At 38.3% G+C, this 121,896-nt stretch overlaps 5 protein-coding genes across 5 annotated transcripts in view; 1 reads left to right on the top strand and 4 right to left on the bottom strand.

Annotated features, from left to right (window-relative positions):
• Window positions 1–7,978: 7,978 nt before the first annotated feature.
• LOC149080488 (uncharacterized) lies at window positions 7,979–68,656 on the bottom strand. Its single transcript, XM_089238659.1, has 2 exons — window positions 68,456–68,656; window positions 7,979–9,812 (listed from the first exon to the last, which is right to left on the bottom strand). The coding sequence occupies exon 2, from the start codon at window positions 9,354–9,356 to the stop codon at window positions 8,151–8,153; it is 1,206 nt and encodes a 401-aa protein (XP_089094785.1). The 5' UTR covers window positions 9,357–9,812; window positions 68,456–68,656; the 3' UTR covers window positions 7,979–8,150.
• On the bottom strand, window positions 33,914–34,570 carry LOC149080489 (DNA oxidative demethylase ALKBH2-like). Its single transcript, XM_089238765.1, has one exon. The coding sequence runs from the start codon at window positions 34,568–34,570 to the stop codon at window positions 33,914–33,916; it is 657 nt and encodes a 218-aa protein (XP_089094891.1).
• A 22,707-nt stretch (window positions 68,657–91,363) lies between the features above and the next one.
• On the top strand, window positions 91,364–93,721 carry LOC149080487 (uncharacterized). Its single transcript, XM_089238763.1, has one exon. The coding sequence runs from the start codon at window positions 91,364–91,366 to the stop codon at window positions 93,719–93,721; it is 2,358 nt and encodes a 785-aa protein (XP_089094889.1).
• Window positions 93,722–105,595: 11,874 nt separating this feature from the next.
• Window positions 105,596–109,279, bottom strand: LOC149080486 (uncharacterized). Its single transcript, XM_089239587.1, has 2 exons — window positions 108,373–109,279; window positions 105,596–107,339 (listed from the first exon to the last, which is right to left on the bottom strand). Exons 1-2 carry the CDS (start codon window positions 108,523–108,525, stop codon window positions 105,723–105,725), a joined length of 1,770 nt encoding a protein of 589 aa, XP_089095713.1. The 5' UTR covers window positions 108,526–109,279; the 3' UTR covers window positions 105,596–105,722.
• Window positions 109,280–114,945: 5,666 nt separating this feature from the next.
• Window positions 114,946–121,896, bottom strand: part of LOC149080485 (uncharacterized) — a 137,165-nt gene continuing 130,214 nt past the window's right edge. The window contains exons 27-29 of the mRNA XM_089239586.1: window positions 120,595–120,866; window positions 120,184–120,385; window positions 114,946–115,161 (exon numbers count right to left, since the gene is read on the bottom strand). Of these exons, the coding sequence (XP_089095712.1) occupies window positions 115,124–115,161; window positions 120,184–120,385; window positions 120,595–120,866 (512 nt within the window). The 3' untranslated portion in view covers window positions 114,946–115,123. The remainder of the gene's footprint in view (window positions 115,162–120,183; window positions 120,386–120,594; window positions 120,867–121,896) is intronic.

Below are 121,896 nucleotides of genomic sequence, written 5' to 3'. Positions count from 1 at the left end.
AAAGTCTCGCAAACAGTGAAAAACAGACCACCGAAAGGCAGCTTGGAAAATCGATCTCAAGAAATCGCCTGAGAATTTCAAAATTCTCAAAATTAAGCAACTTGCTCAACTACCAGTAACGATCGAGAAATTCTTCTCCAGCTATCAATCGAAATGATGTGTCATCGATGTTTACGATATGGACTCATTAGTTATCGATGCATCAAATGCACCAATCAACATGCGCCAGGCTAGTGCGACAAAATCCCGGGCAAAGATTTACCGCAATGCGTAAATTGCCTTGAATTCAAGCCGGCGAACCATGCATCATGTCCAGCCAGGCCAAGGAAAAAAGACAGCCCAAAAGATCACCAAAATAATGAACATTAATAACAGCAACAAAAAAAAAACAAAAACCAACAGATTTTTGTCCATGGCCAGTTCAGCTTATCAAGCTACATAAAGATAAAAATAAAATATTCCCAAACACACACACACACACAGAATTTCTGCAAGTTCATCTGAAGTTCCAACGACTAGCCAAACCACAAAGATGGCACGGAAAAATGAACTTTCAACTGAACTTTAGAAAAAAGCCTAAAATAATCTGACTTCTGTCCAAGATATAATTCAACGCATAAAAAGTGACGAAGCTCTAGATGGCAGCAAATTAAGAAGTTATCTCTTATTTTCTCAGCCGGTCTTTTTCGTCCAATCGTTTTTGTTACGTAATTATATACATTCTAACAATTGTATTAAATAAAATGCTAATTCTCATCAATTTTAATTCGGGGTTGTTTCAGAATAGAATCAAAACGTATAAAACAAATTTACCTCATGAAAAATAATCAAGTGTATTTGTGTGTTTTTCTTTCCGAAGAGAAAACAAAAATTTTTCTACACTACTCACACTCAGTTTATACCGCAATTCTTCGGCTTTTTCCTGACTGCGTAAAAAGTGACGTATCACATCTACAGATTTTAGTGCATCATGGAAAGATGATGCAGATACTTCTCTTCATCTGAACTTGCTGTGTGTGTGTGTGCGCGCGCGATTCTATTCCTTCGAAACATGAAGCACTTGCTTTGGATGATTGATTCTAGAATATCGTCGTCCTCTAAAAGTCCTGAAGTTACAAGATCAGAGTCAACACTCACAAATTCATCGTCGATACAGTCACCCATAATGCTATTTATGCTTTCTCCCTACTTAATCTGGGATTCATTTTTGGAGAAATAATCGTTTTCCAAAGACTCAGAACAAAAACCAACATGACGGAAGCAGTTCCAAATCGTGGCACTCTCGCCCGAGTTCCATGCAGAATCAATCATTTCAACTGCATCTAAAATAAATTTTTGCGTCCATTCTAACATCCACAAATTCAAAATTTTTTTGTCTAATTTTCTGTAAAAAGTTTTTATACTTAGGATAATTAATAATTTCCTCAATTGAGACTTTTTGCGAAATCTTTTGCTTTCTTTCGAATTATTGATCCTGATAATGGGATTGAGTGAGATGGAGGGATTTGAACCACAAAAGAGTTGCTTCCTCTACATCAGTGAATTCTGATTTCTTATGCGTTTTCTGCTAGGTTCATAAGAAGATTCAAATGCTGAAAAAAAATTTCCCTCATTTTTAGCAAATGTTGAAATAGGTTCCGTGCAACTCCATATTCTTCGGCGAGTTCACTCCTAGTTTTTCCCGATTCTAGTTTTTTGAAAATTTGAATTTTTGATTTTAAAGTTAAAGTATATGAAGTTCGCGTGGAGCCATTGCATTCACGGCCGTCGATACTCACAATGATAACCAAATGACATATTCAGCGTCTATAACCAGGCTTTAGCTCTTTTCCTTTTATTCCTTTTCCAAGAAATCGTAAAACCGAGTTCCGCCAAAAACATTCTCCGCAACAGGCAATATCAAAATTCACAATAGATAAGATTTTTATCCCTATTGGATGTTGAAATTGTCAACATCTAATAGGGATCACACCACACTTCTTTTGGCCATGAAAAGAATGAAAGATCTGTCCTGAAAACGCCACTAAAATGATAGGCCGGCCAAGAGGCTTCAAACATTCATTCTTCACATGCACGCCCCCCACCCACCCATAGCGCAAAAAAGGGACCCCTCATATAGAACAAAGAAACAAAGGATTATCGAAGTACCCACGGACAACGTCAAAAAATTCTTAGAATGGTAGCACATGGGAAATTGTAAAAACCAGTCGTAGTAAAGGGACAAAAATTGTAGTCGACTTGATCGGAGTTAAGCCAAACATGCGTTGAGTTCATAGACTAAAGATATAAATAGACCGCACACACTATTCATAAAACTTGTCGAACGTGAAGAAAAGATGAGCAGTATTGTCGGGGGAAGAACAGGTTCTGCGCTATTACATTTGGCTCGTTTTCGCAGAACATAGTGATTTCGTGTTAATGCTAGGATGTTGCTGTAACGAAATTTGACTCGATCGAGTTGATGAAAACTTTCCTTCATTTGTTCAATGAATTTCATTCATTCTTTTGTAAAATATTTAGGGAATGAGGGATTCGAAAAAAAAATCAATTCTATAATATAAACAAATATTGAAAAACGAATATTTTTTATTTTCCAAAAGGGATAATTCCTAATAACTTTTGAGTTTTTAAATCTTATTATATAACCTATCTCTTATATATACAGTCTATGTCATTTATATTTTCAAATATTCTCTTCTCATTCACTTTGTCACTTTTAATTTCGAAAATTTATTTTAACTAGGGGTTATTAAAACATAAAAATTATCTTCCAAGAACATTAAAATTACTCTAATCATACATTTATTTTGAGTATATAATTATAATGCATCATATTATGTTATGTAATGTAACAGATTCACACTCATACCATATTCAGTCATGAAATATTTAAATAATAAGTAAAAGTTTCATTTCCAACATTCTTGAAAAACTTTTTATAACCTTATCACACAAAAATGTAATATTATATTATAATAATATTTCAGGAATAAAATGAATTTTTCAAGAAAATTGCAAAACCACATCGTCAGTACTTTTCTAAATTATAAGAAATGAAATTTCGTGTAGCGTATATATGTAATAATTTAGAGTACGTAAATGTATGTTACATGTGACATATGTGTAACCTCTTCGCTCCAGAAGTATACATATGTGAATCTTCATTTTTTTTAGGCATTAAGTAGTTTTTAGAATGATTCTTTCTTCAAGTTAACATCTGAGGTACACATAGTGACTTCCGATCTCAACTCAGACGGTCCTAATAAAGATATTGACTGAATATTAATTAATCAATTAATTAATTGATTTTTCTTGTTTGAGGGCAATTTCACACATACAACGCAAACACAAATTAATCAATAAAAAAATTTATTTTCTGTAATAGTTTTATCTCAAGCGTGAAGAGAGGTAAAAATACTATTTTTAGAGGTAGTTGTACATTTTTATGCAAAACTGCCATTGTCTAGAGGGTGAGTTTTCATTACATTCTATTTAAATAAAATATTTGCCATAAATTCCTCATTCTGAAAAGCATATTTTCTTCAAGTTGAGCGAAACTCGAATAAACTCACTAGCTCGCCAAATCTTGCGGAGACGTATATTTCAGTTAAAAGTTAATAAAACTCATTACTTCAATCATTTATTACCAAAAATTCTATTAAAACATTTAATAATGGCTCATGACATTTGAATTTTACCAAAACTTGGAACTTTAATTGAATTAAATCCAAAATGGAATCGTTAAAAACTGCAAATACGTCAGAAATCCATTGAATCGTCAATTTAATATACCAATTTTTAATTTATAAGAAGGGGAATGAGCAAAAAAGTATTCCCTTGTGAAAGGATACTGGTCTCCCTTTCCTAAACCATTCAGAACATCCGAAAGCTGCGCAAGTGTTGGCCATTCTAATCAAAAATAAGACAGCGCGTGTAGATCGTCATACGAATAGCCATAACGAAAGCATTGAAAGCGAGATTCCCTGACCAGCCTTTTGACCGGAGTCACGTGACTCCGGATCTTTGCTTCATATTGTAACCCCTCGCGCGCTCTCTATGTTATTCTTACTCTGTGGTTGAGTTAGAGAGTTCCCCTTCATTGAAATTAGTATTGACCCAACCAAGGGAATAATAGATGTCGAGTTATCCACGCGTCGAGTTACCGAGAGTCTACTGTATTTCAATGAAATTGGTGTCACCTCTTCTAGCATTTGTTTTGCTTTTTCCATGTGTGTGCTTAGTTTGTGTGCAAGTCTTTCGGAAACTTCACAAATTCTGGTTTGGAATGATGAATCTTTAGTATTTAATGAGAGTGTTAAATGCCCCTTAGATTAGGCAGTTAACATGCAGTTTTATCAGCTTTTTTTTTGGTTAGTATTCTAGGGTTAATTTGGTTGAATCCATGCCAAATCGCATTTTTGCTTTGACTGGCAACAGAAGTGGTTGTAGAAAAATTTGATTTTGGTAAATTTATACGTAATTTGTTTGAATTTTCTTTCCCTCAAAAATCAGTAGGTATCTTATTTTTTCTATACTATATTTTTTGTTTTTCCATAAAATAGTGCGAAAATATTTTTTTGAATTCCCAATATTTGGTATAAAGTTATTTTGCACCGTCATAAAGCAGCTTGAAATTTTTGATATTTTTTACTTCGCTCTTTCTTGTGATTTCACTAAAATTTAAGAGTTATAATTATATCTCACACTGTATATCTGAATATAATGGTACAAGATTTTTTCAAGAAAACACAGTTACACTGAAGTTCAGACATAACATTCATAATCAGATAGATATTTCAGATAGAGCGATCAATTCAGATTCACATGTTGATAGACACGTACATTTTTGCTTCTTAGATTTCTAACTAATCAAAAAAAAAAGATATTCCCCCTAACATAATCATCCCACCTAAAAATGATTTTCCATTTCGGCATTTCCCTAACTAGCATCAATGCAATGCATTCAAAATTCCAATATCAGTTCATATTGATTTTGTTTTCAGTTCTTTTTAAGTCTCTCAGTACCATTTTTAGCCATACCTAAATGCCGTTTCTCAGGTTTGTTCTTATATTGAGATAAAAAAAAACTCGTCACAAAAGCTATCCAATGGTCTCCACACGGGTGGAACTGACGGGACTTCAGGCCCTGGGTCGGGGACAATTACCGTCATTTTTTGGGTTTTTCACGCTATAAATTCACTATAGAAGGGCCCATGAAAAGCCAGGTTTGGGGCCCCGTTCCAGGATCTGGGAGCCATGGTCTAGCCAACTGCTAAACTAGTTGGTTTGCGTTAGTTGAAATTTGACACAAAAACTTTGGATCCCGAATATTGCGTGAATATGGATTGAACGGACATTTTACACGCTTGGAAATTTCACGAACTTGAAGTTGGGAAATGATGCGAGTCAGCGTGAATTTGACGTCATTGATCGGGACTAAATTCATTTGGGATGAAGAGGTTTTGGAAGTGTTATGCACCCGTGAAACACCTGTCTTGAGCTTAATTTAGGGGGGATTTTGATTTCTGAGTAAATTCTGGAGGGGGTGTGCTCAGTAGCGTGTTGCAAAATATCATGAATGCTTGAGCACCCACTGTAGCCCCGTTTTTGACGCTAAATTCACTGTATACCCATCTTTATTGGCCGCTGTGTCTGACTCAGGGCTCTCAATCAAACAGCTTGTGGGGGGGGGGGGGTGTAATTTATTTTATAAATTTTGAGAATTTTAATAAATTTCGAACTGTCTCTTTTAATCAGCCAAAATTATTATTATCAGTTCATATTAGTTCTGAAGTTATTTCTCATATTAAATTCCAGTTTTCATTAATTTTGTTCATTTTTCAGTGAAACGTTTTGTCTAGATATTTTTCTAGTATTCCTGTGAACGTGTACGTCACGTGGAAACAAACAAGCTGTCCGGTAACGTGTAATTTCATTATATTTCCACTGGCTGCAATGAAAACTCTGGAACTCTCCCCCCCCCCACTGTTCTTGGAAATCCCACGTTGACTTATCCACAATCTTTGAGCAAAGTACGACATCAGTATTATCGCTACAGCCAAAATGACTGTTCCCTATGCCGTCTTTTTTCAATGATTACACGCCCCTTCGAACTGAAAACTGATCTTGCTACTGATATATGGAGGGCAATGAGTCCGCTCGGTATATTCAAGGCACCTTACCACTGGCCTATCTCCCCTCCCCTATTAATATTGAGCATAGGGAACGCTAGCACCCTCATGGCAGAAACGTATTCGTCAAGAAAATTTCAACATGGGAAAATGACAAGCAAGATATTGGCGGATTTTAAATAATATACTACAGTACATTATTTAAAATCTACAACGTAAAACCACAACGTAATTTAATAAAATATATAATATTTCATTCGAGCATCTCAATTAATTCTTGGTCTAAGGCCGGGATTACACTATAAAAGTTTTATAAAAGTTCATTTATAAAACTTGAATAATGCAACCAATAAGATTATTGGTTACATTTGAACAAATGCAACGGATAATGTTATTGGTTCCTTTTGTCAAGTTTTATAAAATAACTTTTATCAAACGTTTATAGTGTGATTCCGGTCTAAGGCCGGTATTACACTTTAAAAGTTTGATATAGTCCTTCTTATAAAAGTTAAGAAATCCAATCAATAAAGCTCATAGGTTGCATTCGAGCAAATGCAACCGATAAGCTTATTGGTTGAATTTTTGAGGTTTTATAAAAGGACTTTTATCAAACTTTTATAGTGTAATCCCGGCTTTAGAATGAATGACAAAGTTGATTTGTGCTAGTTTATGAAATGAGATATAAAAACCTTTTATTACATTCTAAATATCACGTCAAAAAGAACATGCGTTTGAAGAACCTGGAAATCTCATAAATTCGTTCGTCACAGCGTATAACTTCGACTCCCCTCCCCCACTGGAAAACAGATGGCTCCCGAATTCTGTTCATTTCGGGTTTATGAGATGTGAAATCATGCAAGTCAAATCATGATTTTGACGTCGCTGATCAGCTCAAATTAACTGGGTCCCTGTGTGAAACTTGAGGCCCCGAAAATATTGAAAGTTTTCACTATTCGAAATTATTTCTTTCATAAATTCTCATTCATCTTGTAATGCATATAATAATAGATAATTTAATTTTAAATCATGATTTCTAAATTCGATAACGTTACTCAATTAAAAAGATCCCTTTAATCATCCTTTAAACATATTCTGTATAAGCGTTGCGTGCATCTGAAAATAATTTTTTTTTACCGAAGATCGTAAAAGCTAGATGTTCTAATTCCATATTCTTCACACAACATTCGTTCTAGTTTTCCACGTTCCAGCTTTTCGAAAAGTTCAACTTTCCCACTTAAAGAGTTATGTTGCCATTAGTAGCTTATGCCTGCCAGTTCACATAACATTTTCGGCATGTTTGGAAATTCACTTAGCTAATCACATAAAATAGTAAACCGGTGGACGAGTTCTGAAACACCAAGATTAACTGTACAGCGCGGATAAACGAAATGAAGAAAGAAAAGTTCTCTTGATCAAAGCTGTCTAATCTGACTAATCACATTAATTGCGACACGCAGAGATGCCATCATTGTTTACACTTTTCCAGATGCCCGAAAACTGCAGTGGACACCAGCAATACATCGAGAAAATATAGTCAACAAAAATAAAAATAAATTCGATGTAATAGAAAAAGCCGAAACGGAATTTCGGTAAAGGAAAAAGTCCCCGGATGAGGAAATAAAATTCTCAACCGAATTTATTCCTGTATAGTACTTATTTATTTTGACTCTATAGATGGTACTCCTACCTTTTTCAATCATACGTGGAATCGTGAAAATTTGAATAGTTTTTTTTCTGAACGAATTTTCATGATTAATTTTTTATTCATTAACTATTGTGTAATTTCATAATTTTGTTAGAGTGATTAAATATGAATTTCTTTTTTTAATCATAATTTTATTCCCATGTGAGATATGCCATTTACATTTTTACTCAAAAATGTTAAGTGCCTAGTGTTTTTGTTAACGTGTTTTACAAAAAACACTTGATTGTAATCATTTGTCAATAAATTTAACAACATTTTGGCAAAACCATTGCAGGTGTTTATTGAAGTAGTTTAGTATTTAATTCCATATGCAGTTAACACTTTCTGAAAGATACGCGTTTCTCTGATGTAGGGCTACTTGATGGACCCATGCCTTTCAAAAATGCTTCAATAGCACCCCCTAGTAAGGCTGGATCAACGAAATTTGATTCATCCCACTGAACGGTTGGTTCATCAGATTTAGAAATCACTTCGGCTGACTCGCTTTCCTCATTCGTTTCCAAAATTTTGTGTTCTTTTATTTCAATCAGAGGACCAGATAATCTGCGTCTTGTGTCAGGAATGACTTCCAAAAATGATTTTTCTTGGACATACAAATCATCCGACACTCTTCGCGTAAATGTTGAATTTCGATGAGATGGTGGGTGTACGACTGTTCGAATCGGAATTTTTATATTACCTTTAGACCTTGGACAGACTTGCTCGTTTGGAACAATGACTGGATCTAAAGAATTCGAACGTGAAGTACGCAAGTTCCCTCTGAGAAGCAATGACGTAGACGGTATCTTAAAAGACGGGGATTTCAGAACGGGTGTCCCAGTTTTCGATGATATTGCAAGATCTCCAAGAGAAGGGACTGGCCGTTCTTTAGAAACATCATTTATCAGAGACATTATATCTTCTTTTTTGCAAACGATACCCTTTAGTTCTTCACTTGTTTGCTTCAAACAGTCTTCGTTTACTTGTATTTCATCTGTGTCACTACCGCTTTTTCTTCTCAAAGAGCTGAAGCGATTTTTAAACGACTTGTTATTGGTAATTTTGCTTGGTTCTCCCGTTAACTGAATATCGGCATTTGTTTCTTCCGATGAAGCACTAGATGATGCAGAAGATGTTGCAGTGGACAGTTTCTTAAAACTTTTCAAAAGCTCACCAGATGCCATACTTCGACTGAAAAATTTTGAAGACTTCCACGCTACATGCTTCGGTGATTTGGACATTTTCGATGCAATAGAATTCGTGTGTTCACTCTTCTGTACAATTATTCGAGGTGAAATTTTGCGATCTGCCCTAACAGTTAAATCTGTATTGAGAGTGATAGCAGAAGGTGATGATGTGTTTCTGGTAGATAATGCGGTTGGTTTGAGTGATTCAACACTATGTTCTATTAGTGAGTTGGTTGCTTTCTTTTCATGGTCTTCATCTTCACTCACTATTGACATTATTCCCCCTGGACTGAAGGACCTTTGTTTTTTAGAATGCTCTTCCAAATTGCAAATTTCTTTGTTGTGCAATGCCATTCAGCGTTTTTCTAGTTTCATAAAACTACAGATAACAGATTTTTACAGCGCAAACATAGATTTTCTGAGTGTTATTCAATGATTAACCTTTTTAAATAAACTAGCATTTATGCTATGATTGCAGTATTTGAGCCTTTCATGTGTCTATTGAGTTTTCACAACCAATTTGAACTTTGACAGAATTGTATTACATCACATAAAATTGTGTAACTCCGTTGCAATATAAAAAAGGGTTAATATCCATTTCAGCGTCACCAGTTGTGCTTCATTGGAACTTGGAACATTAGATGTGAGTCTCATTCCGTTCACCAGCCTATTTTATATATTTCTATAAGTTGGCACAAAACAAAATATTCTCTTCAGGAGTTTTCTTTTTTGTAAGAATAATTAATGTTTTCTTCATAAGAGTACTGTTTCCCAGCAAATATTATAGAAGTAAAAGCTTGAATAACCATCCTGGAGGAAAAAAGAAAGAAAAGTACTTTGGTATCACAGAAAAGCATTACAGGAACAGTATTATATTTTATTATAGTAATGAATGTCATAAATGCGCGTTAAACAAGAGTTTTTGAAATTAATTATATGATCATAAAGTATATTACATAATTATGACTATACAGATATCAGTTTAATCATCTAGCACGTTAATGTAATAATCTCAAAAAATACATACATATATACATACATACAGGGTGATTAAGAAAAGATGGGATAAACTTTAAGAGGTGATAGTACACACCAATGCAAAACAATTTTATCAAAGAATGCATGGTCTAACATGAAACGCAAACGCGCTAGCGCGTTTCGAAACTGCCGCTCCGCAAAGATTAAAACAGTATTTCTGTTCAAATTTATCGGGAGAAAAAAGAACGCCATTCATGCAAATGTAACAAGCCGTATGCAAATCTGCGTCACAGTGCATCAGACCGGGAAGCAAGAAAGGATCCCGTTTCGCACAGCTGTAGATGCAAGTGCGCAAATGTTAATTAGCTTGTGCTAGTAAACTAGAAATAGAGAATAGAGGGAATATATTTAAAATTATTATTTTCGGATGTATTCAAAATTGATAGTTTGGAGTATTTAAATTTGTTATTTAATTATAAAGAGCTGTAGGTTTTTCCAGGCGCCGATAAAGCAGGCGACAGTAACCGATATACTATAGTACAGTAAACAAATAATTGAATAATAGGAACGTAAATAAGAATGGTTGTCTATGGATGGTACACATGTTTCTTGAGGGTTTAAAGTAAGTGGCATCATGTCAATGAAAGAAGCTTTGTCCAAGCCGATGGAAACGTAGTCCCAATTAAAAGAAATACAATCGCAGACCGATGTAGATGGGACAGTCGCCATTCAACAGGGTCACAAAGCATCTGGTCGGTTGTATTTCAGGGGTGCCCTAGGCAAGAAGGGTCGTCCGAGGAGTGTTGTCTTGGAGAAAAAGTTCATGCTGACTTTTACTTAATTACTAAGTATTTAATCAATTATTCATTCTCAAGATTCGATCGTACAGTTGCGTTGTGTTTAACCTATAAAACCTAATTAACATACAATAATCCAGTTATTAAACGCACGGAGGCAAGTTAGAAGTTTAAAAATTATTTAATAGAGAAGTTTAACACAGCAGACATCAATATAGACTATAATGTATCTCCTTAACAATTACTGCTTTATGCGATCAGCACCAATGCAATTAACCTGTACTGTATCTGAGACGTTATCACTATATACGAATTCAACAATTACCTAACTGGACATTACGGGTTAAGGGATCGATAGAGTGGTGTACTCACCCCAGTCCTCGTGTGTGATCGCCTTGCCATCTTAGCTGCTGCTGTTTTTCCGCACGGCACTTTCTCTAGGGCGGCACTATATCTTTTTTTTTTTATATTCCGCGACTCTCCACTATATCTAGAGTCTGACTCCCTCTTACTATCTCTGCCTTTCCATCTCCGTCCTACTCTCTATCTCTCTCTTACTCTCTCTGCCTTTCCATCTCCGTCCTACTCTCTATCTCTCTCTTACTCTCTCTGACTTTCCATCTCCGTCCTACTCTCTATCTCTATCCTACTATATCTCTTACTATCTCTATTCATCATCAGCCTCCTGATTTTACATCCTCTTCGGCTCCTCCCTAGAACCCAGGATTCGCTCCGTCTTGCAATTTTTCTTTCCGTGCTACATTTTAATTTGCGGCCTCAAGTAAGGGCAATTTGATTGGACCTTCGCGTGACCATTCCGGAGAAGATCGGTGCCATTCATCCCTAATAAATTTCGCCCCTTCCTAAATAATCCGAATGCCTACGTGCACCGGTCACCTTCATATCAATACATGGAGGAAAGAATAACAGGAGGTGACATCAGGAACGAAAATTGAAGCCGTTGTGGCAACCCTATGGGCTGACGAGTAAGCCCAAACAAACCGCTCTTTTCCCTATACTTAACATGTGTTTTGCCGGATCGAATTCTTTTAAAATATTAATAACTAAATAAATTTAAGCACCATGACCATTTAATGCGTCTTCAGGTAATCTACATGATCTAATAAAGGGGAAAAATAAAATCTTATCCTTATATAAGGAGTTGTTATATTTTTAATTTATTTTGAAAAAGGGGAAGATCACTTTTCACTCTCGACTCGTCATAAGTTTTTAGTTCAATGCTTCAATTTATTTTAAAAATTTGATGCATCACATTAATGTCTATGGGAATATGATTAATTAAAATAATATGAAGCTGCAATAAAATGCAATTTCATAATTTTTTTCTTTTAACTGTTTATCTTGCCTTTTTGTTTCGTTCATCATTATCAAAGATCCGGGACATTTCGAAAGTGTTCGAGGCCCGTGGGCGCTCGTCTTAAGCTTTACATGAGGAATTTTGATTTCTGAATCAGTTCTGAGGTGCTCGAGCACCTTCTGACAGGGCCATAGCTAGGATTTTTGCCACCCGGGCAAACATGATTCAGCCGTCCGGTGCAAACAGCATTTTTCCGCCCCCGTGCCTCAAAATACTGGAAGTGCTCGAACGTCGTCCGCCACTGTGTATTTATGGTTTTGCTGCCTGTAGACTGTACAAATTTCGCCACCCTTCTTCCGTTCCACTCTCATATTCTTGAATACGTATTACTGGAAATATATGCCGCCCATCCGAACTTTCCGCTATGTAGATGTATTGAGAAAAAAATATTTAAAAATAAAAAACTTTTTTTACGAGATTTGGTTGTTCTACCTGGAATGGGAAGTATTTCTACAATATTTTAATTTAAACAGCTGAAAGGCATTATATATGCTAATGTTTTGCATATATAATGTTTTTCGCAAAAAAAGTCAGATTTTTTCAAACACCGCTTGTTCAAGTGTCTTTAAACATTGTCTCTCTCTCAGCACTGAGGTATCACATGCTTTAGCATAATTTTTTTAAAATTAAAATGCCGAGAAGAAATTTTGTGGCACAAGATATGGGTAAATTTTGGTTATTTTTGCAAAGCGTTCCATGTTGTTGAAGTTAATATTCGAAAACAAATAACAACTAAAATTGTAAAAGCTCTCGTTCAATTGTATAAATATATCCAAAAAATTTGAGGGAAAAAATCGAGTTCCTAAAGTGAATAGTAAATTTTTAAATGATTTTTAAAAACGGGGATGTTTCTCATAGGAAAGCGTGGGAAGCCACGGTTTGTTTGGGCTTACTTGGTCCCTTTAATAGAGCGATCACTGGCTTCATCTGGCAACCCAGATTCCCCATGCTTTCTCAACGGAGGCGCTGGTCGCGTCACCTCCTGTTATTCTTTCCTCCATGATATCAATACCTAAGGCGACCCCCATGGTACAAGCAGAGCACAGGTGCTCTAATTGGCAATGCCGCTTTGCATTTATATTTCCTCTCTTACATCCATTTCTAAAAGCGAGCAATATCCTTCCTATTCATTAATTTCACCATTTCATTATTCTCGCTCTCCCTAACTTCTCCACACCTACGCCTCAGGAATCGAATATCATTCCGTAACAGCTCCTATTCACGTATTTTAGAAAAACACCTTTCTCCTGTCACCAAGCCTTGAGCATGACAGGTGACGGTTATACACCCGTGTGAAAGTCGTACCGACAGTTTGCTTAAGGGTGGCCTATACATGACGATTCGATCTCTTTCTAATATCCTCACTCTTCAATACCCTCTCTCTTTTCAAGTTGCGTTCAAATTGCATCTTGTGAAGGTCCCGAATCTATTGACATCCACTATTCATGTATTCTCCATCCTACATTCTATTTCATAGCTTCATACCTTGCCAGATGAATTGTGCTTCATCGGCAGTTGGCTTAAAGCACGTTCTTCCTTTCTTACATAATCTTATATCACTCGTGGCCGCCCTGCACGTGTTCTTTACAACTACCCAAAGCCAAGTTACCAAACACAAAGTCTCAATACCACACCTGTTACCTAGTCACCTTTCAATTAATCTTTTAAATACAAAATAATCCTTAAACAATTAACCATTTAAATAAATTAACAATTTTAACTAATTACCTTTATATTCAAATAATTACGAATAATTATGAGCAGAACGGACCCGCTCATAAAAGCAGTGAATCGTAGGAAATAAAGGGGACCAACGAATGAAAGAAAAATTTCAAGATTGAGAATAGATGACGGCCATTTAAGTAGAAATAGAATCCCTTTATTTAAGGGATGCAATTAAAGTATAACAGAGGATCTAAAATTGGCGAGTATGTTAGTCATGGGAAGTTTCAATGTAGGTTAAAGGTTAGACCATGGCCGTTGGGGTTCTCGGGGTCCTGAAGAGGGAGTCGCATGGACAAAGAAATTAGGGATGGATCGGCAATGGCCAATCTTATGAATAAACCTTCAAGAAACGAATAGAAACTTAAAGATGATGGGTAAAATATCAAATCAAATTAAATGGGTGGAGTTTTCCAAGAGACTGGGACGTCCGAAATGAAATCTTAAATGGCAAGAGAAAATCTGGATACAGGGAGTTAGAGAGAAAGGAAGCTGGAGTAGTGAAGCAAACATGAGGAGCGAGAGGAGCCAGAAAATAATCAGGACCGAAGTGTGTGAAGCTCGGGTAATCGAGGATCGAGACGCAATGCTGCTATGAGCTACTAAGTGGAGAGGAGGGTCTCTCAATGAACCTGGTGAGTGATGCATGGATTATATTCTCTCTCCCATATGTGACTTAGTGTAGGTACTCGCGTAATTAAATTTTTAGGGGGCCAACTGAGGTGTAATGAAATCATGTGTCATATAATGTTTAGGGTAACTAACTTAAATGTTTTGGGGGCCAACAGAAGAATTTGTTAATTATTTTTGAATGGAGTTGTATTGTATTTTTAATAAGAATGGTAATATGAAAATACAAATGGCATTAATTCAATTAACTACAGTGTAAATAAACTACTTAATTCCCAGCATCTCGTGCATGACTACTTTGTGTAAAATCTTTGCCTGGGTTATACCTTATAAACTGAAGAGCCAAAAAAAACTGGTACAGGCATGCGTATGCAAATAAAGAGATATGGAACCAATCAGAGTACGGCGCTGCGATCGGCAACGCCTATATAACACAACAAGTGTCTGGCATAGTTGTTAGATCGGTTACTGCTGCTACAATGGCAGGTTATCGAGATTTAAATGAGTTTGAACGTGGTGTTATAGTCGGTGCACGAGAGATGGGACATAGCATCTCCGAGGTAGCGATGAAATTTGGATTTTCACGTACGACCATTTCACGAGTGTACCGTGGATATCGGGAATCCGGTAAAAAATTAAATCTACAACAGCGCTGCGGCCGGAAAAAGATCATGCAAGAACGGGACGACTGACGAGAATCATTAAACGTGACAGACGTGCAACCCTTCCGCAAATTGCTGCAGATTTCAATGCTGGGCCATCAACAAGTGTCAGCGTGCGAACCATTCAACGAAACATCATCGATATGGGCTTTCGGAGCCGAAGGCCCACTCGTGTACCCTTGATGACTGCACGACACAAAGCTTTATGCCTCGCCTGGGACCGACAACACCGACATTGGACTGTTGAGGACTGGAAACACGTTGCCTGGTCTGACGAGTCTCGGTTCCAATTGCTTCGAGCTGATGGACGTGTACGGGTATGGAGACAACCTCATGAATCCATGGACCCTACATGTCAACAGGGGACTGTTCAAGCTGGTGGAGGCTCTGTGATGGTATGGGGCGTGTGCAGTTGGCGTGATATGGGACCCCTGATACGTCTAGATACGACTGTGACAGGTGACAGGTACGTAAGCATCCTCTCTGATCACCTGCACCCATTCATGTCCATTGTGCATTCCGACGGACTTGGACAATTTCAGCAGGACAATGCGACACCCCACACGTCCAGAATTGCTACAAAGTGGCTCCAGGAACACACCAGTTTTTTTGGCTCTTCAGTGTATATATACACAACACAACGCAATGGACACAAGGGAACGGGCTGACACAAATGTTTTCGGATTGAGCAATCGCCTTTGGGAAAAACGCTCACCATACATTCGTGCTGCTTCTGTGGCACCTCCGTTTGCAGCTCCGTAAATGAAATGCATGTCTGCTTTTTCAGTATTACTAAAGTGCGCCATTTCCCGTACGTTACAATTGTTAGAACGATTGCACGCTGGAATAACTTCACAGGGCTGGCGTCCGCGCCTTTTATTCACTGTGACGCAGATTTGCATACGGTTTCTTTTCTTCCCTCAGGTTACATTTGCATGCATGGTGTTCTTTTTTTCCCGATAAATTTCAACAGGAATGCTGTTTTAACGTTTACGGAGCGGCAGTTTCATGTTACACCATGCATTCTTTGATAACAATTGTTTGTATTGGTGTGTACTATCACCTCTTAAAGAGAGTTTTTCCCATCCTTCCTGAGTCACCCTGTATAAATATATGCACATACATACATATATAAATATTGTTAAAAGTTCATTTCTATGTGTGTGTGTGTGTATATATATATATACAATAAAACCTCGTTAAGTCGTCACGCTAATAAGTCGTCACTCCGGTCAAGTCATCGTTTTTCTTCAGCCATCTTCCCTTCCAGCTTTCATAGACAACAATATGTTTTGTTTTTTTTTGAAGCCGAGCACAGCTCAGGTCTATCGCCATGGGCAATTTACTACCTAGTGAGTTGTGCCGGAAGTGTAAGTATGTGTACCTAACAGTCTGAGTGCGTATTTAGTGTTGCATATGATTTTTTTTAGTGCTGCCATCTATATCTCAGAAGTGAAGTGAGTGTAGTGTAATGACTGAATATTTGTACTGTTTGTAGGACTGTTGCTCTCTGTGGCGAGACTTTTTAACGGGGAGATCGGCTCGCATTTGCGCCTTGAAGTTGGGAACCACAGAAAACCAACTTCAGCTGACCACCACTGTGGTGGGGCTCGAACCCGGGTCCCCGCGATGCGAGTCCGTCATTATGACCACTCGACCACCACAGCGGCAGACAACAATGTTATTAACCCTCGTTTATTCGTCGCTACTTTCGGTTAACTCGTCACTATGAAAAAGTTTGACAGAGAGGCGCAGATTTATTTTATGGCTCTCATTTAAAAAAAAAAAAAAAAAGCTTGTTAACAGGTTATCAGCATTGTCATATGCTCAAAAGTCATCATAAAAGTCTATGCACCGAAACTTAGCAGTTTAAGTAACGAAAGTTGAGCTCGGGAAGTCCATTTGCCGACTAAGGTTTTTGAAACGTTAGAGACTATTCGAGCTATACCTGATTTCTCCATGGGCCCTACTAATTTAAACCAAATATCTTTGTTGGAAAACAGACATTATTTTCGAAGTTGAGGTCTTCTAATGTTTACTTTCCCTGTGCCCAGGGCTCCCCTCAAGTCAAAAGTGGGTCTTGTGTTCGAGAATACCTTGTATCATGAACTACTGAAGAAGAATTAAAACACTAAAATCAAATTTCATATATATGTAAAATTAATGTACAATAATTGTTTGGAAGAGAATCTAACTATTCTAACAGTTGCTCTGATTAGTCTAAATTAAAAATTACTAGTATTAATCAAATTGTATCTCAGTATATTTTACTATAATAACTTAAGGTATATGAGATTAAAAAAAAGTAAAACAATATATTATTTCTTCTTTTGAAATCTATATAAATTTTATTAATATTGTAATTTTATTCATAGTTTGATAAACGTCATAATATTTTAAACTTATACGATTTTTACAATATTGCACATTGAAACTGACGGCACTTCGCTTAAGTCGTCACTCCGCTTAAGACGTCATAATTTTTCGATAACATGAGGTGACGACTTATCGAGGTTTCATTGTATATACAAAAAAGAATTATTTAAAAAAAAAGGAAAAAAAAATTGAATTTTATGAGAGTGAAATAGAACCTATGCAGTGGGTCGCCATCAGGGGGGAACCCCATGCATGGTTCGAAAAGTGTAGGCGTTTCTGAAGGGTGGCTATGCCTAATTGCATTAAAAATGCCAACCCTTGTTCCCCAACGCCGTTCCAGATGCAGTTTTGAAAAGATTGAGGAGTGCTGTATTGAATTCCTGTACAGCATTCCTCAATCTTTTCAAAACTGCATTTGGCAACAGTATTCCAACCGCCTTCTTCAACGACATTTCCAGAAAAATCGTCAAACCAACAGTCTCCCCATTCTTGAGGTATGTCCGGTGATTTTTTGACTACATTTTTGGACTTTTTAATTTATTTTTGATGTTTTTTATAATCCTTGTAAAATATTCACTGTAATTATATTCCTGTAACTTTAAATATATATTTCTCATGCTTCTTTGAGCTTATAATCTGAAGCTCTGTATATATTTCTTCTAATATTGAATATTTTAACATTTTTTCATTGTCGTTTTTTCGTTCAACATGTTTTTTGATATGGTAGGCGTTGGGGAACAAGGGTTGGCATTTTTAACGCAATTAGGCATAGCCACCCTTCAGAAACGCCTACACTTTTCGAACCATGCATGGGGTTCCCCCTGATGACGACCCAGTGCATAGGTTCTATTTCCCTCTCATAAAATTCAATTTTTTTCCTTTTTCTTAAAATAATTCTTTTTTGTATATGTACATATTTGAAAGAACAAGTGAGCAGCACTAGCGCTTTTGTCATTCAAAAGATACTTTTTTCACTACCTCTTCATTTTTTATCTCCATTCTTCATTTCTCTTGTATTTTTCATTGTTGATTTTCTTACACATGACTATCCAAATGGAAGTTTTTGGATTTACATCAGGTCAATCTTTAGCAAAGACGGGTGTTATATTATTGTTATATGTATTTCAGTGCTACTGATACGGATGTAAACACCATAGGATAGAAGCAGCTATAGCATTATTAAGTAATTTGTTGTTGAAGAGTTGAAAAAAAGTGTGCAACAAATTTTAAATTTCAAGTTCAAAACATGTCGAGCGATTTTTAATAGCTATAACACATTTAAAAAGTACATTTTTTTCATAGTTTGAAAGTTTAAATGAACATGATTTGTATAATACTGGTGTCTTTTGGGGGAAAAAATATACCTAGACTTTCTATAATCTGGTCGTGTCCTAGTCTGGCCCATCCAGTAATCTGGCATATTTTCTTCGAGCACATGTCACTTCATGTGTATGCGTAGAATTTTATATTATTGAATGGGTTTTTTCAACTAACTTCCTGTAATCCCGCATGCCGCATACCCTGGTCTGATATGTGCCAGATTAGCGAGAATCTACTGTACCTATATTAAACATTTAACTGGTTTACGGAAAATTCACCGACAACAATTCACCGCCGGAAAATTCACCGACAACAATTCACCGCCATGCAATTCACCGCTAGGAAAATTCACCGACCAACAATTCACCGCCATGCAATTCACCGCGAGGAAAATTTACCGACCAACAATTCACCGCCATGCAATTCACCGCTAGGAAAATTCACCGACCAACAATTCACCGCCATGCAATTCACCACTAGGAAAATTCACCGACCAACAATTCACCGCCATGCAGTTCACCGCTAGGAAAATTCACCGACCAACAATTCACCGCCATGCAGTTCACCGCTAGGAAAATTCACCGACCAACAATTCACCGCCATGCAATTCACCGACGACAGTTCGATGCGAGTCAGTTAGCGAGGGAATGAGCGATTGGGTTACTGAGTGAGTGAGTGACCCAGTGAGGGACTGATTGACCGAGTGAGTAAGTGATTCAGTGAGCGAGTGGGTTACTGATTCAATGAGCGAGTAAGTCAGTCCGTGAGTGAGTGAGCGAGCTGCTAAGTGAGTGAGCGATCTAGTGAGTGAGTGATCTATTGAGTGAGTAAGTGCCATGTCCTAAAGATATGGTGGAAAGTTTAAATAATGACTTTATGAGAAGAAATTCAGATGATACGGATTCGGGTTGCTGTATTTTTGAAATATATGACATCCATATTTATTGTGGGCATCTTTTTCTCAGCCACCTCGCTGGGCGTTTTGCCTGTTGTGGCCTTGTATTTGTATAAATTACAATTTGCTGTTGCCCAATACAAGATAGTATATTCAACAAAATTCCATTAACTCGGTTTTACTCAGAAACTTCTAATGGAATGTTAAAAGGGATAATAACAGAATTAAAAGATAATAAAGTAAGTGGATACGCGATGAATCAACCCCCTAAAAATGTTTAAAATCATCTCCTGTTATCACTTTGATATTATAAAAAACATCGCTGATCATCAGTAACCAATGGATTTTTTTATGCTGAACTAGCTGTTACCCGCGATTTCACGTGATGAACTTTCAGGAACCCGCCTTAGTGCGTATCTAGTATATGTACTCTATATTTACTATATGTGTATATATATACTTCCTATGCAACGGAAATTAGTGACGATTTTTTTATTACGGGAGTCGGTGACGTTTTTTGAGTGATGGAAATCTGTTACGTTTTTGTGTTACGGAAGTCGGTTACGATTTTGGGGTCAAGTTTTCATTTAACTCTTGCATATATCGGGACCCATTTGACACATCGGGACCAAGTAATGTGCATATACCCCGAGTTTCCCACATCCTACAGCAGGTCCCCTAAGCTGAAATGGATGGCGGCCCCCAAACCAGCTTTTTCACGGGCCCCTCTGTACTTAATTTATAGTGTGAAAATATCAAAAAGCGATAAGAAACGTTCCGACCCCTGTCAGCCCTGCCCTCGTGGGGGTCATGCCGAGAGGTATGTATACGTAAAATATACATATATCACCAGTGCTCCCAACATACAGGGTCGGGGTACCCGGGTTATTGCACATATACCTTCATGGGGAAATTAAAAGGTTTCATTTCCAGGGGTCCTAGCGATAGTGGAAGCCCAAGGTATATCCAGTCTGGGACCCCATAAAATTTCGGAATTCGGTCAAGGGTAAATTCTTTAATCTCTGCGCAGAGTCCCGGTATTTCTTTCTCCTAATCAATGTGATGGTTTTGTCCACTTACAATTTGCACCATCCGAACTTCATTCAAACTCTGTTCTCTTTTTATGGCACCGATGAACTTCCATATATCTGGGTGGTGAGCAGATAATTGCTGTTGGAACGCTCGATGCCATCCTTCTATAGAATTGTTGGTAAATCGTTACGCGTTCCTTGAAAGCAGTTCCAAATGTCGATGCCAAAGCGCGGCTGACGACGACCACCACGACGAAGAGGACGCCCGATCCAAGTGTCTTCAAATCAACACTTCATCATAAATACGTTTTCGGAACAATCGGATTTTTTAATCATTTGTGACACTACTAGGTTAAAAACTAACTAACTAACCAATTCACTCACTCCCTCTCTCACTAACCAATTTACTCGCTCGCTCAATCACTGACTCGATCAATCACTTACTCACTCGGTCACTCACTCACCCGCTCAATCACTGACTCGATCAATCACTTACTCACTCAATCACTGACTGGATCAATCACTTACTCACTCGGTCACTCAATCACTTACTTACTCGGTCACTCAGTCACTCACTGGGTCACTCAATCACTTACTTACTCGGTCACTCAGTCACTCACTGGGTCACTCAATCACTTACATACTCGGTCACTCAGTCACTCATTGGGTCACTCACTCACTCACTCGGTCACTCAGTCACTACTGGGTCACTCACTCACCCGCTCAATCACTTACTCAATCGGTCACTCAATCACTTACTCGGTCACTCAGTCACTCACTGGGTCACTCAGTCACTCACTCGGTCACTCGGTCACTCACTGGGTCACTCACTCACTCAGTAACTGAATCACTTACTTACTCGGTCACTCAGTCACTCACTCACTCACTCGGTCACTCAATCACTTACTTACTCGGTCATTCACTGGGTCACTCACTCACTCGGTCACTCAATCACTGACTCACTCGGTCACTCAGTCACTCACTGGGTCACTGACTCACTCGGTCACTCAATCACTGACTCACTCGGTCACTCAGTCACTCACTGGGTCACTCACTCACTCGGTCACTCAGTCACTCACTCGGTCCCTCACTCACTCGGTCACTCAATCACTGACTCGGTCATTCAATCACTGACTCACTCGGTCACTCAATCGCTCACTCCCTCGCATTGAACTGTTGTCGGTGAATTGTCGGTCGGTGAATTTTCCTAGCGGTGAATTTACCTAGCGGTGAATTGCATGGCGGCGAATTGTTGGTCGGTGAATTTTCCTAGCGGTGAATTGCATGGCGGTGAATTGTTGGTCGGTGAATTTTCCTAGCGGTGAATTGTTGGTCGGTGAATTTTCCGGCGGTGAATTGTTGTCGGTGAATTGCTGGCGGTGAATTTTCCGGACACGCATTTAACTGCGCAAAAAATTCATTTGTGTGTATGTATTTTTCAGTATTTTTTTTTACTTCAGGAAAAATAGTTTAAAACATATTTATATATGTATATTAGGGAATCATTATCTATCTGAGAAACAAAATATATAAACTTTTGAAGAAGTCACACATAATTTGTCTTACAAAAAATTTAATTTTCACGATATCGTGTCAAATGCTCATGGATGATTGATCAGTTAAATCAGTGTTTCCCTAAGTGGGCGATCGGACTCTTCGAGGGGGACGATACCAGCTTCAGACACGATTGGGGGTCTATGAATGGCCATAAGGGGGTGATGGGAGGACGAGAGAAAAAAATAAGTTTTCGAAAACTCGGATCCTTTTTCAAGGGAGCTTTCGTAAATATCCTTGCCCTATGGGCAAAACACAGTATATAATTGTACTTATTTCATCTGTTAGGCCGGGACCTGACTACGGCGCGGTTGCAGGCGGTTGAGGTTGGGGGGGAAGGCATCATCTATAGTTTTATTCTGTCAACGCACAGATACAACTGCAACCGCTGAGCGCGGTTTTTTCAACCGAGAAAATCCACATTTTTTTGGACGGTTGGGGTAACCGGAAAGCTGCCATCATGTATTGCAAAGGTTTGAACACCCTGATGACGGTTCGGCTGGACCTGCGGTTGCTGTCTTCCATTGTCTATTAAGTGGTTTGACAAGGAGGGTGATGGGATTTCGGATGCACTGGACAAAGGAATTGCTCTCCTTCTCAGGTTGCCATGAAAATGAGGGGAAAAGACAAATTCGTAGAACTGTATCGTGAAGTTCTATTCGACAGAAGCTAATTCTTTGTTTGGCGCTTTTGCACTGATAACAATAAAAAAAACCAATGAAGAAAAAATTAAATTTTTCTAACTAGTGAAATTTTTTTGCTTCCCTACATGAGCATATATTAAAACTCGGTTATAATGACATTCATAAACTAACGTGATTACGCTAAAATCGAGATTTATATTTTAGAACACTTGAATGAAATGCATTGGATCCCGATTATAACGTTTTAGCAAAAAACCAATTAGTTACCTCATCCAAAAGAGTACCCGACCACACCCTCAAGTCTCCCCCTCTCACTACGACCTTGCTCCAAGTTCTCGACGGGACGAAAGGGTCGTTATATCGGGCGTCGACTGTGATACCAAAATTTCTCTTTTATTGCCTATATTGTCGTAATCACTGTAGATATGGATAGCATTCTTGATAAGCATGAGTAGGCAGTAGTGTCTTTTCCTTAAGTTATGACAATCGGTCAATATGAGAAGTGTTAGTAGAATCAAAATTTTGAAAGAAAAAAATACATTATTGTACTTTATATGATGTAGATTCAACAACTTCCATTACAGCAGTATTCCTCAAGTGTGCTCACTACGGTTCGGCTGGTGCGGTTGATCTTATCAGCAACCGTGGAATTTCGCCCAATCTAAATTCCACGGTTGCTGATAAGATCAACCGCACCAGACGAACCGTAGTGTGCCGGTAGCCTTAGGCTTAGGATCTTATCAGCAACCGTGGAATTTCGCGTGAAACACCGGGGTTTTTTATTTCTTAACGTCACGTGACAACTCGGGATTGGCTAAATTAGTTTCGCCAAGCTGAAGTTGGCTCCACTTAGTATGCAAATTCGTGCTCATAAGCTGCATTGCAGTAAAACCCAATCTTGACGGATACTCCCTCTTTTACGGACAAATAATAATTTACAGTTGTATAATATATAAAAGTATGAATTTCAAACCTCTTTTTAACGGTCACCCATTTTACATGGATTTAATTTTTTTGTCCTGTCCGTGTTCACAAAAAGGAGGGGTTTTACTGTATATACTAATAAAAATATTCATGTAATGAAATTTAATTTCCTGTAACAATATTTGCCGTTTGAAATTAATTCAGAGTTGAAGAGAGACAGCCTACAAGTTGACCCATTATTGATGCTTCTACGATTCGTTACCAAATCGCACAAATTTTTTTATATATGATGACTGGAATCATCATAATTTATTCAAATAACATATATTAAAAAGCTATTTAAATAACATATTTTTGTCATATAAAGCCGGTCTTTTTTCAACCGTGCTTATGATTTTTTCGGAATAACTATCGCTAGCCATTAACGACTCAGAATCTGCTGAAGACATGATGGCACAAAAAAATTTCGTTGACACAGCTGACTAATGGAACTGGTAAATAAGAAATGAGATGGATAAAATATGATTAGTAATGTACTGCAACACTGTGCAAGCGCCCTCACGCGTTCCAATAATAAGCGTAGCTGCGGCTTCAGATTGGCTTACTGATACCAAAACCTGTCTGAAGTGGACACCTCTACGGTTCCATTACAATTAAATTAAGCCGTTCGGTATTGCCGACTTTCTGTGTTGTAGGATTATGACGGTGCCTTACAAAGTTGCCCCATGTAGGAGATGTCCGAGTTGACAGATTCCACGAAATTTGTTTTATGTTTCGCGAAGTCCCTTTTTTTAAAAGACCATTCGTTTTCCCAAGGGCGTGCATGGAAGGCTAGTCAATTGGGCTTAAGGCTGGGACCTGACTACGGCGCGGTTGCACGCGGTTGAGGTTGGGGGGGAAGGCATCATCTATAGTTTTATTCTGTTAACGCACAGATACAACTGCAACCGCTGAGCGCGGTTTTTTCAACCGAGAAAATCCACATTTTTTGGGACGGTTGGGGTAACCGGAAAGCTGCCATCATGTATTGCAAAGGCTTGAGCTCCCTGATGACGGTTCGGCTGGACCTGCGGTTGCTCTCTTCCATTGTCTATTAAGTGGTTTGACAAGGAGGGTGATGGGATTTCGGATGCACTGGACAAAGGAATTGCTCTCCTTCTCAGGCTGCCATAAAAAAATGAGAGGAGAAGACAAATTCGAGGAACTGTATGGTGAAGTTCCATGCGACGGAAACTAATTCTTTGTTTGGCGCTTTTGCACTGATAACAATAAAAAAAACCAATGAAGAAAAAATTAAATTTTTCTAACTAGTGAAATTTTTTTGCTTTCCTACATGAGCATACATTAAAACTCGGTTATAATGACATTCATAAACTAACGTGATTACGCTAAAACCGAGATGTATATTTTAGAACACTTGAATGAAATGCATTGGATCCCGATTATAACGTTTTAGCAAAAAACCAATTAGTTACCTCTTCCAAAAGAGTACAAATTACCACGGGGCCCAACCATCTATAATAAATTCATAAAAAATTAGAAGTAAAAATAATCAGACATCTGAAGGAATATATTTTTATATTTACAAATTCTCCATATCCAACTTTTGAAACATTTATTAAAAGCCTAAGTATGAACCGGGGAGGAAATATGTCCCTAAGAGCTGCATTGTGTGTGTTTTGCTTTCATTATTCTGTCTTTTTGGTATTTATTTTTGTATCGTATATGAATGTGGCTGTCTATCTGTTGTTTTTGCAATTAAAAAAACCCCATCTAGGCCAGCGGTTCTCAACCGGTGCTCCGTGTGAACTCCCAAGGGCTCCGCGGCCCTCGAGGAAAATAAAAAAAGAACCAGTAAATTTGAAAAAAATAATTATTGATATTTTTGAATAAAAATAAATCAGTAACTTTGATGAATAAATAAAAAATAGGCTTACGGGGCTCCACCATAGAAATTATATACTGGAAAGGGCTCTGTGGGTCAAAAAAGATTGAGAACCGCTGATCTAGACAAAACGTTGTATGCGGGTAATATCGAAGAGTGCACTAAGACAATTTTCACACCTACCGTTCTTTTCAAGCAGTTTTTCATTTACATGCACACACAAAGCCGCAACTAGGGAGAGCGGGTCCACTGTATCGTGTGCTGAACTGGGGGGGCGCCGAATTGCCCTTTAACACCACTCCTTCTAACCTTTCCTTACACGGGGACGCCAAAAACTTGCTAGCTCCAGTTAAAAAAGTATCCAGCTGCGGCCCTGTCCTTAAACCTTGCAACATACATACTGATGTACAGGGCCACAACGACATGCGTGGTCAGCCGGGGCAAGCACGCATTTTGGCGTCCCCTTTTAATACTGAAGGAGAGATGAAAGGTTAACATTTGCGCTCCTGCCTGGCTCGGAGTTCGGGGCATCAGTCAGTGCCGTCTTAACGCATGGGCCCACCCGAGCAAGGCCCGGGTGCCTCAAGAGAAGAGGGGCCTCCCAAAAATGAGATCCGATTGAAATTTTCAAGGATTTACCATGTAGGGCCTCCTAAAAACCACTTGGCCCGGGGGGCCCATAATACTCTTAAGACGACCCTGGCACCAGTCCCACCTGCTCCTCTCTAGTTGCGGCCCTGATGTCGTATGTACAGGCTGTTAAGCGGGCCGGGGTAGCAAGTTCAGAGGGGCGGCAAATTTGAGTAATTCGTGGTCAAGAACTTTAAATTATAACGTGAATAGGGGGCAGAGCAATTCGAATAGCCAGCACGTGGCGAAGCCATAAATTTGTGTCTGGAAACAGATTTAGTGTGAAGCATGTAAATAATTTCGTATAAATGAATCGTCCCCAAATGAACATTTTTCGGAATTAAAAGGTCTAATGAGTATCATAATGTTTTTTAAAAAAAAATTGATTTTTTACAGTTTTTAAGACATGAAATTCAGAAATTTCATTCCGATTTCCTATCTGAATTTTTTTTTTCCTGACCATCAAAAGAAATATATTTTTTTTTTAAATAGGATAGGAATTTCCTTGACTTTTTTTTGGTCATATGGGGTTTCCCAAAATTACAATTATTGTGCTTAATTTCCATTAATTAGAAATTTAATTAATTGGAAATTTACTTTAATTACAAAGAAAAACGTGCTAAATTTATGGCCAATAATTTTCTTCAAGCCAAAACTTCAAAAATATGTTACTTAAATAGTACATATATGTTATTTAAATTAATTATGATGATTCTAGTCCTCATATATAAAAAAATTTGCGCGATTTGGTCACGAATCGTAAAATCATCAAAAATGGGTCAACTTGTAGGTTGTCTTTCTTCAACTCTGAATTAATTTCAAACGGCAAATATTGTTACAGAAAATTAAATTTCATTACATGAATATTTTTATTAGTATATACAGTAAAACCCCTCCTTTTTGTGAACACGGACAGGACAAAAAAATGAAATCCATGTAAAATGGGTGACCGTTAAAAAGAGGTTTGAAATTCATACTTTTATATATTATGCAACTAAATTATTATTTGTCCGTAAAAGAGGGAGTATCCGTTAAGAGGGGGTTTAACTGCAATGCAGCTTATGAGCACGAATTTGCATGCTAGCTGGAGCCAACTTCAGCTTGGCGAAAATAATTTAGCCAATCCCGGGATGTCACGTGACATTAAAAAATAAAAAACCCCGGTTGCTAACAGCAGTGTGTGTTTCACGCGAAATTCCACGGTTGCTGATAAGATCAACCGCACCAGCCGAACCGTAGTGTGCCGGCAGCGTTAAAATAGATAATGGTTTTTCTTATAATTCTCAGAAATCCGGATGAAGGCAAACAAACTGAAAAACGGTTACCGACTGGTATACCCGTTTGGAAGACCTTGGCAGGGGTTCTTGAAACTTTTGCCACTCGCGGCTTCTTCGGCCTGGTCGTAAGAATAGCAAGAGCCATTCCAAAGCACTGCAGGGGTTCACGGCAATGCAAAGTTGTCGTGACGTCCTTCCGAGCGATAATGCCGAAAATTCCCAGAAAAATCGACCCACACCTCGAGAACTTCTGTTTTGGGTTTGGGGTGTACATCAGAAAGAAGGAAGGGGGGGGGGAGGAAGGGACTACTTTGCGAACTCAGCAAAGCTGTTCGTGGAACCAAGGCCATCTTAAAGCCACCCATATTCGCGTGACCCTGGACTTCTTGTTCACATAGGGTCTACATGACCAGATGTAGTATAATGGTTTAGAGCAGGCATCTTCAACCTGTTGCTCGCGAGCACCACGGTGCTACCTGAAGCTACTGGAGTTCTCGAAGCTCCTGTCCAATAATTGCTTGTTAGAATTCGATCGACGTTTCAATCAAATTACCTAGTTCAAATTGCATTCGAGGATTAAAATCATCCTAATTTTTCATGCATACGTATGGTCAAACTTGTAAGGGTGCTCTCCTTTCGATGATGGGTACAGCCAGTGCTCACGACTAGAAAAAGGTTGAGGACCTCCGGTTTAGAGTGTAAATAATTACATAATGGATGATTACAGTTTAAGTTCTCGTACTTCGAGTAGTTTTTCCTCAAAAACTGCTTAACCGAGTACATCCAAATTTTCAGGATATCTCAATGAGACCATGGGGAGATTTATGAAGTAAAACAAATACAGTCTAACCCCGTTTTAACGAATACCGTTACAGTGAAAATCTCGTTCTAACGAAAACTTTTCTAACCACCCACAACAGTTTACATAGGCACAACGGCAACAACTTGGAATTCCTTTACAAGAAAATTTCGTTGTAACGAAGTGATTTCTCCGGTCTCTTGGAAGTTTGCTATAATGGGATTAAGCTGCAGTTCAATTTTCGACCAACAAGTGAAAAAGTGCCCTCCCCCCCCCGGAATAGAAGGTCCTGGGGAAAGATGGGGGGGGGGGGGCAGCACGAGAAGGAAATACGGTACAAAGAGCCATTAGCTCACAAAAAAATTGGCAACCACTGGAACATATGATATTTTCGTTTAATGTAATTTTTTTTTTAATTTATTCAATCCCACATGATATAACGCTGTATAATAATACTAAGAACATCCCTCAACGGAGGATTAGTAAATCCGTTGTGATGAACACGAAGAACCGTGGTAACGAAAAACGTCATAAAAACTTCTTCGTTTATTATTTCTCCCGATCAGTTATCAGATGATTTTTTCCAGTTGATGCGATGACACGAAGGGAACGTAATGTCCTTATACGAAATTATTTACATGCTTCACACTAAATCCGTTTCCAGACACAGATTTATGGCTTCGCCACGTGCTGGCTATTCGAATTGCTCTGCCCCCATTCACGTTATAATTTAAAGTTCTTGACCACGAATTACTCAAATTTGCCGCCCCTTTGAACTTGCTACCCCGGCCCGCTTAACAGCCTGTACATACGACATCAGGGCCGCAACTAGAGAGGAGCAGGTGGGACTGGTGCCAGGGTCGTCTTAAGATTATTATGGGGCCCCCCCGGGCCAAGTGGTTTCTATGAGGCCCTACATGGTAAATCCTTGAAAATTTCAATCGGATCTCATTTTTGGGAGGCCCCTCTTCTCTTGAGGCACCCGGGCCGTGCTCGGGTGGGCCCATGCGTTAAGACGGCACTGACTGATGCCCCGAACTCCGAGCCAGACAGAAGCGCAAATGTTAAACTTTCATCTCTCCTTCAATATTAAAAGGAGGCGCCAAAATGCGTGCTTGCCCCGGCTGACCACGCATGTCGTTGTGGCCCTGTTCATCAGTATGTATGTTGCAAGGTTTAAGGCACATACAGGGCCGCAGCTGGATACTTTTTTAAATGGAGCTATTAAGCTTTGGCGTAAACGTGTAAGGAAAGGTTAGAAGGAGTGGTGTTAAAGGGGCAATTCGGCGCCCCCTCTAGTTCAGCACTCGATACAGTGGACCCGTTTTCCCTAGATGCGGCTTTGTGTGTGTATGTAAATAAAAAACTGCTTGAAAAGAACGGTAGGTATGAAAATTGTCTTAGTGCACTCTTCGATATTACCCGCATACAACGTTTTGTCTAGATCAGCGGTTCTCAATCTTTTTTAACCCACGGAGCCCTTTCCAGTATATAATTTCTATGGCGGAACCCCGTAGGCCTATTTTTTATTTATTCATCAAAGTTATTGATTTATTTTTATTCAAAAATATTAATAATTATTTTTTCCAAATTTACTGGTTCTTTTTTTATTTTCCTCGCGGGCCGCGGAGCCCTTGGGAGTTCACACGGAGCACCGGTTGAAAACCGCTGGCCTAGATGGTTTTTTTTCATTGCAAAAACAACAGATAGACAGCCACATTCATATACGATACAAAAATAAATACCAAAAAGACAGAATAATGAAAGCAAAACACACAATGCAGCTCTTAGGGACATATTTCATCCCCGGTTCATACTTAGGCTTTTAATGAATGTTTCAAAAGTTGGATATGGAGAATTTGCAAATATAAAAATATATTCCTTCAGATGTCTGATTATTTTTACTTCTAATTGTTTATGAATTTATTATAAATGGTTGGGTCCCGTGGTAATTTGTATTCTTTTGGATGAGGTAACTAATTGGTTTTTTGCTAAAACGTTATAATCGGGATCCCATGCATTTCATTCAAGTGTTCTAAAATATAAATCTCGATTTTAGCGTAATCACGTTAGTTTATGAATGTCATTATAACCGAGTTTTAATATATGCTCATGTAGGGAAGCAAAAAAATTTCACTAGTTAGAAAAATTTAATTTTTTCTTCATTGGTTTTTTTTATTGTTATCAGTGCAAAAGCGCCAAACAAAGAATTAGCTTCTGTCGAATAGAACTTCACGATACAGTTCTACGAATTTGTCTTTTCCCCTCATTTTCATGGCAACCTGAGAAGGAGAGCAATTCCTTTGTCCAGTGCATCCGAAATCCCATCACCCTCCTTGTCAAACCACTTAATAGACAATGGAAGACAGCAACCGCAGGTCCAGCCGAACCGTCATCAGGGTGTTCAAACCTTTGCAATACATGATGGCAGCTTTCCGGTTACCCCAACCGTCCAAAAAAATGTGGATTTTCTCGGTTGAAAAAACCGCGCTCAGCGGTTGCAGTTGTATCTGTGCGTTGACAGAATAAAACTATAGATGATGCCTTCCCCCCCAACCTCAACCGCCTGCAACCGCGCCGTAGTCAGGTCCCGGCCTAAGTCCTTATTGGAGCCAAGCCAAGCCCCCCCCCCCCCCCCCACAAAGATAGGGTGGTTCTTGTTTCAGGGCCTCGAGACAATTCTCATCATTTTTTTCACGTTATAAATTCACTACAGCATCGCACCGTCAAAGAGCCTAGCCACGGGGCCCTGTGGCAGGATATGTGGGGTCCATGTGATTTCAGCATCACTGTTCATTCACCTACGGCGATGGTCTTTTCGGATGTTGTTTTTTATACATAATGACATTCATCGTCATCCCCGTATGCAGTGGTCGTCAAACTTTTGTCATCTTAGGCTCATAGTATTGGTTATTATACAGACGCAATCATCGATGGTCAACAGCTCGTCACGACACTCCTGATTGAGGTTGGTGACGCCTCTAAAGGGCCCTACACACGTTCAGTTATGCCTTCACAGTTATACCTGCACAGGCATAACTGAACGGTTCGATGCATCCACGCCATTCAGTTATACCTGTGCAGGCGAAGCTTCTGGAACCGGTTCTAGGCAATATGTGGAGATATTTTCATTCTTCGATCTCTGTCTTCGCCGTCTTTTGATCAGTTCGGTTTTTTTCATAGTCTATAAAGTTCGGAATTTTCTAGTATGATTTCCACAGATGATACTTTGGGTGTAATTGGATTGGTTATCGCACTGAAAGTTATTAACGCAAGAAAAAAGAAAAAACGGGTAAAACGCGGTGCAAAGATTGGTTAAAAAAAGGCAACAATATTCGCACGTTAAATTATTACAGGAATTGAGATTTGCACCAAAAGATTGGCATAATTTTCTCAGAATGGATAAAGATACCTACTCAAAGCTACCGACTTCGCTGACTCCATTAATAGTGTAATGAATATGTCATTATTCGAGCCATTTCCCCCCCCCCCCCAAAGGGGAGGCTGGGTTCAGGATTCTGGTTTCAGAGCCCGAGACGATTCCCATCATTCTTTTTCCCACGTTAAAAAATTCACTACAGTGGCGGCCCGGCAAAGAAAATAGCCTCTATGCCCTGCGGAAGGATGTGGGTGGGGAGGGGCACGGGGGTGACGCCCAAGAGCCGCGACGCACACTTTGAGGAATACTGCTGTAATGGAAGTTGTTGAATCTACATCATATAAAGTACAATAATGTATTTTTTTCTTTCAAAATTTTGATTCTACTAAAACTTCTCATATTGACCGATTGTCATAACTTAAGGAAAAGGCACTACTGCCTACTCATGCTTATCAAGAATGCTATCCATATCTACAGTGATTGCGACAATATAGGCAATAAAAGAGAAATTTTGGTATTACAGTCGACGCCCGATATAACGACATTTTCGTCCCGTCGAGAATGGACGTTATACTTGGAGCAAGGTCGTAGTGAGAGGGGTAGACTTGAGGGTGTGGTCGGGCTTCATTGGGAGGATCGTTCTATAAGTAAAACATATCATCGTAGTTCTAGGAAAACATTTGCGACTTATCCTACCAGTCGTTGTAATAGAATGATCGCTATAACATGAGGTTGTTGTAACGAGCGTCTCTAGAGGCAATTTGACAGTTCAACGCCAGAGCAGCCGGAGCATCCACAGCCATCCCCCAAAGAGCAACCGGAGCAACCGCCACCCGAGTCATTTTCTTGTGTGATAAGAGATCTTGAGGGGTCTTTCCTAAATTAACCTTTAGTGTCTGACGTCAAAGATTTATCAACGCTGCCTCCTTTCCGCAGCTGCAATGATAACTTGGTCAGTCGCTATTTTTTTTTCTTGAGTCATAAGAGGGGGGGTCATTGCTGAATTACTCTTTTTTTCTGAGCACTATCGATGATTATTATTAAACTGAAGAGATCATCTCCTGATAAGATTTTCTTAGGGGCGTATTCTTGAACGTCTGAGAGAGAGACTGACTGAGTCACGAAAGATCTTTTTTCCACTCTGAAATTACTGTAAGGAGATTAATTACATCTTCCTAAGTAAGAGGGGTCATCCATAAATTACCGATTTTAAGGGGATTATTCCCAAAAAAAAATGAGATACGCAAATAACGACAGAAACTTTGATTAATGAAATGGAATTTATTCAGAACACAACTTCTCGAGTTCTTTGAGCAGGTGAGTTACATTCAGATCGCTGAAAATTTTTTCGGATATTAGCTTTCCACATTTTTTTACAAACATATTGGCGACAATTTTGAAGTCGATTTTCGCGAATGCTTTATCAAAATAAATGAAAACTAGCGTCGATTTATCATCTGTCATGCATGCGTGTTCTGATAGTCCTGGGCGCGCAACTGCATCCTTCACACTCGAGGACTTCATAAATTTTTTCTAGGATTAGCTTCTTGAGAATTTCTTTGAGGGAGCTGATCGCAACACCTTCGGGATCGGTGACATCTTTCGGGATAGCAGTGATGGCTGCGATGCCCTGCGGCAGGTATTTTGTTAGCTAACCTCTGACGTGAGATGAGATGCGGTTCTGTATGGGGTTTTGATCATCCAGGGTTGAATGAAACAACTTTTCACTTTTCACATTGGATGCGCGAGATGGTTAGCTTACGATTAAACAGTTCATGAAGTCCGTTTTTTTTCATTTGCTGGAAATGAACACCCTCCATGTCCCACCACACCAACAGTTCGAGTTCTGTTACGAAGTGATATTTTGATCCTTTCAAGATTGTTTCATCGCGAAGCTGTTCCCAAAGGAAAGGTGTAATGGAAACACCGTTAGTCGTAGGCGTCATATATCCACCTTTTCCTTCTCTATAGATTCGCATGTTGACTCGAACTTCATCTTTGAATGTTTGCACTGAAACAAAGAAGTCGTCTTAAATGCGAAAAACCTCGGGTGAATGAGAGTCTTTCTTGAATAGACATGGTCTTTTAGTCGCGTTGGAAGCGTCATCTTCAGACTTTCGCTTCTGCACTATTCTACGAAACGTCAGACTGATGCGTTGTTCTTTCACGTTTGGATCTTTGGGAATAGCATGTTTCCACACTTTATTGGTAGGCGATTTCATCGCGATGACCGAATTGTCCTGCAACTTATAAGTCACGGGTTCGTAACCATTACGGGTGAAGACCAGACTTCTCTCAGCACCGAGGGAGAGGCAAGCGATGGGGTGGTCTTTCGCCAGCTGTTTCTCGTCGTCAGAGTGAGCGTTGATGGATCGGGTGCCATCCACATATTTATTGATAAGACAGTAGTTGTAAGATGAAGATGTTAATTTCTCGATGATCTGCTTGATGTTCAGCACCGTAGACGTCCAGGGCATGGCAGGAACCTCAAGACCAGAGAACTTATAACTCAGACCAGGATCACCTTGACCAGCGTGTTGACGGGGTATCGGAATCATCTTTCCACTAATGTTTATGATGCTGTTTTCGGGCGATGCATAGACTACCTCTCGCTCCAACTGATCGAACATCATTTTCGGGGACTTCAGCACATTGGTATAATAATCGACATTGAGTTGGGATTCCATCTTTCTAAATGATAGAGTTACAACACATTTTTAGCCTTTCTCCGCAACTCTCATAATTTAATTTTTTTTTTTTTACAAAATATATTTTTAAAATTAATTTATTTAAAATTATTCGTTGTTTCTAGTCAAGGATGTAGGGAAAAAATTTCCCATACAATTAAAATCATGTTACAAAATATATTTTAACTATTATGAAAAAATTTTATTTACAGATTTAAAAAAAAATTATTCCTTTAACCATTCAGCGCATGCTAAAACCTTACTTCTCGCGCAATGTCCCTTTTATAGAGGATGAAACTTGCAAGAAGTCAACGATTTAGGAAAGTTTAAGACTTCCACTGTTTCCAAGTTGAATCGCTGCTTCAGAATTTTTTTTTTTTTTTGACTGCAGTTAACATAAATATGACTGTATCTATTATTAACGGTTGTTAGATGAATTTTCATCAAATTATAGTCAAAAAGTCCTCACATCCCATTTAAGATTATGGAGATTCTTAGCAACCCAAAGCATTTGCACGAAATCTTTGTCTGTCAGCTCATCGCTAGAGAATGGTGGTTTGTAGAGGGAGTGATATACTCTACCTGTATTTAAATCGAAGCAGGCCATTTCCTTAACTACATATATCCCACTTTTAAACACAAGCCCCTCAAAATCTAACACGCAAGAAGCCATAGAAAAATTCTTACCAAGTTGATGTGAGAGAGTTGCGGAGAGAGTGCTTATATCCAATTGAACCGGAGAACTGAGTGAAGCAATCATGTCTACCCCGCAGTTTATATACTGCAGTTGTGTTGATTAAGTTAGTATAGAAATATACTATGATTCATAGTGGTATAAGCACTTAATGTACAGGCTGTTATCACATCTTGATGATTTAGCTCTTGAGCATATATATCACTCGATCATGTGTAAAGTTCGCTTTTCGTATCTCACGTGATAGATGAAGTTACGTACTGGTCATACATGATAAAGTTCAACGTGACTGATAGATAAAGTAGTACGCATGTGTTATATATGTGTTATATTTATATGTATGACTTGGCAACAGCGCACAGCGCGAGCTTCAATGAGCGCGCGCCGTTCGATTGCTGTGGGATTCGAGTTCTAGCGGCCATGACGGTCGGTTGTGTTTCTCCGTAGCTATTGTACTAATGTTGGAATAAAGCGTATTTATGCTATTGTGTAATTCTGAATGCTCCTTCAGTCTGACTTTTATAAATGTCTAGTGAGAGACATTTCAGTGGCGACGAGGATGGGATCTAACATCAGTCTGCAGGAGTTGAAAATCATCGTCTCGGCAGGACGGGAAAAAGATAGAAGCAAGCGCTAGCGAGGTAGGCTTAGTTTCTTCAAGCGATTTCCTCATACGCTCCGGATGGCAGGTTTCGGTATAATCGGCGAATTCGACCGCGCGAAAGAACCGTTTTCGGAGTATGCCGAGCGATTGTATCAATATTTTGTTGCGAATGAAGTTACGGATGATGTCCGCAGACGTGCGATATTCCTATCGCTGGTGGGTGCGCCGACGTATGGCTTGATAAGGAGTCTGGTGTCCCCAGCCTTACCCACGGATCGAACGCTAGCAGAACTGATACACGTTCTCAGGAATCATTTTGAACCGGCTCCGTCGGAGATCGTTGAGCGGTTCAAATTCAACTGTCGCTGTAGGAAGCCGGGAGAGTCTGTGCCAACCTTCATAGCCGAACTTCGAACACTCGCCAGGTTTTGCAGTTATGGGCGTACTTTAGCGGAAATGCTACGAGATCGGCTCGTATGTGGGATAAATGATGACGCTATTCAGAGAAGGCTGTTGGCGGAAAGAGATCTGTCTTTCGATCGGGCGTCAGAGATCGCGATGTCGATGGAAGCGGCCTCGAAAAACGCCTCTAACCTGCGTGGTGACAACACGTCTCCAGCGGAAGTGCTGTTTGTAAAGCAGACGCAAGCGAAGCAGCAACGGAAAAGTTCCGGAGGTCATCACCCGTCACAAGCCAAGGTTATGTTTTCCTGCTATTCTTGTGGTGCAAGTGGACACAAGTCCTCAACTTGCATGTTTGCCAAGAGTACGTGCCATTCATGCGGGAAGACGGGACACTTAGCCAGAGTATGCAAGTCAGTGAAGAACAAATGGAGTGTTGGAGTCAAAGGCCAAGGACGTTGTGCGAACAGAGTGAATCAAGTCGACCAGCTGGATAACTCGTCTCCGGCGTTCGATGTGTTGACGTTGAACTCGATGTCTGATTTCCCACCACCTTGTACCGTGCAAGTCGTGATTGAAGGGCTACCTATGGTAATGCAGGTGGACACGGGAGCACCTTTTTCGGTGATGCCTTATTCGATGTTCAAGAAGCACCGATGTCGATTTCCACCTTTGAAAGACACTCGTATCAAGCTCAGATCTTTTACAAGGCATAGTCTGAAGATAGTGGGCGCGATGGATGTTTCTGTGAAGTACGAATCCAAATGTGAAATGCTTCCGATCCTGGTGGTGGATCAGTGTTCCGTGATCTTGATGGGGCGAAACTGGATCCGCGAACTAGGGGTATTGTGCACTATTGATCCGGCTATCTCTACAAACGCGATCCAGGTTGACGTGAAATCTTCGTTACGGGACTTGCAGGCCGTCTTGGATGAACATCAAGAACTGTTTTCGGTGGGCCTCGGGAAGTTGAAAAAAGTGAAGGTTCGTCTGAAAAGAAAAGACTGTGCTTCACCGAAATTCTTCAAAGCTCGTCCCGTGCCTTACGCTTATAAGAAGAAGGTAGAAGAAGAAATAAGTAGACTTTTGGATTTAGGAGTTTTGGAACGAGTGTCGTCATCGGAATGGGCGACACCTGTAGTACCAGTCCTGAAGGCGAACGGTAGGATTCGCTTGTGTGGTGACTTTAAGCTCACCGCCAACGTTGCTACAGATCTCGAGAGGTATCCGTTACCCAAAGTCGAGGATTTGTTTGCTCGTCTTTCAGGAGGAGTGACTTTTTCAAAGATCGACTTATCGGATGCGTACTGTCAATTGGAACTGGATGAAGCTTCCAGGGACTTATTGGTAATTAACACTCATAAAGGGTTGTTCAGGTACACGAGACTGCCTTTTGGGGTAGCGTCAGCTCCATCAGTTTTTCAGAGAGAAATGGACAAGCTCTTGCAAGGGCATGAAAATGCGTTGTGCTACCTAGACGACTTGCTGATAACAGGCAGCTCTGTTTCGGATCATTTAAGGAATCTGAGCAAAGTGTTGTGTACTTTACAGGAAGCTGGTATCAAGCTACATCCCTCGAAGTGCTCGTTCATGCAGACGTCAGTAGAATATCTGGGACATAGAATCGATGCAGAAGGACTACATCCAGTGCAAACGAAGTTGGAAGCCATTGAGAAAGCTCCTGAGCCAAAGAATGCGGATGAACTGAGGTCTTTCATAGGTTTGCTAACGTATTATGCAAAATTCCTTCCAAATATGTCCTCTATGCTAGCACCATTGTATAAGTTGTTGAATAAGAATTCATGTTGGAAATGGACTGAGCAGGAAAGGAAGTCCTTCCCAGAAGCAAAGAGAAGATTGTCTACGTCTTCGTTGTTGGTCCACTTCGATGAAAGTAAGGAAGTGCGTCTCGAGTGTGACGCTAGTCCGTACGGAGTAGGAGCTGTGTTGTCTCATCCTTCAGATGTGGGCGATCGTCCTATTGCTTTTGCGTCTAGATCCCTGACGAAAGCGGAAAGGAACTACAGCCAAATCGAAAGAGAAGCCTTGTCGTTGGTCTTCGGGGTTACACGGTATCGGAAATATCTTCTTGGAAGAACATTCACTTTGGTAACCGATCATCAGCCCCTAGTGAGCCTGTTTTCTGAGACTAAACCAGTGGCTCCAATGGCTGCTTCTCGCATTCAGCGATGGGCGCTTGTACTATCAGGGTACTCGTACAACATTGTGTATCGGAAAGGATCTTCTCATGCTAATGCTGATGCTTTCAGTAGGCTACCTGTGCCGACAACTGTGGCTGATTCTCCAAAGCCTGCTGATGTAATATTATTGCTGGAATCTATGGATGATGGCGCGGTGACCAGATTTCATTTCCAAAAGGAGTTAGATGCTGATCCTGTTCTGTTGAAAGTGAAGAGATACATAGCACAAGGCTGGCCCAGGCGTGTAACGGCAGAAATTCGTCCTTTCTGGCTCTGCCGAACTGACTTGTCAGTGGAAAACGGTATTATTATTCGTGCGAATAGAATATATGTGCCACCAAAGTACAGGAAGTATGTGCTGTCGGAGCTGCATGGGGGTCACCAAGGTATGGGTGCTCTCAAAGCCTTGGCTAGACAGTCTGTGTGGTGGCCGAATATTGATCAGGACATTGAGGACTTGGTGCGTTCGTGCATCGATTGTCAAGTCGAAGCTTCCGTTTCTCCATCAAACTTGGCACCATGGCCTTCCACAACGGAGCCTTGGAGCAGAATTCATATCGACCATGCAGGCCCGTTTGATAACCACATCGTTTTGTTAGTAGTGGATGCTGCCACTAAGTGGTTGGAAGCAATTCTGGTGTCTTCGACATCGTCAGCTGCTACGGTCGCTGCATTACGATCCCTCTTCGCGAGATTCGGACTGCCCAGGACAATCGTTAGTGATAACGCAACATCGTTCACTAGTCAGGAGTTCTCGGATTTCCTTCGTAGGAACGGAGTCATCCATGTCCGAGCTGCGCCGTATCACCCGCAGTCAAATGGGTTGGCTGAAAGAGCGGTGCGCTCCATGAAGGATGCGTTGAGGAAAATTAAGGGCGGCTCCTTCCAAGAAAGGCTTGACAGATTTCTGTTTCACTATCGAAGGACACCTGTCTCCTCAACTAGTCAAGCCCCTGGTACGGCGATGTTCAACAGAGTCATGAGAAGCAGGTTGGACCTGTTGAAACCGGGTCAACATCTGGCGACGGATCCCGATTTCAAACCAAAGTTTGCACCTGAGGATAAGGTATGGTGCAGAAACTACGCAAGTGGCCCAAGGTGGATCCCAGGAACGGTCTCCGCTTCAAGGGGTAGGGTCATGTCGGAAGTGAGTACTCCTTCGGGTCAAGTGGTTCGGCATTGGGACCAATTGCGTCAACGGCATTCGATGTCACCTTCGCGTTCAGCTGGTTCCGAGGTATCCCAGCAGCCCAATAAATCAGAGGGGCCCGATCAGACGGAGAATACAGAGTCCATCAGAAATGAACCAACGAAGGCAAGGAATCCTCAAGCTGTTGATTCATCACCTCCTCATCTGAGGCGATCGCAACGTCGCAGGCGACCACCTGAAAGACTAGGTGTGTAGTGAGTTGCGTAACTGAACTCGTGCATTGTAGTGCAGACTTTCTTTTAGAAGGGAAGGTGTTATATATGTGTTATATTTATATGTATGACTTGGCAACAGCGCACAGCGCGAGCTTCAATGAGCGCGCGCCGTTCGATTGCTGTGGGATTCGAGTTCTAGTGGCCATGACGGTCGGTTGTGTTTCTCCGTAGCTATTGTACTAATGTTGGAATAAAGCGTATTTATGCTATTGTGTAATTCTGAATGCTCCTTCAGTCTGACTCTTATAAATGTCTAGTGAGAGACATTTCAGCATGTTAATTAATCGCTTGCTTGAATACACGATAAAGTTCACTTTCTTTTCTCGTACTTATTTGAAATTAGCTGAGTTAGTTCATTTCGAGTGAGAGACATGTCTTCATGTTCTTCAGCGTCTGGTGTTTTGTACGTGAGGAATAAGAGGATTAAATTCGATGTAAGTTAACTTTATTACTTATTTCATTTATATTCAAAGAAACTTCTCTATAATTCTTCTTTCATTTATTTATTTATTTACAGCATGATTAAGTATTAGAATGGTTGAAAAGTAATCAACCTGAGTACATCGAAACAGATTTTTACACTAGTTCGGAGGAGGATGAGGAACCACCTGTGGAACATCTTATAATAGACTTAGTGTCAGATTCTTCATCGAATCATGATGATGAAATTTTTGAGAACAGCGACGATGATGATGATGTCATCATCTGGGATCCAACAGCTGAGGAGGTATTTCTTTGTTTTTTTTTATTTTCATGTCATATAAAAAGTTAATTTTTGCTTTTTTAATCAATTTAATAATTACGTGCTCTTTTTTGTTTTTTATAGTGTGAAGAAAGTAGTTTATATGTGGAAGAACCTCTCTTCTCACAGGAGCCATTCCCAAATCATGGGGATGAGGACAGGAGGGACACCGATTGAGTATCAATTGAGGGTGTTTCTGCGTATACATGTGTGAATGAAAGATTGTATGGATGATGAACTCTGGGGACAGGTCCGATATAGATTCGCAACCGTAATTTAACTGCCGTGGTTTGCGAACTATACACCTGAGTTCGGAAATTTGGAGTGGCGTTCAAAGCCAAGTCCCCTATTTTTTATATGAAAACACTTTTTTTTCCTTCTTAGAAAAGAAATCGAAATTTTAAAACAGTGATTTTCGTAAATTCACTGACTTGATAGCATCATTATTTTTTTCTTTATTTCAATTAATTTATTTTTCTATTTCAACATAAATCGACTGAATTAAAACTTTAGTTAATTATCAGATATCTGTAGGAAGGTGACGATACTCTTATCATACCCTGTGCGTCAGTACAGTCCCTCGTGTTCATCTTAGTATGATAGCAGGCCCTGTGACTCAATACGTCATCTCTCTATCTAAGATTATAGTGTTATTTTGCAGGAAAAAACGTAAACCCCCCCCCCCCTCGAGAAAATTCAGCGTACGCCTATGCCGGCAGATATGGGATAATTTGCTTACAAGTCTTGACAGTGGTACAATTGTGCGTGCATTTATTTCCTTAGACCAGCGGTTCTCAATCGGTGCTCCGCGAAGTCCTTGGGACTCCATGTGCACTTCGGGAAGGGCTCCGCAGTCACTCGAAGAAAATAAAATAAATCAGTAAATGATAAATAAATAAAAGAGACGAATCCACGGAGCTCCGTCATAGAAATTATATACTAAAAAGGGCTGCACGAGTAGGTAAAGATTAAGATATTTTGTTTTGCACATTGCAAATTAACTATAGAAGGGCACATGAAAAGTTTAGCCTGAGTCTCTGCTGCGGGAGGATACAAGGAATATCTTCCGAAAAATCTTGCGGTACTAACCTTAAAAATTAGCATTTTAAGATGAATGAATTTAATTAAAATATCATATATATATATATATATATATATATATATATATATATATATATATATGGGTACTTTCTCTATATACCAATATGATATTTTAATTAAATTTTCTTAAATATTTTCAATTATCTATCAGTTATCTATTTCTGATCACATGGAGGCCCAGTCTTCATTCCTTCCTGCGCACTCTTCTGGAGCTATGGTTCCATTTGGAGCAATATTTTTGTTTGGAAATCAAACAGTGCCGAGTACAGCCACGGTTTCTACTTGAAAGGGGTGTGCCACGAGATCGGCCAAGACAGGGTGTCGCTGTATACAGTATTTCCAAGGTAGAATTGGCGGCTCGTGGTGGGAAATTTGGGGGTAAGTGCCAAAACAAATTTTCATTCTTGGTAGGAGCCCTGTTAGCCCCCCCCCCCCCATAAGTTGAGGGTACGATTTTTAGATCTTTGTTTAAAGGTAGCCCTGCGCATGATCACGTGGGCTCGAACATTTTTTATTTCGGTTCTTCAGAAAGATTTCAGGAGGGTCAGTGATCTTGGATGATTCACTTTTTATTCTTTTATTATATACCGAATATTAGTCTTTAAAGGGGTATGCATCTGTGACCATCACAAGGAGCCCGTGTGACAGAAGGAAGACCCCTTTCTCAAACCGATAGAAATCACGTTGTTTTTTCATTTTCCATTTTGTTGAAGCAGACCACACCTAAGCAGTTGCAAAAGGTGCGTTACCACCTGGTCGCAAAATTTAGGGGGCGCAATTTTCGTAAAAGAAATCCTTTTCTTCTGAAATGGGAAACATGATATCTTTCCCCTCCTGAAACTTATTACATTTCGTGGGAGAAGAATCAGCTTCCAGTTTCAAACCCTGATGACATCAAAAAGTGCTCCTGGCTATTACAATTAGGCTGCCGGCACACTACGGTTCGGCTGGTGCGGTTGATCTTATCAGCAACCGTGGAATTTCGCGTGAAACACACACTGCTGTTAGCAACCGGGGTTTTTTATTTTTTAATGTCACGTGACATCTCGGGATTGGCTAAATTATTTTCGCCAAGCTGAAGTTGGCTCCAGTTAGCATGTGAATTCGTGCTCATAAGCTGCATTGCAGTAAAACCCCCTCTTAACGGATACTCCCTCTTTTACGGACAAATAATAATTTAGTTGCATAATATATAAAAGTATGAATTTCAAACCTGTTTTTAACGGTCACCCATTTTACATGGATTTCATTTTTTTGTCCTGTCCGTGTTCACAAAAAGGAGGGGTTTTACTGTATATACTAATAAAAATATTCATGTAATGAAATTTAATTTTCTGTAACAATATTTGCCGTTTGAAATTAATTCAGAGTTGAAGAAAGACAACCTACAAGTTGACCCGTTTTTGATGCTTTTACGATTCGTGACCAAATCGCACAAATTTTTTCATATATAATGACTGGAATCATCATAATTTATTTAAATAACATATATTAAAAACTATTTAAATAACATATTTTTGAAGTTTAAAAAAATTGGCCATGAATTTAGCACGTTTTTCTTTGTAATTAAAGTGAATTTCCAATTAATTAAATTTCTACTTAATGGAAATTAAGCATAGTAATTGTAATTTTGGGAAACCCCATATGACCAAAGAAAAGGCAAGGGGAAAATTATTTTCACCTATTTAAAAAATATATATTTCTTTTGATGGTCAGGGAAAAAAAATTCGAAATAAAATTTCTGAAAAATTAATGTTTTAGAAACTGTAAAAAATCAAATTTTAAAAAACATTATGATACAACATTATGAAGGGTCGTCTTAAGAGTATTATGGGCCCCCCCCCCCGGGCCAAGTGATTTTTAGGAGGCCCTACATGGTAAATCCTTGAAAATTTCAATCGTATCTCATTTTTGGGAGGCCCTCTTCTCTTGAGGCACCCGGGTCGTGCTCTGGTGGGCCCATGCGTTAAGACGGCACTGACTGATGCCCCCGAACTCCGAGCCAGACAGGAGCGCAAATGTTAACCCTCCATCTCTCCTTCAATATTAAAAGGGGGCGCCAAAATGCGTGCTTGCCCCGGCTGACCACGCATGTCGTTGTGGCCCTGTTCATCAGTATGTATGTTGCAAGGTTTAAGGTACATACAGGGCCACATCTGGATACTTTTTTAACTGGAGCTAGCAAGCTTTTGGCGTCCCCGTATAAGGAAAGGTTAGAAGGAGTGGTGTTAAAGGGGCAATTCGGCGCCCCCTCTAGTTCAGCACTCGATACAGTGGACCCGCTCTCCCTAGTTGTGGCTTTGTGTGTGTATGTAAATTAAAAACTGCTTGAAAAGAACGGTAGGTGTGAAAATTGTCTTGGTGCACTCTTCTATATTACCCGCATACAACGTTTTGCCTAGATCAGCGGTTCTCAATCTTTTTTGACCCACGGAGCCCTTTCCAGTATATAATTTCTATGGCGGAACCCCGTAGGCCTATTTTTTATTTATTCATCAAAGTTATTGATTTATTTTTATTCAAAAATATTAATAATTATTTTTTCCAAATTTACTGGTTCTTTTTTTATTTTCCTCGAGGGCCGCGGAGCCCTTGGGAGTTCACACGGAGCACCGGTTGAGAACCGCTGGACTAGATGGGTTTTTTTTCATTGCAAAAACAACAGATAGACAGCCACATTCATATACGATACAAAAATAAATACCAAAAAGACAGAATAATGAAAGCAAAACACACGCAATGCAGCTCTTAGGGACATATTTCATCCCCGGTTCATACTTAGGCTTTTAATAAATGATTCAAAAGTTTGATATGGAGAATTTGCAAATATAAAAATATATTCCTTCAGATGTCTGATTATTTTTACTTCTAATTTTTTATGAATTTATTATAAATGGTTGGGCCCCGTGGTAATTTGTACTCTTTTGGAAGAGGTAACTAATTGGTTGTTTGCTAAAACGTTATAATCGGGATCCAATGCATTTCATTCAAGTGTTCTAAAATATACATCTCGGTTTTAGCGTAATCACGTTAGTTTATGAATGTCATTATAACCGAGTTTCAATGTATGCTCATGTAGGAAAGCAAAAAAATTTCATTAGTTAGAAAAATTTAATTTTTTCTTCATTGGTTTTTTTTATTGTTATCAGTGCAAAAGCGCCAAACAAAGAATTAGTTTCCGTCGCATGGAACTTTACCATACAGTTCCTCGAATTTGTCTTCTCCTCTCATTTTTTTATGGCAGCCTGAGAAGGAGAGCAATTGCTTTGTCCAGTGCATCCGAAATCCCATCACCCTCCTTGTCAAACCACTTAATAGACAATGGAAGACAGCAACCGCAGGTCCAGCCGAACCGTCATCAGGGAGCTCAAGCCTTTGCAATACATGATGGTAGCTTTCCGGTTACCCCAACCGTCCCAAAAAATGTGGATTTTCTCGGTTGAAAAAACCGCGCTCAGCGGTTGCAGTTGTATCTGTGCGTTGACAGAATAAAACTATAGATGATGCCTTCCCCCCCAACCTCAACCGCGTGCAACCGCGCCGTAGTCAGGTCCCAGCCTTAGTGAAGAAATTCCAAAGACGGGGGTCTTTCAGTTTGACCGACATCCCCTTGGGTGCCAGAAAGCGGAAGTAGCAGCGTATATATTTGTGTGGAGTAAATGGTAGGTAGGTATGGGGGAGGTAACTCCAAGGAAGCAAAGAAGATTTTGAAACCATTGATATTCTTCTTTCCTTTTTTCTGAAGTTCTTTTATTTTCCCCAACGCTAAAAATGCTATTAAACGATCAGTGAAGTCTGCCGACAACCAGCTGCAGAAGCTCGTGAGAAGATTTTTTTGGTTGTCCGATTTTGCCAATGGCCAATTCTTTATTGTGATTGGATGTTATTAGCATGGTTGTGCCTACAGCAACCGCATTGCACTAACTGCTGTAGTCGTCTTCTTTCTTCTTTTTCTGCATGTTAGATAGCCAGTAAACGTACAGTATGTTTACTGCTGGCCAGAATGATTGCCACACATCAATATCGACGGCTCAGCGCGGTGCCCCTAGCAGCCACGACGCACACTTTGAGAACCATTGGTGTAAACAGTGAAGATGAAGTACAAACATAATTACTCTATCGAAGATCTAGGCATTTTATATTTGGATTTTCCAACAAGCGAATCCACTAGATAGTGGCGATTCATATAATTCGTTGTTAAACGAAACTTATCAGCGATATCTTTGTAGATTTTTCGTACAGAAACTGTTTCTCATAGGATCTTGTTTCGAAATTTAACGGCAGAGTGTTATTTCTCTTAATTACCGGACTTGAATCGACAGATTTACAATTGAAACTGTCGTGCTCGAGTGTGTAAGAAAAGTTTTTCTTCGATGAAAATGCATCAGGGTGAGTTTGTGTATTCTAATTTTCATTATAGCAAAGGTTAAGTAAAATGCAAAGAATTCTATATTGTATGTGAAATTCATTTTTCCCGACGATTTCCTTATATGTATTTAAATTTTTTTATCACTATTCAAAGCAGGGCCGTGGCAAACATTATTTTGCCACCCCCACAACTTTAAAATTCGATAATTTTGTAATGGTATTCTTTGTTCCCACCTAAAACTGCCACCCGGGGCAGTTGCCCCCCCCCCCCCTCCAGTTACGGCCCTGTTCAAAGTACGAAATGAAATATTTTACTGCGGTATAAATTTTCATGATGATAAATTAATGATGTATTCGGTGCCCAAGAGCTAGTTACGGTCCTGAAGTTGGTGCATCTGACTGCGAGGAAATTGCTAGAACAGCCAAACCACTTTCTTGTGACACCCTTAGGAAAAATTTTCGAACTTTTCTCTAATTATTTTTTTCCTTAACCCTGATGTGACGCCGCCTCTGTGGCTCCATGGGTCTGCGTGAGTCACACCTCATTTGAGCCGCCATTGCCTATCGCATACTGAAAAAAAAAATATTTTAATTGTTGTTCCGCCCCCCCCCCATAGGATTGTAGAAAAAATCTATAACCAGTGCTCTGGCATGACTAAATACTAATTCAATTGGCACTATGATTAGTGCCGCAATAAATTTGGTTGGTACTTGCCAAACTATTTGAAATTTAATTTACTCTTGATGGCTCCACAGTCTACTACTATTGGATATAATATTTTTAGTTGACCTCTTCACAGTCAACACTTTCAGGCAGTGGCGTCGGAGCCGGGGGTGCTGTGGGTGCTCAAGCACCCACGATAATTTGTGGCACGCATCCGGGCACCCCCAGAATTGATTCAGAAATTAAAATTTCCGATATAAAACTAAAGACGAGCACCCACAGTTTCGAAACACTTCCGACGCCCCTGCTTTCAGGTTTTAATTATTGTATGTTATTCTGAAAGTATCCATCTACCTTAACCAGTCAGGTGGTTACGACGGCATATGCCGTTGCACCAATATTTAATCTAATTATTTCAATTTTTGAAAATTAATTAGTAATTATTTAAATTCTCACAATTTTTTGGTTGGTGATTTAAAAAAATGAGGAAGTCAGTTTAAATGTATTCATAAAAAATTTTAATCAGGAAAATTAATTTTATTAGCTTCAAACTTTTAATGAGGAGAAGAAGGGAAAAGGGAGAAATTAATTGGTCACCTGACTGATTAATTACCTTACCCTATCATAATTACATGCAAGTAAGCATGCATTGAAAGCATTTTGTATAAATTCAAAGATTTACGTAATAAAATATTTTCATAGATTAGGCTCGTAGCAAAAATAGTTATAAAGAAAAAAACCATGACTTGTTTATATAAGAATCCAATAATGAATTCTTAGAAATTATTACTAAAGTATGTTATCACGGGAAATAAAAAATAAAAAAATTAATTTATTAAGTAATGGAGCCGAAGAGTAGTAAATAGATGATGAGAGATATATATTGTAGCAGCATATAAACAGGGATGTCTCTTATTAAATCAGGAGTAAAGAGAAATATAATTGCAGAAAAGTTTAGGGAAAGAAAGAATGTGTTTCGTGTCTGTAAAAACACTCGAACTATAGTGAAAACTAATTTTTTATGCATTTTATCTAGCTAGGAACACAGTTGCGAATTTTCGGGATCGCTTCACTGATGCGGCTTATACGCCAAATTGACGCGTAACCAATGTCGTCTCGCATGGTGAGACTTTTGCCCCGAGGCTCAAGCCACCCATGGTATACAGAATTTATACAAAAATGTATTTGTTTTTTTTTTAATATTTATTTTTACAAATACGTTTTCAATAGGGGGAGGGCCCCCCCCCCCCGGTTAATATATCAGCTCGCCACTCTCGTTCCAGTTGATTACTTTAGGAAAATTTTTGATATGTTTCAAAATTTCCTCTGCCGAAGACTTATACGATTTTGGAAATTTCATTTCATTCCATTGTTCCACTTTGATGGGGGGTTTGCTGAGGTCTCGCTCATTAGTTTCTTCTTGTTCGGTCAGAACTGGAGAATTATTTTCGAAAACCGAGTTTCTTTTGTGCAGAACACGCTGATATCATAGGCGTAAACTTATTGAAAATGTTGGGGGGGGGGGGCTCAGGCTCTAATGGAACCTCGTTTATACGACGCGTCGTATAAATGCGAAAGCAGCACTGCAAAACGAACTTTTCCCGAAAATTACCCCCCCCCCCCACCTTTTTTTTACAGACGTTTCCGAAAAAAAAATTTGTGAAAATCTGTCGTTTTGATTCAAAATCTTATGCTTGAGAAGAAATATACTTATAATACTATCATAACATTACTGTTGCTCAAGCAATTCTTCAATTCAATAAGTCTCAAGCAATTTTACGGTATTCATTTCAAGATTTAACCGAAAAAAAAGTGTTATTTAAACGTTATGTAAAACGTCCTTTACTTGACAGAGAACACCGTTACAAAATAATCGAATGTGGGGGCGACAAAAATCCCAGTTACAGCCCTGGCTATCAGCATACCGTAGCCCGTTCAATAATTATTTCAGTACCTGTCAAAAGCCATTGAACACAGGGCCACAACTAGGGAGGAGCAGGCGGGTCTCGTGCCCAGGGCGCTAGACCGGATGGGGTGTAAATTTCATTCTAAAACCTCTCCTTCAACATTACAAGGGGGGCGTCAAAATGCGCGCTTGCCCCGGGTAACCAAACATCTAGTTGATTGAACCAGTCAATCATCTTAAATTTTATTACTTTTTCAGTAAAAAATATGCATGAGAAACTACAGTCGATCCCGCTTAGTTTTTCCGCTTACAACGTTTCTTCATGATGATTTTTTGAAAACCGTAAAACACTGTATTTCTTTCAGTGACACGTTTTTACCAATTGAAAAATTATGTGATTCGATTGATAGAAAAGGTATTTTCCAAAGACTTGGGAGTTCGAATCGAAGTGAAAACGTCGATTAATTGAAGTGTATACAGGCAGGGCCCTGGGTAAAGCAGGAATTAGGAGGCTCTTGCGACAAGAGTCAAAGATGTTAATTGGTCAGTGAATGTATGTTGTTTGAATTTCGGGGACTCAAAGTTATAAAGGCTTCATTTGCCCATGAAGAAATTAGGCCCTGTATACAGGGATAATGTATAGAAATGTATAGCAACTGAAGCAAAACCTCGTACAAATAAGTAAGGTCAGAAACGTAATAGGGAGATATATACAAAGGGTTCCATTACATTTTCCTAAATACAGTAAAATCTCCACAAATGATCACCTGTACTCAAACACAAATATGCATCAGTGGCCGCCTCTATTCGGCGTAAAATTTCTATGGTGGAGCCCCGTACGCTCTCCTCTTATATTCATTTATCGAATTTACTGATTTATTTTCTTCGAGTGGGTGCGGAGCCCCCGGGAAGTGTACACGGAGCACCGGTTGAGAACCGCTGCTTCAGTGAAAAGTTTCCCAAACTTTTTGTGTTCCATAGCTCTTCTTTAAAAAAAATTTCTTTCTCATTTCTCCCAACTCAAGCCCACCCATAGGATCCTATACTAAACCCATAGCTTCTATCGACCCTTTGGACAATTGCATCGACCCCTTCCCCCAGGGGTCGATATTTCACACTTTGGAAAGCACAGCTTCAGTGGCCATTCTTGGTTATTATACAACTTAATTTAATGATTCAACTATTGAAATGCTCTTTGTCAGCTGCAGAAGGTGCGGCCCCTTGATCATGAAAAAAAAAAAAAAATACATGGAATAAAAAGCCTGCCAAAGATCCCAGGCTAGAAGCCCTTCTCCAGTATGTGGGAGTCCATGGCCGTGCTTATAGCTCGCTGAGTGCCCCCCCCCCCCGGGAAACACGCCACTAGATGCCACGGACGGGCTGTAACTAGGAGTGAAGATCATTTTATTGTCGGGAAAGGGGGGGGGGGAAAGCATCGAAATGCCTCCTTGAGATCGACTGTGATGCCGCAAGATATTTAAAATTTCTAACAGTGCTGCGAACGTAAACAGGGTATGTAAAACCCCCTCTTTGCGGTCACCGGCTGGACAAATAGAAATTCGTCCGTAAAAAAGAATTGATCGGGAAAGGAGGAACCCTATTAAAACCTTGAGAATAATTCTTCATTTTGAAATAAACACAATTTTTTGAATAACATAAGTAAGAAATACTACATCCTTTTTAGAAAAATTCCCCAATTTAATTTGCAATGGAACATAGAAAAAATTACAGTATTTTCCGATAAATAGAGGTCGCATGCTGTAAAATGGCCGGAAAAAAGTGTTTGTGGAAAAATCGCCACTTTTTTTTTTTTACATGTCACAGCTTCGTGTAAGGCCGAAACTCACTGTACTGACGTGACGTGATTATTCCGAGTCTAGGTGTGGAAAACGTATCCATGCGATTTTTTTTTGGGGAGGAGGGGAAGATTGAGCCAGCTCTCCGAAATTAATAAGGGGGGGGGGGAGTCTCGATCCCATTGGCTTAAAACAAGTTACGACAGGTAATACAAGTTACGACTTAATGCACTTAACATACGACTTAATATAAGTTACGCTTACGACAGGTCCAAGCACTTCCCTGTGAAAAATCGGGGTCCTCGCGAAAGATCTGTCCAAAAGCCCGGTCCAACGGAGACAGGATCATTTTAGTCGTGGAGGGAGGGAAGAGTATGTAATTTTTTCACCCTCTCCCCACTAAAAAAAACGATCGAAACGATATTTTTCGTTCTTCCACACCCCCCCCCCCCAGAATTAGCAGTCCCGACAAGAAATCCGCCTGTGAAAACTGCCTTCTACCCTAGTTCCGGCCCTGGCTACCTAAGTGTTGGAGTACTGGAAACAGGGCTGGGAGGAGGGGTCAAATGTCTAGGGTGCCGGACCAGAGGGGGGGGGACGCAAATTTCACCTTTTAACCTCTCTTCAACATTTATTGAAATGCCGTATTTAAAATTTCTATATAAGAGTGCTGCTAACGTAGATAGTTTGAGAATCCCTGATTTATAAGGAGGAAATTTCATATTCCTAGTATTAGAATGCAATGGTACCCGGCTCAGGGGGCTTTGAAATTTTCCATTCATTTCTTATTTTCTTTTTTTTTGTGTGTTAATTTTATTTTACTATTATTTATTTGATTCCCCTCAAAAGCACCGGAACCTAGGAGTGGAGGCTATTTGAGCCCAAAAAATTTTGTAAGGTGGTTGAGCCCCCCCCCCCCCCCCAATAGTTTTCAGAAGAACAATGCAGTGCGTCCTCTGTTTCCTGCGTATGTGCTTCATTTCATCCCCGTATATAGGGGACGGCCAGCAACTTTCAGCGCTCTCTCCCCACCCAATGTTAATTTCTTCATGTCAGCGCCTCTGTTGTGGAGAACTTGTTAATAAGCTTAATCATTGTTCACTTTACCTCCTTCCACTTTTTTTCTTTTTTTGTGTTGTATCATGTCCCCATCCCCAAGGGTCACACTCAACAAAAGAAGGAAGAGATTCTGAAGAAAAGTAAAAAAATAAAATTTCGAGCAGATGGATTTCTACTATTTAAAGAAATTTTTTGTCAAAAAGTTTTTTCTGAGCCAAGTGTGAGAAACATATCCACTCGAATTTTTTTTTTTGGGGGGGGGGGCCGAGCCGGCTCTTCTAAAATGTTGGGGGGGGGGGGCTCGGGCCTACGGGCCGGATACAAGTTTACGCCTATGTTCTACCCCCACCCCCAGTCAAATTTTGTTGTAAAGGGGCTCGAAAAATGTTTCGGCATCGATCCTCAAGATCTGTTATGAATGGGCATTTAGAATGCGCTTTTTTTCCCAATATTTTTCAAAAAAACATTGGGGGGGGGCCTAAAAGTTATTGGTCCTCCCGCATATACGGGACTCATGCGTGTACGAAGGAGAGGGAGAATGCATTGCACAATGGTTTTTTTCAGTAATTACTGGGAGGCTCAGTCCCCTTACAAAATTTATTGCGAGGGGGGGGGGTTCAAATGGCCTCAGCCTCTAGGTTCTGGCACCTATTCTTTATAGAGTGTAATTTATTTCGGTTTCAATATCATTGCTTCCCAATTTTCAACCTCCCCCCTCACCATGCATCTTTGGGCTTATTTTCATGTCGGCGCCATGGCCGTCCTCCGGTCGCAGTGAACAAAAGAAGAGACACTCCATCGAGAGACACTCAGTTTTTGCCACAGGCAAAGAAGAAAGAGCCCCCTCAACACCTCAAAGAATCTTCCTCTCAGCCGTGCCTTCTGGCAGTAAGGATCGGAACCGATGGAGGGTGCAATTGGGGATTGAACGGCAGGGAAGAAATGAGATAAACGTATTGTCATGGAACAAGAAAGCCAAAGACCATCCAGATTTTTTAAAAGAACTAAAATTTTGAGCAGATTGTTTCCATTAACCAGTTCATAATTAGGACAACTTTTGGTTAAAAAAAAATTTTTCATCATTGCAAAATGAATAAGCCATATTCATACGAATTTTTGGGGGGGCTGAGCCGCGTCTTCAAAAATGTTGGGGGGGCTCGGGCCCATGGGCCCTATAGAAGTTTACGCCTATGGCTGATATATTTTAAATTTAATGTCGTCGGGCAGAGTGCTATCAAGAATTTTTTTTTCATTTCCCGATCTATTTCCGACAACTGAGGTTCTTGAATAACGTGACGGTTATATCTTGCCTCTGGCCCGAGGACCACCTTCTTTGCAAACTCCATTATTTCCCGATAATGCTAGACAATAAACTAAGCGCGGTCGGAAGTAATATTCCAAGGAAACCGCTTCCTTTTTGTAGCAAGACGCGTTTTTTCTTGACGAGAGGTAATTTTTTTGAAGCAAGTTTTCTAAGAGCGGCTTTGTGTTTTTGAAGCTTAGCTTTCTGTGACTTTGTTACTGGAATGTTCCCGCGTAGCAGATTGAGCGCACATTCACACAAGATTTTAAACTTCTCATTCGTTAGTTTCTTTAGCAGCTGTTTTCTTGGGCATTCGCAGAGTGATTTTAAGAGTTGTTGCCTCCGCAAAGACATCTCGTGAAATAGTCGATCGAAACGACAAGTTCAGTCTTTTAACCACTTTGCATAAGCTTCAGCTTTTGCTAGAGCACAATGCTTGCGCATTCCATAGTGATGAGAGCAATGTTGACTCGTTTCAGGCAGATCGGTCACGTTAGGACATAAAATGCAATCTAAATCTATTACTTCCAATCCGTATTGTTTTTCGAGCATTTGACAATTGCTGTAACCCTTAGAGTAAACAACATTAAACTTTTTAACAAAGTCTTTCAGCGTGGTTTCGAGGGTATGAAAAGGTAGATCACCTCTCTCCCACACTACATTATGCAAATTATGTGTGAGCCATTTCACTTGATGTCGGTTTCTTGCATTCAGTTGCGAGAACTCGTACGGTGCTCGATAAATTCCGTGAAAAGTCTCGCCGCAGTTCAAATTACAATAGGGCAACTCCTTTATCACAAATGTTCCGTCAGAGAGTCGGTAACCCTCAACGTCTATTCGGCTGTCATCGTGATAATGGGTCTCGATTCTTTATCGACGGGGTTGATATACGTATTGAGTTTGTGTTGGTAACACGTTAGTGCGCAGTCGCATTTTCTCTTCTGTCTCCTGACGCAAATCTATCAATAGATAAGAATACGAATCTTTCGTGGCATCGTTATAGGCCTCTAAAAAGAATTTCAACTTCGAGGGATATAATTGGCGACCTAAATCACTCACTTGGTTCAGATCTCTCCTGTTCTTAAACAGAAATATATAGTGGGCGTTGAGTGTAATCTCACGCAATCAATTATGGAAAAAATTTCGCGTAATGAAAAATACCGATAGATTTCTGTGATGACTATACTTGGTGAATAACTTGGCCATCCTCTGTTCTCCCGAAAGTTCGCTTAAAAGGTCATCGAATATCAGTAGAGCATCCGTTATCCCTTCGAAATCGGTGTCGTCCCTGAATTCCACGTTATCAATCTCGTCATGAAGTTGTTGAGCTTCCCCGTAGAACCATATCACTCGCTTGGGCTGTGGTAAGTTTTTCCCTATCTTCTAAGAATTTTTTTAAAAAGTATGTTTTTCCCCTTCCACTGGCACCAGCACAAACTGCCGTGAAAGGGTGATGTAACTTTAACAGAGACATGTTAAATAATGACACGATTTTTTTCATGTAAGTGGTTTTTATTGAACAAAATTTTTCGATACAAAATTATACACTCGCACGTCATTATGCTTACTGAATCGCGAAACAATTGCTTTCATGCTTTCGCCCTTACATTTACAAAAAATATAATATATAACGTAATGTCCACACACTTTGCTGTTGACCGACTGCAGCGCCACATCGTTGTAGGTGAGTCGTTTGTATTTGCTCAGAAATGAGTTGATTTTCCCATCCACGAATTGTGAGGGCGGTCTTCCAAAAGAGTCAAAAAATTCAGCTGTCACGTTGTCGTGCAGGTATATTGCTAACCAGTGGCTTCCTTCCTCTGTATGAACGTCGGTGTTAACCACGAAAGCAGCTGGATACTTGCGAACGCCGTTTGGTAAAGTGTCGCTTGCGAATACATCTCTGAATATCTGCTTTGTGACTGGATTTGATGTCAATGCATTTTTTATCTGCTCGGAGTCCATTTAACTCGAGAAATCACACAAAACACTTCTAGCTTTGGTTATCGCGATCGAGTATTGAAACTCGCCGTAGACTATCACAGAGATGGGTTTTTGAAGAGCTTTGGAAAATTTCAGTTCGACGCGCATATTTCCTTGTCTGAGTAGATGTAAATGTCCGCATTCATTCTGGTCGGGAAGCAGAGAGAAACAAAATAGTGCGTATCCTCATTTGAACTCTTCTCTCGTCAGATCAATGCCGCGATCTTCTCCAGATCTAAACAAGTTGTTGTACGCTCTTACTATGTTCCCCGTCGTGAAATTCGGCTCCAAAGCTTTGTGAGGGACCGGACGGCCATCGACGTACACAGATATGAAATTCAAGTCGTAATGTTTGAATTCAAAGGGGTTAGTATTATATGTACCGTTATATGCCTCGTTATCCACTAGCCCGATCACGACTCTGTTTGGCATCGGTCCCAGAAAAACGTTGTCTTGCACAAAGGACACGTTTCCTTTAGCAACGGAGTATACTTTACAGATCACTCTGTTGATCGGATACTTTGCCGTGGTTTTTTTCCAGAGCTTTAGCATGTTCTATAGCCACAGCAGGACTTACTTTCACTTTTCGCACGAATAGGCTAGCGTAGTCTATCACTACGTTGTAATCCTCTGCTGCGGCCACTAAGCAGAACGAAGGTTTCGTGCGCACCAAACGCACCTTCATATCAACGAGATTGAGCAAAAGTCTCTGTTGAAAAAATAGCGAGCAGTGAGGTCTTCCCATCAGATCGTATGATCGACTCTTAGCGATGTATCTACCTCGTTTTTTCATTCCTTCATTGTTCTCGAGATTGTTCATGTAACCAGCGGTGTCTTTGATATAACCCTCCATAGCGAGGGGTCCATTTTTAGCGTCCTGGCCATAATTCAGCAGAGTCTCAATGTAGGCGCGATAAGTGTAAAGGTCCCTACACACGCTCAGTTATACCTGCGCACTTATGCCTGTACAGTCCAACTGTGCAGGCATAACTGAGCGTGTGTAGGGGCCGTCAGTTGACCTGCGCAGGCGACCTGAAGGGAATGGTTTTTCGATTCGGTATAACTGTACAGTTATGCCTGCGCAGGTATAACTGAGCGTGTGTATGGGCTATCAGGTATAACTGTGCAGTTATTTTTTCCCGCTTTCTTATATTCGCCCTACTTTCTTCCCTCTTCTTTTTTCACTGATAATGTAATAGAACAATAATAACTGAATAACATGTTTTGGAGAGGGATTCCATTTAATTAGAAGAAAATCTTCTAATGGCCTAATTTTCACGATATTTTCTTACAATTTCATATCGAATAAAAAAATCGAAATAAAATTTTAGAAATATTTCGACCATTGTTAAAATTCGCAATTTTGTTTCTGAAATCACTCTTTTCAATAAATTTGCCCGAAATTATGCACCGAAACACACAAACTCTGTATTCAAATAATGTGCTATGACTATTAATTGTTTATTGATTATTTAGAGAAGAGGTTTTTAACCAGGGTTCTTGGAGATTTTAGAGGCCCCGTATATAACGTCAGATTATTTTAGTATTCTTTCACATGTAGTTCCTTTAGAAATCAAGATTCCTAGAAATCAAGCAGGTGTTTATACGAGTCAGTTAATGTTTGCAATTGTTTGCAATTTCAAACGCCGGATTCCCACTCCTTTCTTGACCGAAAACCAGCAAGCATCAACGGGACAAAAATCACTCACGGGAAAATAATAAATTTATTATTTTCTTTTACATGTAATTTTTAATGAATCTCATTGAATTTGTTTTTTGAGCACATCTCGTCAGATTGCAACGAATTTCAACTTTCAGCTCAAACATTGAAAGAAAAAATTCAGATGAAATTACGCTAGTTTTAAACGTAAGAAAACAATCGCAAAATTCTGAGAGAGAGATATATACGATTGATAATATAATTATATCATATATTGAGTAATACTATTAATATACATACCATAAGTCAATTTCGAATTGACTTGAATTAATCTTAAGAGGTCGCGCGAAAAATGCATTGTTTTCTTTCAAAGAAAAACACTACGTGAGTTACCATAAAAATTTTCCAAGTCAAATTTTTTTTTTTTTTAAATCGACGCTATCGCGGGAAAAAAATTCTATCAAACGATGCTGGAGGAGCATGTATCCCTTATCCGTATATTCAGAGGAGAAACGACGCTCGTTACAACAACCTCACGTTATAGCGATCATTCACCAATCTTTGCACCACGTTACCCGTTTTTTTCTTTTTTTTTGAGTCAATCACTTTCAGTGCCATAACCAATCCAACTACACCCAAAGCATCATCTGTGGAAATCATACTAGAAAATTCCGAACTTTGTAGACTATGTGAAAAAATCCGAACTGATCAAAAGACCTCGAAGACAGATATCGAAGAACGAAAATATCCCCACAGATTGCCTAAAACCGGTTCCAGAAGCTTCGCCTGCACAGGTATAACTGAATGGTGTGGATGCATCGAACCGTTCAGTTATGCCTGCGCAGTTATAACTGCGCAGGCATAACTGAACGTGTGTAGGCCCCTTTAGTGTGGGAAGAGTTTGTGATGTTCCGACCTTTCAGAGTGATGTCTATCTGAGAAAACAATGAATGTAGAAGCAAATTTACTGGTGCGACTAGCTCGTTTTCGGGCAGTGGCGTATCGTGTCCTTTCGTCACTCGCACCCGAACATGTAATTGGGTAGCAGAAAGGTCCATGTAATTTTCGGCTCATCCAGTCACGTTGAATTCCAAAGGAGCACCAACATCCTTTATGCTAGATAGAGGTAGAAACTCGATCCATTCACCTCCTTCTATTGCGGTCTGTGTGGGTGGAAGCGAGAAGAGATCGACTTCGCTTTTCAGGCATTCGGACGAGTGTTACATTATCATAGCCATGTTAATCGAAAATGTCGGGTGTTGACGCTTTCCTCACTCTCTTGCGAATGACTCTATTCTTCGCTTTACACTTTCTTTTATGACCGCCTAACATCTCCTTGAGCTTTCCAGAGGCTTTGTCTGTCAGCAGCATACCCGCTTCTTTCGCTCTCTCGGTTGTAGCCGTTCTAGCGTCTCTTCCCTGAACCAAATTGTTGGCGAAATCTACACCAGAACGGAGCACTTGTTTGCCAAGAGCTCTCGCACCGCTCTTAAACAGGGGAATAGCTGACCTGAAAAGAAAGCCGAATATAGAACCGATACCATATCCGCGCTGCAGATTTGAACCTTGATAATATGAGAGTCCATGACCGGCTTGATTGAGGTAGTGGTGCGTCACGCTATCGACGCAACATCTATATTGCTTATACGGCATTTTCACAAATGTTTCAGTCGGAAGTGAAGTTTCACTATCACCTTTCCACGCTCGAATGATACAAAACGTCCCGTGTGCGTCTTTATATAAATGTGAATCGTCTCGAAAGTTTTCCTCGCAAGCCCAACGTAGTGATCCCTTTCAAAAGAGGCGTTAACGATCTCTCCGTCTTGACCCGTAACCTTGACAATTTTTAACAGTGGCGAGTATATGTTTCCAACAGCCTGGGGTTCAACGATATCACAATATACGTATAACAAGCGAAAGTCTAGTTTAACGTCCGACACTGAAACATCTTCGAGGAGAGGACCCTTTAATTCACCAGGTTCGAATCCCAGGATTTCAGCTATGCCGGAGTGAAGAATAAGTCTGGCACTTTTCTTGAGGTTCACTTCAACTTTTCGCGTGTTGCGGTTGAACGTTATAACTATCTTATCTTGAAAATTTTGAGAGATGGCTTTTATCAATTCTTGAGTAGTCTCGTAATAACCACACGGGATTCTTCCACTTTTAAGTAATCCAGTTCCAACTAGTAACGATGTGAGAAAAATCAACCTTTAGCGATGGTGACGTAAATCTATCCCACAATGCACCGCAAACCCCAAACACGTTTGAAACGCGGGCATAACGACATGAGCGTAATAGAGCCCCAGGTGCATTGTGGGATAGATTTACGTCACCATCGCTAAAGGTTGATTTTTCTCACATCGTTACTAGCGATTTTCGTTATCGACATCGCTACGTAAAACGTTAACTAACGAGAACCGGAGACCACTCGTTATGTTCGCGTTACGGAAATAAATATGGCCGCACGAGCGTACATTTTTCGATGGTGAGAGCAACGGAGACAAATTAGTTAGAATTGGAAATTATTCATTCATTATTAATTTATCAAGTTGTTCATTATAATGAATAATAATTCTCTGAATTACGTTCCTTAATTTAGTAACATGATTCAGAGACAGCATTATCGTTTAAAATGTTATCTGTACACATACTGATTGGAAAAAATTATTCATAGTGGTAAATCGTTATAAATTATTATACTCGGTACAAAGATAAATCACTCTACAAAACGGTTTTTTTTAAAATCTTGCATGGAAATGCCTTTATTCTAATCTTAAACTCATCTCAATAGTATAAGAATATTATTTAACTGGCAAATCTCTCTATCGCGATGTTTTCAAGACATTTTGAAATTCGCTCAATATTTTTTTTACATCTCGTTCAAAATCGACGTCAATATATATTTAAACGTCTCCAGATTTTCCCCTTCTTAATTCATTTAATAACATTGATATTTTGTGATATCAATTAAGTATTGCTACTTTCTGTGCAGTACACAGAAGTGTAATGCAGTAAACACCATTACACACACACTATACTCTGCGCACTAAGTACACTATAAAAAATCAAAGTAAATTTTATTAATCAACAAATAAATTTTTTCTAACCCTTGAGTGCATTTTCTGATCGGAGTATAAAAAAGATGTCAACAACAGTGTAAATTTAGTGACACTTCATTTTCATGTGTGAAACAAGGAAACCAATTTTCTAATTAATGATGTAAATAAAAGGTTACTTGTTCTTGACTTAATATCAAGACGGTAGATAAATGTGTTAAAAACATGGTAATATATTATATTTTTGATAGTCGTTTTGGAAATTCATAACATCATTGAACTTCAATAGAAAATCATTTTTTAAACGTAATAATTTAGAAAATTTCCTCGCGCCAGTATCATGTGCGTGCATAGCCTACCTTTTTCTCAAATATTTGATGAAAATAAAAAGAATCCGGATGAATTAAACAAAAATGCAGCTTAGAAAATTAGGGACAGCCAACACACACTAACGCGCACGAATAAATAAAATAATAATAACGCACGTGCTGCAGCACTCGTTGATAGTGATGATGATTATCAGCAGCGGAGAAAATTATCCGATCGGTCCATCCCAATCGGAGTTAACGCAACTCTCGGACCAGGGAGTTTTTCGTAAAATAGATAACGACATCCCACGGGTTGCTGATTTTTTTTCCACTTTTGGCACTCTCTCTTCTTTTCGATTCCCATTTTTTGTGCTTAACCCAGTCTATCCTAATTTAAAAGTTTGACGACTGTTTTGGTAGCATTTTACGGATTAATTCCCCCCGTCATTTTTTTAGACGTGAATATTTTTCAAAATCTTACTGGGACTACGAGATAGCATAGATATTTCGCAAATTTCCGCCCATCCCATTGCGCTTTTTGCATGGAAAACTACACTATGTGCAACAGAACTTCCTTCTGACGAACGAACAGTGCTGCAACTAGGAAGGGAGCGGGAGGGGGTGTGGTTTCCCGGGCGTAGTATCAGAAGGGGCGCAAATTCCATCCCTTAAATTTCATCTTTTCAATTGTCCCTGAATAGTTTTTAATAACAAACGTACTGCCGTGGGACATAGGCACCAGAACATGGCGGCGGGGGGGGGGGGGCTATTTCAACCCCCCAATAAATTTTGTGTTAGGGGGCTGAGAACCCCCTTCCCCAATTAATGAATACATAATGCGGGGCACTGCACCCTTCTACATACGGGCTCGAGGCTCACCACGGAACGACTGGCAACTTTCAGCCCTCTCAATGTTTTTCATGCCCACGCCTTTGCCCTGGGCTGCAAAATGTAAAGGGTGGCAAATTTTTGTCGGAAACTGGAAAACCACTAAAAAATCATAAGTTATATACCACTATAAATCATTATGCAGTCGCTTTGGCGGAAAAATCATTTCTTCCCCACAAAGACATCAAAAATCTTTTACAAAGAAAACTATCTATGTACTGTCTATACCAGTGGTTCTCAACCAGTGCTCCAGGTGCACTGGTTGAGGGGGCTCCGCGTTCACTCGATGAAAGTAAAATGAACCAGTAAATTTTATGACCAAATGAAAAAAAAAAAAACGTAGCGTACGGGGCTCCGTCCTAGAAATTATACACTAAAAAGGGCTCCGTGACTCAGAAAAAAGGTTAAGAATTGCTGGTCGACACTAATTTTCTACTCAATACTGAACATGTTCTTAGAATTTCAACGAAAATTTGAGGAGATTTTTCCAGGAACGTCATTTCAACGTTTTCCAGGGTAGGGGGGAAGGCAAAGAGAGAAAACACACATGAACTCAATGTATGTATATCTACTCTATAATATAAAACACAAACTCGAAAAGTGCCTGTTTCTAAGCAACCGAAATTAGTGACGATTTTATGTTACGGAAGTGGGTGACGTTTTTTGAGTGGCGGAAATCTGTTACGTTTTTCTGTTACGGAAATCGGTTACGATTTTGGGTCAAGTATTCATTTAACTCTAGCATATTCGGGACCCATTTGACCAAGTCGGGACCAAGTTACGTGCATTTACGGAGAGGCTCCCACATCCTACAGCAGGGCGCCTAGACTGGAATAGATGGCGAGCCCCCAAACCAGCTTTTCAGGAGCTCTCTATGGTTAATTTATAGTGTGAAAAATCAAAAAGTGATAAGAATCGTTCCGGCCCCTGTCAGCCCTGCCCTTGTGGGGGGGGGGCATGTCGAGAGGTATAATATACATATAACACCAGTGCTCCCAACACACAGGGTCGGGGTAGGATTGCACGTATACCTTAATGGGGAAGTTAAAAGGTTTGATTTCCAGGGCCCTTGATGGATCTCGTTGTTTTCTTGCTGCTTTAACATTGAAAAATTTGCGATAGCGGAAGCCCAAGATATATCCAGTCTGGGGACCCCATAAAATTTCCGAATTCGGTCACGGGTAACTGGGGGGGGGGGCTGGAACTTATTCGTTGGTAAAATGAATACAAATGAAAAATTTTCATGGCACTTGCAGCGGGGAATGACCAACAAGCTTCCAAGTCGGGGCCCCATGTTTACAGGTTTCATTTTGGGGGCCCTGGATGAATCTCATTCTTTTCTGTCGTTTAACATTGTAAAATTTGCAACACATCGATAGCCCGAGATAAATCCAGTCTGGGCCCCGCTAAAATTCAGCGAATTGGAGTCTGGGGACCCCCATGGGCAAGTTTTCTGGGGGTACTTGATGAATCACATTTGTTTTATTATTGTAAAATTCGCTTCTTCAGTAAGTTGGTGCTTTCACATGTCCCTTTCCATAACGCTGATGAAGTGGGACGAAATAAACAAGACATGTTGTGATGAGAGGGGGGCGGGGGGTTGGCCGCCAAAGGCTGCAGGGGCGCAGAGCCCCTGGTATATATATATTTGTATGTATATATACCATTTTTATTGTATTTTCAAAAGCTCCCCTCCCTCGAATGGCGGCCCTGGATTTGTCAACACGTTGATGGATTAGCAGGGGTTCTCAAACTGTGCGCGCCAACCTTCGTCAGGGGTGCAGCTTCGCAGTGGTGCTGACAAAGGTTTTTCAAAGAAATGCTTTGCTTACAACTGCTCTTCACATAGGCGTACGGCAGAATTTTCTCGGGGAGGGGAGGGGTTCAAATTTGTTTTTCCTTCTGGGTGTTTTACGTTTTTTCCGGCAAAATAACACTATAATCTTGGCTTAAGGGTGGGGGGGGGGTTAGAACCCCAAATCCCCCCTTTGCGTACGCCAATGGCTCTTCATAAGGGAAATGGGTGGCGCGGGTGGAAAATGTTTGAGATCCCGTTTTTTAGGAAAACGGATAAACACCGTGATGATTGCTCATCGCTTACTAACATTGTCGAAACACGGTTTCTGTTTTTTCTCTTTTATTTTATTCTACTGAATATCTATTATTTCCGTGGATTTGAATTGGAATGTCGTGTGTTATGAAAGAGGCACAAGATTTTTTTCTGATGCAAATAATGAACATCTCACACACAATACATATTTCTGTATTTCTTAAAAAATCGAAACCAGTTGTTTGCAGCATCCGTGCGTTCATTGAAATTGGTTATGCACAGAACATGCCGGTTATAAGCAGTGCCGTCGTAAGGCATGGGCCCACCAGGGCAAGGACCGTGGGACCTCAAGATAAAAAAGGCTTCACAAAAGTGAGATGTGGTTGAGATTTTCGGGAATTTCCCTGGTAGGGCCTCAGCAAAATCATTTGGCCCTTGGGCCCATGATGCTCTTAAGACGGCCCTGCATATAGGAGGAATCTGTAATTCTGGGATTTCATAAATAATGGATCCACACTGATAATTTGTGCTTAACCACCACGTATACATTTATCGCTAATAACAATCATTTTCATAATGATACGCTGGCCATAAAAAAATTACGGTTTCATCATCGAGGTGTATGGATAACTTCATCTCATTAACGGTGATATTTTCTTTAGAAAGTATCGAAATTAGCTTCTGCGGATTATAGGCATGTATTTTTATTCAGTGTCTAACTAATTCTGTTGTCTCTCTATCTTGATTGAAGTATAATTATTTCAATCTTTATGCATATTGTGCAATAATATTCGAAACAACGGTTTGATACAAGAAGTCATTAAAAACATATATAAACAGGACTTGTAGTCTTTTGAGGATTAACGCGTTTATTGCAGCGCTTCTCCACCTTTTTTGACCCACGGAGCCCTTTTCCGGTATGTAATTTCTATGGCGGAGCCCCGTAGGCCTATTTTTTTTATTTATTCATCAAAGTTTCTGACTTATTTTTATTATTCAAAAATATTAATTATTTTTTTCAAATTTACTGTTTTTTTTTATTTATTTTCCTGGAGTGGCCACGGAGCCCTAAGGGATCTGCGGTGCACTGGTTGAGAACCGCTGGTTTATCGGAATCCTCCAATATTGCCAAACTGATTGATTTGACATGAACAGGCTGGTAGGGTTACTAGTTGGCGAGATGTCACGTTTCCCGCTCAAAGGCTTTTCTTCTTTACCCTTCAGAACGCCTGTGGTCATTTTCGCTCTCCTCCGCCTCCTCAGTATGTTAGGGGACATCGATGCTGATCTGAATGTATTTTCTCTTTTGAAATCGCTCTCTTTGTCGACTCCCCAGTATGTGTTCGGCCTAAGAGGGGACCATACCCCCTATTAACCCATCTATTAACCCATTTTTTTGTTTATTCTGCAAACGCTGTTTCATACCTTCCGACTCCAACGAGTGTTACGCACGATCATGCGTGTGTATTACAATTATTGAATGGTTATTTGTTTTGTGTTGCATCAATGTGTGTACGTATCAAATTTCATTAAAATCGGTACAGTAGTTCTAGAGATAATCGACCAAGTCTGCAAATTCTCTTAATTTGTTACAGTGTATATGCAAACTGTAACTGGGCTTTTGCCTGTAGTTTGTATTTAAATAAATAAATAAATATATAGATTCCAACACACACACACACACCCCCTCTCCACGAGAAAATTCTTTCCCCCGTCTGAAATCTTTAGTGGGTTTCCAGGATGAAATTTTTTACGGCCTGATTGATACTGTACCAGAAGTACGAGGCCTTCCAATTTAACATATATGATTTCCGAAAGTACAGTATTTATCATTTCATATATACCAGCCCAATATATAACTCAATATCATATTTTCCTACCACTATTGCTCACACAATCAATCGTCATTAAAAGTCAGCAAATGCGAACCCCCACGATTGGTGACGTATTATTCGAAGATGACTCCTTATATCCCATAGATATAAATATGTCCATTCGTTATAAGGATATTTTCAACATTATTTTATTATTGTATTGCAGGTTCACTAGGACGGAATTGAATTCGTTATAACCGAAAAGCACATCCAAACGTTTGTTTTTGCATTCAACTAGAGAAATTCAAGTCTCTGATATTCACATACGTAATTAAGGTCTTTTTAAGCTCTCACTGACTTTAGTATGTCATGGAAGCAAAAGAATATTTTTCCTTTAGTTTATTTAAAATCATTTTTATATTTTTTTTCTACCGTTCAAATCGCACGAACCAATTCAGTTCATCGAGACGAAAAAACTTGGATATCCAATTGATACCTACCACTCATTTTTTAATTACTTTATCAAATCGCAAAGTATATAGTATGCAAACTTGAGCAATTGAAACTGCAGCATAGAAAGCATCAACATTAATATTTTTTCAAATATTGGATGAGGAGGCTGACTTTGGTAAAAGAAACTTTGATAAAGAGCGTATTTTATCATAGTTTCCCATTACACTATCAAATTCTTTTGTTTTATAAATGATCTTTGACAAAGAACTTTTATAGTGTAATAAATACAAATACAACGCCACAACAGGCAAATTGCCCAACGAGGTGGCTTACTTAAGAACATCATGGAACCCCAAGCCATTTTTTGGAGGCCCTACCTACTACTGTTACACCACACATGCACCCCGCCCACAGCCCCCCCCCGCGGAACCCCCAACGAACCGGTACATGCGGGAATGTGCATGTACGTGTAGTGAAACCTGACGTGAAGTTTTTGTGTTTCTCTGTAATGCTTGTTATGTGTAGTGCTGCCATCTGCCACCAGTTTTTCAAACTATGAGTGAAGTGTTATAATTGAATGATTTATCGTTGTAGGACTGTTGCTCTCTGTGGCGAGACTTTTTAACGGGGGATCGGCTTGCATTTGCGCCTTGAAGTTGGGAACCACAGAAAACCAACTTCAGCCGACCACCACTGTGGGGTTCGAACTCGGATCCTCGCATCGCAAGTCCGTCACTATAACCACTCGACCACCACAGCGGCACTAAGAACCCACCGGCCTAAAGAACATTTTGAAAGAAGGAAATATTGCAGTAGTTTCTCGAAAGGAAAAATACTTTACAGGACTGGTTTTGAGTGTAGCAGAAACTGGTACTATTGTGAATTATATATATGGAGCCTACGAAAAAATCTTGGAAGTGGCCAACAGAAATAAGACACCTTTATCTACAAAAATGATCTAATATCAAGTCTCCAAAATTATTGGAAAGAGGACTTTTTTCTGTGAATACTATATAGCCAAGAGTTGAAAGTAGCGTTTGAACTTATAAAAGACTGATACATTTTCAAGCTTAGGCTTCGTACCTATTTAAAACTTCTAATAACAGACTAATATTCCTTAGTCACTTTTTTTCTTTACTGATTTGTATACAGGACGAAGAAGTACCAGTGTAAACTAAGAATAAACTGTATTTTTGTATTGATGTGTGAGAATACTTTCTTTTCAAAACCAGTGGGTTCCATTGCTTCAAGCATGTTTTACAGTGTTTTAAAATATGAATATTTGATGTCGGAATGAGTTACTCAAACGTACGGGCTACTTTGTCCCAAAATAAAAATTCATAAAAATATTATAGGAAATGGATTTTCTAAAATCGGTCTTTTAGAGAAAGATTTGAACTGTGTAAAAATAGCCTTAAATCTCGGTAAATATTATTTGTTATTTTCTAGCATAAGATTGAACAAAAAATTTCATAAAAGTAGGCCAAAGTGATTCGTGTTTACGGTACTTGTTTTCAACACACAAACATCATACAGTAATAATTTGGAAAAACGTCAACCACTTTTAACCTCATCCCACTTATAAGGTCAGCTTTTGAAAGGTCAGGTATTTCTGTATAAATAGCGTGCTGGTCTTGTTATTAAGTCACCCCACTTATGAAGTCATTTTTATTCTCTCCAGGGGTGACGTCATACTGAGGTTTGACTAACATGCAAGTTTCAGACTAGCAGGTTTCACCCCATATATTTATCATGCAGGGTCCCAACTCAAAGATATTTGGGCTATGCAAATTGTTCATATCTTAATACCTTAGACCTATTTAGCAATTTCGAAGGCATCATCACCTACATATAACTAATTGATTGTTCACTGTTCAGTTTTCACAAGGGATATTACAATCCAGAAAAGTTGTCCACTTGATTTTACCACCAAATATTAAGAATTGCTGCTGATTCAGTCTCTGTGTATTGTGCCTTATTTCATGAAATTTTTGTCAAAGCAGCAGCTTGAAAGGCTATGCAAAAGATTTCAAGAGAAATTTTGCTGAAACCTGTAACTTCTTTCTGCAATAAGTTTTAATAATATTTATCAGTTGCTTCTCCGCGTAGTAGATATATTTAATCAAGAGTATATTGGAATATTCTAACTTATAAACTTAATTCTCCAATATCTTTATTGTGTAAATCAGTATTAGAAACATTATTTTAGACTCACTGCTCATGGGATCTTCAAGTTCAGATATAGATTCTCCGATATCTGATTATTTCAAAAGATTTTTTCTATTTTTGCATTGACGAGAGCTTCGATTTGCACAAAGAAATAACTATTTAGAAAACATGAATAAATTCCATTATTTTATAGCATAGAGAAAAAAAGGAAACTTCTTTGTAATTCGCACGTATAAAAAGTAACATGTAGCAATAGCATATCATTTTTATGATAAAAATAGCATATTAGTTCAAAAACCCTACGCAAATGAACCACTCCACGTCACTCCCACTAACATTCAATTGAATTTAATTCAAAAATCACAAAAGAAAAAATGATAAACCATGCTCACAAGCCGGAAGATTTTCTATGATTCCTTGCAGTTATGTGGAAGGGCTTTACCAAACGTTTTTGCAGAAAATCGGAGTAAACATAAAGCTTTCCCACCACTTCTTGCTCTCACATTCATTTGTGAGAAGACTTGTTGTTTAGGCGGAACCAAATGAAATCCGTGGTCTAGGGAGTGCCAGAAGTGAAAGAAAATGTATGAAGGAACCTCTATGAGCTAGAACATGGTCTTGTGAACTATCTAGAACTGTTTTCCAATTGCTGTCTATTACTATTTCTCGTTGTACCGCCAGTGCAGTCTTATGTACCCCTAGGGATGCGCGGAACAGCGGTTTGACACTCGTTATAACGAAAAAAAACCAACGTTATAGCGACAATTCCATTACAACGGCCAGTAGAGTAACTCTCAAAAGTTTTCATATAACATTCATCCTATATGGTTTTCTTTCGATATAACGACCACTCGATACCATTATTGATAATCCGTTTCATTTTTTTTCCCCATATTTAGCACAAACTCACCAACTACATTTAGAAATTATGCATAACCGCATATAAAAGTCATCCGTCGTTAAATTTATCAAACTTACCGTGACGATTGCCTATAATGGATTATAACAGGCGATTATGCATAATCGTAACACCATGTACATGTATTTCATCTTCCAATTTTTGCATTATTTTTCAAATTATTCAAGTAGTTAATTTTTGAAGTTCGTTAATCGATAAAATAATCTACAACTCTCGAATCAATTTTTAACACTATCTTAAATTTGGTTTCGCCCTGATTGTTGACTGCACAAAGTTTCCTTTTTTTCACTGAATGAAATGCACAGAATACTCTCTCTCACCTCGATAAATGAATGAAACTCCTACGAAAAATTTCCTCTCGCTGCTGGAAATCGATCTGAGTTCTTGAAATCATTTCAGTTCCCTTCTAAGTGCATCGGCAATGTTTCTTATGCAGCAGGACTGATATAATCACTGTAACAAGGTGTTCCAAACCATATAAAGGATCTTTCAAGAAAGACATCCAGCACAACGCAAACGAACCAGAAAACGCGTTTCCTGGCTCCTCTTTTTCGATGACGTAAGAATGACGTTACTGGCGACATCTGGAGCTCCTCTCTTCATGCTGAGTAACGCGGAAATGTGGAAAAATCGTGAGAATTATTCAAATAGATTCTTTCTAGAAATTCCTCAGCATTAAAAATCATTAGTACTCGAAGCTCTTCTTCTTGTAAAGGATTTTTAAGGTGCAAAAACTTCTGTTGCTTTTGGAAGAATAGTTTGATTTTCAAACACTTCCCACTAAAGAACTTGAAAAAAAATTGGTTTAGGCTGTATTATAGATACGGCCGAAAGTTTCGACGTCAATGCGTCCTATGCGCCTTGAATCGCATGGAAGGTAATGATATATTTAAATTGGTATCATCATATTTGTATTTGGAATAGCTAACAGATGATACAAATGTTGTCTATATGAGTTTACGCTATATCTACCTCTCGAGATATAGCCTAAAATGGTTTCGTTACGAAAGTGGTCCGCGAGCTAAATACACAGACCGGAAGACGTATTAAAACCAGCGTGGGATTATTGAGTTTGTCTCGGAAATACCTATCACACATCATTGACTTCTGTGTGCGTTGTGAACCTTTCGGGGTATAGCCAAAAACAATTTCGATGCAAAAGCGGGCCGCAAGTTCAACCAGTAAAGCTATTAAAGCCAAAGTAGCGATATTGCAATCTTCTCAAAAGTGCCTATCAGACATGACACTTTATTTTACGTCCTTTATACCTACAAGGGCTTTAGGACCGCTTTAAAACAAAAATTTACACTACGTAATATACATGTAAATATGTGAGTACATATACGTAATGTGAATACACGAATGCAAAATTTACATTAAAGATGGTAGAATTTGCACAAATCTTACATGATAGGGATGGGGGAAAATCACACTTGGAAATTCTAACCAAAAAATACACATAGAGAAAGCAAAATATAAATATTTCGAGAGATTAAAAAAAAAACAAAAAAAAACCCCACACACAAACAAGAAATACGAATTTTCTTTTCCATTCAAAAATGCTTCTCAAATTCTAAAAAAATAAATAACTGCGGTATACATAACCTAAAAAATATCTCATTTCACATCTGATGTAAATACAGAAACAGAAAAAATCAAAATTAAATGCAAATTAAAATCTGTTACGTGCATAAAGATATTTTTCAAAAGCATGAACAAATTCATCTCAGCATTCGCCTTTAATACATTCATCCAAGACAAACGATTGACATTGGGAATCGAGAGGCTAATAGCAAATTGACGGCGTTGTTCAATCCAATGTTTACAAATGAACATGAAATGCAGTGAAGTCTCAGGGTCTGAACAATGGTCACAGATCGGAGATGAAATCTGATTTATTCTATGTAAATAATCTTTGGTGGGTGCTCTGTTTGTAAGTAAACGATAAAAAAGTGTTTCATATTTTCGACTGTGAAAAAATCGTGAGTATAATTTAGCACAGTTGAAAAAGTCGATAGCGTAGATATATTCGTTTTGACAAGTAAAATGCTGATCAACGTTGTTTTTAAAACAATTTTCAGAACAATTAAGAATATCTTCCATAAAAGTGAAAGAAGGAAAGTTTAAGTTATTATTTCTTGTCGCAAGTCGTGCTACTTTATCGGCAATCTCGTTATATAAAATATTCTTATGGCCAGGAGTCCACACCAAAGTGATTGAATTTGCAATGTTTTTTGCATGTGCAAGACAGGAATGTGTCAATAATGTTACAGAATGGGAACGGGGATTTACATTTTTCGAAGCAAAAAGTGATGCTTTGCTATCGGTAAAAATAACGTAATTACGTCTGTCACAGATGAGCTTGGTAGCTGCATATGCAATAGCAAGACACTCTGCAGTAAAAACGCAGGAGTAATCATGAACTAAAGCTTGTATACATAAATTATTATTAAGGCAATAGATTCTCACAGACGTATGTTGAGCTTTGGATGCATCTGTAGCTATGATAACATTGGACGACAAATTTTCTGTCATATGTTGATTAAATAATATTGGAATCATATGATCGTAAGTACTTTCTTGAAAGGGAAGATCATCAATATGAAACCTGATATTGGAGTTACTCCAAGGAGGAGTTGAAAATGTCAGTGTTTGTAACGGAGTAGTAAGGTGATTATTAATTATAAAATCGGTAACTTCAGATGAGATCGGAGAAATAACTGAATTATTAAAAATCGGCCATCGTTTGCAAAAATTAGAAAAATCAGTGCCATAACTAGACACTCTAGCCTTCAAAAACAATCGACCAACGGAGCGTAAAACAAAGAGATTGAAAGGGGGTTGACCACATATACTAAGTAGGAGAGTTATAGGAGTTGATATAGGTAGTCCTGTTGTAATGCGAAACGCAGAGTGATATAATGCTGCACATTTTTTCAATTGAGTTTGTGATGCAGTATGCTAAAAAAATACTATAACTCAAAAAACCTTTAATAATATTAGAGCAAATAGCAAGAAGTTTATTACTCGGAGCTCCACGTAATCTTCCAGCTATAAGTTTCAAGATCTTGATAAGTTTGGATCCACCCCGCCTCTCGGTTCCTCTGTCACATCGAAATATTTGAAAGTTTGGTAAATAAAAATCATCGGATATTGACAGAAACGTTTCCTGTATACAAATAATTTCATATTCACGAATAAATCGTAATATTGAATCTTTTTTGTTACGAATGCTTTGAGCATTCCATTGCAATATATTAACAAATTGACTCATTACAATGAATATATAAATAAATTGTACAGTTTTTGTCCACTTACTTTTCACTTTGAGACCCACCTCCATACTATAGACAGTGTTATTCAAGTTCTTTGAACCAACAATATTCTGGGTCGAGGAAGTAGGGGAAATTGTAGCTCCATACTTATTTGATTTTTTCCTTGGTGGAGTGACATTATCTTGTAAGTTCCGAATTTCGTCCACGCACGATTCAATCATCGCTTTCATGTTTGTAGCGATTTCCAACTTCAATGATTCAAACAGTTCATTAAATTCACTTTTTGTTATAAATGAACAAAAGTTATTTGTGATCGGAGAATTCTTGTTATTCAAACCCAAATCGTCACGCAACTTGCTAAACATGTCTGTGATCTCAGCTTTGGTGATCCAATTTGACGTATCTGGAATGTTGCTTTGCTGTATCGATGATAATTTCACGCTTTGAGAATTTTTTCGATTTTCAAAAATCTTACGTGCATTGGCTAATGTTATGTGATTGACACACTTAAAATCCAAAATTTTTTGTTCCTGTTTAAATTAATCACATGATCTGTCACTCGCTGCTTGCTCTTCCATGCAATTACTACATTCAATTTTTGAGAAACACAAGTTTCGGTGGGATGGTTTTCTGAACATTTTCCACACACAACAATAGTGGCAGAACAATGCTTCATTGCATGGGTATATTTATGACATTTTTTGCATTGTCGAGGATTATCAATAAATAGTTTTATGTTGTGGCGTTCAAGCCATAAAATTACTTTTTCTGGGAGGTAGTGGCCCAATGATTGAATGAGTATTGTGTTTGTTGGCTTACCTTTATACTTGAAACGACGTATTGATAGAACCATCATATCGTTTTTTTCCTCAATTTCATCAGCAACATTTCCTAGATCTTCATCAACTTCGACGTCACGCAAGAGAAATCTTGATGACAACTCCTCCAGCATGAATTTTGGATTAACTGCAATACCCATGATGGATTTCAAGTCTAGAAGGTCACGTGCTGTATTAATGTTCGTTGTTTCGATTATTGGGTCGCCCTTTGCTGTGTATTTCACAGCCTGTAGATCTTTCGATGATCGAACACTTTCAGATAATGCCTGGCTGAAGAATTTCGGTTTCGACTTCGGAAACTTGGTATCAATCGGAACTAACATGATATGAAACGTATAAAATCCTAGAAAGTCAGCTTTTTTTAAAATATCCATATGTGAATGATTGGTTTGGAAAACACATGGGTCATCCACTTCCCATGTTTGTATTTTTTGATGTATCACACATTTCTTATCTATCATAAAATAAATTTCTAGTTGAGAGCAAACGAAAGGGGGAGAGAGAGAAAAAAAACCAATTTGAATAAATACGATTCAGACAAAAAGAAAAAAATTCTCTTTCAACAGAGGATAACCGGTTTTTCTCGCAGCGAACACTCGAGCGTCCTTCCCGTAACGCGGCTGAACGTCGAATCCTATCAGACGACTCCACTGGTTTTAATTTGCGTTCGAATCTCTAGAAATATAGCGTAAAACAATTTCGTTATGAAAGCGGGCTGCAGGTCTGGTGCCCAGACCAAAAGAGGTATTAAAACCAGAGGAATATTCATTGGATTTGCCTTATCATTTGATCATTTTTGTCGCACCACGGTCATTTTCTGCACACGAGGGCTAATTTTAGACCGAGGACCTACAATTTATTGCTGATTCCGAACGGCAGGCTTATTTTTTATACTCATCGAGAGTTGGTCCGCTAACCCCTCGATGGGGGACTCCTTGCGGTAGCAATTTTTTCTGCGGTCATGTCGCAGTTTTTGTTGTACCCTTGTGTCATTAAAGTTTTCTGACAAGGACGAACCGGGTATCGAACTCGCGACACCTCTAAACATCCTTTAGTACTTTAGGCGAGTATTTTGACCTAGGCTACCGCGTCCTGGATTTGCCTTAACCAGATCTTTTCGCAGACATCAAAAGCTCTGATATATACTGAATACTTGAGATGAGCGTTTAAATTATTTCGTTAAACACACAACTTTTTGCGAATACACCCAATATCGTTAGATGATTTAAAAGACTTATCCACATCAAAAATTAATAAATTTACATCACAAGTTTTTAAAGAAAATAACATCAATCACAAATCAATGCATTGTAAAGGCTAAAAATGTGAAGATGCTACAATTAATTCCAAAATAATGATTGTAATTAATGTATAACACCCGTAAATTTTCTTTCGCTCGCACACGCGTATAAGGCCCCTTTCACACGGAGCGGATGCGGACGCGGATGCGGAAGCGGGTCCGCATACCCTTTCACACGAGCACTGAAGATGCGGGTGTTTCGCCCGCATCTTTAGGTTGAAATTCGTGCATGAAAACTATTTTTTCGCAATTTTTTATAATTATTTTTCACCTTCACCCCTGATTCAGTGGCCATAGGCAGCCTAGAGGCATTCTTTGGTGGTTTAGTCTAGAGTTACATAGAATATGGGAATAAAGATGTCTTAATTCCGATCCTCACAAGTAGTCGATGGGAGAAAATGTCTTCAAATATTTTCAAAACATTTTGAAAAAAAAAATCCGTCTTTCCGGAAAAATATGAAAGAAAAATTCCAAAAACATCCAAAACTAATATGTTCCTAAAAAAAAAATTCAGGAGATATCAAAGAATTTGCAAGTACAAAAAAAGGGGAGGGGTGGGAACGTTCAAAATGTCTGTGCTTAGAAATATTCACATCACAATTCTGTCTTAGGCCGGGATTACAGTATAAAAGTTTTATAAAAGTTAGTTTATAAAACTTGAAAAATGCAACCGATAGGCCGATCAGTTAAGTTCGCTCGAATGTAACAGATATGTTTATTGGTTACATTTTTCAAGTTTTATAGTGTAATACCAGCCTTAGGCCGGGATTACACTATAAAAGTTTTGTAAAAGCTCTTTGATAAAACGTGAAAAATTCAACCAATATTATCTTATTAGTTGAATTTTTTGAATACAAAATGTGTGTGTGTGTGTGCACCGGTTGCATTTTCTTGAATGCAACCGATGCGCCTATTGGTTGAATTTTTCAACTTTCATAAAAGTTCTTTTATAAAACTTTATAGTATAATCCCGGCCGGATTACACTATAAAAATTTTATAACAATTATTTAAAAAAAAGCAACTAATAAATTTATCGGTTGCATTAGAGCAAATGCAACCGATAAATTTATTAGTTGCTTTTTTCAAGTTTTATAAAATAACTTTCATAAACCTTTTATAGTGAAATCCCATCCTTAGATTAGTCATTTCTGAAATATAAAATTTCATTTTTTAAGTTTATAGACTGAATATCGAGTAAAATATACTTGTAGGTATGGGGGGAACCACCAAAAATATTCAAGTGCTAGGGTCTTCAAACGTCTTAATCCGGCCCTGAGTGAACACCGTACGTGGATAACGTTGTTTAATAAAAGTATTTTTTTTTTAAGTTTGAAAAAATTAAAAGATTGAAAATTTAAAAAAATAATAAATATTTAAAAAAATAACAAATATTTAAAAAAATATTTCAAATATTTATAATTTTTTAAATAATTTTAAAAATTTAAAAAGAAAAAAATTAATATTTTTAAATTAAATTTAAAAGTTATTAAAGTATGTAGTCAATTAAATATTCGTAATGAACAGAACGGCTTATAATTTTGGTCCCGTCAGTGGCCCTTGTTGGCAGGTTTTATTGTATAAAATTGTGAAATATGGACAAAAGGCAGTTAAAGTTGCTATATCTCCATCTCAGAAGGAAACGAAGGGATACACGTATGTGGGTACATCGTATTTGATGAACAGGGACCCTCACATGGTGTTTTTAAGGGTATTTATGGCAAATAATTAAAAAAATTCCGTGCAAAATCACCTTCAAAAAATAGCCAAAGATGCGGACGAATTCGCTCCGCATCCGCATCGTCTGAATAGCTCCGAATAAACCTATTGTCAAAACTTCTATGTGCGGATGCGGAACCCGCACTTAGGTTTTGACACATGCGGACGACGTCCGGACCCGCATGAACATTTCCTAGGTGCGGAGATTTTTCGGCTCGTCTGAAAGGCGCAGTATATTCCAATTGTTAAAACTTCTTCCGGACCCGCATCCGCATCCGCGTCCGCATCCGCATCCGCTCCGTGTGAAAGGGCCCTAAAACTTGTAAATAAGTGTCAATCAGTGGAGTTTTTAAATTCAAAGTGAGTTAGTGTTAATTTTAAATAAATTTAGATTATCTTTATATTATGCAAAACAAAGTATATCTCTCAAATATATCTGCTTTCAGCTGTTTATTTGACTGATACATAAACATGGAAACGTCAATTTAAAAGATGAAATAAAATATTCATTTTTCCCCACAAAAGTAATTTTGCATGAGCGCATACCAAAAAATAAAAAATAAATAAAACTATCTAAATATACATAGATGGATCAAATATAAGCCCCTTTCATTACAAAATGGTAGGATTTTGATAGGTGCTCAATTGGTTACTGGCGAATGGTTTGGGTGCTTGCAGCGTCTTATCTTTTCTTGTCGTCAGCAGCAAATCTTATCTGTACTCAGTAGCACAATGAGCAAGAGGTATATACGTCCGTTGCGCAGCGTATTATTTTGAAATGCTTGGATAAAGAAGGTATAAACCATCTGTACTTTTGAGAAAGCTCAATGCATAGTTCAAGGAAGAGAGGTGGTTGGTGCAGTAACTCCTCAGCGTGGGACTTCCTGCGGTAGCAATCTTTTTCTGTGGTCCTGTCGTCGTTTCTGTTGTACCCCTATGTCAGGAAAGTTTCTGACAAGTACGAAGCAGATATTAAACACCTCGAAACGACCTTTGGTACTTTAGGCAAGTATCTTATTGAGTTGGGACGAGTTTTCCTCAAGCATAAAAAAGGAAAACGGGTCACTGCATGTCTGTGCACAGATCTAGCACACCCTGGTCTAATATGTGCCAGATTAGCAAGGATCTGCTGTACATGTTACTACGTCAGAGTTTTCAAGTTGCACTGTGTCGCCTAATGTGTTATATTTTGTTTTGCAACAGGGCTTGTTAAATTTCAGGCACCTAAAATTTTCTATATGTAGTTACTGGCTCAGGCCCCTAAAGCAGAATGTCTTGCAAGGGTTCAGTTCAGGTGATCGTGGCGGCCAAACTGTTGGAAAATGACGACTGATAACTCTGTCATTGCCACAATGGAGATTCAACAGTTGCTTCATTGGCGTTGCAATATGCGGAGGAGCGCCATTCTGCATGAAAATTGTGATATGCATACATCCGCGCTGTTGCAGTGCTGGAATGAGCTGGTTGCGCAAAAGAGATTCATACCGTGTCCCATTGATGGTACAGGTTACAAAACCCGAAGAACCTATCTCCTCGAAAAAGAAAGGGCCAACGATAAACGCTGCCGTAAACCCGCACCACACAGTGACCTTTGGAGAATGAAGAGGCAATGGTTGCATTTGCAACGAATTCTCTCTTGCCTATATCCTGCAATTTTGTGTATTGACAGAACCTTGGAGATGGAAATGGGCTTCGTCTGTCCACAAAATGTTTCATGGCCATGCATGGTTCCGAGCAAGAAATTGCAGGGCGAAATGTTCTCGTATTGGCAAGTCCGCAAGAAACAACTCTTGAACATGCGTAATTTTGTATGTATAGCATTTCAGGATGTTTCGTAAAATTTTACAAACCGTGCTGACAGGCACGTTTAAAGTTCCCCCAATTCCCCGAGCACTGCACGTTCCCAAAGCACTGCTTGACGCTTCGCAATGCTGTAGCCACTTGCTCTACTGACGTCGAAGCATTTGCTTTCCTCCCTCTGCCACATTGCACGTCAAACAAACCCGTCTCTTCGAATTTAGCAATCATCTTCTTTAGACCGTTTGCAGACATCGGACCAGAGCCGCTTCTAATGCTCTTTTAATGTCCGGAATTTCTTTAACCCTTTGTTGTTTAGTGTTCCACTGCATGGAACATCCAACTTGAGTAGCTTCTCAAACTTTTAAATTCAATTATAAATGGATAAAAATAGGTTTACCATTTACTTTGAACTTTCCTTTTCAATCACAGATGACACCACCACACAAGGAAATCCATGATCTTCAGCTGTGACGCGTTATTTAAAATCCTCATATTTACAAGAAATTTTGTATATTTTTTTGTGATATACAAAAAAGATTGCTTGAAAAAAATTTTTCTACGTTATATCGTTGGCTGTACTCTCTAAACTATATTTATTCTATATTATTTTTAATTTTTTATACACACAGGAAACATACGAAGAATCGTTGAATAACATAAGGTGTTCCATTAACTGGAACACTGCGCCACACCAGCTCTTATATTACACAACCGAACGCGATGACGAGAGGAAACGTCTGTGTTTACGTTTTCTGATTTTCTCTGTTTGAGGGGAATGAAGTCAAACTACACTGCTCAAAACAATTAGGGGAGCACATGGTTTTAACAAAATTACGCAAAGATGTATACCGATAAGTAACATAAAATGAATCATCCATAATTTAAAGCCTAGCAGGAAACGGAAGAAGGAAACTTCATATGCGAATCAAAGTTCATGACGTCAAAAACCAGAAAAAGGAGATAAGGGCAGAAATCGGGATGTTGCAGAAACGTCTGTTTTACTGCCGTAACTGTGAAATTCGATTGCGCAGTATTTTTTTTTGAGACAAGGTGACTTGAGGATGTCTCAACAACGTGATTTACCGGAATCCATGGCATGGCGTGTTATAGGCAGACTGGAATCCGGGCAAACACAACGTAGTGTCGCGTACGCTGTTGGAGTCGCCAGCCGCTGTGGTAGTCGAGTGGTTATAGTGACGGACTCGCAATGCGAGGATCCGGGTTCGAACCCCACAGTGGTGGTCGGCTGAAGTTGGTTTTCTGTGGTTCCCAACTTCAAGGCGCGAATGCGAGCCGATCTCCCCGTTAAAAAGTCTCGCCACAGAGAGCAACAGGCCTAAAACGTTACAAATATTCAATCATTACACTTCACTCACAATTTGAAGTATAGATGGCAGCACTGAAATATCATACACAACACTAGCTACACACTCAGACTGTTAGGTGTACACACACACACTCACTTTGTTCCAGACTCTGCCACGAAGCTGGGCTGGAAGAGATCTCGGCAACGGGATAAGTCCGGTTGCAGAGACCCTGGCGTTCATTCATTCATTGTTGGAGTTGCCAGAAGTGTTGTTGCAAAGCTGTGGAATCGATTCCAAGAAACAGGAAATGTTAGACGTCGACCAGGGCAAGGTCGGCCACGCGCCACTACAGCAACTGATGACCGGTATATAGGGTTAACAGCCCGTCGAAACGAAACAGAGAATGCTACGCAGTTGCAAAGACGGTTGCTCTTGGCAACAGGACGAAGGGTATCCAGCCAAACAGTACGTAATCGGCTTCATGAGGGAGGGCTCTATGCACGTAGGCCACTGGTCTGCATTCCGTTGACCCCACACCACCGTGCGGCCCGAAGAATATGGGCTGCTGAACATCGAGATTGGGAGCAACATGATTGGAGCCAAGTGCTGTTTACAGACGAATCCCGATTCAGTCTGGAGTGTGACACCCGACGTGTTCTGGTATGGAGGGACAGGGGCACTCGAAATAACCCCGCATTCGTTCGTAAAAGGTCACAATACAGACGAGCTGGTCGGATGGCATGGGGTGGAATCAGCATAGGCGGACGTACGGACCTGCATATCATTCGGAATGGCACTTTGACGGCCCGAAGGTATGCAGACGAGATACTGCGACCTCATGTCATCCCTTACGCTGGAGCCATTGCAGATTCCTTTGTTTTCCAGGATGATAATGCCCGACCGCATAGAGCTCGTCTGGTGGAGAACATGCTTGAAGCTGAAACAATACAGCGTATGGAATGGCCTCGTGCTCTCCTGACGACGCATTGCTGCGCGACCAAGGCCGCCTGTTACTGTCCGAGACTTGCAGATTGCACTTCTTGAGGAGTGGAACAGTATTCCCCAAAGTCTGATCGATAACCTCATCGCATCCATGGAAAACAGGTGTGCAGCAGTCTTAGCTGTTCGAGGAGACCACACGCCCTATTAAAACTCATGCATCATGTCTAAACAGTACTTTTTTTTATCGTTTACATGTTACCAAATTGTTGCCCTAAATCATCTTTTCATGTTTTTTCCATATTTTCAAAGAATTAAAGCTTAATTCCAAATTTTTTTACGTCTTTTTTTTGTATTGCGCATTGATACGCGTGTACTACCCATTGTATGCCAATACGTGGCTGTCTCGCACGGTTTTCTTCACTTTTTTGCTTGCTCCCCTAATTGTTTTGAGCAGTGTATATCAGATGCTGCGAGGGAGGGTTGGTTGTCTATAAATAAAACAATATATATATATATATTCCATTTGTAGGAAATGTGATCCTCTGGAATTTTTTGGGGAGGTTTCAGGCAGGGATGATTTTATCAGTAGCTTGAGTCAAATTTACTTAGAGCTGCACGAATTATTTTGCTCTCACTGTTGTACATTTTATATAATTTTGCAGATATTTTTTTGTATATATATACAAAACAGCTTATTTTTTCTTTATTGTAAATATAATTTACAAAAAATCATATAGCCAAGAATTTTTTTGGAGGGATGAGATGTAGAGTAGCAGGCCTCCCCGTGGTGCTCCATGGGTCATGCTACACAGGTATAATAGTGATTTTTTATTCATATGCAAAATGCTTCTACTCATTTACGCGCTTCACTGCGATGCTCGCTTAGACGCACTTTTCAGAGCTCTGGTGGCGCAGTGTTCCTGCTTATAGAACACCCACAGAATCAAAACCGGAAGTGCAATTTTTACAAAATTATACCTGTGTGCTCCTTTAGGCCGAAGTAGACAGCCTACAATTTTTTTTTTTTTTTTGAAATTCCAACTTTAAAGGGTAGTGCGCAGTAAAGGATTAATGCATGTTCCACACACTCACCGTTCTTGTAAAAAGTTTCCAAAGCAGAGCCCGATCCTTCAATAACAACGCCATGACGACCTTCTCGGCTGCAGAGAATAACAGGAACTGCATGCTCCCCGCCTTTTATCACAATTGCAATGATCATGTGCGCATGTCATGTCTTTTAATTTGCATCTTATGACGAGTATAGCGCCATCTATCGGTCAAATTTTGAATTATTTTTTCTTTTGCCAGATAAAATCCCATTCCTTCATGTATATTCAGGTGAAATAACAGGTAATTCTGACCGGTGGTTCTTTTTTTATAGCCTTTTTACAAACGAACTTTAATTATAATTACCCTGTATATATATGCACCCTGTATATTGACACAGCACTAAACTAACAAATCTGCAGTAATCTAATGTCCTCTGTAGATTTTGATTGATTTGTAATCATTGAATGATTTTGTAATCATTTCAAATTGTGTTTGGTGACAATTGAGACATTTGATATCCCAAATTTTCCCGTATTTCCGATACTGATAGGAATTTCCATTTTTTTCCTTGTTTTGTATCCTTGTAAAGGTATGTGGTGGTCGAGTGGTTACAGTGCCGGACTCGTGATGCGAGGATCCGGGTTCGAACCCCACAGTGGTGGTCGGCTGAAGTTGGTTTTCTGTGGTTCCCAACTTCAAGGCGCAAATGCGAGCCGATCTCCCCGTTAAAAAGTCTCGCCACAGAGAGCAACAGTCCTACAACGGTAAATCATTCAACCATAACACTTCACTCATAGTTAGTAAAACTGGGGGCAGATGACAGCACTACACATAACAAGCATTACACAGAAAAAAACAAAAAACTTTACGTCAGGTTGCACTACACGTACACGCACCCGTTCAATACGGGTGTACGGGGTCACAAAAGTACCTCGAGTTACTTCCGGAAAGAATGTTACGATAGTAATCAACAGAGCGAGGGGAAAACAAACATGTTTGTTCAACTCCCGCACCTCATTGAGTGGCCTCTTTCTCTTCTTTGTCTCGCACATCGAGTATATGCGGTGTAGTACAAAACAATACAATTGTTTTCCTCACAAGTCTCTCTTATACACTCCTGTACCTCTTGGGCGCTTCACTGTGTGTGCACGGCCTCTCTCTCTCATAAATACTCAACTGATGTGGATCAAAATCTCGACAGGGTCGAAGTTGTTCGAATCCCGACAGGATGAGAATTTAAAACTTTAATTTCGCCCCACTTCGCGTTTTCTGTCGGAATTTTCATTTCTCGCGGCGATGGACACCCATGAAAAAGAGATCATAAATTACTATTAGAAAATTCCTAAATTTGTTTGATTGTGCACCGTGGCAAAATTCCGGACCAGAAAGTTTTGACCAGATCTCATTTTCATGAGGCCATTTCTGCTTTCCCGGGCACTGGTTCTGTTCTAAATGCATAGTTCTTGGGTTAGTTCTTACATGGGGAGACAAATATTGCTACTGCCCTGTGGCCACATGGTGAATCAATTTTTTACGTTATAAAAAATGATGAAAATTCATTTTTATGATTATTTATTTACTGAAAGAAATTATTTTAAAATTGGATTAAAGTGAAAAGATTAAGAAAAAAATGATTGCAAAGTAATTAAATGTTTTATTTTGGTCCCTTGTTTAAACCGTATTCTCGTTTTCCCATTGCGCACTGAATTAAGCCGTTGTGATTTGCCGGATCCAGAGTTATTCGCCCGGTGTCGTGCCCTGTGCGACCAAGATGGATATCGTTGTGCCCTGAGTGACCAAATTCTTCTCCATTCTTTACTTGGACAAATCCTTTCTTTTGTGACATCTTGGTGAATAGAATAATCTTTCGATTAGATTTCCCTCCCCCCTTCTTCCTTCGTTTTGAAACTTCCCCCATATCACCACTATAGGTGGGGTTACGTGCCCTGTGCGACCAAGGAAAAATCGTGCCCTGTGCGACCAAATCCTTTTCTATTGTTCACTTCCACAACAAGGGGCCATCCCTCATGTCGTGGCATTATAATTGAATTGCTATTCCATTTCATTTCTGTAATCCATCTACTACAGAGATTATGTAACATTTCATTTAGTATGTGATGGAGGCAAAAAATCTTTTTTTCAGGTTATTTAAAATCGTTTTTATATTTTTTTATACAGTTCAACTCGTATGAACTAATTTAACTCATCGAGACGAAAACTTGGATATCCAATTGATAATAAATACACTAACAGGGAAATAGACAAAAAGGCAGCCGCTGTATTTTAGGGTGATGCGAAACATCTTGAGAGTAACACTATACAGTAAGACTTTAGTATAACGTTGACCACGTTTAACGTCATCCCGCCTATAGCGTCAGTTTTTTTTTGGTCCTGCTAGTACAATTTGTAACAAATTTTATTCGTTATTATGTCACCCCGCTGATGAAGTCATTTTTGTTCGGTCCCGAGGAGGAACCGTTATACCGAAGTATGGCTGTAATATCAATTAAGACAGTGGTTCCTAGCGGTGTGTCGCGTGTCACGTTAGGGTACTTAGAGATCAGAAAGGGTTGCCGCGCTAACTTCTTAAGATATTCTTTTCATAACTTTATATTTTCCCACACCAAAAAGTTTCCTGTGTAGAATACAATATTTAAAATTCAGCCCATCACATCATTTGACACGTTGTTTTCGCTCTGGACTCCAAAGACAGTTGCGGTAGTATAAAACTTGATGAAAATGAATAGAAAAGAAGGTCAAAAATTTATTATCCATTATATTTAAAATATGATCATATTTGACGATTTCGATGAGACCATGACTAGTTCAGTATTTCACAAGCACTTTAGCTACATGCCATTTTTCCTTCCAGAACATAACATAGAAAAAACTCAGTCATTACAATTAACAGTTGTTAATTTTGTGAAAACTTAACATAAATATGACAGTATATCAAATCAATAGTAAGATGTCCATTCACTTGAAATTATCCAATTTTTACATATGTGAGGGAGCCGCTGTATTTTATCGTTATTAATTTTTATCATTATTAATTTTTATCATTATTAATTATTACATTAAATTTCATTAAATTCATTAAATTATTTTTGTAATTTTTATCGTTATTAATTTTTATTTTTATTTCATCGTTATTAATTTTTGTTTTTTTAATTTCAAGGAAAACGCTACAATTCAATTTAGTGGAAGCTCGTGAGCGGCCCGTATTTTCACTGAAGCTTACTCGAAAGTTTATTCTGTTTTTTACTTTAAATGTAATGTCTGGAAATCTATGCCAATAATGACATCTAAGTTGGAATGAAACTTATGAAAATTATACATTATGGATCTTCCTACCCTCCCAACGTTTGTGCTGTCTGGGTCGGAAATTCATATAGCGTAACCGTTGCTTAAACTGAAGTGTTCTTGCTATAATTATCACTAAGTTTATACAAAAGTGATGACCAGTCGACCTAATAAAATTTTATTTGGCTTAAAAGCGCGTCAATTTTTTGTATAAATGAAAACCAGTCAAAGTTCTAATTTTTGTGATAATATCACTTAAAGGTTTAAAAATTGTGACTAATTTTTTAAACCTTCTGAGAACGATTTTATCGTCACTCCTCTCTAGAATGATGATCAGTCAGCCGGCTGTGATGTTTGTGGTGACAATATGCAAGAAAAACAATTTCAGAGATGAGTTTTTAAAATCTACAAAAATTGCGTGGATTCGATGAATAGTATTGATATCGTTTTCCAAAGATTAGGTGTTCATAGGTGGAGATGTACGTGAAAGGCTGGGAGGGGGACACAATGATGATCTCAATTCATAAACAGTATACGCATATGCATTAGATAAATCAGCTCCTTCATTAAAGTTGGGGGGGGGGGAACTGTCCTCCACGCCCCTCCCCGTATCTCCAGCCATGTTGGCATTCCAGTCAGAGTCGACATAATTAAAGTTATTTGTCGTATAAATGAAAAATTTTAACATGAAAATCTACAGGGAGGAATTGTGACCAGTGTTATCGGAAAAAATAATTTTCAAGAATAATTTCACCCCTCTCAAAAATTTTAAGGGATAATTTTGTGTAGAGATGAATATTTATTTTTTATTAAAATAAAAAATAAATTAGATATGACTATCTTCCCCCAATTTATTATTAGCATTTTATAACAATTTTACATCAATTATTTACATCCATTGGATTTTTTCTTTATTAAGGAATTTCCCTCATCATTGAGGGAATTATATAATTTATGTCAAAATATATTGCCATATATACAAATACAAATACAATGCCACAACAGGCAAAGTGCCCAACGAGGTGGCTGAGAATTTTCCCCTTGTATAATAAAAGTATACATTTCAAACCCCTGATCAACAGTCCACCCTCTTCTTTCACGGAAGAATTTTTTGTCTCGTTTTGTCTCTATATGTTCATATATATATTTTATATAATTTATCCCGCAAAATTATTTCTTTTAGTATTTCAACGATAAATTAGCCGACATATCAGCTCAAAATAATGCACTGAAAATGTAAAAAGAATTTTGGGGGGGTTCTCGGGTAAAATACCCCACTATGCGTCGTATAAATGGGGAAATCCCATAAAGGAGATATTCAAGAAGGTCGTATAAATGAACTGTATTCCTATAGTTCCACCTATATTGGTGATATGAGGGAAGATTCAAACAAAGGAAGAAAGGATTTGTCCAAGTAAAGAATGGAAGAGGATTTGGTCGCTCAGGGCACAACGATATCCATCTTGGCCGCACAGGGCACGACACCATAGGTGGAACTACAGGAATACAGTAGATGCCGTTTATACGAGCTCTTGAATATCTCCTTTATGGGATTTTCATATTTATACGACGCATAGTGGGTATTTTAACCCCAAAACCTGGCCAAAAATATTGTGACGTCCATCGAATCCTACCCCTTGAACTTATGTGGACTGCCCCGGCGGGTGCAGACAAAACATCTGCCGGTTGTAAACACCTGCTCCTGTAGAGGTAGTACGCCGTCGTCTAACAAGAGATAAGAACTTAGCCAGAGAGAGAGACGAACCGAGATAGTGAACGGATGTGCGACCAACGTGGTCGACACTAAATTATTTTAACTAAAATGTAGAATGTACATATATTGTTATTTAAAATTAAAAATCATTTAATCAAGAATAATGATTTGTTATCTCATTGGCAAAAATGAGTTCACCACTACGCTACAGCTAAAAATTTGGTGGCAGCGGTTTGGATGTGTTTCACGTCGTTTTGATGTTCCTCTTCTTAAAAGTTTTTGACTGTTGATGTCTCCAACAGGAGTTTCGAATTCGGCCATCCGTGCCGTGGAGAGATTCGGCCATCCGTGCCGTCGAGAGATTCGGTCATCCGTGCCGTACGGAAATATTCACTCATCAGTGCCGTCAGGATAAATCTCGGAACTCTGGAGGAATTGGGTCATCAGCTCCGTCAGGAGAACAATAAGTGCCTTGAAGTAGAGTAGTGTGTAAACAGCAGTTTCACCCAGTGACTTTTGCGACAGTGATAGTTATTGTTGGATCATCAGATCATCTCGTTAGGTTCTAAGGCCGAACACATACTGGGGATGTGAGCGGAGAGGTACGAAATAGCGGCGAAAACAAATGTACTGTTTTGTTCTGCGCCTCACATACTCGGGCAGCGAGACGAGGAGGAGAAAGAGGCGGCTCAAGAGGTACGCGACTCTTTCAAGCCGGTTTGTTTTCATCGCGAGGTAAAATCAGACGCTATTTGGCGATTGGTCAGTTTTCTCCCCTTCTTTTTTCTCCTCACTCTCTTGGAAAAAAAAGAGAACTTCTGAGGGGGATCATCATCACCCATTTGGTTTGGAGGGGGTTTTCGGATGTTTTTCCACTTTTGGCGCTCTCTCTTCTTTTCGATTCCCATTGTGCTTAACCCAATTTATCCTAATTTAAAAGTTTGACGATTGTTGTGGTAGCATTTTACGGATTAATTCCCCCCGTCATTTTTTTAGACGTGAATATTTTCCAAATCTTACTGGGACTACGAGATAGATATTTCGCAAATTTCCGCCCATCCCATTGCGCTTTTTGCATGGAAAACTACACTATGTGCAAGAGAACTTCCTTCTGACGAACGAACAGTTCTGCAACTAGGAAGGGAGCGGGAGGGGGTGTGGTTTCCCGGGCGTAGTATCAGAAGGGGCGCAAATTCCATCCCCTTAAATTTAATCTTTTCAATTGTCCCTGAATAGTTTTTAATAACAAACGTACTGCCATGGGACATAGGCACCAGAACATGGTGGGGGGGGGGCTATTTCAACCCCCCAATAAATTTTGTGTTAGGGGGCTGAGAACCCCCTTCCCAATTAATGAATAAATAATGCGGGGCACTGCACCCTTCTACATACGGGCTCGAGGCTCACCACGGAACGATTGGCAACTTTCAGCCCTCTCAATGTTTTTCATGCCCACGCCTTTGCCCTGGGCTGCAAAATGTAAAGGGTGGCAAATTTTTGTCGGAAACTGGAAAACCACTAAAAGATCATAAGTTATATACCACTATAAATCATTATGCAGTCGCTGGGGCGGAAAAATCATTTCTTCCCCACCAGCGGTTCTCAACCAGTGCTCCACGTGCACTGGTTGAGGAGGCTCCGCGTTCACTCGATGAAAGTAAAATGAACCAGTAAATTTTATGACCAAATGAAAAAAAAAAAACGTAGCGTACGGGGCTCCGTCGTAGAAATTATATACTAAAAAGGGCTCCGTGACTCAGAAAAAAGGTTGAGAATTGCTGGTCGACACTAATTTTCTACTCAATACTGAACATGTTCTTAGAATTTCAACAAAAAAATTTGTAGAGATTTTTCCAGGAACGTCATTTCAACGTTTTCCAGGGTAGGGGGGAAGGCAAAGAGAGAAAACACACATGAACTCAATGTATGTATATCTACTCTATAATATAAAACACAAACTCGAAAAGTACCCGTTTCTAAGCAACCGAAATTAGTGACGATTCTATGTTACGGAAGTGGGTGACGTTTTTTGAGTGGCGGAAATCTGTTACGATTTTGGGTCAAGTATTCATTTAACTCTAGCATATTCGGGACCCATTTAACCCATCGGGACCAAGTTACGTGCATTTACGGAGAGGCTCCCACATCCTACAGTAGGGCGCCTAGACTGGAATAGATGGCGAGCCCCCAAACCAGCTTTTCAGGGGCCCTCTATGGTTAATTTATAGTGTGAAAAATCAAAAAAAGATAAGAATCGCTCCGGCCCCTGTCAGCCCTGCCTTTGTGTGTGGGGGGGGGGGGGCATGTCGAGAGGTATAATATACATATAACACCAGTGCTCCCAAAACACAGGGTCGGGGTATCCGGGGGATTGCACGTATACCTTAATGGGGAAGTTAAAAGGTTTGATTTCCAGGGCCCTTGATGGATCTCGTTGTTTTCTTGCTGCTTTAACATTGAAAAATTTGCGATAGCGGAAGCCCAAGATATATCCCGTCTGGGGACCCCATAAAATTTGCGAATTCGGTCACGGGTAACTGAGGGGGGGGGGGGCTGGAATTTATTCGTTGGTAAAATGAATACAAATGAACATTTGCCATGGCACTCACAGGGGGATGTATGACAAGCTCCGAGTCAGAGGACCGTTTCATTTTGGGAGCCTGGATGAATCTCATTTTTTTCTGTTATTTAACATTTTAGAATTTGCAACAGCGAAAGCCCGAGATAAAGCCAATCTGGGGGCCCCCACTAAAAGTATGCGAACTGGTGTCCCAGGTAATTGGTTGGGGGCCTTGGACTTTATTCGTTGGTAAAATGAATGCAAATGAAATTTTTTCATGGCACTTGCAGCGGGGAATGACCAACAAGCTTCCAAGTCGGGGCCCCATGTTTACAGGTTTCATTTTGGGGGCCCTGGATGAATCTCATTCTTTTCTGTCGTTTAACATTGTGAAATTTGCAACACATCGATAGCCCGAGATAAATCCAGTCTGGGCCCCGCTAAAATTCAGCGAATTGGAGTCTGGGGACCCCATAGGCAAGTTTTCTGGGGGTACTTGATGAATCACATTTGTTTTATGTTGTTTTATTATTGTAAAATTCGCTTCTTCAGTAAGGAGCTTTCACATGTCCCTTTCCATAACGCTGATGAAGTGGGACGAAATAAACAAGACATGTTGTGATGAGAAGGAGGGGGGGGGGTGGCCGCCAAAGGCTGCAAGGGCACAGAGCCCCTAGTATATATATATTTTTAGTATATATATATGTTTGTATGTACATATAAATTTTTTTTTTTTCAAAAGCTCCCCTCCCTCGAATGGCGCCCCTTGATTTGTCAATACGTTGATGGATTAGCAGGGGTTCTCAAACTGTGCGCGCCAACCTTCGTCAGGGGTGCAGCTTCGCAGTGGTCCTGACAAAGGTTTTTCAAAGAAATGCTTTGCTTACAACTGTTCTTCACATAGGCGTACGTACGGCAGAATTTTCTCGGGGAGGGGGGTTCAAATTTGTTTTTCCTTCTGGGGGTTTTACGTTTTTTCCGGCAAAATAACACTATAATCTTGGCTTAGGTGGGTGGGGGGGGGGTTAGAACCCCAAATCCCCCCTTTGCGTATGCCAATGGCTCTTCATAAGGGAAATGGGTGACGCGGGTGGAAAATGTTTGAGATCCCGTTTTTTAGGAAAACGAATAAACACCGTGATGATTGCTCATCGCTTACTAACATTGTCGAAACATGGTTTCTGTTTTTTCTCTTTTATTTTATTATACTGAATACTGTATCTATTATTTCCGTGGATTTGAATTGGAATGTCGTGTGTTATGAAAGAGACACAAGATTTTTTTCTGATGCAAATAATGAACATCTCACACACAATACATATTTCTGTATTTCTTAAAAAATCGAAGCCAGTTGATTGCAGCATCCGTGCGTTCATTGAAATTGGTTATGCACAGAACATGCCGGTTATAAGCAGTGCCGTCGTAAGGCATGGGACCCACCAGGGCAAGGACCGTGGGACCTCAAGATAAAAAAGGCTTCACAAAAGTGAGATGTGGTTGAGATTTTCGGGAATTTGCCTTGTAGGGCCTCAGAAAAATCCTTTGGCCCTTGGGCCCATGATGCTCTTAAGACGGCCCTGCATATAGGAGGAATCTGTAATTCTGGGATTTCATAAATAATGGATCCACACTGATAATTTGTGCTTAACCACCACGTATACATTCATCGCTAATAACAATCATTTTCATAATGATACGCTGGCCATAAAAAAATTACGGTTTCATCATCGAGGTGTATGGATAACTTCATCTCATTAACGGTGATATTTTCTTTGGAAAGTATCGAAATTAGCTTCTGCGGATTATAGGCATGTATTTTTATTCAGTGTCTACTAATTCTGTTGTCTCTCTATCTTGATTGAAGTATAATTATTTAAATCTTTATGCATATTGTGCAATAATATTCGAAACAACGGTTTGATACAAGAAGTCATTAAAAACATATATAAACAGGACTTGTAGTCTTTTGAGGATTAACGCGTTTATTGCAGCGCTTCTCAACCTTTTTTGACCCACGGAGCCCTTTTCCGGTATGTAATTTCTATGGCGGAGCCCCAGACGCCTATTTTTTTTATTTATTCATCAAAGTTTCTGACTTATTTTTATTATTCAAAAATATTAATTATTTTTTTCAAATTTACTGTTTTTTTTTATTTATTTCCCTCAAGTGGCCACGGAACCCCTGGCAGTTTGCACGGAGCCCTAAGGGATCTGCGGGGCACTGGTTGAGAACCGCTGGTTTATCGGAATCCTCCAATATTGCCAAACTGATTGATTTGGCATGAACAGGCTGGTAGGGTTACTAGTTGGCGAGATGTCATGTTTCCCGCTCAAAAGCTTTTCTTCTTTACCCTTCAGAACGCCTGCGGTCATTTTCGCTCTCCTCTGCCTCCTCAGTATGTTACGGGACATCGATGCTGATCTCGATGTATTTTCTCTTTTGAAATCGCTCTCTTTGTCGTCTCCCCAGTATGTGTTCGGCCTAAGTCTCTCCAAAGTCCGAAGGGGTAAGTGCCATGATTAAGGCAAAATTTTTTTTTTTTGAGGCACAGTATTGTTTAAAATGTAACGCAGTTGATTTTATTTATTTGTGGTAGATTGTATATTGTGATTATTCTTGAAAAATAGCTGAATTACTTTTATTTTGAAGTTAGTTTGTATAACTAATATTATCAGCTATGACATTCCTTGCAAAAGCTAGAAAAGAAGATTTGAGGTTGTTAGCGGAAGAGTTGGGGGAGAATGTGAATGATGTAATGAGAATTTTGGATCTAAAAAGACTGATTATGAATTCAGCAGAGGAAGAGGCAGAAGAAAAAGGGAAGAACGGGAGTTTGAATTAGAGAAACTACGCTTAGAAGCAGCAATAAAAAACGAGGGTCGAGGTTGTTTGGATTTCGATATAAGAAGCGGTGGGGGAAGTTATGAGCTGACAAAGCTTGTCCCCAAGTTCGATGAAAAGGAAATGGATATCGCATTGTTTCTTGCTTTATTTGAAAGGCAAGCCAAAAGAGTGGGGGTAGAAAAAAAAGGTGGGTATCAGCCATGTTGGCTCTTTTACCACCCGACGTGGTACAACTTATAGCAAAGGAATCCGAAGAAAATTTTGATAACTTTGAACACATCAAAATGGTTCTCCTAAACAGGTTCAAAATGACCCCAGAAAATTTTCGATTAAAATTTGTCAAACATCAGAGAAATTCAGCCAAGCCGTGGCGGGATTTCGTTTTTGAACTTTCTAAATATTTTGATGAGTGGGTGGAAGGTTTGCAAGTGACTGATTTTGAAGGGTTAAAAAAATTGATGGTCACAGATCAAATAAAAAGGCGCGTTCCACCGGAAATAAGAGAGCATTATATTGATGAGTGGGCGAAAATTATCACTCCCTATGAATTGGCCGAAAAATTGGATGCTTACGAGAATGTTAGAGAAGGGTCGAAAAACCCTCAGGACAAAAAGTATAGCAATAATAGATGGATATGCAGATAAAAAGTTCCCTAATAAATCTGCTCACTACGAGAAAAAAGATCTACAAAAACAAGAACATAGAGAATTTGAGGAACGTAGGTCCCTTAAATGCTATCAATGTGGTTCGCCATCGCATTTACGTCCGAACTGCCCAAAATTGAAGCGGACATCAGAGGGTACAGTTAATTATGTTAATGATGGGTCAAAAGATCTTTTAGACCCATATACAACCCTTGGTAGAGTAAATGGCATTCCTATGAAAATTTTGAGGGATTCGGGGGCCACAATAGATATAGTTTGTGAGAAGCTTATCACTCCTGATATGTTGACAGGTGAAAACATATGGCTTAAAACGCCGTTAGATCCTGATCCCAAGTGCCTACCTTTGGCACATGTTGAATTATGCGGTAGTTTTGGGAAAATATGTACCAAAGCAGCAGTCATTAGAAACGAATTAGATCAGGGGCGGTATCTCTTAGGAAACCGTACGGCGGAATTATTGGAAGGGTGTGAGAAGCCTTGTCTTTTGTCCCCAGAGGCGTTGAATGCCGTAGAAACAAGGGCTCAAACGAAAGCAAAGTTTAATAAGGGGATCATCCCAGAAGAGAAAAATGTTGAAGTTCTCGGGGAGAGTTGTTTAGGCGCGCAAGAAAATGAAGAGGCAGGTGATGATCGTCTGTTATCAGATATTATTGTTGACGAAAGTGATAATCTTCAATTGCCAGAAATCAGTGAAGGGGCTGAGGAATTGTCTTTGTTGAAGGTTAGTTCTAAGAAACTGTCTAAAATGCAGCAGGACTGTCAATCCTTAAGGGAATTGATTACATTGGCCCAAAAGCCTGTAAATCCTACTGCGAAGAAAACATATGTTTTTGAAAACAATCTGTTGTTTAAGATGCATGAGGACCACATCGGAAACATAACAAAACTACTACTAGTACTGATAGAACTCAGAAATAGTGTTAAGGCACTTTGCCATGAAAGCACTTCGGCTCATGTAGGAGTTACAAAATCAAAATATAAGCTTTTGAGATATTTCTTTTGGCCTGGGTGTTATAAAGATATGGAGGAATATGTGCGTACTTGTGACCAATGTCAAAGAGCGGGAAAACCTAACGAAAAGAAGAAGGCACCTCTCAAATTGGTTCCCATTATTCAGGAAGTATTTTCAAAAATTAACATAGACGCTTGTGGACCTCTTCCAGAGACCCCAACTGGGAAACGGTACATCATTACAGCCATGTGTCTATCTTCTAAATACCCAGAAGCTATACCGGTCGTTGATATTAAATCAGTGAGTGTGGTCAATGCACTACTCGAGATATTTAGCAAGACAGGTTTCCCGAAAGAAGTACAGTGTGATCAAGGGACGTCGTTTACGAGTGCTCTCACTTCGGAATTCTTTCAGAGATTTGGGGTTAAGGTGAGTCACAGCTCCGTGTATCACCCACAGTCCAACCCTGTGGAACGGTTTCACAGAACCATTAAACGTTTGTTGCGGTGTCTGTGTGAAGAATCTGGGCCCGATTGGGAAAAACACCTTCCGCCAGCATTGTTAGCGTTACGTACAGTTACACACGAAAGTACAGGGTTCACTCCTTCAGAACTAGTTCACGGGAAGAATCTAAGAACTCCAGAAACATTAGTGTATGAACAGTGGACACAGTCAGGGGATGAGGAAAGTCCTGTTACAGAATATGTTCTTAAACTCATAAATAGGATGAAAAGGTGTCAGGACTTGGCAGTTAGCAAAATGGAAGAATTACAGGTAGCTAGAAAAAAATGGTATGATAAAAATTCTGTAAAAAGGGAATTTAAGCAAGGTGACGAAGTACTCATTTTTGCAATTTCTAAACCGAATAAGTTGGCAGTTCAGTGGACTGGTCCCGGTGTAATTCAAAATAGACTGTCCGAGACGAATTACATTGTTAAGCTTCCGGATAGAAAAGAAGAAATATATCATGTAAATATGCTAAAACCGTATTACAAAAGACCCGAGAGCATTAATTTCTTGGATTGCGTAGGAAATGATGGGTACACGAACAATGATATAGATTTTCCCCATTTGGATACCAATCCAAATATTTTCAATTTTGAAGACATTGTCCAGAAAAGCAACTTGCTTGAACGTATAGATCCGCAAAGAATTGAACAATTGCATAAATTGTTGAATAAATACTCTGAAATATTTTCTAACGAGCCAGGGATGACCCATCTGGTTGAACATGATATCACGTTGATAAATGTCGTTGATAAATGCCCGTCAGAGCTAGGCCGTATAAGATTTCTCAACGACAGAATGGTATTTTAAAAACTGAAATTCAACGAATGTTAGATTTGGAAATAATTGAAGTAGGGGAATCAGATTATACCTCACCAATGATCTTAGTTGAAGCACCACATAAGGATCCCAGACCTTGTATTGATTATCGCCGGTTAAATGAGGTGATACGCACCGAATTTTTTCCATTGCCAAATATCGAAGAAAGGCTTGAATTAGTTTCATCAGCAAAATTTATTACCTTGTTAGATTTATCCAAAGGATACTGGCAGATTCCATTGAGTCCCACAGCTCAAAGATTTGCCGCTTTTGTTACCAGTTTCGGAACGTACAGGCCACTACGCATGCCATTTGGTCTGAAAAATGCTCCATATTTCTTTAGTAAACTTATGGCAGAATTACTAAGAGAATACGAAAATTTCGCTGTACCATACCTCGATAATATAGCTATATTTTCTGAGTCATGGGAGACACACCTGAAACATGTCGAATTAGTGTTAGAACGCTTGAAGGGAGCTAAATTAACACTAAAACCATCAAAATGTCGTTTCGCCCAAGATCATGTCAAATATTTGGGTCATATAGTTGGGCAAGGGTATAGGAAACCATGTGAAGCGAAAATAGAGGCCATTGAAAAGTTTCCTACTCCAGAAACCAAAACTGAAATCAGAGCTTTTTTAGGATTGGTAGGGTATTATAGTCATTACATTCCTATGTTTTCGGTATTGGCTGCACCGTTATCAGAAGCTTTAAAAGGGAAAGAAAAGAAAGGAGAAATCATCTGGACTCCTGAGTGTAATGCGAGTTTCACTTGTTTGAAAAACAAGTTAATTAGTCAACCAGTGCTATATGCACCAGATTTCTCTAAGCAATTTATTGTGCAGACTGATGCGTCAAATATGGGAATGGGTGTCATTTTAGCTCAAGAGGATAGTGCAGGAGAAGAACATCCTATCCTTTTTCTCACCAAAAAGTTTTCTCAGGCAGAAAGAAACTACACTACTACTGAGAAGGAATGTCTGAGCATTGTTTTTGCTGTTAAACGTTTACACTATTATCTAGATGGTCAAAAATTCTTGATTATCACTGATCATAATCCTCTCGTGTGGTTACAGAAGAATTGTAGCACAAACCAGCGTCTGATGCGTTGGGCATTGTCACTCCAACAATATGACTTTCAGATACAGCACAGACCTGGTCGCAAAAATAGGAATGCTGATGTGCTAAGTCGTAATATTCCCGAATGACCTGCAATTTGTTGAATGTTTCGAAAATTTTATGTATGAATGCTTTAATTTTTCTTGTTATTTTTTGTGTTATATTATTCCATTATAATTGCAGAGTTTAATGAAGAATTGTGGTTTTTTTTTGTGTTGTTCAAAAAATTATTTTGAATTCGGTTATATATAAACCCAGAAAATTCTACGTATCATATTATTTTTTTTCTATTTTTCAAATTTACTTTTCTGTGATTTAATTGCAATGTATCGCGAACAATGTTTTTTTTTTTTTAATTTTTTTGTGCCTCAATTTGCCTGACATGGTACTTCAGTGGTAATATACCCCTATATAAGTGTTAATATAATTTTATTGCAATCTTCTTATAAGCTTATTTGTGGTTAATTTAGATATTGAATTTCCATTGTGAAAATCCCAATGGAAATTTCTTTAAGGGGGGAGGAAGCTGTGACGTCCATCGAATCCTACCCCTTGAACTTATGTGGACTGCCCCGGCGGGTGCAGACAAAACATCTGCCGGTTGTAAACACCTGCTCCTGTAGAGGTAGTACGCCGTCGTCTAACAAGAGATAAGAACTTAGCCAGAGAGAGAGACGAACCGAGATAGTGAACGGATGTGCGACCAACGTGGTCGACACTAAAGTATTTTAACTAAAATGTAGAATGTACATATATTGTTATTTAAAATTAAAAATAATTTAATCAAGAATAATGATTTGTTATCTCATTGGCAAAAATGAGTTCACCACTACGCTACAATATCTTTACATTTTCAGTATACTATTTTGAGCTGAAATGTTCACTAATTTATCGTTGAAATACTAAAAGAAATAGTTTTGCAGGATAAATTATATAAAATATGAACATATGGCAATATACTTTGACATAAATTCTATAATTCCCTCAATGATAAGGGAAATTCTTCGATAAAGAAGAAAAATCCAATTGATGTAAATAATTGATGTAAAATTGTTATAAAATGCTAATAATAAATTAGGGGAAGGTGGTCATATCTAATTTATTTTTTATTTTAATAAAAAATATTCCTCTCGACACAAAATTATCCCGTAAAATTTTTGAGAGGAGTGAAATTACTCTTGAAAATTATTTTTTCTGATAACACTAATCACGTCTTTTTTGGCAACGGCAGGCATGTTGTGCGGACACGTTTTATTTTGCTCCTCAAAAAAATTATACTGTATATTTTTCAAACGTATAATAATTCCTGTTTACTAGTTGTTTTTATCCGCTCAAAATTATTACAGGTAAATTTTAATTATTTGCTTTACTTTATTTGCTTTGCATTAATTATTAAATACAAAAATCGTCTAAGGTATGCCTAATCGAAATATGTCTTGTAAGTCCTGCTCGGATATCATATTAGTGGATTCTGACCGAGTCCAGTGCTCTAAGTGTAAATCAAATTTTCATTATTTGTGTGGTGGTATCAGTGAAAAAGCTTTCAGAAAATTCACATCCGATAAAAACAAAAAATGGTTATGTGCAATGTGCCTTCAAGACTCCACGACCTCATCAGCAAGATCACAAGATGGTGAATCGGAATCCTCTCAAGACATCCTTCACAAAATAATTCAACAGAACAACGAACTTAAAGAGTTCGTTTCCCGCAAGATGGATGAATTTACGCAAGCAATAGACTTCAACAATGAAACGATCAAAGAACTAAAAACAACTATTGAAACTGTACAAAAAACAAACAATGAACTGATCTCCAAAAACGAACTCCTTTCTAAAGAAAATATCGAGATGAAAAGGGAAATGAAAAATTTGCGTTGTGACATGATCGAACTAAAGCAGTATTCCAGACTTACGAATATCGAGATTTCAAATGTTCCAGAAACTGAGAATGAAAACCTCCAACAGATTTTCACGAATATAGATGCACTAGCGAAAACAAATATCTCCGAAAATATAGTGACTGCTCATCGTGTACCAACATTCAACAAGGACAGGCCAAAACCCATTATCTTACAGTTCACATCAAAAATTATCCGTGACAACATCTTGAGAGAATTAAAGGATTGCCGAATCAAGGCTTCCGAAATAAATCCAAGATTTATGGACGTCTCTGTTTATTTCAGTGAACATCTCACACCCGAACTAAAATCACTGTTCCTTAACGCGCGAAAGTTTAAAGTGGAACACAACTATAAGTACTGTTGGACCCGTGACGGCAAAATATTCTTACGTGAAGACGATTCATCCAGGATCTTTCGTGTAAAATCTGAAGACGACTTACATTCACAGATCCATTGACTGAAATAAACAATGATTTCCAATCCAACTGTATGACTCTAACAAACCTGGATGAGTTAAAACAGTTTTTGTCGTCTGCACCAACAAATTGTAAGTCATATTGCAATATCTTCCATGTAAATATACAGAGCTTACGCGCTAACTTTGATAACTTAACCGCTTTACTATCAGAGTATATGAATCATATTTCAATATTAATTCTTTCCGAAATTTGGATCTACAATAATGAAATGGATTTATATAAAATTGAAGGCTTTGATTCGTTTTTTAAATGCAGAGATAGTAATCGGTTGGGAGGCATTGCAGTTTATACACGAAATTTGCTAAATTTCAATCAAATCGAATTTGAAATGTCAACTGCAGAAATGATATTATCATACAGCAAAAAATTGAAAATTGCATTAATATCACTATATCGCTCTCACAGTTTTACTATCTCAAATTTCAACACGGAACTGGATTCTGTCTTAAAAAGTTTAAATTATGGAAACATCATAATAATAGGAGACATGAATATAGATTTACTGACAAATAATCCCGATGTACTTGATTATCAAAACAATCTATTTCAGGTTGGATTTCAATCCTTAATAAATGAACCAACCAGAGTTAAAGATACCTCGACTTGTATCGATCATATTTTTATAAAAAATCAAAATCATAGAATATCATTTTCCTCTGGAATATATATCAACGATTTAACCGATCACTATCCCGTTCTTTTAAAATTATATTATGACAAAATTCCAATTTCCAAATCTAATGAAAATCCCCCTCTAAAATTATTGGATAAAAAGAAACTTTCAACTTATTTTAACAATTATAAATATCTCTGGTTGAATAATATCGACTTAAATTTACAATATCAGTATTTTACATCCACTCTGAACTCTATTAACAATAACTAAGTTTGTAACATATCGAAACAACAAATTTAAAAAAAATTGGATGACGTCTGAAATCTATGCCCTGATCAAGAGAAAAGAAAAATTATATACCAGATTAAGGAAGCATCCTCATGATTTATTATTTAAAACTGCTTATAATTGTGTAGCTAGGGAACTGAAATTGAAAATCATAAACACTAAAAACGAATATTATAGAAAACAATTTATTAAATATAATTCAAACCATCAGAAATGGAAATTCATTAATAATACCATCAATCATAAAAACCAAAATTCAATTTTTCCAATTTTTTCTAACAGCTTGGAACTTGCAAATCAATTCAACGCCCATTTTAAAGATATCAACAATGGTAATCTAGTATTTAACGATACTAATGAATTCAAAAATTATTTATATCCAACTGTAAATTCTTTTGTTTTGTTTGATGCAGACAATACTGAAGTCCTAAATAATCTAAACAGCTTCTACAAGAATTTTACACCTGACTACGATGGTAACAGTATATATCTTATGAAAGAATTTGCACGAAATAATGTTGAATTCCTAACAAAATTTATTAATACTTCTTTTTATTCAGCCACATTTCCTGATTCCTTAAAACGAGCAACCATCACTCCGATCTATAAATCTGGAGAGAAAAATTCCCTTTTTAATTACAGACCTATATCGATTCTCCCAATTTTTTCTAGAGTTATAGAAAAAATTTTATCATCTAGAATTTATAAATTCCTTAACCTAACAAATTTCTTTGCTGTAAATCAATATGGTTACATAAAAGGACGTGGTACCGAAAACACTCTATTAAACTTCTCTAAATTTGTTTATAACAGTATTGACAGCTGTAAATTTACCCTGGCCATATTTTTAGACATCTCAAAAGCTTATGACAATGTAAATCACTCAATTCTCATTAAGAAACTCAGTTCTGCTGGAATCAGAAGCTGGAATCATCATTGAACTGGTTCACTTCATATCTAACCAATCGTAAACAAAGAGTTAAAATTAAAAACATTCTAAGTGACTATATCACTATACAGAGAGGAGTCCCCCAGGGATCAAATTTAGCCCCCTTACCTTTTATAATATTCATAAACGACTTATGTAAACTAAATATTCATGGTACTATGATTACTTCCGCCGATGATACAGTTCTTTTGTATTCTTCCAACGATCCTAATACACTAACAACTAAAATAAATCAAGACCTGTGCTTAATCAGAAAGTGGTTCCTAGCCAATGATTTAACCCTAAATCTTTCAAAGACTAAAGTCATTCATTTCAACTTAATTCACTCTGAAATTGATTTTAATCTAAAATTCCATAGCCCAATATGTTTGATGAACCTCGACTGCTCCTGCCAAAAAATTCAGCAGGTACAAAATATCAAATATCTAGGACTTAATATTAGTAGCAATCTAAAATGGAAACTTCATGCACTAGAAATAGCGAAAAAACTACGTTTTATTGTATATAAATTCTATTATCTGAAACAAAAGGTAACGGCAGAATTTCTGAGAGAAATTTACTATGCCTGGTTTTATTCAATTGTCAATTATGGTATCATCATCTGGGGTAGCGATTACAAGACAAATCTACAGCCTATTTGTTCTATTCAAAACAGATGTTTCAAAACTATTTACAGTGCTCGTTCTCAAATCTCAATTTATAGAAATTTAAATCTACTCCCCATAAGACATAACGCCATCTACCGAATCATACTCTACATGTATCGTAATAAATCAATATGCACTGAAAGAGAGTCCATATCACTGAGAAGACCAAACGAAATTTATTGCATACCCTCATTTAGAAAAGAAATATTTCGCAAACATTTTTACTACCTTGCTCCTAAACTATTTAATGCTTTACCGTTGGTAATGCAGAATATATCTAGGTTTGCATCATTTAAAAAATCACTTTTTCAATTTATAATAGCAATAGACGATATAGATGTATATTTTCAATTATAGAAGCGAATTATATTATTATCCATACGCCTGTAGTTGCCTCATGTCAATTGTTATTATATCAAACGCTACTGTTATGTGAACATGTATTTCAGCATAATTATTACAAAAATTTATTTCATTATTTAACTTTATTTTTTTTATTATAAGTTTTGTGTTATTTTTTGTTTCTTTCGTCTTTACCTTTAATTAGTTGCTCTGTACAGGCTCAGGCCTCTAGACCAGTGGTTTTCAACCTTTTTTTGTCCATGGGCCCCCTTTCAACCATTTCTCATTCTTGTGGCCCCCTTGCGAACATGAATCCTTTCTCCCCCCCCCCCCGTTTTCCCATTAGAAGATAGTTATTCAAAAATTGTCTGAAGTATAAATATTTTTGAATTTAATTTGATTAATTTAATTTTTAATTTATGAAAATAACGAAAAAGCAAAATAAACATAATAGAATACAGTAAAAATAGAGTAAATCCCTTGGGGGTCACACAAAGGGTCTGTATCATCGTAATGTTACTTTTTGTGAAGTTCATTGTTTTGTGTTTTTCTCAGTTTGATTTGTATGTTTTATGTGTTGTGTCAGTCCAATTAAAAAAAATATTTTTAATCAATGTAAACTCTGCGCTTGAAATAGGTTCATGAATTTAAAATACTATGAATTAAAAAAAAAAACTAAAATGCGTGTGAAAATTTTTTTAAATATTTGTTTGAACCATTCATTCCAGAGAAATCGTACGCAGTGACAAAACTGTTCGTGTGAACATAATAATGATTCATTATCAGGATTTCAAGCCCATTGGAAAATATAAATAATCAGATTTTCAAATGCGAAAATTATCAGTTTGTTGACTTCAATTTCGATACGGTGAAAATCTGATATTTCATTGGATGACAAGCTACCTTCAAGTGGCTTTTTGGTTCATAATGTGACCGCTCTCTCGCAGGCGAACGAAGCAACATGCGTGTTGGCTTAAACACAACACAATATTTCACATAACAGTCCGTACTATATTTCATATACAGGGCGCATAGGTAACGGGGCATATGGCATTTTACTGGCGAACCATTGGTCTTAGAGGCATACTTCCAGTTGGAAAAAGTACCAGAATAATGTGTATTACTCAGATATTTGATTCATATTGCCAGAGGTTGTAGAGTTATTAAAATAAAAATGTTAACTTTTTATGCGGACACCCTGTGCCCCAAAATCCAATTGGAAAGTTGTTTACTGGTCTCCGACAAAAAAAATCAACGTGTCTAAGTTCAAATTTTCACTGAGATATTCGCAGAAAGTTTGGGAAAAAACAGCATTAAATGAGGGGAAACCATTTTACCTAATGCGGTTTTTTCCCAAATTTCTTCAAGTTTTTGAATTCGCTTATCTCGGTGAATATTGCATTTAGAAACGTGAAAATATTTCATTTATACAAAGCACAATTTCAATTATTTGACATTTTCATTCGAACTTCAAATCTTTGGCATTTAGACATCATTTCCAACTATCAAATCCAAGCAGTTTTTGCAGATTGTGAAAACGCATCGCTGAATTGGTTTTGCATGCGTATTATCAACACTAAAAACCATAAATTTTAGGTTGACAGATACAAAGAGACGCATTAAGCGGATTATGGACATTTCAAAGTGAAGACTTACGTGAGAATTTATTGCACTTTTTTTTAGAAATCAGCAGATGCAGTGAGTCTCTAATAAACAGATTTAAATTGCTTTAAATGTAGTGATACGCCTTTTTAGAATTTTTTTTCTAATGTCCACAATATTGTTCTTGCAGGATAGGAAAATTGCATTGAAATTATTTAGGATGCAGCAGGCCAGTAGTAGGGCAGTTAAAAGGAAGCATTACTGTATGGATTAAAAAAAGATGTGGTGTCAGTGTTTGGAGGTCACCAATTTAAAGATGTGCTGTCAATCTTGGAGGAAGTCCCAATACAGGGGCGGCTCGAGCTTACCTGTCGCCCGGGTGCGAAGCCTCATGTGCCGCCCCTACTGGTGACCCTGCCAGGAGGCTGATAGGGATTCGGTGAAGGGCACCTCGAGATAAACCTGATTTTTTTTTCAGAAGAAAGCCGCACATAACTGTTTACCGTGTAAAATGTGCGTGACCATACGTCCCGCTTTCGAAGTATAAAATTTTTTGTTCTAGAATCGTTTTACCATTCTTAATAAATACCAGATAACTTAATCCTTGAAAGAGCACTTATTTTTGTGAAGATGATATTTAACGGGGTAATTCTTATTAAGAAAAAATTTTCAAAGGTGTTTATGGTATTCCAGGGGCCGGACAAGTGAAAAACCAAAATTTTCCTTTGCCTTCATTTGACTATTGTGGATCAAATTCTGAGTGAGTGTATGGACCCCTAGGCCGGGATCTTTCGCAGGCCCCCTCCCAGTCAGATTTCTCACGGCCCCTTCTATAGTTAATTTATAGCCTGAAAAAGCCAAAAATTTATGAGAATTATCCCGGGCTCTTGTGGGGGCCATGGGTGAGGGAACCAATATGGCCCTTGTAATAGAGTACAGTGGTGGCGCTTGGCCAAGCGACCCATTGCAGCCGCACGGGGCACCGCTTGCTAAATCCGGGGTGAATGGGTGAAAAAAAAATTCAATTTGCCAAAAAAAACCAAATTGTCGGCTTTGGGGTGGGGCGCAAAATCGGAAATGAAGGGCCGAAAAAATGTTTTGTTAGGAATTTTTTGGATAAATTGTGAGGGAGGGGTGTGACACCTTCTAAGGGTAGGACTGACAGGGGCTATAGCTTGAGGCCTGGGACAAAATCCTCATAACTTTTCTTTTTTCACTCTATAAATTAACTGTAGAAGGGGCCCCGTGGAAAATCGGGCATGGACCCTACGAAAGATTCCCTGACGCATGAGGTAGGGGGTGCAAAAAATAAGTCCCACACGGGTACAGATTTAGTCTCGAGCCGATAAGATAGCTTCCATTCTTGTTTCTGGTATTACGATCAGAGGCCTTGTCTATTTTCTCAACGTTTCCGTTGTCGAGGTATAGTTGGACTCTACTAAAGTCGACATCACCCTAAAGCGTGATGTCGTGAATTTTGACTGTGTTAAATTTTGTTGTCTTAAGTAAAGTCTACGCTGCCGCCCGGGTGCGCCGCACCCCTTGCACCCTCGCTTAAGCCGCCCTTGTCCCAATACATTATCACAGCAATGTAGTTTTAAAAAATTTTAAATTTCGCGGGTATTTTTCCCCATGTATGATTTGATCTCTTGGAGTTCGTTATAACTGAATTCGACTTTATTTCTTTTCATCAGAGCAATGGATTGGCACCCCCTTTCAAAATTCATAAAAAAATACCCCGGAGCAATCATTCTCTATTCGATGTTTATAAATATATTCCCCATCAGACCACTCAGAGCTGGCTTTGTGCTAAACTAGATGGCTATCCGTCTGTAATTGTATGAAAACTATGGGTTTTTTACAAGCTTTCATTTTTCACCCATCTACTTCTTGGATTACATTTACTACCGACAGACCAGACACGACCCAGGCCAACACCTACTAGAGAATTTTCAAGGCCGCAACACGAGCTCGTGACGTCACTAAACTTAGGCGACTGCTTGCGCTACGCACTGTGGAATCGACTTGATATATGTACCGTACTCATTTATTATTCCGCGAGTAAAATTGGTGCTGTGAAATATTTCTGCCTTAACGTTTTACTAGATGAATTTAGGTTATATATATTTATATTTTTTTATTTTAATCATCCCCCCCCATTTTTCAGTTCAGATAAAAATACAAAAAATTCCCTGTACTTGTCTAGGTTCACAGAACCATTGAAATTATCCTTTTCCTCCTTGAAAATGGGTTTTAGGAAAATAAATTTATAACTTAAATATGAATATTTTTTTTCTCAATCAAGTTTCATATCACACACCTACAGAGAAAAAAAAAATCAACAGAAAGTGGAAGTTTTTTTTAAATTAATATTTTCAAATATATTTTACGAATTGGGAAAACATTATCTGCTTAAACATTGTCTTCTCAAACAATTTAAGCAATAATTTAAAAATTTCCTTCAAATGTTTTTCATTACACACAAGCAAGAATTTTAATATTCAAAAGCTAATAAAATGGTTCTTAATAACAGTAAAGGAGAACAAGATAACTTTCATTAAACTTTATTTACAAAATTATATACACTTTATTTACAAAATTATATACACTTTATTTACAAAATTATATACACTTTATTTACAAAATTATATACACTTTATTTACAAAATTATATACACTTTATTTACAAAATTATATACACTTTATTTACAAAATTATATACACTTTATTTACAAAATTATATACACTTTATTTACAAAATTATATACACTTTATTTACAAAATTATATACACTTTATTTACAAAATTATATACACTTTATTTACAAAATTATATACACTTTATTTACAAAATTATATACACTTTATTAAAAAATATTATATTTCATAAACAATTGTATCGCACAAACCATCAAATTCCTTTATATTTTTGTAAAAGTTTGTAATTTTCTTCTTTTACGCTGAGCCATTAAAGATATGGAATCATTTACTTTTTTTGCAGTAATTTTTCAAAAATACATTTGTAGCTCGTTTTATTACAGAAATTGCTATTAAATCTGCAGAATGACCACTGCCACATGTATCCATTGGTATCTCAACTTCATACGATCTTAAAATATGCATTGTTACATCGCAACAAATTTTGCGTTTATTTTTCACTTTGAGAAATTCCGTTTCACAAACTGTTAACAATTTCGAAACAACAACATAATTATAGTAAACAATAGTTATAATAACATCATTAGGATATTTTAAACCACCTCGGTCTAAATTTTTTATTAGAGCAAAAGCTTTATCTTGCTCGGCCAATAACTTTTCGGTCAAGAGCACTTCTTTGCAAACAAGAAATTGAAGTTTTTTTAGCACAGCATGGATACAATAGCCTGCTATATATGTAATAGATGGAATGAAAATTTTTAATTCTTCCATGTCATTAGATGAAATGGAAATTTCATTTGAAAGTATTTTACTTACATTTGGCTCATCATTTTCTATTTGATCACAACTATGCCCCTCATCAACATCATCAATACCCACATTACAGACACCATATGTACTGGACTTCAAAGTCAGTGGTAGAAGGGACTGTAGCCTTAGTTTTTTTTCCACTTCATATACTTGTGCCAATGACACATGATATTGGGAACCAGCCAGCTGACGATAACGACCAAAACGGTCTTCCAGAGCATCAGTCTGGAATTTAGCTGGTAAAATAAAAATAAAATAAAATAAAAAATAAAAAAAATACCGAGTTCATCATTACAATAATTGGCCATTTCAGTAATAGCATAGGTAGAATGCTTCAAGGCAAGTTGTGTTTCTTTGGTAAAACCATCACATTGAGAATTACTCTCCCAACATTCCAACCAATGTAGGAAATCATTTAAGAATCTCAAACGTGTATCTCCAGCTTTATTGGTCAGTGGCTTTTGAAATTCATTAAGTTTATGCGAGCCTAGAAATAATGTTTTCACATTCATAATTTCCCACCAAGAACAAATTATATCAATGAAATCTGCAGTATCATTTGCACTTTGTATGTCGTAAGCTTCACTTGCCACTTTCAACCCAGCAGCAACATGCCGGTTTATAACCTGAAGTGCTAATTTTACACTTTGCTTCTCTATGTTTGAAGGAAAAAGATTTTGTAGTGAGGGTATGTGCATGCTTAACATTAGAATCTGACTCCATGTCATGCAATTTTCTAATAGCTGCAAATGAAGCATACTTAAGGGAACTTCCATTGCAGTTACATTCACCATCTGAACAATTGAATGAGAACTTTGGATAATGCATGCAAATGCCAGGAGTTTTCTGGTTCAACCAGTTGTTACGCATGCATTTCAATATATGAACACAATCAATAATGAAAAAAAGGGGACGTTCAGCATCACATGGGTGCGGATAGCAAATGCTTAGCTGTGGAGGAGATGTTAAAAGTGAGATGGATTTTTTATTAATAGCATTGTTATCAGTGCTAATACACATAACGCGAAATCCAACACTTTCCCACCCTTTTATTACTTTCAATATTATCCCATTTAATATGTCAGCTGATATTTTTGAAACCGGAAGTATATGTACAACATCTTTGTAATTAGATCTTATACTCTGCACCATGAATGTGAAGGCCGAGTTTGCCACTTTATCACTATCGTGTGAAAATCCAATAATACTCCCACCTTTATATTCCAGGAAAGGTTTTATATGGATTTCATCAATCATTAAATTGACATATTTATCCTTATCATCCAAGTAAGTTATTTTTTCCTTCACATATTTTAAAAATGTGTCTGCCAACTGCTCATGGTGGGGATCAGTTTGGAATTTTGAGCATAACCTTTTCAAAGTGAATGGGTGGGGTAATACAAAATATCCACTATTTCTGATGAAGCGATAAGCATGTGGTGATATTGAAAAAACCAATGAACAAAAAATTAACAATGAAGATGAATAACGTCGTTGAGTTGAGCAAGATGAATTGATTAATGACAACTGTTCTAATAAGAAATCGACAACATAGTCATTTTCTTCTTTCAACCCCTTCAAATTTTCAACAACATTTTTTGCCAACTTAATTATGGAATCAAACTTACAACTCTCTTTCGGGCAAACTATGAGTTTGGTAACTTCTTTTAAAAGAGCAATTATTTCAAAAATATTTTCCATTTTTCGAGGAAACTGTTTGCCATTCACATCATTGAGTACCAAGTTATTATGATACACTGATACACTCGAATTTTGGTCGATAGTCACACAATAAGAAACTGCAGGGCATGGAAATACACTCAGATGTACAAACAAAGCCATATCGTTTTTGAAAATAACATCATATTCCTGTGGAACATTTACCTTTTCCAATAGCTTTTGAAGGTCTTCCACAGATTTGAAGTGGTTTTTGTTTTTATAGTCATTTTCAGAAATGACACTTTGAGCTATGCCTTCTTGAAGATGATCATTTTCGAGCCTCGTTCTTCTTGCATCAGGATCTTCTCGACAGCTTTTGTTCGATGACAAATACTTTGGGCATCCTGGAAATATTGATGGTACGGCTCCTTCACAAGGTCGAGGTTGTGAGAGCTTGACGACCAGTTTCTTGCCAGAGGCTGGATCATAATGTTGAGCGACTCTTCTAATGTCATTTTCACTGAAATGTAATTCACACACCTGTGTAAGAAAAAAAGAATTTTACTTGGCAATCTACTGATTTACAAGGATTCATTAAAATATCAATTAAATCATACGATAAATATGCCTGATGAGGATCATGATAAGATAATGAAGCACTATAGTCAGCTTTGACAAAAATTGTTTGCTCCAAAAAAACCAAATTTTAAAAAAAAAATTCAATATTTTATTTTTCCTAAATTTCGAGTCGAATCGAAAATTTCAACTTTGCAGGGCGTTTTCCTCTGTGTTGGGAATAAATAGAATAACTTTCCTTCGGGGGTCATGAATTCTAATACAACTGTCACATATTAAAAAGAAATGTGATAAACATATGGGTATTAATCAAGAAACTATACATAATAAAAAATTAGACAACCATAATTTTTTATGGGCAGTATATTTATGTTTTATCATAATTATTGGTGTTTAATTGCTCTTATTGGGTTGCTGTATTTGTGATATATATTTAACATCCATATTTTTTTAAGGGCAGCTTTTGTCAGCCACCTCATTGGACATTTTGTCTGTTGTGGTATTTGTAATAGGGGGTATCAAATATTTTTCATAACAGTAATAGTTCTCAGTTTTTAAATTATAGGCAATATTATTAAGCTCTGAAGATCTGTCTTTAAAACATACTAAAAATCTCATTTGGCATACCAATGACATCAAATTCTACCAATTGTTTCCCCCCCCAAAAAAAAAAAAACTCCATCACATTTGTTTAAATATTAATGTGTAAATAATATGAACCAATCTTCACTTTACTGGTATTACATCACACATGTTAAAAAATAATTATATTCAAAATTGCTTCAAACATTAGTCTGATTTAAATCAGAAATTTTTCGTTAGCAAATGTTCATTAGCAAATTGATTATTCAAATCAGTATTTTTAGCTTCAGTTACTTGTATCAAATTTCGGGAATAAAAAAGAAAATTCTACAATATGCAATATGTATTATTTGTTTCTAAAATCTGGCAATTACGTAATTCCAATATTCAAAAATAATTTTAGTTATGCACTTACCTTGTGATTCTCTGTCGGAACGAAGTCTTTTCTTGGAATGGCTGAAAGCCAACGCTTCCTCAACATGGCATTCTCCGGGAATGAAAATACTGATACTTTGGGACCTTTAACATAGTTTCCCCGACAATAAGGTACACAACATTTATATGGCATGATTGTTAAATTTTTTTAGGTGTTCAAATTCACAGAAACGAATAAAAAAGAACGATTTTAAGAGCTTCGTTTTCGCACATGTCTGACAATAACAACGTGGAAGATACAAGGTAGAAGCCAAGCAACGTGCTTTGTTGGCGAGAAAACAGCGTGCCTACATACGTTGAAGAAAAATAGCTTTTTATCACTTGGCGCGTTTTTTCGAATAACTAATGGCTTGTCGTAGGCTGATGGCAACCATTCCATTTAATTCTTCGGCCTAACTATGCTACGTCACAACTACTTTTGGGTTACCGTGTACAGGCCTTGTTTTCTAGTGGGTGTTGCCCAGGCTCTGTCCCTTCCGGGATATAAGCCTTTTACTCTTGCGGGTTGGGTCGCGCTGAGGAGTACATGTACTACCAGCACTCAAAAGAATGTCAATAAATGGTCAACAAAGCTTTGTCTGTTTTCTTCATGGCAGCCCTCTTTGAATGAAAAGTCTGAACACACGCAATTTTCTGTCTTTACAGTTATTCCATTTTGCTTAAACCTCTTCTATAGTTTGTGTCAGGGCCTACTGTCACCCCCAAGTCGTAAAACCACCGAGATTACATGAACCACTTTTTTTTATTTTCTTCTTCCTCATGTTAATGTTACTTGAATGGGGAAAAATTACGAAAAAGATATTCTATGCACTTTGTTTGAAATTAAATTTTTTAGTCACTCTGACTAAAAAATTTAATGTCACAAATTTCTTCATGGCCCCTGTATCAGTAGCCGTGGCTCCCCTTTTGCAAGATTTTCATCCGTGGCCCCCGGTTGAGAACCACTGCTCTAGACAACAAACATTGAGATTTGACTGCTTCATGTATTATTTAACTTTGGAAACAAATAAAATATTTTATTTAAAAAAAAAAAAATTTCTCCCTGTACATTTTAATATTAAAATTTTTCATTTATACGACAAATGATTTCAATTATGTCGACGCGAAATTCGCGTATATTGTTGGACTCTTGAACGTCGTGAAGTTAAATTATTTATACTTATTTACTTATTGATTTTAATTTGATATAATTCTTACGATTATTTATTTTTAATATTAAAATGTGGATACAATTTTCTTCGTTTACCATTTCTTTGGATCTTGCATTATTCTCGAAATAGTTTGTGTTTTTGCATCTTGCAAGTTTATTTCCGTGAATACGGTATTACTTAACGTATACGATTATATTTATAGGATATCGACATGGCAAATAGGCCCGTAATACACATGTTACTAAATAGCACGAAAGCATGCCACTTTCTTGCTACTTAGTATTAGCATGTATATCACGGGTGAATCGCGAGATGAATATTCTTATTTATAGTCGTATTATCGTATTAGAGTTTGTGAGTTAGGAAGATAGTTTTAATACCTAATTTCAATGAAGAATAAAAATTCAAGTTGGCTTGATTGAAAATGCATAGAAAAAAACGGAACATTTTTTCCAAAAATTCGGAATGGTCAAAATTACGTGAAAATAAGGATTTGTTCTGATAAATACAGGACGTATAGTCATCACACATATATCAGCATAATTGAAAAATAATTACACTAATTTCCAGCATATTATCAGTAGGGTAACCACGTGTCCCGTATTTCACGGGGCATTCTCGTATTTTCATGTAAATTAGGTCGTTCTGACTTCCTCTTTATACAATTTTCCTATTCATTTCAACAATTTGAATTTAAAATTTTTACTGAAATTGTGAAAATGAAGATAATTTTCATAATTTATAAAATATTTTGATAATTATGGCTAAATTATTAAATTTTCATCTTGAATACTTGCCATGTTCAACATTTTTTCGGTTATAGTTCAATTCGCTGCGATTTCTATTATCCCGTCTTATTGCTCACCCCTCGTTAATTTTTCAGAAATTTTAACACAGTTGGTAATTTTGCCAACATTTTCAGTGATGTCCCTTATTTTTCTTTATAAAATTCTAATTTTCAATATTTTTCTTACGAAATATGGTCACCACGTCACGATGAACGATTTTTTTTCCTGAATTTGTTTTTTTACTGTGATTTGTAGTAGCTCAAAATGTCATTTGATCATTTTTGTCGCATCACGTCATCAACTTTATTTATGATTCTGTTGAATTTTAAGATAATACATATTCGGCCGCCGAGTATTCGGTTATTCGTCCAAAACACTATTCGTTCCATCCTTAATAAGACACTAATAGAATTTTAATTTTCTGAATCGATTAAGCATGAATATCGCATGGTATCTATCATTTCGATTCATTATGCTCAACTCAAAGATTTTTTTAATAGACCACCTATTATATGCAAATGCATAAATATTAAATAATACAGTGGTTCCCGCTCTTATAACGTTTTCTAAAAAACTGTCATGGAAAACGTTGTGAGCGAGAACCGCTTTAAATAGGAAATCTTAATGAGAATTACAGTCGATCCTGCCTTCCGTTTTCTCGCTTAGTACGACTTATTCTGATGTTCCCAACTCACCAATTCACACTATGAGATTTCCCATTTAAAGCATTTCTCCGCTTAACGTCACAACGTTTTTGTGACAGAATTTTTGAAAAATGTTATAAGCGGGATCCACTGTACTTAGAATTGAGACCACAGAAATAAGTCGTACTAAGTGGGAACACTATAAGCGAGAACGTTATAAACGGGATTGACTGTAATCGAAATAAGTGCATAGTTTTAGATCACTTCATTGAAATAAAATCTTTTTTTAATGTTTCTGAAGAACTAGTTCACGTTTTCTATATTATCATATTTCTATCCATGTGTGGCATCTGTGAGTTGCCATGATTTTTATTGATTAAATTTAGTTCAGTTGATGTAGTTATTTTTCTTTTCCTACGATATATCTTGTATTTACGATCAATCCATATCGTTTATGTATATGATCGTATAAGTGCTCATTAATTTATGTATGATTATACTAATTTTTCCTCTTATGAAACAATCAACTCCCTTTTGTTTGACAATGCCGTAGTTGGGTCCACGCACTGGGCTGATAATACTCGGGCGAGATTAGTTGTAGAGACTCTTTACAGGATAGAAATCCCTCGAAATAAGGACTTATGATCACCTCCGCGCCGAGCTCGGTATAATAATGATAATAACAACAATAGTTGTACTGAAGCAATATATTATTATAGTGTTGTGGTTATGTCGGACTTTTTTTTACGTGTAGCAATCCATCACTTGTCAGTGGTTCAAAGAAGGCGTGTTTTTTAAACTTGTTCTGGTGACTGGTAGACGATTCACGTCTTTCATTGTTCAAATTTCATCAAAAGCTTCTTATGCATCAAATACATGTCTTTATAATGTCCATCAAAGCGAAAATCGCCACATAGCAGCTTGGTGGAAAAATTAGGGTTAAACCGAAAACATCGTCATCTCGGCAAAATTTGTCCGATTTTGACCCGGCTTCTTGTTGTATTTATTTTGTCGCCATTTAACAGGTTGGGGAAACAAATGGGGGATACAGCGCCAATATCCAGGGAGAGGAAAAAATTGTCCGATTTTGACCCTATTTACCTGTTTGTCCGCATATGTCCCGTCCGACTTTGACTCGCTACCGTGTGTACTATCACCTCTTAAAGTTTTTAACATCTTTTCGGAATCACCCTGTAGAGTCGTATACCTCCAAGATTCTAGATATATTACGCTGCTCGTGGTGGACAGAATAAGTCAAAAAAGAAAAGTCATCAGGCTCGGATTTCTGTCTGCATATTTTTTTTAATTTTTGCATATTTCATGCTTTTTGATAAAAAGGAAATATGCAACAAATAAAAAAATATACAGACAGAAATCCCAACACCACTCGCAGCGAGAAATGAACATTCCTACACAAAGCGCAAATTGCGGCTTATACGGCGAAATTAAAATTTCAAAATTTATTTGATCGCAATTTATTATTCTTATCGTCACCCCACCGCCCCTCGCAGCAAAAAATGAAAATTCCTACAGAAAGCGCAAATTGCGGCTTATACGAGAAAATTGAAATTTCAAAATTCAATTGTTCGCAAATTATTATTTTAATCAGTTCCCCAACACCCTTCGCAGCGAGAAATAAAAATCCCTACAGAAAGAGCGAATTGCGACTCATACTATGAAATTAAACTTTGAAATTTTATTTGGTCGCAATTTATTATTCTTATTGTCGCCCCAACGCCCCTCGTAGCGAGAAATGAAAATCCCTACAGAAAGCGCGAATTACGGCTTATACGGCGAAATTAAAATTTCAAATTTTATTTGATAGCAATTTATTATTTTTATCGTCACCCCAACGCACATCGCAGCGAGAAATAGAAATTCCTACAGAAAGCGTGAATTGCGGCTTATACGGTGATATTAAAATTTAAGAATTTATTTCATCACAAATTACTATTCTTATCGGTGCCCCAAGGCCCCTCGCATCAAGAAATAAAAATCCCTATATAAAGAGCGAAGTGCGGTTCATACGGTGAAATTAAAATTTGAAATTTCATTTGGTCGCAATTTATTATTCTTATCATCGCAATAACGCCCTTCGGAGCGAGAAATGAACATCCCTACAGGAAGTGCGAATTGCGGCTTATACGGTGAAATTAAAATTTCAAAATTTGTTTCATCGCAATTTATTATTCTTGTTGGTGCCCCAACGTCCCTCCTTTAGGAAATGAAAATCCCTACAGAAAGAGTGAATTGCGGCTTATACGGCGAAATTAAAATTTTAAAAAATTTTTGGCAATAATTTATTATTCTTGCCCTCGCCCCAACGCCCTTCGCAGTGAGAAATTGAAATTCCTACAAAAAGCGCGAAGTGCAGCTTATACAGTGAAATAAAAATTTCAAAAATTTTTTGGCAATAATTTATTATTCTTATCGGTGCCCCAACGCCCCTCGCATCGAGAAATGAAAATCCCTACAGAAAGTGCGAATTGCGGCTTATACGGCGAAATTCAAATTTAAGAATTTATTTGGTCGCTATTTATTATACTTATCGGTGCCCCAACGCCCCTCGCAGCGAGAAATGAAAATCCCTACAGAAAGAGTGAATTGCGGCTTATACGGCGAAATTAAAATTTCAAAATTTATTTGATCGCAATTTATTATTCTTTTCGGTGTCCCAACTCCCCTCGCAGCGAGAAATGAAAATCACTATGGAAATAGCGAATTGCAACTCATACGGCGAAATAAAAATTTCAAAATTTATTTGGTCGCAATTTATTATTCTTATTGTCGCCCCAACGCCCCTCGTAGCGAAAAAGAAAATTCCTACAGAAAGCGCAAATTGCGGCTCATACGGTGAAATTAAAATTTGAAATTTTATTTGGTGGCAGTTTATAATACTTATCGGTGCCCCAACGCCCCTCGCATCGAGAAATGAAAATTCCTATATAAAGAGCGAAGTGCGTCTCATACGGCGAAATTAAAATTTGAAAATTATTTTGGCAATAATTTATTATACTTATCGTCGCCCCAAACCCCTCGCACCGAGAAATGAAAATCCCTACAGAAAGCGCGAATTGCAGCTTATACAGCGAAATTAAAATTTGGCATTTTATTTTGTCGCAATTTATATTATTCTTATCTGTGCCCCAACTCCCCTCGCAGCGAGAAATGAAAATCCCTACAGAAAGAGCGAAGTACGGCTCATATGGTGGAATTAGATTCTTGAATTCGACAGTGTCGGGATTTTGATTTGTCGTGATTTTGACCTGTGGAGACTGTAGTCTGTGGGGATTATGAACGGAAGAAGTTATAGTTAGTGAACGGTTATTCCTGAAGTTCCATTCATTGCAGTTATTAAAGGGAAGGAGACAAACCTGGCTCATACCTGAACTCCCGATATGAATTTTGATACTTTTGTTTTATACAGTACAGGATAAATTCAGAAGGGCTCGTAAAAAATACTGGCCTTAAAACCCATCAAACATCCTGACGTATGATCTGTGGCTACTGAATGTAATGGCCCTGCCTCCAGGACATTAGAGTGGGACGTGCAAAGGATTACTTATTTTAAGCGTTGGATATTGGGTACATTATAAATATTTGATAATTCAGTTTTTACTTCTTCAATGTTTTATGACTAATAATTTTCGGATGTATCTTTAACTTGAGAATGGTAGCTTTCCTTCCTAGATATTCTAATTTAGAGTGTATATTCGTCTAATTATTGCAATTGCACAGGAGAACCATGGGGTGGTAAAATGAATGGGGTGGAAAATGAAAAGCAAGCAACGGTATAATACATTTCATACGGAGTTTGACAAAAAATACCGAATTTTTACCCATTTGGAACTTTCCAACGTTCATATCTTATGAAAATATAATTTTGCTACACACAAAAAAACTTTTTTTAAACTTGGTTTCGAGTTCCGAAAGTTTTTAAAAAGAGTCAAATACACCAAAAAAATTAGAATTTTTTTTTTTGCAAGAGACAGCAGAATTTATTAAGTATAAACTTAGTTATACAGTTTTTACAACCATTAAATAAGAAGCATGTGGCAGGATACCAAATAGTTTCATAAATAAGACGAAATCCAGAAAGATTTGAACACAATACCGGGAAGTTTCTAAGGATTTTGATAGAATAGTTTTTATGAATAGTCTTTGATTTCAGACCGTGTCAGTTTTCCTGTAACGAAAATAAAAAACGAAAGAATGTCAATGATACTTAGGTATTCAATTGATTTATCAAGTTTTAGTATAGTATCAAGAAGTGCAAAATCAGCATGCAAAATAAAACATTCGTGTGAAATAGTTGACTTACTCAGATAATAATTTCGAATGCAGAAGGACAGAATTTTCATTAATTATTCACACTTCTTATGCAATAAATTTCAAAATTTTCAGATCATGTGCCATGAATGTTAATACTATATAAGTAAGTAAATAAATGATCATAACCGCGAGACACCCAGGCTCTGTCGCAAGAAGCAACGTAAGCTCTTCGGCCTTCCCAGGGGGGGAGGTCCAGGGCATCTCCGGCAAAACCATTATTTATTGATACGTCAAAGATTACATATAGTGAAAGGAAATTAAAAATTATGTAAAAAGAAGAATCAAATTAATCAAGTTAAAGTCAAGGTGCAACGGGAACGGATAATAAATGATCATGGAAAGTTGTATAAAATCATATCGCAAAGGCGCAATCAGAAATTTGAAATTGAAATTAAATAAATAAATAAATTTGATTGATCGAGGATTGTTTAACAGAAAGGCAGAGCACCCCATTGCGCTCGGGCAGTTCAGTACATTCTATCCAATTCGCTTTTGATCACAGTTGAAGGTCTCTAAAATATCTCCGGGACACTTGATTATACACTGCTGGCCACCGTAAATGCAACACCCTGATGGAAGCATGCAAATAATATGAAATTTACAACATGCATTAGCGGAGGTGATATATGCAAATGATTAGAATTTCAGCGCAGACTCACATCACGCGCGCATGTGGTGCCACTTCAAAGCGCTATTTAAGGCTTGGAGATTTCGACGATTGGAAGTACGGCAATTGTGTTTTTCTTGTGGTTTTTTCAAAAAAACGATCATCTTTTGATCAAGTATCCGAGTTCGACAGAGGAAGGATAGTGGCCTACCGAGATTGTGGATTATCTTTCAGGGAAATCGGTAGTCGTGTTGGACGAAACCAAACAACTGTAATGCGGATATGGGATCGTTGGATGCAGGAGGGTACGACGGACCGACGTGTTCGATCGCATCCACCTCAGTGCACCACTTCACGTGATGACAGGCGTATTGTGCGTATGGCAGTGACGGATCGCTCAGCCACATCACGAACCATAGCACAGCACATTCAGTCTGTACCGCATCATCCAGTGTCTGCGCGTACCATTCGACGCCGTTTACAGCAGAGTGGTCTGTCCGCAAGACGTCCATTGCTTCGTCTACCCTTGACGCAGAACCACAGACGTCTCCGCCGCCAATGGTGCGATGAAAGAAGGATGTGGACGGCACAATGGAATGAAATTGTCTTTACTGACGAGTCACGCTTCTGTCTGCAACACCAAGATGGTCGGATTCGAGTCTGGAGACACCGTGGAGAGAGGATGCTGAACAGCTGCGTTATGCACCGCCACACTGGTCCTGCACCGGGTATTATGGTATGGGGCGGTATTGGATATCACTCTCGCACTCCTCTAGTACGCATTGCCGGTACTTTAAAAAGCCAGCGCTACATCTCCGAGGTGTTGGAGCCAGTTGTCCTTCCTTACCTTCAGGGCTTGCCCACAGCCATATTTCAACAGGATAATGCGCGACCACGCGTGGCACGCATTGTCCAAAGGTTCTTTTTAAATACCAAAAACACTATTATACAAGTGTGAGAATAATTTGTTGAGTTGTATACAACTCTCAAACGTTTGTAAAGAAAACAGGGGAGGGAGGGAGGGGTGGGTGCTGTCTGTCAACTGAGGGGATATTCTGGAGAAAGCTACACCTCTCTCTTTTAGACTTGGTCTTTAATGGTCACAAACCAACACTGTCAATTTTTTTTTACCATGACTTGTGATTGCATGGAAAAACAAGTCAATGCCTTTGAAAAGGGGCTAATAGTCAAGGGGTGAATATGATTCAAGATGAAAAAAAATCGAGGCTTCAAAAATCTAGAGAAATTCTCTAATTGATATTTTGTGCGGAAAATTTATGAATAATTATTTTTATCAAAGGGATGTGTAAAATTTGATCAGTATAGTGGAATTAATGCTATGGAAAAGGTAAGATATATACTGTATATATAAACTGAAGAGCCAAAAAAACTGGTCAGGCATGCGTATGCAAATAAAGAGATATGGAACCAATCAGAGTACGGCGCTGCGGTCAGCAACGCCTATATAACACAACAAGTGTCTGGCATAGTTGTTAGATCGGTTACTGCTGCTACAATGGCAGGTTATCGAGATTTAAGTGAGTTTGAACGTGGTGTTATAGTCGGCGCACGAGAGATGGGACATAGCATCTCCGAGGTAGCGATGAAATTTGGATTTTCACGAGTGTACCGTGAATATCGGGAATCCGGTAAAAAATTAAATCTACGACATCGCTGCGGCCGGAAAAAGATCATGCAAGAACGGGACGACTGACGAGAATCATTAAACGTGACAGACGTGCAACCCTTCCGCAAATTGCTGCAGATTTCAATGCTGGGCCATCAACAAGTGTCAGCGTGCGAATCATTCAACGAAACATCATCGATATGGGCTTTCGGAGCCGAAGGCCCACTCGTGTACCCTTGATGACTGCACGACACAAAGCTTTACGCCTCGCCTGGGCCCGACAACACCGACATTGGACTGTTGAGGACTGGAAACACGTTGCCTGGTCTGACGAGTCTCGGTTCCAATTGCTTCGAGCTGATGGACGTGTACGGGTATGGAGACAACCTCATGAATCCATGGACCCTACATGTCAACAGGGGACTGTTCAAGCTGGTGGAGGCTCTGTGATGGTATGGGGCGTGTGCAGTTGGCGTGATATGGGACCCCTGATACGTCTAGATACGACTCTGACAGGTACGCAAGCATCCTGTCTGAACACCTGCACCCTTTGATGTCCATTGTGCATTCCGACGGACTTGGACAATTTCAGCAGGACAATGCGACATCCCACACGTCCAGAATTGCTACAAAGTGGCTCCAGGAACACTCTTCTGACTTTAGACACTTCCGCTGGCCACCAAAATCCCCAGACATGAAGATTGTTGAACATATCTGGGATGCCTTGCAACGTGCTGTTCAGAAGAGATCTCCACCCCCTCTTACTCCTACGGATTTATGGACAGCCCTGCAGGATTCATGGTGTCAATTACCTCCAGCACTACTTCAGACATTAGTCGAGTCCATGCCACGTCGTGTTACGGCACTTCTGCGGGCTCGCGGGAGGCCCTACACGATATTAGGCAGGTGAACCAGTTTTTTTGGCCAGTGTATTTCTTTGCTCAGTCTGAATTTCTGTATCATGTAGGTCTGGGCACCATGTCCCAAAAGAGGAATTTTACAGGGGAGAGTAGTTTAAAGAATTTTTTTTAGTACAGTAATGTCTCTCTATGGAGCTCGTTAATTTTAATATATATCTGTTATTTATTGAAAAGGGATTTACTGCCCCCATACCTTTGTGTAGTGTGACGAAAGCACTGCAAATTAATAGCGTTATCTCAAACGGGCATAGTGCCTTTTACCTCCGGCATACAGATTTAGAATATTCAAAATGAGAAAAATTAAAAAAAAGTTAAAATGTCATTTGATAACTGTAGGAAAATTAGAGAAAATTCTCTCCCAAAGAAATTTTAAATTACTAACCTTGAAAAACAATTAAAATCAATAGAAGTTGATTTAGGTATCCGACTACGTTTAAAACCTCATTTTGAAAGAGAAAATTTTTTATTTTTTCATTTTTATGAAAGCTCTATTTTTTGTGATTTTAAACTAGGCCTAGTTTTTTTTTCAGAAGACGCTTAGAACCGAAGTTACGTCCATTTTAGAGTTGCGTTTTTGCATCAAGTAATATGTGAATGAAAGTGTTAAAGGTGTTTTATCAAGAATGCAATTAAAATTTCTGACATTTTACTTGAGTTTGAAATATGATTTCTAAAAATTTATTGACTGTATCGTTACCAAATTTTAATATCATATTTTGATATTTATTACCAAGGGTCATAAACCAAAATCTAAGGTGTATTAAATGTATTCGTCTAATTGCAGTGTTCTACATACACGATAATTTAAGTGACATTTCAAAAAAATGCCCACGTAACTGTACATCAATTGAGTGAAATTACACTTTTACCAAAATTTGGGATTCGAGTCGGAGTGAAAACGTCATGTAGTTGATGTTACGTGGTGCATAAATGTAATATTACACTATAAAAAATTATAGAGAATAATTGAGCCAAAAATGGGCGTCGTATAAATGAGAACGTTTTATAAATTATAGTCGTATAAACGGGGTTCCACTGTAAATAAGTGACTTCCCGAATTATCAGAAAATACGATTTCCCGTTCCCGATGGCTCCAAAATGTCGGAAATTCGGAAACCCTATTTCGGACTGAAGAGTTACGGTCCAGAAGGATTATTTCCATACATTCCGTCCACATCTGACATCTTCAGTGGAGACGACAGCGTATTTGAGAAATCTCGGGTGTCCAGATAATACGAATTAGAAAATTTGTGTCACGTAGACAGTAAGAGACGTCCAGACCAGTAAGAGATTTCGTTGATACCGATCAACGGAATGTATGCTGGCTTCACTCTTGACAAAGTGTAATTGCTAATATATAAAACTCTCCCGTCTCCAATGAGGATGGCCACCGCAGGTGTAGACGAAGAATATAGGAATAACTTCTGTAGACAAGGCTGTTTATACAAGGATGATGTCACTCTTTTCAACTTATTTGAATAGCTAGCTGATGTGAAGATGAATTCAGGAAAGAAAGAAAATTGAGTTTTCCCGCAAAGGCAGTTAAATTTTCTTTCTTTCCTGAATTCATCTTCGCTGTTGAAACCTTCGTATGGCTCTTTGATATGGAATCTTCTAACTTTGACAAAGACAGTGAAAGCCAACAATCTTTTAAGATAAATGTACATCACAATACATATAAAGAAATTTCAGGATAATTAAATATATTAAATATAATCTTACGCATCATCAGATAGGCAGCGTTTTTAAGTAAACGCCAAGGACGGTTTCTGAAGGGATTATCTATTTCCAAACGCACACGACCATCTCGCAAGTTGAACTCTTTTATTGTGAACTTTTCGTTAATCCATTCTTTAGGTAAAATAATTTCTGATATTTCCAGTACATTTTTTTTCGAGCTGATCTTCCTCCATTCCGTTATTGCCTGAAATATTCGAAAAGATAGGAATGCGCAAATGTGTTCGAAATTTTTCCAAGTAAGAAGCAAATTTGTGCTGCATTTGCAGCATTAGCAAGCCTCATGATAGTGAAATGAAATTTGTCAACTTGTTATCAACACGTTACGAAATTCATTCGTACGTGTTTAAAAATAATTGTTAATTTTTTTTACGTAAAAACTCTTTTCTAACTTACCTTAGACTTTACTTGGCTAATAAAGTGAGATAATAACTGAAAATTCTCGTTAGAATGAGCATTATCTAGAATATCATCCACCATTTCCATCATTTTTTCGAAATAGTGCCTGAACTTCTCTATAGCTTCTGCTTTGATGTCATGATATTTCTTTATCCAATATTGGTATAAAGGCGTCTTTTTCAGTTCCAAAACGTGGGATTTTGTCATCTCGAAAATCTTCAACGCATAATTCCAAACATCTTGAGTGTATACAGGGAACCAATAAAAAACTGAAAATAATATGATTTGTATCAGTTTTTTTTAGCTTTTTAGTGTACTTGTTAATTTCCAATTTTAAACGTGTATGAGTGTGCAAATATCGATAATTCCATAATAAGTTTTAATAAGCCATAATCTCGTTATAAATCAGTAAACAGAGAAAAATCAAAAATGATTTGAGCGTCGATAAGTGTTTTTTGCTTCGCCTCCATTTGAGAGGGAAAATCCAAAGATTCACTATCATAACAGATTTTTCAGATCAGCTTATTAAACAGCACTACGTATTAAAAATGGATTTTCTTCGGGATTTCGGTAGTGTCGGGATTCTAACCTGGGGGTGCACCAACTTCTAATGCTTATGAAAAATAATCCGAGAGATTATTTTTACATGCACAGTTCATGACAATTTATGGAGAAAAGGAAAATTTTGAACCAGCGCCGTGTGTACTGAGAAATACATTGACTGAGGCGAACCACCCACTGAGATTCGGATGATGGTATTTTACACTTGCGATGCCGTTGCGTTTGTGAAAAATTCATTTCTTTTCATAATTACGATACACAATAACATTAAATACTATCATTTCATTATACGAACTGTAGTTTCCTTGCGAAAGAAATGGGCGATTGAGAGAGTGAGATGGTTTTTTTAGCATCCCAATACATCAAGAAAAGAGACTTTTGATGGATATTATGCCGAGGTGAACCCGGAAAGATAAGTCTTCTGGTCTCCACCGGAAATCTAACCCAGTTCCTCTTGCGATCTGGATAAGTATACTATCATATACACCAGCTGAGACGCTAGCTTGCTTTCCTTATTTCACGTACTGTGGCGAGAGGCGCTGGAGTAGAGGCTTACGTAGTAGCCTCTCTTAACTTCAGCAAATGACCGCTCTCAATGTGCACGGATGGCAAGAGGACCTGGATTCGATTCCCGTTGGAGACCAGGTGACTTTTCTGCCAAAATTCACTTCGACATAATATCCAGAAAAAGTCTGTTTTAAACGGGCGATTGACAGTTTTTTTTCGCTCGCCGGAAAA

The sequence above is a fragment of the Pholcus phalangioides genome, unplaced genomic scaffold (genome assembly GCF_987345545.1).
Source record: "Pholcus phalangioides strain wild (caught in Gottingen) unplaced genomic scaffold, Ppha-v1.0 ptg000011l_1, whole genome shotgun sequence".
In the NCBI taxonomy this organism is placed as follows: Eukaryota; Metazoa; Arthropoda; class Arachnida; order Araneae; family Pholcidae; genus Pholcus; species Pholcus phalangioides.
Note: the sequence above shows the minus strand (reverse complement) of the source record. Positions and strands in the feature narration are given on the sequence as shown.

What these genes read in the sequence shown, in the direction of transcription:
- LOC149080488 (XM_089238659.1), bottom strand. Translation starts at nt 9,356, where the DNA reads ATGGCATTGCACAACAAAGAAATTTGCAATTTGGAAGAGCATTCTAAA.
- LOC149080487 (XM_089238763.1), top strand. Translation starts at nt 91,364, where the DNA reads ATGTTAGAGAAGGGTCGAAAAACCCTCAGGACAAAAAGTATAGCAATA.
- LOC149080486 (XM_089239587.1), bottom strand. Translation starts at nt 108,525, where the DNA reads ATGCCATATAAATGTTGTGTACCTTATTGTCGGGGAAACTATGTTAAA. An exon ending in TTCCGACAGAGAATCACAAG is followed by an intron (nt 107,340 to 108,372) that starts GTAAGTGCATAA and finishes TTTCTTACACAG; the next exon opens with GTGTGTGAATTACATTTCAG.
- LOC149080489 (XM_089238765.1), bottom strand. Translation starts at nt 34,570, where the DNA reads ATGGAATCCCAACTCAATGTCGATTATTATACCAATGTGCTGAAGTCC.